This window comes from Carcharodon carcharias, chromosome 6 (genome assembly GCF_017639515.1).
Source record: "Carcharodon carcharias isolate sCarCar2 chromosome 6, sCarCar2.pri, whole genome shotgun sequence".
Classification (NCBI taxonomy): domain Eukaryota; kingdom Metazoa; phylum Chordata; class Chondrichthyes; order Lamniformes; family Lamnidae; genus Carcharodon; species Carcharodon carcharias.
Window position 1 is genome coordinate 92,101,039 of NC_054472.1, and position 144,179 is coordinate 92,245,217.

The following is a 144,179-nucleotide window of genomic DNA, read 5'->3' on the forward strand; positions in this document are numbered from 1 at the left end:
TCCCCACTCTTCCTCAATCCTGATCTCCACACTTCCCCAGTTGTGCTTTCCACTTTTCCCCAGTTGTGATCTCTACTCTTCCCTAGTCATGATCTCCACTCTTCACCAGTTGTGCTCTCCACTCTTTCTTAATTGTGCTCGCCACTCTTCCCGAGCTGTGATCTACACTCTTCCACAGTCATGATCTCCACTCTTCCCCAGTAGTGCCCTCCACACTTCCTCAATTGTGAACTCCACTCTTTCTCAGTCATGATCTGCCTGTTCCACAATCGTGATCTCTACTCTTCCCTAGTCGTACTCTCTATTCTTCCTCAGTCATGACCTCCACTTTTCCATAGTCATTATCTACACTCTTCCTCAGTTGTGTTCTCCACTCTTCCCCAGTTGTGGTCTCCACTCTTCCTCATTGTGCTCTCCCATCTTCCTCAAATGTGATCTCCGCTCTTCCTCAAAGTTGATCTCCACTCTTCCCCAGTCATGATCTCTATTCTTCCCTAGTTGTTCTCTCCACTCTTCCTCATCTTGCTCTACCATCTTCCTCTGTTGTGATCGCCAGTCCTCCCCAGTCATGAACTTCACTCCCCACCCAGTCATGATCTCCACTCATCCCCAGTTGTGCTTTCCACTTTTACTGAACTGTGATATCCACTCTTCTCCAGTCATGATCGCCATTCTTCCCCAGTAGTGCTCTCCACTCATCCTGAGTTGTGATCTACTCTCTTCCCCAGTCATGCTCTCCACTCTTCCCCAGTAGTGCCCTCCATTATTCTTCAGTCGTGACCTCCACTATTCCCCAGTCATGGTCTCTACTCTTCCTGAATCGTGATCTCCACTTTTCCCCTGCCATTATCTCCACTCATTCTCAATTCTGTTCTCCACGCTTGTCCCAGTTGTGATCTCCACTTTTTCTCATTGTGCTCTCCAATCTTTGTCAATTGTGATCTGCACGCTTCCCCAATTTTGTTCTCCACTCTTCCTCAATGTTGATTTCAACTCTTCCACAGTTGTGATCTCCACTCTCCCCCAATTTTCATCTCTACTCTACCCCAGTTTTACTCTCCACTCTTCATCAATCGTGATCTCTACTCTTCCTCAATTGTGATGTCCACTCTTACCCAGTGTTGCTCTCCACTCTTCCTCAATTGTGAAATCCATTCTTCCCTAATGATGATCTCCACCCTTCCTCTGTTTTGATCACCACTCTTCCACTATTGTGATCTACCATCTTCCCCAGCGATTATGTCGACGCTTCCTCAATTGTGACCACTCTTCCCCAGTAATGCTGTCCACTCTTCATCAATTTTGATCTCCACTTTTCCCCAGTCATTATCTTCACGCTTCCGCAGTCGTGCTCTCCACTCTTCCTCAATTGTGATATGCATTCTTCCCTAATCGTGATCTCCACTCTTCCCCAGTTATTCCCTCCACACTTCCTCAATTCTGATCTACACTCTTCCCCAGTCGCGATCTCCACTCTTCTTCTATTGTATATCTCCGCCCTTGCCAGCCGTGCTCTCCACTCTTTCCCAGTCATTCTCCCCACACTTGCTCAATTATGATCCCCACTCTTACCCAGTCGTTCTCTCCACTCTTCTTCTATCATGATCTCTGCTTTTCCCAATCCGTATTCTCCACTTTTCCCCAGTCTTGTTCTCCCATCTTCCTCAATTGTGATATCCATTCTTCCCTAATCGTGATCTCCACTCTTCCTCAGTTGTGTTTGCCACTCTTCCACTATTGTTATCTGCAGTTTTCCCCAGTGATTATGTCTATGTTTCCTCAATTGTGACCTCCACTCTTCCTCAGTTGTGCTCTCCCCTCTTCTCCAGTCATGATCTTCACACTTGCCCAGTCATGATCTCCACTCTTCCCCAGTCGTGCTCTCCACTGTTCCTCAATTGTGGTCTGCGTTCTTCCACAGTCATCCCTCCACTCTTCACCAGTTGTGCCCTCCACTCTTCCTCAATTGTGATCTCCACTCTTCCCCAGTCGTGATCTCCACTCTTCCCCAGTAATTCCCTCATCTTTTCCTCAATTGTGATCGACACTCTTCCCCAGTCATGATCACCACTCTTCCTCTATTGTGATCTCTACTCTTGCCAGCCGTGCTCTCCACTCTACCCCAGTCTTTCTCCCCACCCTTGCTCAATTATGATCTCCACTCTTCCCCATTCATGCTTTCCACACTTCCCTTATCGTGATCTCCATTTCTTACCCCGTTGTGCTCTCCTCTCTTCCTCAATTGAGATCTCCACTCTTTCCCAGTCATGATCTGCCTGTTCCATAATCGTGATCTCTACTCTTCCCCAGTCATACTCTCTACTCTTCCTCAATCGTAACCTCCACTTTTCCCCAGTATTATCTACGCTTTTCCTCAGTTGTGTTCTCCACTCTTCCCCAGTTGTGATCTCCACTCTTCCTCATCTTCTTCAAATGTTATCTCCAATTTTCCTCAACAGGGATCTCCAGTCTTCCCCAGTCATGTCCTCCATTCTTCCCCAGTCGTTCTCTCCACTCTTCTACATCATGCTCTCCCATCTTCATCTGTTGTGTTCGCCAGTCCTCCACAGTCATGAACTCCACTCCCCACCAGTCATGATCTCCACTCTTCCCCAGTTGTGCCCTCCACTCTTCCTCAACTGTGATCTCCACTCTTCCCCAGTCATGATCACCATTTTTCCCCAGCCGTGCTCTCCAATGTTTCTCATCATGCTCTCCCACCTTCCTCAATTGTGATCTCCACTCTTCCACAGTCATGATCTCCACTCAACCACAATCGTGATCTCCACTCTTCCACAGTCATTCTATCCAACCTTCCTCAATTATGATCTGCACTCTTCCCCAGTTGTGCTCTCCACTCTTCCCCAGTTGTGATCTCCACTCTTCCCCAGTCATGCTCTACACTTTTCCTAAATTGTGATCTCCACTCTTCCCTAGACATGATCTGCCTGTTCCACAATCATGATCTCTACTCTTCCCCAGTCGTACTCTCTACTCTTCCTCAATCGTGACCTCCACTTTTCCCCAGTCATTACGTACACTCTTCCTCAAACGTGCTCTCCACTGTTCCTCAATTGTGGTCTCCACTCTTCCACAGTTGTGCTCTCCACTATTCCCCAGTTGCGTTCTACACTCTTCCACAGTCGTGATCTGCACTCTTCCCCAGTAGAGCCTTCCACTATTCCTCCATCATGACCTCCATTATTCCCCACTCGTGCTCTCTACTCTTCCTGAATCATGATTTCCACTTTTCCCCAGTCATTATCTCCACTCATCCTCAATTCTGTTCTCCAATTTTGTCCCAGTTGTGATCTCCACTTTTCCTCATTGTGCTCTCCCATCTTCCTCAATTGTGAGCTGCACGCTTCCCCAATATTGTTCTCCACGTTTCCTCAATGTTGATTTCAACTCTTCCACAGTTGCGATCTCCGTTCTCCCGCAATTGTCTTCTCTACTCTTCCCCAATTTTACTTTCCACTCTTCAACAATCATGATCTCTACACTTCCTCAATCGTGATGTCCATTCTTACCCAGTGGTGCTCTCCACTCTTCCTCAATTGTGATATCCATTCTTCCCTAATTGTGATCACCACTTTTCTTTAGTTGTGATCACCATGCTTCCACTATTGTGATCTCCAGTCTTCCCAAGCGATTATGTCTTCGCTTCCTCACTTGTAACCTCCACTCTTTCCCATTCATGCTCTCCACTCTACATCAATTGTGATCCCCACATTTCCCCAATCATTATCTTCATGCTTCCCCAGACGCGCTCTCCACACTTCCTCAGTCACGATTACCATTCTTCCCCAGTCATACCCCCACTCTTCCCCAGTCATGCTCTCCCCTCTTCCCCAGTCATGATTTCCAATCTTCCCCAGTCATGATCTCCACTCTTCTCCAGTCATTCTCTCCACTCTTCCTCGATTGTGATCTCCACTTTTCCCAATCCGTATTCGCCACTCTTCCCCAGTCATGCTCTCCACTCTTCCTCAGTTGTGATATCCATTCTTCCCTAATCGTAATCTCTACTCTTCCTCAGTTGTGTTTGCCACTCTTCCACTATTGTTATCTTCAGTTTTCCCCAGTGATTATGGCTATGTTTCTTCAATTGTGACCTCTACTCGTCCCCAGTCGTGTTCTCCACTCTTCACCAGTTGTGCTCTCCACTCCTCCCCCATTGTGATCTCCACTCTTCCCCAGTCATGATCTCCACTCTTCCCCAGTTGTACTCTCCACGTTTCCTCAATTTTGATCTCCACTTGTCCCTCGACGACCTCTCCACTCTTCATCGTTCGTGACCTTCACTCATCCCCAGTCATGATCTCCACTCTTCCTCAATTGTGTTTTTTGCACTCTTCCTCAGCCGTGCTCTCCACTGTTTCTCATCATGCTCTCCCATCTTCTTCAATTGTAATCTCCACTCTTCCATAGTCATGATCTCCACTCAACCACAATCGTGATCTGCACTCTTCCACAGTCGTTCTCTCCACCCTTCCTCAATTATGACCTGCACTCTTCCCCAGATGTGCTCTCCACTCTTCCTCTATTGTGATCTCCACTTTTCCCAAGCTGTGCTCTCCACTCTTCCCCAGTCGTGCTCTCCACTCCTCCCCAGTCATGATCTCCACTCTTCCTCAGTCATGATCTGCAGTCTTCCCCAATCATGCTCTCCACTATACCTCAATTGTGATCTCCACTCTTCCCCAGTTGTGATCTCCACTCTTCCCCAGTAATTCCCTCCACTCTTCCTCAATTGTGATCTACACTCTTTCCCAGTCGTTATCACCACTCTTCCTCTATTGTGATCTCCACCCTTGTCAGCCATTCTCTCCACTTTTCCCCAGTCATTCTCCCCACTTTTCCTCAATTATGATCTCCATTCTTCCCCATTCGTGCTCTCCACACTTCCCCTATCGTGATCTCCACTCATCCCCAGTTGTGCTCTCTACTCTTTCCGAGCTGTGACCTACACTCTTCCCCAGTCATGATTTCCACTCTTCCCCAGTAGTGCCCTCCACTATTCCCCTCAATCATGACCTGCACTCTTCCCCAGACGTGCTCTCCACTCTTCTTCTATTGTGATCTCCACTTTTCCCAAGCTGTGCTCTCCACACTTCCCCAGTCGTGCTCTCCACACTTCTGCTCTCGTGATCTCCACTCATCCCCATTTGTGCTCAGTACTCTTCCCGAGCTGTGATCTACACTCTTCCCCAGTCATGATCTCCACTCTGCCCCAGTAGTGTCCTCCACTATTCCTCAATTGTGACCTCCACTATTCCCCAGTCGTGTTCTATACTCTTCCTGAATTGTGATCTCCACTTTCCCCCAGCCATTATCTCCACTAATCCTCAATTCTGTTCTCCACTCTTGTCCCAGTTGTGATCTCCACTTTTGCTCATTGTGCTCTCCCATCTTCCTCAGTTGTGATCTGCATGCTTCCCCAATAGTGTTCTCAACTCTTCCTCAATGTTGATTTCAACTCTTCCACAGTTGTGATCTCCAGTCTCCCGCAATTGTCATCTCTACTCTTCCCCAGTTTTACTCTTCACTCTTCATCAATCATGATCTCTACCCTTCCTCAATCGTGATGTCCACTCTTACCCAGTGTTGCTCTCCACTCTTCCTCAATTGTGATATCCATTCTTCCCTAATCATGATCTCCACTCTTCCTCAGTGGTGATCACCACTCTTCCACTATTGTGATCTACCATCTTCCCCAGTGATTATGTCTACGCTTCCACAATTGTGACTCCACTCTTCCCCAGTCATGCTGTCCACTCTTCATCAATTGTGATCTCCACATTACCCAGTCATTATCTTTATGCTTCCCCAGTCGTGCTCTCCACTCTTCCCCCGTTGTGCTCTCCACTCTTCCCCAGTTGTGATCTATATTCTTCACTGGTCGTGATCCCCACTCTTCCCCAGAGGTGCTCTACACTCTTCCTAAATTGTGGTCTCCACTCTTCCCTAGTCGTGATCTCCACCTTTCCCCAAAAGTGCCCTCCACTCTTTCTCAATTGTGATCTCCACTCTTTCCCAGTCATGATCTGCCTGTTCCACAATTGTGATCTCTACTCTTCCCTAGGCGTACTCTCCACTCTTCCTCAATCATGACCTCCACTTTCCCCAGTTATTATCTGCACTCTTCCTCTAGCGTGCTCTCCACTGTTCCTCAATCGTGATCTCCACTCTTCCCCAGTTGTGCTCTACACTCTTCCTGAGTTGTGATCTCCACTCTTCCCCAGTCATGATCTCCACTCTTCCCCAGTAGTGCCCTCCACTATTCCTCAATCCTGACTCCCACTATTCCCCAGTCATGCTCTCTACTCTTCTTGAATTGTGATCTCCACTTTTCCCCAGCCATTATTTCCACTCATCCTCAATTCTGTTCTCCACTCTTGTCCCTGTTGTGATCTACGCTTTTCCTCATTATGCTCTCCCATCTTCCTCAATTGTGATCTGCACACTTCCCCAATAGTGTTCTCCACTCTTCCTCAATGTTGATTTCAACTCTTCCACAGTTGTGATCTCCACTCTCCCGCAATTGCCATCTCTACTCTTCCCCAGTTTTACTCTCCACTCTTCATCAATCGTGATCTCTATTCTTCCACAATCATGATGTCCACTCTTAACCAGTGTTGCTCTCCACTTTTCCTGAATTGTGATATCCATTCTTCCCTAATCATGATCTCCACTCTTCCTCAGTTGTGATCACCACTCTTCCACAATTGTGATCTCCCGCCTTCCCCAGCAATTATGTCTATGCTTCCTCAATTGTGACCTCCACTCTTCCCCAGTCGTGCTGTCCACTCTTCATCAATTGTGATCTCCACTTTTCCCCAGTCATTATCTTCACTCTTCCCCAGTCGTGCTCTCCACTCTTCCCCAATCATGATCTCCACTCCTCCCAAGTCATGATCTCCACTCTTCCCCAGTCGTGCTCTCCACTCTTCCTCAATTGTGATCTCCACTCTTCCCCAATCATACCTCCACTCTTCCCCAGTTGTGCTCTCCACTCTTCCTCATTTTTAACCTCCACACTTCCCCAGTCATGATCTCCACTCTTCCTCAATTGTGTTTTCCACTCTTCCCCAATTGTGATCTCCCCTCTTCCTCATCATGCTCACCCATCTTCCTCAATTGTGATCTCCACTCTTCCTCAATGGTGATCTCCACTATTCCCCAGACATGATCTCCAATCTTCCCGAATCATGATCTCTACTCTTCCCCAGTTGTGCTGTCCATGTTTCCCCAGTTGTGTTTTATACTCTGCCCCGGTCATGATATCCAATCTTCCCCCGTCGTGCTCCCCACTCTTCCTCATTTGTGATCTCCGCTCTTCACCAATCCTGCTCTCCGCTCTTCCCCAGTCGTTCTACCCACTCTTCCTCAATCCTGATCTCCACACTTCCCCAGTTGTGCTCTCCACTCTTCCCCAGTCGTAATCAACACTCTTCCCTTGTCATGATCTCTGCTCTTCCCCAGTCGTGCTCTCCCCTCTTCCTAAACTTTGATCTCCACTCTTCCCAGTCATGATCTTCACTCTTCCCCAGTTGTGCTCTCCACTCTTCCTCAGTTGTGATCTCCACTCATTCCCAGTCATGATCTGCTTGTTCCTTAATCATGATCTCTACGCTTCCCCAGTCATACTCTCTACTTTTCCTCAGTCGTGACCTCAACTTTTCCCCAGTCATTATCTACACTCTTCCTCAATTGTGTTCTCCACTCTTCCCCAGTTGTGATATCCACTCTTCCTCATTGTGCTCTCCCATCTTCCTCAAATGTGATCTCCAGTCTTCCACAACTGTGATCTCCACTCTTCACCAGTCATGGCCTCCATTCTTCCCCAGTTGTTCTCTCCACTTTTCCTCATCATGCTCTCCCATCTTCCTCTGTGTTGATCGCCAGTCCTCCCCAGTCATGAACTCCACTCCCCCCCAGTCGTGATCTCCACTCTTCCCCAGTCATGATCACCATTCTTCCCCAGCCGTGCTCTCCACTGTTTCTCATTGAGCTCTCCCATCTTCCTCAATTGTGATCTCCACTCTTCCATAGTCATGATCTCCACTCAACCAGAATCATGATCTCCACTCTTCCACAGTCGTTCTCTCCACCCTTCCTCAATTATGATCAGCACTCTTCCCCAGTCGTGCTCTCCACTCTTCCCCAATTGTGATCTCCACTTTTCCCAAGCCGTGCTCTCCACTCTTCCCGAATTGTGCTCTCCACTGTTCCTCAATCGTGACCTCCACTATTCCCCCGTCATGCTCTCTACTCTTCATGAATCGTGATCTCCACTTTTCCCCAGCCATTATCTCCACTCATTCTCAATTCTGTTTTCCACCCTTGTCCCAGTTGTGATCTCCACTTTTCCTCATTGTCCTCTCCCATCTTCCTCAATTTTGATCTACACGCTTCCCAAATAGTGTTTTCCACTCTTCCTCAAGTTGATTTCAACTCTTCCACAGTTGTGATCTCCACTATCCCCCAGTTGTCATCTCTACTCTTCCCCCATTTTACTCTCCACCATTCATCAATCGTGATCTCTACTCTTCCTCAATCGTGATGTCCACTCTTACCCAGTGGTGCTCTCCAATCTTCCTCAATTGTGATATCCATTCTTCCCGAATCATGATCTCCACTCTTCCTCAGTTATGATCACCACTCTTCCACTATTGTTACCTCCCGTCTTCCCCAGCGATTATGTCCACGCTTCGTCAATTGTGACCTCCACTGTTCCCCAGTCGTGCTCTCCATTCTTCCTCAGTTGTGATCTCCACCCTTGCCAGCCATGCTCGCCATTCTTCCCCAGTCATTCTCCCCACTCTTGCTCAATTGTGTTCTCCACTCTTCCCCAGTCATACCTCCACTCTTCCCCAGTCGTGCTCTCCACTATTCCTCAATTGTTATCTCCACTCTTCCTCAGTCGTGATTTCCACTCTTCCCCAGTAATTCCCTACACTCTTCCTCAATTGTGATCTCCACTATTCCTCTATTGTGATCTCCACATTTGCCAGCCGTGCTCCCCACTCTTCCCCAGTCATGCTCCCCACTCTTGCTCAATTATGATCTCCACTCTTCCCGATTCATGCTCTCCACACTTCCCCTATCATGATCTCCACTCTTCCCCAGTTGTGTCCTCCACTCTTCCTCAATTGAGATCTCCACTCTTTCTCAGTCATGATCTGCTTGTTCCACAATTGTGAGCTCTACTCTTCCCCAGTCGTACTCTCTACTTTTCCTCCACTTTTCCCCAGTCATTATCTACACTCTTCCTCAATTGTGTTCTCCACTCTTCCACAGTCATGATCACCATCTTCCCCAGCCCTGCTCTCCACTGTTTCTCATCATGCTCTCCCATCTTCCTCAATTGCGATCTCCACTCTTTGACAGTCATGATCTCCACTCAACCACAATCGCGATCTGCTTTCTTCCACACTTGTTCTCTCCAACCTTCCTCAATTATGATCTGCACTCTTTCCCAGTAGTGCCCTCCAGTATTCCTCAATTGTGACCTCCACTATTCCCCAGTCATGCTCTCCACTCTTCTTCAATTGTGATCTCCACTCTTCGCCAGCCCTGCTCTCCGCTCTTCCCCAGTCGTTCTCCCCACTCTTCCTCAATCCTGATCTCCACACTTCTCCAGTTGTGCTCTCCACTTTTCCCCAGTTGTGATCTACACAATTCCTTAGTCATGATCTCTGCTCTTCCCCAGTCGTGCTCTCCACTCTTCCTAAATTGTGAGCTCCACTCTTCCCCAGTCGTGATCTCCATTCATCCCCAGTTGTGCTCTCCACTCTTCCCCAGTTGTGATCTACACTCTTCCCTAGTTGTGGTCCCCCCTCTTCCCCAGTCATGCTCCCCACTCTTCCTAAGTTGTGATCTCCACTCTTCCCCAAATGTGCCCTCCACTCTTCCTCAATCGTGATCTCTACTCTTCCCCAGTCGTACTCTCTATTCTTCCTCAATCATGACCTCCACTTTTCCCCAGTCATTATCTGCACTCTTCCTCAATTGTGTTCTCCACTCTTCCCCAGTTGTGATCTCCACTTTTCCTCATTGTGCTCTCCCCTCTTCCTCAAATGTGATCTCCGCTCTTCCTCAATGATGATCTCCACTCATCCCCAGTCATGACCTCCATTCTTCCCCAGTTGTTCTCTCCACTCTTCCTCATCAAGCTCACCCATCTTCCTCTTTTGTGATCGCCAGTCCTCCCCAGTCATGAACTCCACTCCCCCCAGTCGTGATCTCCACTCTTCCCCAGTTGTGCCCTCCACTCTTCCTCAACTGTGATCTCCACTCTTCCCCAGTCATGATCACCATTCTTACCTCAGTTGTGCTCTCCACTGTTTCTCATCGTGTTCTCCCATCTTCCTCAATTGTGATCTCCACTCTTCCACAGTCATGATTTCCACTCAGCCACAAGTTGTGATCTCCATTCTTCCACAGTCGTTCTCTCCACCCTTCCTCAATTATAATCTGCACTCTTCCCCGGTTGTGCTCTCCACTCTTCCTCTATTGTGAACTCCACTTTTCCCAAGCCGTGCTGTCCACTCTTCCCCAATCGTGCTCTCCACTCTTCCTCAATCATGATCTCCTCTCTTTCCCAGTTGTCCTCTCCACTCTCCTCCAATTGTCATCTCTACTCTACCCCAGTTTTACTCTCCACAATTCATCAATCATGATCTCTACTCTTCCTCAATCATGATGTCCACTCTTACCCAATGTTGCTCTCCACTCTTCGTCAATTGTGATATCCATTCTTCCCTAATCGTGATCTCCAATTTTCCTCAGTTGTGATCACCACGCTTCCACTATTGTGATCTCCAGTCTTCACCAGCGATTATATATTTGCTTCCTCAATTGTGACTTCCACTCTTCCCCAGTCATGCTCTCCACTCTTCATCAATTGTGATCTCCACTTTTCCCCTGTCATTATCTTCATGCTTCCCCAGTCGTGCTCTCCACTCTTCCCCAGTCGTGACCTCCACTCTTCCCCAGTAATTCCCTCCACTCTTCCTCAATTGTGATGTCCACCATTGCCAGCCGTGCTTGCCACTCTTACCCAGTCATTCTCCCCACTCTTGCTCAATTATGATCTCCACTCTTCCCCAGACGTTCTCTCCACTCTTCATCAATTGGGATCTCCACTTTTCCCCATCCCTATTCTCCACTCTTCCCCAGTCATGATCTCCAGTCTTCCCCAGTCATCCTCTCCAATCTTTGTCAATTGCGATCTCCACTCTTCCCCAATCATACCTCCACTCTTCCCGAGTCATGCTCTAAACTATTCCTCAGTTGTGATCTCCACTCTTCCCCAGTCGTGACCTCCACTCTTCCCCAGTAATTCCCTCCACTCTTCCTCAATTGTGAAGTCCACCCTTGCCAGCCATGCTCGCCAGTCCTACCCAGTCATTCTCCACACTCTTGCTCAATTATGATCTCCACTCTTCCCCAGATGTTCTCTCCAATCTTCCTATATTGTGACCTCCACTTTTCACCATCCGTATTCTCCACTCTTCCCCAGTCGTGCGCTCCACTCTTCCTCAGTTGTGATATCCATTCTTCCCTAATCATGATCTCCAATTTTCCTCAGTTGTGATCACCACACTTCCACTATTCTGATCTCCAGTCTTCACCAGCGATTTTGTATTTGCTTCCTCAATTGTGACCTCCACACTTCCCCAGTCATGCTCTCCACTCTTCATCAATTGTGATCTCGACTTTTCCCCAGTCATTATCTTCACGCTTCCCCAGTCATGCTCTCCACTCTTCCCCAGTCATGATTTCCACTCTTCCCCAGTCAAGATATCCATTCTTTCCCAGTCGTGCTCTCCACTCATCATCAATTGTGATCTCCACTCTTCCCCAGTAATTCCCTCCACTCTTCCTCAATTGTGATGTCCACCGTTGCCAGCCGTGCTTGCCACTCTTACCCAGTCATTCTCCCCACTCTTGCTCAATTATGATCTCCACTCTTCCCCAGACATTTTCTCCACTCTTCATCAGTTGGGATCTCCACTTTTCCCCATCCCTATTCTCCACTCTTCCCCAGTCATGATCTCCAATCTTCGTCAATTGCGATTTCCACTCTTCCCCAGTCATACCTCCACTCTTCCCGATTCATGCTCTAAACTATTCCTCAGTTGTAATCTCCACTCTTCCCCAGTCGTTACCTCCACTCTTCCCCAGTAATTCCCTCCACTCTTCCTCAATTGTGAAGTCCACCCTTGCCAGCCATGCTCGCCACTCCTACCCAGTCATTCTCCACACTCTTGCTCAATTATGATCTCCACTCTTCCCAGATGTTCTCTCCAATCTTCCTATATTGTGATCTCCACTTTTCACCATCCGTATTCTCCACTCTTCCCCAGTCGTGTGCTCCACTCTTCCTCAATTGTGATGGCGATTCTTCCCTAATTGTGATCTCCACTCTTCCTCCATTGTGTTCGCCACTCTTCCACTATTGTTATCTTCAGTTTTCCCCAGTGATTATGTCTACGTTTCCTCAATTGTGACCTCCACTCGTCCCCAGTCGTGCTCTCCACTCTTCGCCAGCTGGGCTCTCCACTCTTCCCCAGCCATGATCTCCACTCTTCACCAGTCATGATCTCCACGCTTCCCCAGTCGTGCTCTCCACTCATCCTCAATTGTGATTTCCATTCTTCCCTAGTCATGCCTCCACTCTTCCCCAGTCGTGCTCTCCACTATTCCTCAATTGTGATCTCCACTCTTCCCCAGTCATGGTCTCCACTCTTCCCCAGTAGTTCCCTCCACTCTTCCTCAATTGTGATCTCCCCTCTTCCCCAGTCGTACTCTCCACACTTCCTCAGTAGTGTTCTCCACTCTACCTCAGTTGTGATCTCCACTCTTTGTCATTGTGCTCTCCCATCTTCCTCAATTATGATCTCCACACTTCCCCAATAGTGATCTCCACTCTTCCCCAATGGTGATCTCGACACTTCCCCCATTGTGATCTTCACTTTCACCCAATCGTGATCTCCACTCTTCCCCCGCTGAGCTCTCCACTCTTCCCCAGTTGTGATCTACACTCTTCTCCAGTCGTGATCTACACTCTTCCCCAGTTGTGATCTCCACTCTTCCCCAGTCATGATCTCCACTCTTCCCAATCCATATTCTCCACTCTTCCCCAGTCATGCTCTCCACTCTTCCTCAATTGTGATAACCATTCTTCCCTAATCATGTTCTCCACTCTTCGTCAGTTGTGGTCGCCACTCTTCCACTATTGTTATCTCCAGTTTTCCCCTGTGATTATGTCTACGTTTCCTCAATTGTGACCTCCACTCATCCCCTGCCGTGCTCTCCACTCTTCCCCAGTCGTGCTCTCCACTCTTCCCCAGTCATGAACTCCACACTTCCCCAGTTGTAATCTCCACTCTTCCTCAAATGTGATCTCCACTCTTCCTCATTCGTGATATTCCTTCTTCCTGAATCATGATTTCTACTCTTCCTCAGTTGTGATCACCACTCTTCCACTATTGTGCTCTCCAGCCTTTCCCAGCGATTACGTCTACGGTTCCTCAATTGTGACCTCCACTCTTCCCAAGTCGTGCTCTCCACTTTTCATCAGCTGTGATCTCCACTTTTGCCCAGTCATTATCTTCACGCTTCTCCAGTCGTGCTCTCCACTCTTCCCCAGTCATGATCTCCACACTTCCCCAGTCGTGCTCTCCACTCTTCCTCAATTGTGATCTCCACTCATCACCCAATCATACCTCCACTCTTCCCCATTTGTGCTCTCCACTATTCCTCAATTGTGATCTCCACTCTGCCCCAGTTGTGATCTCCACTCTTCCCCAGTACTTCCCTCCACTCTTCCTCAATTGTGATCTCCACTCTTCCCCAGTCGTGATCACCACTCTTCCTCTATTGTGATCTGCACCCTTGCCAGCCATGCTCTCCACACTTCCCCAGTCATTCTCCTCACTGTTCCTCAATTATGATGTCCACTCTTCCCCATTTGTTCTCTCCACACTTCCACTATTGTGATCTCCACTCTTCCGCAGCTGTGCTCTCTACTCTTCCCCAGTTGTGATCTCTACTCTTCCCCAGTCATGCTCTCCACTCTTCCTCAATCATGACGTCTACTTTTCTCCAGTCATTATCTCCACGCTTCCTCACTTGTGTTCTCCTCTCTACCCCAGTTGTGATCTCCACTCTTTGTCACTGTGCTCTCCCATCTTCCTTAATTATGATCTGCACTCTTCCCCAGTAGTGATCTCCACTTTTCCCCAATGGTGATCTCAACACTTCCCCCGTTGTGATCTCCACTTTCACCCATTCACGATCTCCACTCTTCCCCAGTCTTGCCCTCCACTCTTCATCAATCGTGATCTCCACTCTTCCCCAGTCGTTCTCTCCACCCTTCCTCAATTATGATCTGCATTCTTCCCCAGTCATGCTCTCCACTCTTCCTCTATTGTGATCTCCACTTTTCCCAAGCCGTGCTCTCCACTCTTCCCCAATTGTGCTCTCCACTCTTCCTCAATCGTGATCTCTGCTCTTCCCCAGTTGTGATCTCCACTCTTCCCCAGCCGTGCTCTCCACTCTTCCTATATTGTGATCTCCACTCTTCCCCAGCCGTGCTCTCCACTCTTCCTATATTGTGATTTCCACTCTTCCCCAGTCACGATCTCCACTCTTCCCCAGCTGTGCCCTCCACTCTTCCTCAACTGTGATCTCCACTCTTCCCCAGTCATGATCTGCCTGTTCCACAATCATGATCTCAACTCTTCCCCAGTAGTGCTCTCAACTTTTCCTCAATCATGACCTCTACTTTTCACCAGTCATTATCTACACTCTTCCTCAATTGAGTTCTCCACTCTTCCCAAGTTGTGGTCTCCACTCTTCCTCATTGTGCTCTCCCATCTTCCTCAAATGTGATCTCTGCTCTTCCTCAATGGTGGTCTCCACTCTTCCCCAGTCATGGCCTCCATTCTTCCCCAATTGTTCCCTCCACTCTTCCTCATCATACTCTCCCATTTTCCTCAGTTGTGAACACCAGTCCTCCCCAGTCATGAACTCCACGCTGCCCCAGTCATAATCTCCACTCTTCCCCATTAGTGCCCTCCAATATTCCTCAATCATGACCTCCACTATTCCCCAGTCGTGCTCTCTACTCTTCCTGAATCATGATCTCCACTTTTACCCAGCCATTATCTCCACTCATCCTCAATTCTGTTCTCCACTCTTGTCCCACTTGTGATCTACACTCTTCCCCAGTCATGATCTCCACTCTTCCCCAGTAATTCCCTCCACTCTTCCTCAGTTGTGATCTCCAATCTTCCCCAGTCATGATCTCCATGCTTCCCCAGTAATTCCCTCAATTCTTCCTCAGTTGTGATCTCTACTCTTCCCCAGTCATGATCACCATTCTTCCTCTATTGTGATCTGCACCCTTGCCAGCCGTGCTCTCCAATCTTCCCCAGTCATTCTCCCCAGTAGTGCCCTCTACTATTCCTCAATCATGACTCCAATATTCTTCAGTCATGCTCTCTACTCTTCCTGAATCATAATCTCCACTTTTCCCCAGCCATTATCTCTACTCATTCTCAATTGTGTTCTCCACTCTTGTCCCTGTTGTGATCTCCACTTTTCCTCATTGTGCTCTTCCATCTTCCTCAAATGTGATCTCTGCTCTTCCTCAATGGTGGTCTCCACTCTTCCCCAGTCATGGCCTCCATTCTTCCCCAGTTGTTCTCTCCACTCTTCCTCATCATACTCTCCCATTTTCCTCAGTTGTGATCGCCAGTCCTCCCCAGTCATGAACTCCACACCCCCCCAGTCATTATCTCCACTCTTCCCCATTAGTGCCCTCCAATATTCCTCAATCGTGACCTCCACTAATCCCCAGTCGTGCTCTCTACTCTTCCTGAATCGTGATCTCCACTTTTACCCTGCCATTATCTCCACTCATCCTCAATTCTGTTCTCCACTCTTGTCCCAGTTGTGATCTACACTCTTCCCCAGTCATGATCTCCACTCTTCCCCAGTTGTGCTCTTCACTCTTCCTCAATTGTGATCTCCACTCTTCTCCAGTTGTGCTCTACACTGTTCCTTAGTCGTGACCTCCACTCTTCCCCACTTCTGATCGCTACTCTTGCTCACTCTGCTCTCCACTCTTCCCCAGTCATGACCTCCATTCTTCTTCGGTTGTGCTCTCCACTCTTCCTCATCATGTCTTCTATCTTCCTCAGTTGTGATCACCACTCTTCCCCAGTCATGATCTCCACCCTCCTCTAATCGTGATCTCCACTCTTCTTCCTCTTTATCTCCACTCTTCCACAATCGGGATCTCCACTCTCCCCCAGTCGTGATCTCCATTCTTCCCCAGTTGTGCCCTCCACTTTTCCTCAACTGTGATCTCCACTCTTCCCCAGTCATGATCTCCATTCTTCCCCAGTTGTGCTCTCCACTCTTTCTCATCGTGCTCTCTCCTCCTGCTCTGTTGTGATCTCCACTCTTCCCCAGTCATGATCTCCACTGTTCCACAGTTGTGCTCTCCACTCTTCCCCAGTTGTGATCTACACTCTTCCCCTGTTGTGGTCTCCACTCTTTCTCAATTGTGATCTCCGCTATTCCCCAGTTGTGATCTCCACTATTCCTTAACGGTGAACCCCACTCTTCCCCATTGTGATCTCCACCCTTTCCCAATCGTGATCTCCACTCCCCCCCCAATCATGATCTCCATTCTTCCACAATCTGGATCTTCACTCTTCCCCAGTCATGATCTCTTCTCTTCCCCAGTTGTGCCCTCCACTCTTCCTCAACTGTGATCTCCACTCTTCCCCAGTTGTGATCTCCATTCTTCCCCAGTTGTGCTCTCCCATCTTTCTCAATTGAGGTCTCCACTCTTCCCCAGACATGATCTCCACTCTTCCTCCACAGTGATCTGCATTCTTCCCCGGTTATTATCTCCACCCTTCCTCAGTTATGATTTCCACTCTTCCCCAATCGTGATCTCCACTCTTCTTCATCGTGATCTCCACTCTTCCCCAGTCATGATCTCCATTCTTCCCCAGTTGTGCTCTCCACTCTTCCTCATCATGCTCTCCCATCCTCCTCAATTGTGATCTCCACTCTTCCCCAGTCATCATCTCCACTCTTCCACAATCATGACCTCCACTCTTCCCCAGTTGTAATCTACACTCTTCCCCAGTCATGATCTCCACTCTTCCCCAGTCATGCTCTCCACTCTTCCTCAATTGCGATCTGCAATCTTCCCCAGTCGTGATCTCCACTCTTCCTCAACGGTGATCTCCAATCTTCCCCATTGTGATCTCTACCCTTCCCCAATTGTGATCTCCACTCTCCCCCAATTGTGTTCTCCACTCTTCTTCATTGTGATCTCCACTCTTCCACGATTGTGATCTCCACCATTCCCCAGTCATGATCTCCACTCTTCCCCAGTTGTGCCCTCCACTCATCCTCAACTGTGACCTCCACTCTTCCCCAGTCATGATCTCCATTCTTCCCCAGTCATGCTCTCCCATCTTCCTCAATTGAGGTCTCCACTCTTCCCCAGCCGTGATCTCCACTCTTCCTCAACAGTGATCTCCACTGTTCCCCAGTTGTTATCTCCACCCTACCTCAATTATGATCTCCACTCTCCCCCAATCGTGATTTCCACTCTTCCCCAGTCGTGATCTCCATTCTTCCCCAGTTGTGCTCTCCCATCTTCCTCAATTGAGGTCTCCACTCTTCCCCAGACATGATCTCCACTCTTTGTCCACAGTGATCTGCATTCTTCCCCAGTTATTATCTCCACCCTTCCTCAATTATGATCTCCACTCTTCCCCAATCGTGATCTCCACTCTTCTTCATCGTGATCTCCACTCTTCCCCAGTCATGATCTCCATTCTTCTCCAGTTGTGCTCTCCACTCTTTCTCATCATGCTCTCCCATCCTCCTCAATTGTGATCTCCACTCTTCCCCAGTCATCATCTCCACTCTTCCACAATCATGATCTTCACTCTTCCCCAGTTGTGATCTACACTCTTCCCCAGTCATGATCTCCACTCATCCCCAGTCATGCTCTCCACTCTTCCTCAATTGTGATCTGCAATCTTCCCCAGTCGTGATCTCCACTCTTCCTCAACGGTGATCTCCAATCTTCCCCATTGTGATCTCTACCCTTCCCCAATTGTGATCTCCACTCTCCCCCAATTGTGTTCTCCACTCTTCTTCATCATGATCTCCACTCTTCCACGATTGTGATCTCCACCCTTCCCCAGTCATGATCTCCACTCTTCCCCAGTTCTGCCCTCCACTCTTCCTCAACTGTGATCTCCACTCTTCCCCAGTCATGATCTCCATTCTTCCCCAGTCGTGCTCTCCCATTTTCCTCAATTGAGGTCTCCACTCTTCCCAGCCATGATCTCCACTCTTCCTCATCAGTGATCTCCACTGTTCCCCAGTTGTTATCTCCACCCTTCCTCAATTATGATCTCCACTCTTCCCCAAACATGATCTCCACTCTTCTTCATCATGATCTCCACTGTTCCACAATTGGGATCTCCACTCTTCCCCAGTCGTGATCTCCACTCTTCCTCATCGTGATCTCCACTCTTCTTCATCGTGATCTTCACTCTCCACAAATCTTGATCTCCACTCTTCCTCATTGTGAGCTACACTCATCCCCAATCATGGTCTTCAATCTTCCCCAATCAGGACCTCCACTCTTCGTTAATTGTGACTTCCACTGTTCCCCAATTGTGATATTCTTTCTTCCCCAATCATAATCTCTTCTTTTCCCAAGCATTACCTTGATGCACCCAATCATTCCCCTCTCTGATTACCACCGCTTCACTCTTTGATGGCCACTGCTACACTCGCCGGTCCCAACCTTTGCTCTCTTCCTCCCAATTGCTTCCCCAGTCCCCTTGAAGGACTTACCTGAGGCTGTTGCCAACCACACAGTTCTGCCTACCTGATTCACATATTGAGTTAAGTTCAGGTCTTGCTTGTATTTGAGATCTCTCTTTTCCAGATAGATATAAATTGTCTTTGGCTCCGTAGTGTTGTATAAGTAATCAGCCAGAGCGGCCCATATCCAATAAAACCATTAATATTATTAAAGGATGGGGTTAGTTAATTATTGTCCATTAATTAATACATTGCTCCATTGTCCTTCAAAATCATTACTGTAACATCTGTTTTCTTAAGATGTTGTTCTGTTCATTTTGAAATGCATGTGTGAGAAGGGAGTGCCAAGCAGTGTTCTGGAGGTCACTGGTCACACATCAAAGTTTAGGCCTTCAATGTAGGATGAGTGACATTAATTGACAGCTTTTTCTGATTTCTTTGAAGAATGTGGCAGGTCCTTGATTAGTTGATGCCCTGTGATTGACAGCTTAGTGTACAGGGATTTCATCTCACAGACTTAAAGTGACAGCTCTCAGAGAGAAAGGGAGAGAGGGAGAGTGGGGGAGAGAGAGAGAGAGAGAGACAAAGACCATTAGATTATGTGTGAATTTCACAGCCCATTGCCAAAAGGCTATCTATGTTTAAAAATTCCTATCAACTTGGCCAGGGAAAATTAAGGTTGTATGAAGTCATCTATTTACAGGCTCATAGATAAGGAGGGAGTCAATGGCACCCTTATTATTGCCACATGGGACAGAGTGCTGGGTAACATATATTCCCACCAAGTTAAACTGTACTTTTTATTCAAATATCTCAGGCGAATAAAACCATTTGTTGATTCAGTGTCTATATCCCTGATTTTAACTCCCAGGCACCATCTGCATTTCTCCAAATCAGTTTCCCATCCAAAGCCAGTGGGAAGTGGTAGTAGACTGTCGTATGAAAGCGGAATGTTGGGTGGTATGAGACCACCAGCAGGGATCCAAAGAAACAGTTGCCAGCATTCAAGAAAGTGTGGGGAAGAGTTTTTGAGTAGAGCTCCTAACCAGGGGCTAGGGAGGCAGCCCAATGCAGAGAAGGCCAAAAGTATCCTTGTGGGTGCCAGGAGAATTCTTCTGCCCTCACAAAGAAAGTAAACTTAGCTCTGCTGGTCCTATTTTTTCTTCCCGATGCAAAGGCCACAGTTTATTTGCTCAGGCCTCAGGTTTAAAATAATAGTTGGGCCCTGATGGCTTCTTCATAGCTGTGCCTGCATATTTAAAGTAGGACCCCAATTCCTCTTATGAGGGAAAATGTTAACTTGCATAGCGCCACTTCGAGGAGTGTTACACAAGTTTATGTTGATTCACCAGGGATACCTATGCAGCACATGTGGGTTTCTTCAATTATATCAGTGAGGAATACTGCATGGGTGATTCAGATAGTGGCCTGTAGTACTGTCTGCCCCATGAGGAATAAACCTAAATCTGTGCATCGCTGCTTCACAAATGAATTCTTCCACTCTGCCATCCATAGATAGAGAAGTGACATAGCAGCATGTGATAATTCCTCTAGCTGGTGTATGAAGTAAAGATTTTATGTTACAATCCCTGGGCCATACTATCATGAATCTATATATTGGGTAGGAAAAGATGCACTCTTACATAGGTCCCAAGAAAATACTGGGTGCTTTTAATTTATGTACACATGATAAAACAAACTTTAAATCAGATATAAAAACATAGTTCATAAAGTTTTAACAAAATGCAGTTCAAATATCTAGCCTTCAATAGAACTATCATCTTTTTCTGAAATATTATTCAACCTTATTTTTCAACAGATCATCTTTTCTCCAACTGTCATCACCTTTTTCAATCAGTTTCAGCATCATTACCACAGTATTAACAACAATATTAACAACATTAACATTGAAAAACATAATGACGCTGTTTACGGTATGTTTCTGGGACAGCTTGTATGAAGCATAAACATACAAAAATGTCTCTTTTCTACCTGACTAATTATCACTTTTTCTTCTCCCTTCATGTCCTTTCATATCTTTACCCAATTCTCATGTTTCATTTTCTTCCATTTCTGGCTGTATCCATACTTTCATGTGGAGAGAATGTGCGGGGGGAGAGGAAGCGAGGGGCTGGATGACTCAAGGAACTTAGAAAGCAGCAGGCAGTGCGACAGAGAGCTGAGGAAGCTCATGTAGCACAGAAAGTAGAAAGGATAAATAGTGTTGTTGGATGAGCACTAGCCAGCCAGATTACTTAATGGTGGTTAAAATGCAACATTATAGCCTTGAAATAACTGATGCTGATATTAGCAAATGAACACTTAAAGCACTCATACATCATTTGCCTGTCCATTATTTTAAGAACCATTACCCATTTAAATAAAGTAGCATTCAAACAGCAGACACAGTAATATCATAACATGAGTTGATCTGCTAATATCACCTTCAATAATCTCTAGGTTCATAAGGGAACATATGCTAAAGTTATATACACCATCGGATATGTCATTGAGCAAGCCATCAGAGTGGTGAAAATGTGCTTCAAGTGCCTTGATATATCTGGAGGTTCTCCTCAGCACTCCCTGGTGACGGTGTCAAGAATAATAGTGGGGTGCTGCATCCTATACAATATTGCACAGCAGGGATGATTGCAGGTGGAGGAAGACCAAGACATTAATCACCCTCTGATGACAAGTACATTGAAGAGGAAGAGGTGGATGACAACAAGCAATATGCAGATCAGGGAACCAGAACCAGATCAGCCAGGTATATTACTGACAAGGATGCCAAGCATGTTCTAAATTCTTGAAGCTTCAGTTAGTAGTGATTCAGACAGGAAAGAATTAAAAATGAAATTATTCAGCCTCTTCCTACTACTATCTGTCTGTTATAATCTCACATGGTTGCTCTAATACCTCTATCATACACCTTCTCAATGGTGGCCCCCTCCCTGAGTTTCAACACCTGTGTCCAACTGAACCAAGTTTGGAGAGGATTGTGCCACTGACATGGACTTTCCACAGCTGTCCCTGACATTAATGTCTGCTCTTGTGAATTTAGAATCACCAAGTAAAAACCCAACTAACTCCCTAAGTGGACCCACTAGAGTGTGGATAGTTCCACTGGTGAGTGGCTGTATTTCCTGTGATGGTCCACCCACAGAAATAATGAGGCCCTCTGAGTAATCATCATTGTGTGTGTCCACAGACTCTTGCTCTACGTGTGAAAACCCCGGAAGACAAAAGAAACCTTTATTATTTAGTTGTGGCAAAGTCAATCTTGACAATCATCAGACTTAGTTTTCTTATAGCTCAGTCACTGATGAAGTAACTTCAGCATATGTGTATCAGAAATATTGGTAATTATGTCGCCAGCCGCCTTTGAGCTCACTGTCTCTCCATCTCTGTTTGTGAGGGAGCCAAATATGATACTTATCTCCAAGGTCTCCATCTCTGCCTCCATGAGCTGCTCTACTTTTGGTGGCTCACCTCCAAGCCTCTTCCTCTACCTTGCATTTTGTGTTCTATTTTTCTACAAAGAGCAAAAAGAATAGACCTGTGAATAACTGAAGGTCACCCGATGGATATAGTGTATTTGAAAAGGATGACTATTAGATAGGTGTATCACATTTCATAACAATTGGGGCGAGAGGCAGTGGTTGATGGATACATGGGGCAGAAGTTTTAGATTGGCATTTGGGGCATGGGCCTGACCTGACAGGATGTGAAATCGTGAATGATGATGTCGGGTGAGCTTCACAATGTCATCCCATGCTTGAGCAATATTTCGGTCAGTGGGCACAAACGAGTGTCAGTAGTGCACCCGCCGGCAATTAATAAGACAATTAAAGTTGTTAAGGTTCCAATCGTCCCCAATTTTTCCGGTCTGTCCAACTTTATGGTTGGTGGAAGATGTATCTGCCAGGCAGACTTCGAATTTTTTGATGAAACCTCATCCAAGAGCAGGATGAGGTTTCCGTTATTAAATTTTTAAAAACGTACAGGCAGAATTTTCATCATGTATATGTTCAGATGACTGATTCTGATGCGTGGATATTTTTTTCTGGATTTTAAAATCTTTACTTAATTGTTTTGAAGTCTTCAGCTCCCTGAGGCAGCTCTCTGCCTTCAGGGAGCTTCCATTCAGTGCTCGCCTGTGCACACGTTTACATCAGGGCCCGCCCTCTTCCCGCCCCCACCCCAGCAGTGTTGAGCATTTCAGCACATGCTTCACGCTGGCTGGTCGTTAATTGGCCAACCAGCGTGAAATTGCGGTTGGGGGCCGGGTTCGTTCTCCAACCACTCCCAGGCCCACCAATCGCGCCTGCATGCCGACCTAAAAATCCTGCACATGGAAAATTAAGGCAGTGCTTAGGAAGTGAAAGATGAGTACTGATGAAACCTAAGTGGGTGAGAGAAGTAATCTGATGGAAAATGCTTGGCAAGACAGAGTGAGGAGTTGGGTGTTGGTAAGGGGTGGCTAGGCACCACACCTTGCAGGTGATGCAGGCAGCCATGCTTTCTTGGTGACAGCAGCAGGCTTGTTTCTTCCACTGCTGGGAAGAAGTTGTTCCAACTGCTTCTGACTGCACCATCCAGCAACTGAAGGGAGGGATCATTGAACATGTCTGCTGGCCTTGGTCTTTGTCCATCCATCTCAAACACCTCATTGCTGCACCAATTTCCACTTTAGCATTGGTGCTTTCAACAGTCAATATAGCAATTGTGTCTTGTGGGTGCACGTCACACGCGTCTACTGCGCATCTTGAAGATGCAAAACCAGGAGGAAAGATTTAATCAATCAATCAAGTTGAAATCTGAGAATTGGACCCATTAAGTTTTCTTCCAGATTTTGCTGTTTCCTTCGCCAATCCTCCTGCTCAGATACTGCCTTTGCTTTGGTATCTGGGTCATTGTTCTTCAGTTCCTGATACCTCTGTCTATTACATTTTACTCCTTCAAATTGTAAACTGTTAAATTGCTTGCAGGCAGGATTGTTGAAAGAAAAAAAAACGATTTGATAAAGTAATTAGAAAAAAGTTCTAAAATATATGGAGATCAGTTATCTGCATAAAAGTGTAATCTCTTACACTGATACTCATGACAAGCTTGGGCGGACTGGAACTTTGTATCCAGCTTATTGGCTGGAACATTGAGGAATAAACATCTGGCCAATGTGTGTGAATTTTGAAGCCGCTGCCGGGTTTTCAAAGCTGTTAGTAGCTGTGATTGGCCCAATCGATCACTGCAGTCATTTTGATGTTACACAAAAGGTCAATGTTGAGTCACATGGATGGCAAGATAATCAGACAAGGCCTGTTTAATAATTCAGAAGACAGATTAGAAAATTATTCCAAAATAAAGCACAACATTTGGTTGATCTTTAATTTTCATTAGCCTGATCAAGTTATATGCGTAGTGTTTGGGCCGGGACTGCAGTGCTCAATGAGAGGCTTTTCAGGAATGTAGCTGCAGTACATTGCAGCATGAGTCGCAAGAAATTACAGATAAAGATTTGTTCGGTGAACGTTCTTTGATGAGGGTGGAAGGGTGTGCAATGTAAGATCTTTGCATCCAGTATCTTGAGCTGAAAGTTGTGAAACAGCAAAATACAGTTATATATTTCTACTGAATGTGATATGAGGGGTGAGGTTAAATGCTTCCATTTCCTGCAGCCCTGAAAGCAATCACATGTTTTAGGAAAGTTTTTACTCCAAAGCTACGCTGAAAGAGAGAGGAGTGAATATTATTTTCTATACAATTCATTTACAATATGTGGGTATCACTGACAAGGTCAGCATTCATTGTACATCTCTGATTGCCCTCTGGTAATGGACTGCCTTCTTGAACCACTGTAATTTGTGTTGTAAAATACCTTGGTCATAAATATTGATGGGCATATAATTTTATATACATATATATATGTGCACATGTATGTAAGTAAGTTGATTTCATAGTTTGAGTGTTTTTACCACCAGGTGTGGGCCACTATTTCATCTGCCCCTTCAAGGCATTGTGGTGTAAAATTTGACGAATGCTGGATCCTCGCCAGTCCTTTGCTTAAGTGGTTATTACTTAAGTGTGGACCTTGCCTGTTGATATCAACAGGTTATTCAGCTGCACAAAGCCCAGCAAGGCTTACTCCTGCTCTCACCTGATGTCCACATAAGGGCCCTTTCTGGCAGAGGTTTCATGACAGTAACTACCCTGGTGGATTTTCCTCTACCTGACCAAGACGTGAGGCCAATTGTAGTTCCTAACATTGCCCTGTTTGACATAAGCTAAATCACATGGCTGAGATTCAAATTCAATTCAAGCTCCTTATGATCAATCTCTGGATATATCATAGTTTAACTCAACCAGGCAAAATATGGCAGATGCTGTAAATCTAAGATAGAAATATAAAATTCTGGAAGCACTTAGCAAGTCAGGCAGCATTTGTAAAAAGAGAAAAGTAGTGTTACACTCCAGGCCAATGATCTTTCAGAGGAAAGGTCCATGACCTGAGAAAATATGGGCGAAATCGTCTTTTCTTGTTGGTTGTTGCCGTGCTTGGTGGCATGAGGGGACAATATGGTGGGAAGGCCAAAAGTTGGGTTTACGTCATCATGAAACAAGTTTGCGATCGTCCACTGCGCCCATCAATGGTGGGCCGTGTTTCCCGCTGTCCAACATCAGGTACATTATTTTAATGAATTTGCATCTCATCATCATGCCTGCCTATCAGAATCATTGGATCATCTGGGCATGTCGGCATGATTGCATGCTGATGTGTTTTATAACTGAACAAAAGCGACATGCATTGGTGAGCTGCACTTCACTTGGGACTTTGAGGTTTGTTTGCCCATCTTGTTTTGGGCAGCACTCACAGTCATCAGCATCAGGCTTCACAGGCAGCACCACATTACTTTTAGGGGGGCTAATGGGCAGATCTCTACCTACCAGACCAGCCATAAGGTGGGGGTGCCTTTTCAATGGCTACAGGGCTAGTGCTTGGGGAAGGAGGAGAAGTGAACTCAGGCAAGGGTAGAGGCCACAGGGCTAGGTCAGTACTGGGTAAGCGGGGTATCCCAAGGTGTGTGTGTGTTGTGGGGGGGTGGCGGGGGGGGGGGGGGGGGGGTGTTGGGCACATGTTGATCTGTGCAAGTGGCCTCAAGATGGTGAGGGCTGAGGAGGCAATCTCCAGAGGAGATGAAGTCAGATGGAAATGTGAGGGTGTGTGTGAGAGAGTGAGTGGTGATGCCCCTTGAGCTGGCAGTGAGTGAGATACCAATGAATGTGTGATGGGCTTGTGAGTGTGTGAGTTTAGGGTGATGAGATGGTTACCATACCCTGGCTGTACAGATGAGATCATTTATCCTCTTTCTGCACTGGATGACAAAACTCTTTTGTGCAACGTTGGCTTTGATCCCCACTGCCACCACCTCCCAAGCAGGAGTGGTGACAATGATGGGCCTCCTGCAGCTAGAACGGGGGTACAGGACATTGCGGTAGCCCTCCACAGTGTTCAAAAGGCATCCAGGGATGCATCAGAAAAATGGTGGGCTGCAGTATTCTTGCTTTTTATGCCATGCCTTCTGTGCAGCAGTCCTGGGCTGCAAGTGTTGAGAGCTGTGGGTGCAGCTACAGTTCAAATATGCGTGAGGGAGCGGCAAAGTGACAATCTGGCAGGCAAATTAAAGGAAGTCCACCATCGAAATGGCATGTTTCCTGTGGCTGCATAAATAATTAGGCTGGAAGGGGATAATACGGCGCGAAAACCCGCCATTGTAGCCAGTGGGTAAAACATTGTTTTACATGTCCACCACTGGACTTAGTGCAATTCTGGGAATATTCCGTCCTACATCTCAATCTCCACAGATACTGCCTGATCTGCTCAGCTTTTCCAGCTTTTTCTGCTTTTAATTTTAACTTACGCAACAACTTATATTTATATCGCACCTTTAACCTAATAAAATGCCCAAGCCGCTTCAGGGGAGCATTAAAAAACAAAATATAACACAAAAGGAGATGATAGGTCAGATGACCAAAAGCTTGGCCAAAGACATAAATTTTAGGGAGCACCTTAAAGGAGGAATTCGAGGTACAGAGGCCAAAAGGTGTAGGGAGGAAATTCCAGAGCTTGGGGCTGAAGCACCTAAAGGTGTGGTCAGGAATGACGGAACAATTAAATTTGGTGACGCAAAAGAGGCCAGAATTAGAGGAGTGTAGATATCTCAGATAGCAATGGGGCTGGAGGAGATTACAGAGATAGGAAAGGACAAAGTCATGGTGGGATTTGAAAATAAGGATGTCATACCAAACAGTTAACTTTTACCTAGTTATTGGGGTGGCCTAGCAAGCCACTCAACTCCTACACCACGTTCTCAAGAGAAACTAGGGATGAGTGATGTTGGCCTTGCTAATAACACCCACATCCTGAGAATTCATTTTTAAAATGTTGAAATTGGTTAGTCATTACCAAACACTTAGGCAATTTATTTTCATTCTCCTCTCCCTAATAAATATGGAGAACATAGCCCTTTCAAAATTATTTAATCTTATGTTAATCTGTCAAAGTTGCTTGCATACCTATATATGAATAGTACTGAAGATTATGAAATAAACCTGGATATTAATGAACAAATATTTTATCTTGTCTTTCAGCCAGTGATAGATTCCTGGGAATTCACCTCTTTCTCATATGAATCAGAGAACTGAACAATGTAGATTACTATTTAAATTGATAGCCTTACCTGGGAGATTGTGTTGAAGGGTCAAAGAGAAATGTTTTATCTTCTTTGGTTATGACACCTCAGGAATTGAGAACATAGGAAAGTGGATTAACAAAAGGCAATTTCACCTATCAAAGCCATTCCAATCAAAGCCTGTTTACGATGGCTGGAACTTTGAAATTTGACAGGGGCCTAAAATGGTTGATAGCCTATCAGCTGCCCATTATACATGGTTGATGCATAAGAACAACAATCCATAACCACCCATATTAAACCCCAAACCAAAGTTGGAAGTTCCACACAATTTGTCCTACAATGGACATTGTGCAACCAATTCAGTGTCCTCAGGTTGGCAACAAATTAAGGACAAATTCTAAGAGATTAAAAACTTTGTTAAACTTCTCACTGATCTCCAAAAATAATCAATAAACATTTTAGAATATCAGCTCAATGCTCCCAATAATGCATGAACTGTCATGCTCCGTCGAATATTTGAAAACCTGTCTCTCTCCTCATAACTACATCAATCCCATTTACCCAGTGCTAGGTGTTAATCAACACAATTAAACAGCATATTATGGAAATTCACTACTCTATGGAGAATACATGGACTGTACAAATTGTACAAGGAACAAACCTGATGGACCAAATAGGCTTTTCACATTTCTTGTTTTATTATGTTTTCAGATTTAACAGTTAAAATTTAATTATCCTTTGAAAGATAATCTGGAAAAATTCAAGTTGGTCAGTATTGCTAGTTCAATTTATCAAGAATGAGGATTACATGCGGTGGATTTGGACAATCTCACTAAGTCCTGAGGGACCAAGGGCCCACAGGATAAACCAACCCCTAATTTAGCATTAATCTGGAAATCTTTCTCAGAGGATCAAAGAACGTCTGATGAAAGAAATCAGAAATAGTCACGCATGCAGCAGAGACTGAAGCTGAAATACATTGTTGAGGCAAAGTAGAAGCAGTTTTACTAGGTAATACCATCCACTCCATTTCAAAAAATAATTCATTGCGTTTGAAACACTCAAGTACTCGGTGATGTTTCTGAGAGATGTGATAAGATGCAAGTTCTCTCTGTCTATTTAACTCTGCCCTACCTGACCTCGAGGTGATTGATGTTGACTTTGAATGCCCAAAATGGAGAGCATTTATTCCCTCAGTCAAGCATCCCTCACCTTGATGAACACAAAGTTCACATAAAAAAGCGTAAAAGAGCACAATGAATTAAGCTATTCAAGTTGTAACCTATTGTTGTATAATTTCTTACTGTCAGAAGCAAATAGGAGTTGCCCCCTTCATTTAAAATGGCCATCAATAACAGCTAATGTTCAAATAATGTGGGGATAGCAAAGGTGTAGTATTTTGGATGTTGCAATATAACAAGCCTAATTTCTATAACTCAAAAGTACAAATAATGATTTGAAATATATTTACTTAAGTCAATCCTGAAATAAATGTATCTCTCTTCACAATGTGAAGATTAGAAAGTAATCTAGTTGGGGCACATTAATTCTTAGGCTGTCAGGGTATACTTCATCCAACTAAACCATTAGGGAAATCCAAGGGCTTGAGGACAGGCAAGTAATTGTATAGCTCTCCACACATCAGTATGGCTGATCATATATTCCAGCTGAGACCTATTAGAGCAGGAGGCCCCTCTATTATAGAGAGAGCGAATGAGCATTGGGGTCAGCAGCATGACAATGTAAAATGGGACAAAGGTACAGAACCTGCCATAGCAGATAAGCAAACTGATCGCTTACAGTTGCAATCAACATGGTAAAACATACTTCAGTTAAACATAGCAGGAAACAAGCCCAAGAGGGCACATAGAAAGCCTTTGCCAACAGAAAATGTATTAGAAAAAGCATGCAGTAAAAATGAATGCTGCACTTAAGCTTTTGTGTGCAAGATTTTTAGGCATGTTGTTTCTAAATGGGAGCTAATGATCCCAAAATAAAGCAATTAAAGCGCAATCAGTTAAGATTTAAAAGCTACAGTAGCATTTGTTCCAGGAATCTGTCTGTTAATCCCATACATTTAAAGCTAACCTAACAGCAATTGGTCTTTGCTGAGTCAATGATGTATTATAGTTGATTAAGATGCCTTTTCAATTTTCAAAACACATTCAATTACCACCACATATTTTCTAATTTGAGTTAAGTTTCACAACCACTTTTCAGGGCATTTCAATTTTGTCCTTTTTGATAGAAGGAATTCCCACGAAAAGAAATGAATCACCAGAGTATTTCTAGTCTGTTTTAAGGGTGATTGTGGCTAGTGGGTGGGGAACAGGTGAGGGTGAAATTTGTCTACATCAGCCATGCGAAAGAAGCTCATAGGGAATCGGGAACAGGTTTTTAAATGCATCAGTTTTACTTTCCATTGACTTGGAAAATGGTGCCGTGTTTTTACTTTCAAACCAAGTAAAAGCAATAGTGAGGCTAAGAAACAAGTCTCCACAGAGAGATTGTGTGACTTCCAGTGGAAGGAGATGCAATGAAACATTCGCTACAAACCTGTTTCATGCTGCTGACCAAGACCAATTTCATTCCAAGGACATAAGAACATAAGAACGAGGAGCAGGAGTATGCAATTCAGCCTCTCGAGCCTGCCCCGCCATTCATTATGATCATGGTTGATCTCATTTTGGCCTCAACTCCAATTTCCTGCCCTCTCCCCATAGCCTTTCAACCCATTATTAATTAAAAATCTGTCTATCTCCTCGTTAAATTTATTCAGTGTCCCGGCATCCACTGCACTCTGAGGTAGTGAATTCCACAGAGTCATGACCCTTTGAGAAAAGTAATTCCTCCTCATCTCTGATTTAAATCTACCACCCCTTAGTCTAAAACTATGGCCTGTTGTTCTAGAATGCCCCAGAAGGGGAAACATCCGCTCCACATCTACTTTGTCTATCCCCTTTAGCATCTTATATACCTCAATTAGATCTCTTCTCATCCTTCTAAACTCTAGCGAGTACAGGCCTAAACTGCTCAATGTCTCCTCATAGGACAAGCCCCGTATCTCTGGAATCAATCTAGTGAACCTCCTCTGAACTGCCTCCAGTGCAACTACATCCTTCCTCAAGTAAGAGGACCAAAACTGTGCACAGTACTCCAGGTGCAGTCTCACCAATGCCTTGTACAGTTCCAACAACACTTCCCTATTTTTATACTCTATTCCTTTAGCATAAATGCCAAAATTCCATTTGCCTTCCTTATTAACTGCTGTACCTGCATATTAGCTTTCAGCGATTCATGCACGAGGACACCCAGATCCCTCTGCACTGAAGCATTCTGAAGTTTCTTTCCATTTAAATAATAAGTCGCCTTTTTATTATTCCGACCAAAATGGATAACCTCACACTTATCCACGTTAAACTCCATCTGCCAAATTTTGATCCATTCATTGGCATCCACCTGCCATACAGGTGCTGCCTCAGTTTAACATTTCACCCCAAACTCAGCAGTTCCAGATAGCACTTCCTTTTGTACTGGAGCATCATCCTACATTAGAGGCTCAAGTTCTGGCAAGAAACTGAGGCTTTCGATAAGGGGTCAGTATTCAACTCCTCCTGACATTACCTCCCAGGCAGCTGTTAGTGGAACTTGCCTGATAAGTGTCTGCAGCTCCAGGGATTTAGGCTTAGGGTTGTTGTGCTATAGTAATAGAGTGGGAGACAAGTTCATGGAAAGTACACAAGGTAGTTTTCTAGACCAGTACGTCAAGGAATCGATCAGAGATAGATTATTTTGGATGTAGTATTGTCAAATGAAAAATCGTTAAATAATAACCTTGTGGTAGAGAGGCCTCTGGGAAAGAGTGATCATAATATGATAGATTTTTATGTTGAGTTTGCAAGTGATTTAGTTAAATCTGAAACTAGCGTCTTAAACCAAATCAAAGCAAACTATGTGGATATAAAGGGAATGTTCACTACTATAGATTGAGAAACCACATTAAATATATGATGACAGACAAGCAATGGCTAGCATTTAAAGAATTAGCACATAATGTTCAACAGCTATATATTCATTAAAAGATCAAAAACCCAAGAAGTGGTCCAACTATGGCTAACAAGAAGAGTTAAAGATATTTTCAGATTAAAGGAAGAGGTTTATTACGTAGCTTAAAAGGGTAGTATGCCTGAGGATTGGGAGAATATTAGAATTCAGCAAAGAAGGACCAGCAAGTTGATAAGGATAGACAAAATAAAATGAGAGTAGACTAGTAAGACAGGTAAAAGAGGTTGTAAACATTTCTGAGGAAATGTAAATAGGAAGAGATTATTGAAAGTAAACATTAACACATAGTGGCAGAGACAGGTGGAAAATAAGGAAATACAGAGACATTAAGTAAGTACTTTGGGCGGAACTTTCCCCCCAGCCTGCAGGGGGTTTCGTGGCGGGCGGGTCCGGAAAATTCGGAGAGAGGCCAAAAATCAGAAACCCACCGGCAGTAAAACAATTTTCCCCTTACCACTTTCATGGCGGGCCGAGTTTCCCGCTAATTCATGGCGGAAACCTCATTTGCATGCATTACCATGTCATGAATGCTCATTAAAAATGCCACTTGCCGGAATCATGTAGCAACCCCCAATCTCTCACCACATCAAAGGGAAGTTAGATAGGTCTGAAATGTGTTTGGAAATAAGTGACGTGTAGCTGTCAGCCTTCACTTCTCTCCTGACTTCGATGAGTGCAACACGCAAAGCCTATCTGCAGTAACGCTGCTCCAAGTTCTCACCAATGACAGTGATGCCGACAACACTGGTGGGGGTGTAGGGTTGTTCTGCTCATTGGCTTCCTCCATTTTATGGGAAGATGTCTTCTGTGGGGCTCAGGCAGGGCTGCATACAAGACAGAGACCAGCTTTGTGACCAAGGGCAGCATTCCTCGGTCGGGGATCGGGGGCTGGGCCCACTCGCAGACACTTAAATTGATGCAGGGTGACATCGGGCGTGCATCACGATGTCACCCCGCATCATTTAGATTTTCAGTTCGGCGGACACGCAGCCGGCCATTAAAAAAATAATTGAAATGATTAATGGGCCTGCCCATCCAACCTTAAGGTTGGCGGGCAGGCAAAGAGCCCAGGCAGCCTTCCGATAAAGCATGAAACCTCATCCACGGGCGGGATGAGGTTTCATGAGGGATTTAAAATGTTCAGAAAAGTTTAAATTAAAAGTAATGGACATGTCCCAGATCATGTGACAGTGTCACAAGAGGAGACATGTCAGGAATATTTTTCTTACCTTTAATAAACTTTTAAAAGTTCAACTGATCTCCCTGAGCCAGTGCTTTGCCTAAGGGAGATCTGTGCACTCTTCTGCATGCATGCGCGAAAGAGCGCACAGACCTGCTCAGGGAAATCCAACCCCCCCCCCCCACCGCCCTCCCACAGCACAGGGAGCGTACAGAGCTTCCGGGCAGACGTCACCCACCTGATCATGCCTGCTCCCGCACAACCCCTCCAACGGGGGGGAAATGCTGCCCCAAGAGTTGGGGGGCCTGGTAGGGGGTCATGGAAAGGAAGATGGAGATGTGGGGGACAATGGGCAATTGTGCAATTGGAAGGAGGGGAGGGAAGACAAAGGACAGGATTTTCAGCTTGGCGTGCCCGACATGCAGGAGTGTGAAATTGCGCGCGATGACGTCTGGAGAGCGTCCCAATGTCACCATGCAATCGTGCAATGTTTCGTTCAGCGTGCGCTTGCGAGAGTTGGCAGCGCATCCGCCAACAATTAAGAGGCCTATTAAGCTCATAAGTAATTAACTAAATTGAATTTTTCGCTGCCCTTCCAACATAACAGTTGGCGGATGGGCGAATAGGCCAGGCAGCCTCTGCATTTTTTTCGAAACTTCATTCATGGGCGGGATGATGTTTCCAACAATGACTAAAAAATACAATAAAAATTTTAAAACTCATTTTTCATAAGTTTCTATTCATGTGACAGAGTCACATGTGGGGACATGTTTTCCTTATTTTTTGAATCTTTATTTTCATTTTAAAAATCTTCAGCTCCCTGAAGCAGCTCTCTGCCTTCACGGAGCTTTCACTGAGTGCACCCACCTCAGCGCTTGCACTTCTCCCACTCCCACCCAGGCAGGGGTTAGGCTCCCAGCACATGTTTCACTCTGGCTGGCCATTGATTGGCCAGCATGCTAGTGTGAAATTGTAGTTGGGGCCCGATTGCAAGCGGCGGACTATTTTGTGGCCGTTCCCGGGCCTGCCCACCCAACAAGGGTAAAATCCTCCCCAGAGACATGGGGTGAAATGGGGTTGGAGAGTGGAAGGAAACAATGGCATTCAGAGGGGAGATTGAGGATGGGGAAGCTGGAGCCTAACATTAAATACTGGAACGCAGACATGGTAGTGGTGGAATGGGAACAGAAATGCATAAATTAGAGGGGATGCATGCAGACTCTGGAATATGAGGGGGTGTTGTGTCAGTATGACACAACAGGGACGAACTGCACAGAGACTCATGGAGGGGCGGGGACTGTGTTGTCATCTGTAAAGAAGGAAGGGGAGTGCCCATTGAAAGATAGTCATAGTTCCTGGCCAGTGGCCAAGTAGTCAGGGTGAGAGATTAAAGGCAGTCCAGAGGCTTTGCAGACCATGCTACAGGGTTCTGCATGGTATGCACATTGTGGTCCCCCTCCAGGGAGGGGCAAGGACTGTGAGCTCAATTACGATAAGATACAGTTTGGTGTGCAGGGCGTGGTCATGGGCTTAATATCACTGACCATTATCTTGTCTGGCCTGGTACTGGGCTGCAGATGAGATGGTCAGTGTTGGGGGAGGCATCTGCAGCCTGCTGGTGTCTTAAAGGGGGAAAACGTAACACAGAGGAGGGCATTTGAAACTTTCCTAGGGGGAGCGTTGAGGTGGTCTCTTCTTTTTGTGACCCTGCACAAAGCCTCGAGATGGAGCAGTCCACAGTGGGCATAGGGACATCAACAGTGATGGCTTCAGATGGGAGGGTTGAACTGTCAACCAGGATTCTAATGTGATCTAGGGTTAATGGAGGAGAATAACGGTAGGGAGTTCTACCTTCATACCGCGGGGTTCCAGGAATGTAGGAAGGACACGAACACTGACAGAAGGAGGGTCAAAGCTGTTCATAATAAAATCTCAACACCACTACCTTGCTAACACAAAGTTATGCTGCAGTAACAAATCAAAAGTAGAAAAGAATCTGGATGGGAGGGGTAGTGTAGAAGGTGCCCAAGGCTGCACTCAGGGGCCCATTTCAGAGGACACCCTCAAATTGCTTGGACTCAAAACATTGAAACAGAATCAGAGCTGATGGAAAAGAGGAGGATTTCTTTGAGAAGGGTCCATTGGAGCCATTGACTTTTCTTGCACTTTAACGAGGGACTGCAGGAGTCATTAGCTTCACAATACTGTCGCTCCATTTGAGCTTCAGCAGAGAGGTATGTGGGAATGTAAATGAGGGCAAGCATATAGGAAGCACAGCTGCTGCATACGTGCTGTATCATCAATGAAAGCCTGAAATGTGCTTCATCCAATTGGCAAGGATCACAGGCCATAGGGGATCCAGTCATTACTGAAGTGCAAGTTAAGGTTGATCAGCTTAAAAGATAATAGATTGCAGGAGTGCAAACGTTAGTAAGGCTGCACATTTCATAAAGTGTCCAAAGCTCTCACAAGTTCTGTGGCAGTAAGATTTAAAGTGTCAGGGTTGGCATCGATAGCCCATAGATATGTGAGTTTGTACCTCAGCTACAAGGCTGCATCAGCGAAAAACTATTAATGCAGACGCAGCTCTAGGACACAACATTGGCCTGACACGCTCCCCAGCAGGAAACAAGGCACAGAACACGCCCGCCATGGTACTTAGACCCAAAAATGGAAAATTCCACACTTTGTATCTACCCTCACACAAAACATTCCAGAAATATAGTGGAATCAAGGGTCCAATGAGAATGAGGAACTTAAAGAAATCAGTCTAAGTTAAGAAGTAATGCTGGAGAAATTAATAGGACTACGTGGTGACAAATCCTCTAAACCTGATTGTATCATTGTGTTGGTGCGTTGGAGTGGTTCCACGTTTCCTGAAGACTGCTGACAATAAACAATTTTAACATATTTACAGATTATGCAGAACACTCTCGTATAATCTTCTGACCATGCTTACTTTCCTTTTACTTTCACTTTAAACCATTTCAGAGTCTCAGATCACATAAGCGTATATCACTTCCTTCTGAGAGATCAGAGACTATTAGAATTAACCCTTTATGAGACTTAGTCTAACAGGCTCCTTAATACTACATCGCCCACCCCACCCCCCCAAACCAAGCTGTAATCGGACTTCAGGCTTCTCTGATATTCCTGGAAGCCCAATGCTTCAGTTTCCTAGTCATTCTGAACATTTCAGTGTTTTGAAGTCTTGGAGGAAATGTAACCTTTTTTGTTCTCTTAGGTAAATGTTTTTTTTCTCTCTCCATGATCTCTCTTTGTTTTCTCTGCCCTCTCTCCTTCCTCAGGTTTCTTGAGATCCTCACTTCCTCTTAAACTGATAAGGGTTGTGATGCCTTCAAAATCTACCGTATCTCATCCTCCTCTTGTTTGTTGAGAATAAGGCCGGCTTATTCTACTGTTTGTTGTTTCCCTTGAACATATACCATATGAGTATCAACCTCATCAATCTTTATTTAGACCTTTGAACTCTTAAAGGAAACTCTGGTAGCTCTTTCAAATTCAAAAATGTGACTAACGGTTTATGGTCTGTTTCTATCTTAATGTGATGACCTAAGACGTAATCAGCAAATTTCTTCCATGGCCATGTGGCTACCAATGCTTCCTTTTCATTACGTGTATCTCTTCTCTGTATCTGTTAATGAACGTGATGCATAATATACTGGTCTACATTTTCCATCATTTTGTACTTGAAAAAGTACTACATCCAATCCTGTACAGGATGCATCTGCTGCTATTATTGTAAGTAACTCCAGATCGTTATTGCTAATATCTCTGAAGACATCAACTCTCCTTGATGTTTATGAATGATTTTGGATGTCCTTCTTCCCAACACCATTCATTATCTTGCCATAACAACTGATGTAGTGGCTCAGTGAGCTCTGTTAAGTTTTTTAGAAATTTTGCCACCTGCTTCGCCATTCCCATGAACCTATATAACTCTGTGAACTTCTTTGGAGCTGGAAATTCTTTTATGACTGATCTATAGTGGATCAACCTCTAGGAACTTAGGAGCAGGAGTAGGCCATCCAACCTGTCAAGTTTGCCCTGCCATTCAATATGATCATGGCTGATCATTTACTTCAAAGCCTTTTCCCCACACTATCCCTATATTCATTGGCATCATTGGTATTTAGAAATCTGTCAATTTCTGCTTTAAGCATCCTCAATGACTGATCTTCCACAGCCCTCTGAGGTAGAGAATTCCAAAAGATTCACAACCCTCTGTTAAAAATAATCTCCTCATCTCAGTCCTAAGTGGCATCCCCCTGATTTTGAAATTGTGCTCCCTGGTTCTAGGCTCCCCAGCCAAGGGAAACATCTTGTCTTAATCTCCTTTAAGTATTTTGTGGGTTTCAATGAGATCACCTCTCATTCTATGAAACTCTAGCGAATACAGACCCATTTTCCCCAATCTCTCTTCATAGGACAGTCCTGCCATCCTGGGAACAACATTTGTTGGCCTCCCTCTATGGCAATAATATCCTTCCTAAGGAAAAGAGACCAAAACTGCACACAGCACTCCAGGTGCGGTCTAACCAAGGTTCTATACAATTGAGGCAAAACTTTGCTACTCCTGTACAAGATCCTCTTGCGATAAAGGCTAACATGCCATTAGCCTTCCTAATTGCCTGCTGCACCTGCATGTTAGCTTTCAGTGACTTACTGACGAGGATGCACAGGTCCCTTTGTACATCTAAAATTTCTAATCTCTTACCATTTAAGAAATATCTTGCACATCTGTTCCTCCTATCAAAGTGGATAAACTCACATTTTTCCACATTATGTTCTATCTGCCATGTTCTTGCCCACTCACTGGGTGGAGTTTTCCATAAATGAGACTAAGTGCAGTGACAGGCAGTTTCAGCAGTGCCCACTCCGCTGTCCGGAATAGCGGGAACTCGCACCCGATTCTGCGCTTAGCACCTCATTAATTCTGAAAAGCGTGTATTGATCAGAATCACCTGGCGGGTTGGGAGTTGATTCGCGTGGCCGCAGTCAGCTGGTGGGTTTGCAGGTCCGGCGCCATATTTAAAGGCCAGTCCAAAACACAATCTCACTCTCTCCAGCCCTCCAGAGATATCTGACAACCAGAAGAGGAAGGCCGAGAGCCTGAACAGGAAGGCAGAACTCTGCTTCACGCACCAGGCCCTCCAGATTGAGGCCCCCAGGCCAGTCCAGCACCAGGGGACACATCTATAATGTTTCTCACACTCCATCCTCTGGCCCTTCTGGGGAAGGCTCACCACACACAGGGGACAAGCATCTCACCCAACCTCTGCTCCATCCCTTCTCATCGTATGCCTTTCTTTCTTCTTCATACAGGCCAAGCTGGCATACAACAGGCGTGAGAGAGCGCAAACCAGGACAGAGATGGCTGACATCATCACCTTCACTGAGTTTGAGGAGGCTGGAGAGGACAGGGATCACTCATGTGGGGAAGGGGAGATCAGCCTCTCACAGCAACACAGTACCGATCACAGCTCCATCGCTTCATCAAATCCTGACATTCACAGTGAGTCACATACAGTCTTATCTCGCTCATGCTCATTAGCTGAAACTCTATTTTCTAGGTACCAGCAGATCGAGGCCCCCAAGCCAGTCCAGCACCACCAGTGTGAGCCCCCAGACTTCATCCGAGGAGGAAGCTCCAAAGAACCGTCCCAGCACTCACAAGCACCCTCCGCCAGCTCAGAGACATACACATCAATGGGACACAGGTGTAGATTAGGCTCGGGCTCACTTTCTGGGGAATACCTCACTGACACGTCCCCGCAGCAGTCGGAGGCAGGGACAGCCCAGGTCTCCAGCACTCGGGGGGCTACTGGAGACCAGCCACCTGCTTGGTCCAAGTCAGATGATGAGCCTCTGGAAGCAGTCGCCAAATCTATGCTGAAGATACAACGACAGGCAGTGGAACATCAGGCAGAGATTCAACAGTCACTCAGCAGACCAGAGCGAATGATGGAGGAGTCCGTCCACATTCTGTTTGATGTCGTGGCTCCAACATGCGAGTATCTCGAGGTCACCATGGGAAGGCAGGCGACCACCATGGATACCTTGGTCCAGCAGGTCTTTCCAGATTTGCACTTGGCCCTGTACTCCATGGCCACACACCCTGGTGGGCACCATCAAGATGTAGGCAACATGGGGACGAGGCAGCTTGACCTCACCCAGGTGCACCATCCCCAGCAGGAATTGGGTCAAGGCCCTCGGGCACCCACAGGGAGGATGAGTGTCAGCCTGACACACTGGGGGCCTTCTCTCAGGACACTCCAAGAGTGTGCAGCCACTTGCAGCACCCTCTGTTTGTGACTCCATCTGCTCCAGCTTCTTAGGCCATTGAGGGCGCTTCTGCCCCTCAGCAGATGACCCTTACCAGGCCAGGGCCCTCCAGGCCATGGGCCACCAGAGGAGACCGGCCAAGGTCATCACAGAAATGAGGATGTAGTAGTCAGCAGGCTGCCTCCACCTCTGCTGTAGATGTCGGGGCTGCACACATCTCAGTCACAGCAGTGTTTGCATCATTAGGTGGCGGCAAAAACTGCAAGTCTTCCCTTGCTTACTCTTGTTTCTAAGTGGGCTCTCAGTTCCCAGAGCGAACACAGGGCTCCACAGACCAAGCAAAGATCGTGGCCTGGCAATTCATGAGGTAAGTGTGAATGTGGGACTCGTTCTCGCCTCAAGTGGGTAAACATCCCCTGAGGTGAAAGAAAATGGCATCGAGGGCTAGGAGAGATGTGGCCATATTCCTTCAATTAACTTTAGTTTTCCTGGAACCTGTCAGCAATTAAGGAATTATGGGCTCATCTCTCACATCTTCCTTCCTCTATGGTGTGATCGTACTCATACTGACCCTCAGCAGCCTCCTGAGGTTCCTCCGGATCTCCACCCTCCAATGAGCTCTCATCCTCCTCGAGGTCATTCTCTGGCAGCGGGTCGCCTGTTTGCATTGTCAGACTGTGAAGGGCGCAACACATGGCGATGATGTGGGAAACCCTGTCAGGAGTGTATTGGAGTGAGCTACCTGAGCGGTCCAAGCATCTGAAACATATCTTCAGAAACCCTATGGTCTATTCTATAAGGGAGTGAGCAGCGTTATATCTTTCCTTGGACAGACTCTGAGAGAGGCGCACCAGTGTCACCGGCCAGTACTTCAGTGAGTACCCCTTGTCCGCAAGCAGCCATTCCTGCAGATGTGATGGCCCCTTGAAAATCTCAGGGAATAACCCAGGGCATAGGAATCATGGCAACTGCCAGGATACCTTGCACAAACGTGTTGTATGTGCTTCCGACACAGCAGTTGCACATTGATGGAATGATAGCCCTTGTGGTTTATAAACATTAGGGCCTGCTACCATGGAACCCGTACAGCCACAGGGGTGCAATCTATTGCCCTGCACTTTTGGGAAGCCTGAGATGGCAGCAAAGCTGGTGAATCTCGCTGCCTGGCTATCGTCTGGAGGAAACCTGACATAATGATGGGCCTTCCTGTAGAGGGCATCTGTGACCTCCTTCATGCATCAATGTGTTGCAGACTGAGAGATGCCACACAGGTCCCCCGTTGACCCTTGGAAAGAACCAGAGGCCAAGAAATTGAGTGCTGTGGTCACCTACAACTCCACTGACAGGGGATACACTCCAACTCCAAGTGGCTCAAGCTTTCATGAAGAATGTGGCATATGTGATGTACCAGATCTCGGGAAAAGGGCAGACGTGCACGGCATTGCCTCTCACTCATTTGTAAATAGGAAACTCTTGGATGATAAACCCTGGGCCTGGCGAGTTGCCTCATTGTCTGGGTCTCTCCTCCTGACCCTCCTGTTCATGCTGTGGCTCCGCTTGACCATGTCCCTCCTACTGGAGCTGTACGTGGAGTCACCTCTCCCTCCATTACATTAAGACCCTGACAAAGGCAGCATTGAACCCTGGATCCATATCTGCTTTTGCCTTCTCTCTGAAAGGAAACATTGAAGACATTAATTATTCAAGGCGCAAGAAAGTGAAGCTCAGAGGATGACACATTTGGAAACTGTAATGGCCCATAATTTTTCATGCCCTTCTTGCATGGTGGCTAATGCCACCTTGTCCCTGAGACACTAGGACACACATTGAAGTGACCTAGATGGCATCACAGATATGTAACATCTTGAGTCCTGTGTGGGATGCTAAAGTTTAGGTGAGATGAGTGACCCAACCTAGCTCTGTGCTCCAATCAGTTGCTCATTGTCAATAAGTGGATGCCCTTTGGCCCATTAGGAGTGTCACACTTGGTGAACATGTAACAGGCCTTCATTGATGGAATGCCATATACGATGCAGCTGTGCTTCCTTCACTATTGCCTGCATTCAAAAATTCTCATTCCTTTGTGTTACTCTTGAGATGCAGTGACTGTGATTTGAAACCACTGAGTTCTGAGTAGCTCTTTATCAGTGTTAATGAAGCCATTGGCTTTCATCGCAAGGAGGCCTCCCTACTTTCTTTCTAATCAGACTCCTGCTCACTCCTGCGGCAACAAGAAGTTAGAAGGTGACCTCAGAAAGGCCCCTGTACTGTTTGCTCTTCCCCCTGACTGCCATTCCACTGCCTTCCCTCCCTGTTAACCCCATCGTGTTTTTCAATCCTACCCTCACCTCACAGCCCACACCTGGTTGAAGTGCTAGTCTCTGGAAGTGGAGGCGTGCATGAGTACCACAGCACAGTGGTGTTCCTCGGGACAATAAAAGGAAAGGGAAGGAGCAGTCCAACCCTACAGCCCCAACAGAGTGGTGTTCATCGCAACAAGACTGGCGTAGCACTTTGGCAGGTATGTTCCACTCATCTCGCAGTTACCAGTGAACCAAGGCCCAGCTTGTGCACACCACCCTCTTTCAAATGGATTTGAGGCCAACGTACTTTCCCGCTGGTGTGGCAAAGGATTTGAAGATGTGGCAAGGTTCTGGTGAGCAGCTGTTTTGATGGGCATTCATGACATGCAACTGGCATTCGCACCACTAGTCAGTGGGATAACTGACCTGCCATGAACACGCCATCGGGAGAATTGCGACTTGTTTTTAAGATGGTGGATTTGTGACATTTTGCCTCCCGCTGGATTCTCCGCTCCCGCCCGCCACACGTGGGATGGGTGATTTTCGGCCACTAAATCTGTCCAAACTCTCTTGAAGCAGCTTTGCATCTTCCTCACAACACACATTCCCACCTAGCTTTGTGTATCTGCAAACTTGGAAATATTACATTTGGTTCCCAGATCCAAATCATTGATATATATTCTGAACAGCTGGGGCCCAAGTACTGAACCTTGCGGTACCCCACTAGTCACAGCCTGTAACGCGAGAGAGACCTGTTTATTCCTACTATCTGTTTTCTGCCTGTTAACCAACCCTTAATCCATGCCAGTATATCCAGAGAAGTATACCTTCTGTCTCATGTGCTTTAACTTTGCTAATCAACCTCCTGTGGGAGACTTTATCGAAAGCCTTCTGAAAATCCAAGTATATCACGTCCACCAACTCCCCTTTATCAATTCTGTTAGTAACATCCTCAAAAAATTCCAACAGGTTCATCAAACATGATTTCCTATTCATAAATCCATGTTGACTATGCCCAATCACATCATTATTACCTAAGTGTCCATTAACACATCCTTTATAAAAGATTCCAGCATTTCCCCTACTACTGATGTAAGGCTAACAGGTCTGTAGTTCCCTGTTTTCTCTTCTCCTCCCTTCTTAAATAATGCAGTGACATTTGCTACCTTCCAATCTGCAGAACCTTTCCAGAATCTATGGAATTTTGGAAGATGATCACCTTTACATTCACTATCTCCATAGCTACCTCTTTTAACACTTTGGGATGTAGTATATCAAGTCCCGGTGATTTATTAAGTTTAGGTCCCATTAATTTTTCAAGTGCAACCTTCTTACTTATAATTTTCTTCAATTCCCCGTTCTCTTGCATCTCTTGGATCTCTAATTCTGGGAGATTTCTTGTATCTTCCTCAGTGAAGACAGACACAAAGCAATCATTTAACATCGTTGTCTTTTCTCTTTTCCCCATTATAAATTCTCCTGACTCTGCCCATAGTAGACCTACATTTGTCTTAGCCAAACGTTTCCTTTTTACGTATCCATGGAAGCTTTTACAGACCATTTTTGTAGTCTAAATTTTACGTTCCAAGGCTGGGCAGATAAAGCTGCGCAAAATGATGTTGGACATGTGTCCTGATGTTCTCCCACATGCATACAAGGAACGACCTGTGGGAGGGAGAGGCGCAGACACAGGAGATGCAGAGGCAGCAGGAAGTCCAAGGCAGAAGGGGCCACAGAAGGTGCCACTATCCTGCTGCCAGAGTGTACAGGCAGCGATGCAGCTACCTCAATATGTCAAAGGTACAGTGCTGAAGGGGGCTCCGCCTCTCCAGGGAGACTGTGACCTTCATATGTCAAATGATTTGACCAAAGATCACCTCCAACTGTATGTTGACCAAAGATCACCTCCAACTGTATGGGTGGACATCTAATGCCAGTGGTTATGAAGGTCACAGTGGCCCTCAACTTCTATGCCTCCGGCTCTTTCCAGGGCTCAGTGGGGGATCTGTGTGGAGTCTCCAAAACAGCTGTCCAAAGTTGCATCAAGCTGGTGACAGAAGCTCTGATCAGGTGGGTTTTGACTTTCATTCATTTCCGTACAGACAAGGCCAGCCAGCCTGAGTGAGCCAGAGGCTTTGCCGTGATTGCTGGGTTCACCCGCATCCAGGGTGCAGTTGACTGCACACATGAGACCATCAAGGTGCCAGTGGGTGAGTCGGGTGCCTTCGCCAACAGGAAGGGATTCCATTCCATGAACGTGCAGATAGTTTGTGACCACAAGACACAGATTCTGGAAGTACCCTGTCAGCTCCCATGATGCATACATCCTCCGACACTCACAGGTGCCGAGGCTGCTCATGGCCCCGGCTCGACTGGTTGGATGGCTGCTGGGTGACAAGGGCTATCCTCTGAAAAGGCGGTTTATGACGCCTCTCCAGCACTCAGGAACAGAAGCAGAGCAGAAGTTTAAAAGGAGTCATGCCTCCACAAGGGTAATGATAGAGAGGACCATAGGTCTGCTAAAGATGATATTCACATGCCTGGACTGTTCAGGGGGAGTACTGCAATACCCTCCAAAGCATATGTCTCTTATAGTCATTTTGTGCTGGGCTCTCCACAATCTGGCTCTGCCAAGGAGGGGGAGCCACTGGAGGATGAGTATCTTGAGGCAGCTCCACAGGCCACAGATGTTGACTCCAGTGGTGGATCAGAAGAGGAGCCCGGGGAAGAACAAGGTGAGAATATGGAGGCAGACCTCTGGAACCTTCAGGGAGGAGGGACGTCAGTGAGTCCTTGATTCAATGCTCCTTCAGCTAGGCTACCAAGGCAATGCTTTCACCTCAAGCTAGGATTGCCACCTCCTGACTCCTTACCAGATGTTTGCAATGACCCATTCCATTGAACTCAAAGTCCGCTCAGTGCCTGTGCAATAACGTTTAGAACCACTCACCTCCAGCCTGAGATACTGGCATGCCCTGTACCTGCAAAACAAGTGAACCATACTTAGGCCATTAACACAAAAGCAAAACTTAAGGACATGCCATTATAAGGTGTTAACAGTCAGACCAGTAAACAACTTAACAAATAATGGCAGAACAGAAGATCACCCATGAAAAGTCCCTCTTGTGCTCACGGTGATTTAAACGAAAGTTTGCGAATGCTGCGCCTTGATGTCCCCCCACCCACATTGCTGGCAGTGGCATTGGAGGCAGCCTGTAGACTTGGGTGTTGTGTTGGCCCTGATGACCTTGGTGGTTGTCCTCTGGCCGGCGGACCCTGTACTACCATCGCCTGCGAGGGTGCATCCGGTGCCATGGCTGGGCATTTCTCAGTCGTCTCAGCCTCATCACATGCCACAGTCACTGCAGAGGAGAGGAGAAGCTGCTGCCATCACCCAGAGAGGAACCAGCAGAGATGGCACGAAGCTCGTCTGTCAATGTGAGGTCGCTCTGGACTTCCCTGCTCACCATTGATGAACGGGCACCTAGCTGGGATACTGGGTACCTCATCCATCCCTCGCACTGACACTGACCACCTGAGATCAGTGCCTGTGTGAGGGCTTGCAGGTTCAAGCGCAACCCAGGTACCCCTGCTTCTGTTCCTGGAGCTGCCTCTCCATGAGAGTCGCCACTCTCCCAAAGGAGGACGCAGTGCGCTCGGTGCTGAGGGTCAATGCAGTACTCATGCTACCCACGGATTGCTCCATGACAGACCCATGGCACACAAACACTCAGGAATCTCTGCCAGATCCTCCTGCGCATCCTGCTGGACATCCAGCATCTGCCGCCTAAGAGACGACTCTGGAGTCTCATCTTCTGCCTCGGACTCAGCATGGCCCTGGTCCCCGGCAGTCCTCTGACTACTAACGCCCTGGGCGCACTCTGCATCTGTCAGCTCCTCATGTGACTGTGCTGTGCAATCCCCAGCGTGCACTGACATTGTAGCCAGCAATCTAATGCCCACCAAGGTGCTGGCATCTGTGCTGATGCCAGGTGCCGAGAGGGGGTGTGACGCAGGTGCATCTGACGGGCACTGGTCCTCCGGCGTTAAGGGTGTCTCCTGCAATCTTTTGCTGGCTGGCGATTATAGGGGAGGAAAACAACATGTCATTAGTATTAGTTATCACCCTGTCACTGTGCATACTAGGTGGGCTGGTGAGACAATGGAGATCTGCATCATGGTGCCATCATCTTCCAATGAACAATGGGGGCTCCAGGTTTGAGGTTTCCATTTCGGGTGAGACAACACAACAATGTTTACTCACTCCGACACTCTCACATCTGTGCACTGCACTCTTACCTTCATCAGAGACCCCTGTCTCTCCATGACCGGTGGACTGAGCCAGCAATCCATCTCCAGGGCATCCATCTTGTACCTGGTCAGAATTACTGGGTTTGGGGGCCTCTGCCTGTCTTTGACATCTCAATGTTGTTATGGCTTCTCTTCTCCTGAAAGGATAGAGGAGCATTGATTAGTCCACTCTCTACCTGCAGCGCCATTGCAGCCTGGCCAACCCCACCTGAGGAACATCTTGCAGGGCACATCTGAGTCGTGGCCCTCAACCCGCAAAGTAATCAGCCCAAGCAGCCAGAACTCACTGCTTTGGCCAGTGCCGGTATCAGTGACAGTTAGCACTTAGATTCTTACACCCCTGAGCACCATGGGGGGATGGCCAGCCATTAATACTTCTCCACACTGATCTAGTTAGAATGCCCTTAACTTTGTCTTTTTAACATTGTTCCGCATTCTGAGACTCGTTGATCACAGTATCACAGAACCTTTACAGTGCAGAAGGAGGCCATTCGGCCTATTGAGTCTGTACTGGCTCTCTGAAAGAGCATTCCACCTAGACTCATTCCCCTGCCTTATCCCCATAACCTTACACATTCTCTCTTTTCATGTGACAATCCAATTCCCTTTTGAATACCTCGGATAGGACCTGTCTCCACCACCCTTTTAGGAAGTTTGTTCCAGACTTCAACCACCCTCTGGGTGAAAAAAACTTTTCTTCATGTCACATTTACTCCTTTTGCCAATTATTTTAAATCGGTGTCCTTAGTTCTTGATGTTCTCTTGAGTGAGAACAGTTTCTCACTATTTACCCTGTCCATGTCATTCAGAATCTTGAATACCTCTATCAAGTCTCCTCTCAGCCTTCTTTTCTCCAAGGAAAACAGTCCTATCCTCATCCTCATAGCTACAGTTCTTTATTCCGGGAATCATTCTTGTGAATCTCCTCTGTACTGTCTCTCCAATGCTTTCACATCCTTCCTCAAGTAAGGCACACAGAAGTGGACGGAGTACTCCAGATGAGGCCTAACGAGTGTCTTATAAAAATTCAACATGGCCTCCTTACTCATGTACTCAATGCCCTTATAATAAAGCCTAAGATACTATATGCTTTATTAACTGTTCTCTCATCATGGCCTTCCAACTTCAATAACCTATGCATGGATACTCCAAAATCCCTCTGTTCCTGCACCTCCTTTCAAGGCTCACCAAATCTTCTCTGCCAAAATGAATCACCTCACACTTCTCTGCATTGAACTTCATCTGTCACTTGTCTGCCCAATCCACCCACCTGTCTATGTCCTTTTGAAGTTCAAGACTATCCTCATCATTGACAACATTTCCAATCTTTGTATCATCTGCAAATTTTGAAATCATGCCCTGCACACCACAGTCTAGGTCATTAATATATGTCAGGAAGAGCAAGGGTCCCAACACTGAGCCTTGAGGAACTCTACAACAAACCTTCCTCCAATCTGAAAAGCAACCATTTATCACTACTCTCTGTTTCCTGTCACTCAGCTAATTTCTCATCCAAGTGTCTATTTTCCCTTCTATTCCATGAGCTAGAATTTTGCTCACAAGTCTGTTGAGTGGCACTGTATCAAATGCCTTTTGAAAATCCACCACATATACACCACATCAACAGTGTTTCCTTTATCAACATTCTCTGTTACATCCTCAAAAACCTCCAGCAAGTTAGTTAAACATATTTTCTCTTGATGAATCCATGCTGGCTTTCCTTAATTATCCTGCAGTTGTCTAAGTGATTAATGATTTTATACCACCTTCGTTTCTCCTGCCTTTTAACTTTGCTTGTTAGTTTTCTACTTCCTGTTACCAACTTTACTTCTCTCCAATCTGAGCTCCCTCTCAGGTTCCCACCCCCCCTGCCAATCTAGTTTAAACCCTCCCCAAAAACAGTAACGAATCTCCATGTGAGGATGTTAGCCCTGGTCCTATTAAGATGCAGCTTGTCCATCTTGTACAGGTCCCATCTGCCCAGAACCAGTCCCAAAGCCTCAGAAATCTGATGCCTTCCCTCCTTCACCAGTTCTCCAGCCATGTATTCAATCACTGCGTCCTTCTATTCCTAAAATCACTAGCACAAGCACTGGCAGTAATCCTGAGATTACTGCTTTTGAGGTCCTGTTTTTTAATTTTCTTCCTAACTGCCTAAAATCTGCCTTCAGACCATCATCCCTCTTCCTATCTATGTCATTGGTACCAATGTGGACCACAACCTCTGGCTGTTTACTGTCCCCTTGAAGAATGTCCTGCAGCCGCTCAGTGACATCCTTTACCCTAGCACCAGGGAGGGAACATACATCCCAGAGTCACATTTACGGCCACAGAAATGCCTGTCAGTTTCTCGAACTAACGAATACCACATCAATACTGCTCCTCTCCTCTTCTTCCTCCCCTTCTGTGCAGCTGAGCTGCCCATGGTGCCACGGACTTGGCTCTGGCTGCACTCTCCTGAAGAACTGTCACCATCACCAGTATCCAAAATGGAAAGCCAATTAGCAATGGGGGAGGTGATGGTGTAGTGTTATTGTTGCTGGACTAATAATTCAGGGCAATCCTCTGGGGACCTGGATTCAAATCCTGCCATGCTGGAATTAGAAATTCAATTTTTAAAAAATCTGGAATTATAAGTCTGATGATGACCATGAAACCATTGTTGGTTGTTGCTTAAAAAAAAAGCCCATCCTTTAGGGAAGGAAATCTGCCATCCTTACCTGGTCTGGCCTACATGTGATTCCAGACGCACAGCAATGTGGTTTACTCTGAAATGGCCTAGCAAGCTATTCAGATATAACAAAAAAGGAATGAAACCAGACGGACCACCTGGCATCAACCTAGTCACTGGAATCAACAATTGCAGCTCTGTCAATCCTGCAAAGTCCTCCTTACTAAAATCTGGGGGCTGGTGCCAAAATTGGGAGAGCTGTCTCACAGACTAGTCAAGCAACAGCCTGACATAGTCATCCTCACAGAATCATACCTTACAGATAATGTCCCCGCCTCCACCATCATTATCACCATCCCAGCAGAGGTAGTGGCACAATAGTATACAGTCAGAAGGGTGTTGGGAAAAGTTGAGCACCGCAGCCTTTCATGCCTCCCTGCAGCATGTTTTCATCTCTGTGTTTAAGGCTGAATATTATTCCTTTCTTAGTTCCCACTCTCCTCATACATCACACTGAACAATTGAACTAGGTTCCACTCAGTGACATTTGAAATGTCTGCTAGAGGGGACTGAGTATGTGAAGTCAGAGATGTGTGTTCATCCTGATGAAGCCGTCTACTTACCTGTGAGGATTATACATGACTCCTGAATGATGGCCTTGCGGTGTTTTATGGAATCCTTTTGTAAAGGCACAGCATGCAAATCAATATGGAATTCATTGCATGACTGTGCACTCATTGACTTAGGGTATATAGAAGGATTGGCCTTTGTGAGATGGGCAATGTCGAGGATTGTAATGCTGTGAAAGCAAAGCTTGGGCACAGAGTGCTCAGCAGGATCTATGACGGGAAGAAGTTGTCATTGACTGTTGTGTCAATACTGACTGTGTCAAGGCAATACAGAACATAGACTTGGCAGGCTTCTGATGAATGCAGGATCAATAATCAAATGATGGTACTACTGAGCCATTCTCTGTGAGGACAATACGAATAACTTGCTGCTTTGGGCACATGCTGTCAAGTAACAAGTCACTGTGTCCTGATGTCCGATGGCACCTTGGGGCTCACTAACAAGCTGAGGCCTCTACATTATTCATGCATGAGCTGGCATTTGGAGATATGGTGCTGTTGGGGTGTAGCACCCTCATAAGATGGTCAAGCACTAACCATTGACGCATGTTTATCCTATTAGCGCTACCTTGCTAAGCTGCTGTCATACTGGTATGATTGCGTCCATGTGTGCATCCATGCTGCTTAAAGGTTGCCAAGCCCACTCTCTTGTTGGTGCCATGGTTCAAAGGACTGCACTGTGTGTAGTTACTTAAGGAGGCGCGCCAGTGGAGTGATGATCACATTCCACAATGGCCACATGGCCTCTAGGCTACTGTGCCTTCCAAGGATGACCCCGTTGTTAGGGATGAAGGTGGCTTATCCTGCCTCCATGATCATTGTGATATTGATGACATTTTGTGATATGGTGATGCTGACAATAAAGGTTTTATTGTGTCCCCTACATTGAAGCATGAAGAGAACGTCGATCGTGAAATCTTGTCTTCACCTTATTTCTCTTGAAATTTTGAAGCTTTGAGGTTGTCACAGGCATGTCTGCCACGTCATACCCACTCAATGGCATGCACATGTAGTTCATCTGAATCATTGCCCACTTCAGATTCATCCCCTTCCAAGTCCTCCTCATCCAAGGATATCTCTAACTCTTCCACATCTCTCTCTGGCAACCCCCCCCCGCCATTTTGCAGTGCTAGATTGTGCAGGGCACAGCAAACAACGATCATGCTGGACACTCTCTGTGGTGAGTATCATAGAGCCCCACCTGACCTGTCTAAACATTGGAAACACATCTTTTAGAGGCCAATAGTCTACTCTATTAAGGACCTTGTGGCAGAATGTACACATTGTATCTCTGCTCAATGCACTCTGTGGCCAATAAAGAGGTGTTATTAGCCATGTCTTCAAGGGGCACCCCTTACTACTGAGGAGCCAACACTCTAAGCACCAAGTTCCCTCAAATATCTCTGGCACTTGGGAGCGACTCACAATATATGAGTTGTGTGAGCTCCCTGGATACCTAACACAAACATGATGGATCTGTTTTCCGTAACCACAAATTAGTTGAATGTTCAGAAAATGAAATCCTTTTCTGTTAAGAATCTCCCAGGCTGCTGCCAGGGAGCTCTCAAGGCCACATGTATGCAGTTGATGGTGCCCTGCACTTGTGAGAAGCCTGAGGTCGCAGCAAACACCACAGCTCTAGCAGTTTGGCTTGCTTCATCCATGCAGAACTACAGGTAATGGTGAGCTTTACTGAAAAAGGGCATTTGTCACCTCCCATGTGGATTCCTGTGTCTCCGATTGTGAGATTCTGCAAAGTGGAGCCATGGAAGGATCCGCTTGCAAAAAAGTCCAGTATGGTCGTAATCTTCGGAGCAACCAGCATTGGAAGCTGTCCAAGTCTGTGCAGCGTAAACTCCTCTTGGAGAATGTGGGGAATGTGTGCTACCACATCCCCGGACAAATGAAGGCACCTGTGGCACTGTCTTTCGCTCATCTCCATGTGTGAGCTCCGTCTTCTGTAGACCCTTGGTCGCACCAAATGTCTTTGTAGATTTGGTTCCTCCTTGTCAGCATCTGGAGCTTCCTGGGGCCCAGCTGGCACTTGTTCCTCAGGGCAATGGTCTTCCCTGAGCTGTGCCAATCAGCAACAGGCATTTCTTCTCTTCATTCTAATCAAAGCTATCAAGAAGGCAACGTTGCCTGCAGCCTGTATTCTCCACTCCTGCTTGTATCTGTGAACAGGTACAGTTGAGCAATCAGTGTTCATTCCCATTGAATTGTCTCCCTCCATATACAAGGCAGGAACGTAGCCTCTAGACCTTGACTTGCCCTCAGTCTGTACGTAGCATACCAAGGCCATCCCTTGCAGGATGATATCACCCTGGAGGACGACAGGTAACTGTGCATTCACAACAAGAGCCCTAATTAGGTTCAAAAGACCTAAGTCTTAGGATCCACTGTCAGTCTTCTTGTGGTTATCCTCCAGTGGCCTTGACAATAACTATCAATACCCAATCTTTGCAATTATGTCATGACTGCAAGCAATATTCCATGGTCAGTGCATTGGGAACGTGGAGGTTTGTAGGGTCCTAGGTGCAGCAGATGCGGCCCTTGATTGTTTGACCTTACATCTATTCTGACATGCCTCTGTAAGGATCAAATTTCAACTAAGACCATATGCACTGCAGCACCTAACCTTAATGGATTCTCACCCAAATGCATGAGTTGAGGTGAGAGTGACTGCCCTTGATTGAAAGGCAATATTGACCAAGTGTGTCATCAAGAAGCCCTAGGAAACCTAGAGTCAAGGGGAATCAGGAGTAAAACTCTCCACTGTTTGGAGTCATACCTAGCACAAAGGAAGCTGGTTGTTGTTGTTAAAGGGCAATCATCTCAGTTCCAGGACATCACTGCAGGAGCTCCTCATGTTAGTATCCTCGGCCCAACCATCTTCAGCTGCTTCATCGATGACCTTCCTTCCAATCATAAGGTCAGAAGTGGGGATGTTCGCTGATGATTGCACAATGTACAGCACCCTTTGCATCATCTCAGATACTGAAGCAGTCCATGTCCAAATACAGCAAGACTTGGACAATATCCAGGCTTGGACTGACAAGTGGCAAGTAACATTCGCTCCACACAAGTGCCAAGCTATGACTATCTCCAACAAGGGAAAATCTAACCATCGCCCCTTGACATTCAATGCTACTGCCAACGCTGAATCCCCCCACTATCAACATCCTGGAGTTACCATTGACCAGAAATGGAACTGGACTAGCCATAAATACTGTGATTACAAAGGCAGGTCAGCAAGTAACTCACCTCCTGCCTCCCCAAAGCCTGTCCAACATTTATAAGGCACAAGTCAGGAGTGTGATGGAATACTCTCCACTTGCCTGGTTGAGCGCAGCTCCCACAACACTCAAGCAGCTGGACACCATCCAGGACAAAGCAGTTCACTTGATTGGATCCTCATCCACAAACATTCACTCCCTCCACCAATGATCCACAGTAGCAGCAGTGTGTACTATCTACAAGATGCACTGCAAGAACTCACCGTGGCTCGTTAGATAGCATCTTCCAAAGCCATGACTGCTACCATCTAGAAGGACCAAGGCAGCAGACACACGGGAACATCACCACCTGGAAGTTCCCCTCCAAGCCACTCACCACCTTGACTTGGAAATATATCGTGGAGACTGGAAAGTGACAGGAGGAAGGAGAATTAGGAGGCAGTGAGTTTGGAGGACGATGGGAAGAACTTGGTGAGTGATAGGGGAGGTTGGAAGCTGGTCTCACAGATGAAAGTCAGCAGCACCGTTTTCATTATCACTTATGAATGACGCAGTTTGAAAAACAATCTGGAAAAAATCAATCAGGGAGGAGTCTCAGGGCATGTGAGAGGAGTTGAAAACAGTGCTGCTGACTTTCATCTGTGAGACCAGCTTCCAACCTCCCCTATCACTCACCAAGTTCTTCCCATCTTCCTCAAAACTCACTGCCTCCTAATTCTCCTTCCACCTGTCACCTTCCAGCCTTTGCTGTTAACTTGACCCCATCATTGTCCATGCGGATATTCCTGTTGTCCCCCCGAACTCTTTAATTCTGATGGCTCCATGCTCTTTTTTGACCTGACCCCTCCACTTCTCAAGGCCACATGCACCCTTACTTTTTGTGACACTTCCCCCACCCCCCCACCACCGCATGAGACCATCCAATGCCCACCTTGACTTTTCAGCTACTGAATTACAAGATGCAAATGCCATCCCTGAATGTTACAATGCCCTCTGCCTCATGATAACATGACTCAAAACCCCAGGTCCAAATTCCTTAGGTAACTGACCACGCGCTGCACACAATACTGTGCACAACTGTCACTGCCCAGAGATGCCTTCAACTGCCCAAGACCAGGACAAAGACAATTGTGCCAAGCAGAGCCCTCTAATGTGGTCCGTACAGCCCAAGGACTGTCTCTTCAATATGCCCCCAAAACATGGCCTCACCTCAGGATAGTCTCTTCAAAATGCCCCCAACAGTGTGGCCTCAGCCCCAGGCATCCCTGACTCTTCCTTAGATAGTCTTATAACTCTTGTCCCAGGACAATCTTTCACTACTCCACTCCGTTCCATGACAACCTATTAGTCCTGTCTCTGTCTCCCCACTCTGCTCTCATGTTCCACACACATCCCCCTTGTCCTGCCCCTATCTCACACTTCCAAACTGCTCTTGCCCCCTATGCCCAGCCTTGCCACAGCTTGTGCTCAAGACATCCATTAGCTCACAGCAATGCTCTTAGAGGAAGGCAAAAGCAGCATCCACTGATCTACAAGTCATGGATGAAGTGAAGCTTGCCATTCATGATGCAGTTAGATAACCTTGATGCCATAAGCTTACAGGTGATCTTGAACACCTTAGAAATTTGGCATCACATTTTAGGGGTATGACAAAATAGTTGGTGATCTGTCATCGCAGATATGAATTTTCTAATCTAGAGGTCTGTGAATGCTCGGTTATTGAGTATATTAAAAATAGGCTTCCATTTATATAGTGCCTTTCATGTTCACAGGGTACACCAAAACTCTTTAAAGCCAACAAAGTACATTTTGAAGTGTAATCACTGTTGTGATATAAGACATTCAGAACTGATGTTGATAGGCTTTTAGACACAACGGGAATCTAAAGATAAGGGGTTGGGATCGGAAAGTGAAGTTGAGGTATAAGATCAACCATGATCTTGTTGAATGGCTGAGCTGACTTGAAGGGCTGTATGGCCTATTCCTACTTTTGCTCCTATTTCTTACTTTCTTATGTTCTTTTATGGGTCTTGGTCATTCAAATTGTCTGGCAAGCCAGTTGGAAACTGGTATAACCTATATTCCCTAAACAAGAGATAACATTGCTGTAAATTTATAGCATGCTGGAGTCTCTGACTCAATAGAGCAGATCGGGAGCCTTCAGCATCTTTGTTTTTATTCAGTTCAATATTGCTTTAAACCACAGCTGTTTAAAAAATATTGAGTGATGTGAATGAACATATGAACATACGAATTAGGAGCAGGAAGAGGCCACTCGGACCCCTGAGCCTGCTTGGCCATTCAATAAGATCATGGCTGATCTGATTGTAAACTCAACTCCACATTTCCAAACTCAATTCCACATTCCTGTTACATCCGATAACCTTTCACCCTTTGCTTATCAAGAATCTATCTAGCTCTGTCTTAAAAATATTCAAAGGGCAGAATTTTGCCTTTGGTGGGCGAGTGGGCCCCACTGGGCGGGCAGCCAACCCCCGCCGCCGAAACAGGGCCCGCTGCCATTTTGAGTGGGTGGGCCAATTAAGGCTCGCCCAACTTCCTGTTCCTGGGGAGAGGGAATCCCCATCTGTCAAAGTGCGTTCTTTAGCGCATGCACGCAAAAGAGTGCACTGCTCCCTGAGGCAAATTGCTGTCTCAGGAAGTTTACTGACAGGTAAGAAAAGTCAAAAAATAGAGAAATATTTAAATTATTAACATGTGCCCCTCATGTGACAATGTCACATGAGATGGGACATGTTAATAAGAAACACATAAAGCTTATTAAATTTTTAAAAAACGGACACGAAACTTCATCCTGCCAGCGGATGAAGTTTCATGAATAATCTGGAGCCTGCTGGGGCTCCTGGCCTGCCCGCCAGCCTTAAGCTAGGACAGGCAGGGTCTTTAACAAGGTAAATTAGCCTGTCAATGGCCTTAATTGGCTATTGACAGGTTGGCGGGCGGACAGCTGATTTCGCTGTCTGCCCGCCTTCATGAAGATTTAAATGGACTGGGATGACATCAGGGGTTTCTCCCAACGTCATCCCACATCATTTTCCCCTCGGGGAACCAGCCCCGCCCCAACTCGCCAAGGGGAAAATCCTTCAGAAAGACTCTGCTTCCACCACCTTTTGAAAAGGAGAGTTCCAAAGACTCATGTCCCTCTTGAGAGAAAAAAATTCTTCTCATTTCTGCCTTAAATGGTTGACACTTTATTTTAAAACAGTGGCCCCTAGTTCTAGATTTTTCCACAAGAGAAACATTCTTTCCACACCCATCCTGTTAAGACCCCTCGGGATCTTATATGTTTCAATCAAGTCGCCTCTTACTCTTCTAAACCCCAGCGGATACAAGCCTAGCCTGCCCAACCTTTCCTCATAAGACAACCAGCCCATTCCAGGAATTAGTTTGGTAAACCTTCTCTGAACTGCTTCTGAAGCATTTATATCTTTCCCTAAATAAGGAGACAAATACTGTACACAATACTCCAAATGTGGTCTCACCAATGCCCTATTTTTTTATTCAATTCTCCCTACAATAAATGATAAAATTCTATTAGCTTTCCTAATTACTTCCTCCAATTACATATAACCTTTTGGGATAAATGCACGAGGACACCCAGATCCCTCCGCATCTCAGGGCTCTGCAATCTCTCACCACTTAGATAATATGCTTCTTTTTTATTCTTCCTGCCAAAATGGACGATTTCACATTTTTCCACATTATGCTCCATTTGCCAGATCTTTGATCACTCACTTAGCCTATCTATATCCCTTTGTAGCCTCCTTATGTCCTCTTCACAACTTACTTTCTTCCTTATCTTTGTATCATCAGCAAATTTGACAACCATTCCTTCAGTCCCTTCACCCAAGTCATTTATATAAATTGTAAAAAACTGAAGCCCCAGCATTGATCCCTGTGGCACATCACTCATTACATCTTTCCAACCAGAAAATTACCACTTTATGCCTACTCTCTGCTTCCTGTTAGCTAACCAATCTTCTATCCATGCCAATATGTTATCCCTTACACCACGAGCTTTTATGTCCCACAATAACCTTCCGGAAATTTAAGTACAGTACATCCACCAGTTCCCCTTTATCCGCAGCACGTTACTTCTTTAAAAAACTCCAATAAATCGGTTAAACAGGAGTTCCCTCTCACAAAACCAAGTTGATTCTGCTGATTATCTTGAATTTATCTAAGTGCCTGCTATAATGTCTTTATCAATAGCTTCTGACATGACATCATTGGGCAGAATCTTCAGGTTGGCGAGTGGGGGCGGGCGTGCATCCCGACGTCAGCCCGCGTCATTCAGATCTTCAGTTCAGCGAGCATGCACTGGAGTCGGCTGTGTGCCCGCCGAACTGCCAAAGGCCTATTAAGGCCATTTAAATATCAATTAATGTACTTAACTGAGTCGGCCGTCCAACCTTAAGGTTGGTGGGCAGGTGAAGAGCCCAGGCGGCCTTCGCATTTATCATCAAATCTCATCCACGGGTGGGAGGATGTTTCATGAAGGTTTTTAAAGTGTAATAAAATTTTTTCATAAAATTCATTGGCATGTCCCATTGACATGAGGGGACATGTGTTAAAAAAATTTTTGTCTTTATTAAAATTTTTAAATTCAAAATGATCTCCCTGAGGCAGCTCTTTGCCTCAGGGGGACTTCTGCGCTCTTTCACACGCATGAGCAGGCCCCGGCTCAGCCTATCCCCTCCCCCCGCCTGCATAGGGCGCACTCAGCGCTTCCGGGTGTGCGTCACACAGGGCGGCCCTTAATTAGCCCGCCCACGCAAAATGGCAGTGCACAGCCAATCGCGGGCAGTAATTAGCTGTGTGCCCACCCATGCCTGCTCCCTCCCAACCACCACCCCCCCACCACCCCACCCCGATGGGGAGAAAATTCTTCCCATTGTCTTTACAGAAAGAGAAAGATGTGCTTGGGACAATTAGACCTGAATTTTCGCAATGACAACGAGCCTCTCCATCATTGAAAAAATGCTGGATGCATCCAGAAATCAGAAGTCTTGCCCAAACATGGCACCTACCATTTTCATGGGGGCAGGTCGCATTCCACACACATGCACATTTCACAGAGGCAGCTGCCCATACAAATCAGCAGCTGCCTCCACTCAAGTTGGATTTTGGTCTCACAGATGTCTGAAATGTGACATAGGCAGAGTTGACCTGGTAGGAGCAGATCGGAACTCGGTGCATTTCTTTGGCTAGCCAGTGAGTACCTCTTTGGCAAGTTGCATGTACGCCTTTGGAACTTGCTTTAAACTTTTCTTAGCATTGGCAAAAATTCAATTCAAACTGTTCTGTTTTAACCCAAGGATGTAGGAGGGTGAGTTCGCTGGACTTGCAGAGCAGCTTTCTTTTTGCTTCTATTGATTTGTGTACATAGGTGCCAGGAAGAACTTGGTGCTTGAGAAGGACACATTGCACTTCATGCAAAGGAATTTAGAAGATGAGCAAGGCACCCTCACACATCAAGGCCATGGAAGTCAGTCAGTATGAGCAGCCAGAGACCAGATGGAGGGCAGAAGGTCAGAAGCATAGGCAGCATCACGCGCACCAGGAAGGAGGAGAAGGAGAGGTAGGACAACCAGGTATTACCTTGTGGGAAGTGTGTACAGACCTAGGAAACCCTACCTTAACATGATGTAGAACCAGTGCCGAAGGTGACTGAAGCTAAACTGTGAGGTAGTGACAGATATATGTCACATGGTTCAACAACAACTTCAGCTGTCTCTGACTGTAAAGGTAACCATTGCCCTCAATTTTTATGCCTCAGGCTCTTTCCAGAGATCATCAGGAACCCTGTCTGGTATATCCTTGTCAGCAGCACACAGCTGCATTAAGGCTGTAAATAATTCCCTGTAGACCTGGCAGCTCAGAAGCAGAAAGCCACAGCCTTTGCCCAATTAGTAGGCTTCCCTCAGGTGCAGGGTGTTATTGATTGCACCGGTGTTGCCATTAAAGCCCCAAATCAAATTGTGGATATCCTTGTCAACCAAAGGCCCTTCCACTCATTCAATGAACACATGCTTGGTGACCACAAAAAGCTCTTCCTTTAAATGTGTGCAAGGTTCCCTGGCAGCTGCTGTGGCTCATTCATACTAAGGAATTTGCAACTTCCTCAGCTATTTCAGCTCCCTACATAGATCCATGGTTGGCTTCCTGGGGACAAGGGGTACCCCTTTAGAACCTGGTTAATGACCCCCTTTAGGACCCCTCAAATTGATGCAGAGTGCAAATACAACATCAACTATGTCGTCTCAAGGTGTACAATCGAGCAGTCCATTGGCATTTTAAAAACATTCTTCAGGTGCCTTGATCACTCAGGTGGAGCCCTGCAATGTGCCCCAACTAGGATATCAAGACGAGTAGCAGTGTGCTGCACGCTGCTCAACATTACACAGTCAAGGGGCCTGCCAACTGATGATGGCATGAGCAGAGCTCCAACCTCTAAGGAGGAGAAAGGTGAGGAGGAGGAAGGAGCCCCTGTTCATTCTGACATCTCTCAATAGGAGGAGGATGAGGAGACTGCTAATGGCAAAGCAGCTGAGTGGCATGGCTATGTAGCCAGGGCTGACTCTGTGCAGGAGGGGATCATCGCCAGACATGACTTTGTGCAAAATAGATTCACATAATATCCTCCTACCTCATACTTGCTATCAGCCAGTCCCCAGTGAGCAACAACCAAGTAAAGAAAATTTTGCATTGACGCCACAGTTAGGAGAGAGTTTTCCATCACACTTCTGACTTTTGCCTTATAGATGGTGGACAGGCTTTGTGGAGTCAGGTGGTGAGTTAGTCACTGCAGGATTCCTAGCAGCCTGGAAGTTGTGTGGTGCGAATGTTATTTGCCTCTTGTCAACCCAAGCCTGGATATTATCCAGGTCCTGCTGCATTTGGACATGAATTGCTTCAGTATCTGAGGAGTTGCAAATGGTGCTAAATATTGTGCAGTCACCACTGAACATTCCCACTTCTGACTCTTATGAAGGAAGGGAGATCATTGATGAAGCAATTTAAGATGGATGGGCCTAGGACACTACCCTGAGGCTGATCTTTTACCTCAGCTCCACCTTCCCATAATATCCCCACATCACTTAATTACCTTAGTGGCCAAAAATCTATTGGCCTCTGTCTTGAATATTCTCAATGACTGAACATCTGCTACTCTCTGGAATAGAGAATTCTAAGGATTCGCAATTTTTGAGTGAAGAAATATGTACGCATCTCAGTCCTAAATGGTTGACCCCTTAGTCTAAAATTATGACACCGTGTTCTCAATTCCCCCACCAGGGGAACCATATTCTCAGCATTTACCTTGTTAAGCCCTTTAGGAATGTTAAATTTCAGTAAGATTCCCTCTGATTCTTCTAAACTACATGAAATATAGGCCCAGAAGTCTCAATTTCTCTTCACAGGACAATCCCCTCAGGAAACAGTCTAGTGAACCTTGATTGCGCTCCCTCTAGGGCACGTATGTTCTTCCTGAGGTAAGAAGAGCAAAGTTGTATACAGCACTCCACGTGTGGTCTCACCAATGACCTTTATCATTGGAGTAAGACTTTTTTACTCTTACACTACAACAAGCTGGGCTACCCAGCTAATGTCCAGGAAATAAAGGGATGAAAGTTAAAATAAAATGTAAAAAAATCAAGAAAATATTTTTACGAAGTAATAAGTTGGGATATTCCCCCTAAGGGCACATCGATGGAATAAGATAGATATTAAAGCTGAAAATCAGCCCATGAAAATGTTTCTAAGAAGTAATTTATTTGAAGCATTTCTTATATCGAACAGATTTCATTCAACAATTCACTTCATTACTTTCTTTCCCACAATTGTTTTAATTAACAATTTAAATCCCACAAATATGAAACATAAATACCTAAATTCACACAAAATTATTATAATCAAAACATTATTTGACAAAAAATATTTATTTTCACAAGTTTACTTTCATTTGTTTTACTTGGCTTTACTCTAGTTTAATTAGATTTACAATTTTTCTATATGATTTCTACAAATCATTCTCTACATCATCAGTGTCAAAATCGCCAGGATCAAAATCTATATCCACACCTATTTCCTCAATGTTTGTTAATACCCTGAATATTTCACCATCAGTGTCGAAGGCAACATCTGTAGTATTACTTTATATTTTCAGTGTCACTTTTGTGAAACACTAAGTATTTCATAATAGACCACAATAGAAGTTCTTCTTCCTTATGCCAAAATGAAGAGATTTGGGGAAAAATTTTCACCCCGCCAGGGGGAAAGTGTGGGAGTGGGCGTGGGCGGGCGCGCCTCCAATCGGCGCCCCCAATCTGGGGCATGCCGCCATTTTATGTGGGTGAGCCAATTAAGGCCCGCCCAGCGTGACGTCCACTAGGGTGCGCATAGCATTCCCTGTGCGGGCAAGGGGGGGATTTCCTCAGCCAATAGTGCGTCCTTTCATGTGCAAAAGAATGCTCTGATCTCCCTGAGGATAAATGCTGCCAGGGAGACCGGCTCCAAATTAAAAATTGTTAAACAAATGATAGAAAGATTTCCCTGACGTCCCCTCATGTGACACTGTTACATGAGTTCGGACATGTCCATAACTTTTACTGAAACCTTTATTAAAAATTTAAATACTGTCATGAAACCACATCCAGTGCATGGATGAGGCTTCATGCTTTTTCTGAAGCCTGCCAGGGCACCCGGCCTGCCCGCCAACGTTAAGGTTGGACGGGCAGGTCCATTGATGATGTTAATTAGTTTTTCAATGGCTCTGATTCAGCTGCGCCCCTGCCGACCTGAAAATGGAAATGGCGCGGGGTGACGTCAGGAGTTCCACCCAACATCATCCCTCGTCATTTTATGTGTCGGTAACTGGGCCTGGTCCCGCTCGCCAGCGGGAAAATTCTTCCCTTGGTGACCCTATTTATCTGTTATGTTTTATGATGTTTTTCAAGAAGTGCTTTGATTATGTTGTTGCTCCATAAGAATATTCAGTGGGTCAGGTGGCAAACGTACTTTACCATTTGCACAACACATTGAAGGTGGCTCTTTTTTCCACTTTTTTCATGACAATATTCACATGCCTCTGATCTCCTGTCAATATCATATTCTAGGTCTGACTCAAAATTATGATGAGGAACATAGATGAAAACTCCCTTAAAGAGTCTTGATCGCTAACTTGTAGCACTGATTCTTATTGAATTCTGTCATTTGCTGTCAACTCCTCGCCTTCTTGCTCTAGCCTCTTCATCTTCCCTTACTCTAATTACTGCTTATCGCTTTCTGTCAACTTTTTGCTTTTATCCTCTAGCCTCTTCTTCTTGCAAGGCATATCAGCTGTCACTTTCCCTTACTGAGTAATAACATGCAACATGTAGGGATTTGGACTCTATGCTAAATCCCAGAGTAAGAAAATTCTTGTTGAGGAATAATCATATTGGTGAAAAAAACAATCACTAGTTTAGAAGGTTTCCTGGGCAATATAGAGACATGGCATGATATATAAGTTCAACACATGTCAGCCTGTCTTTCTGTGGATCCTGGGACTTCTGGGATCTTTTCTTCTTGGTTCCTTTAAGCTGGTCTCTTGACTCACACCTTTCGATATTTTAGCTTAGCCAACTTAACTCTAACATGCATAAAAATCCCTTTACAGCTTTGAGAATTCAACTTCAAATAATCCTTTTCCAACCCCCAACTTCCCAGAATACCCTAACTGCGGAAGCTTCCAGTCCACCTTAACTGCTGAAGGTACGCATTTCACAGCTACCTGCTGAGTGTTTTCTCTTTCTCTCTCTCTCTCTCTCCTGGAGGAAACAGCTTTCTGTGCACTCTCTCTTAAGGCAATTACTTTAGCCCTGGCGATCCTGTCTATACTGGATCCACTCAATCCACTGATCTGAAGAAGGGTCATACAGACTCTAAATGTTAACTCTGTTTCCCTCTCTACAGATGCTTCCAGACCTGCTGAGCTTTTCCAACATTTTCTGTTTTTATTTCAGATTTCCAGCATCTGCAATATTTTGCTTTGATCTTTAATACTGGATTCTTATGGCAATCCTCAGTCCTGTAACAGTTACTTTAATTACTAACTAAGCCTTGTACTGAGTTCTTATAGCAACCCCGCAACCTGTGACAATTATCTGCCGACTAGCAATGTTCTATGCAAATGATAGCTTCCTGGGAAGCGCCCTACTCCTAATTCTCTCTCCCAACAAATGCTCCCCAGCAAGTGTCCTGCAATAAATGCTATCCTTTGGCAAGTGCAAAGACCTCAGTGATGGACCCCTATTTTTAAAACCTTTCTGCAGGTAGCTTTGCAACATTTAGCCCAAATATATGCATCTGACTCAACACGACTAATGACTTCTAACCAAATATTCTTGACCAATCGGAAGAGCGTTCTTAGATTCCCCACCACAATCTAACCTTAATTTGAATCTCTTAACTGAGATCCTCAGAACATCTAGTCATCAGACCATTCTTCTAGCCAATCAGCATTGTATAACCGAATCACAGAATCACAGTGCAGAAGAGGCCCTTCGGGCAATCAAGTCTGCACCAACACGTGAGAAACAACTGACCTACCTACCTAATCCTATTTGCCAGCACTTGGCCCATAGCCTTGAATATTATGATGTGCCAAGTGCTCATCCAGGTACTTCTTAAAGAATGTGAGGCAACCCACCTTCTCCACCCTCCCAGGCAGCACATTGTAGCCTTGGCTTCCCTTCTAACTACTAAACTATAACTTGTATCTTTTGACTAGAGGCCCTGGAACATCTAGTAAACATACCATGTACTGGCCAATCAGCATTGTAGCTTTGGCTTCTGTTTACTGCTAAACTAGACTCACTAGAGCCCAAATGTGCTAATGTGTCCTGGCGATAACTCCTGTTTATTCCACATGTTCTTTCTTAACGCAATGTCACAGTATTTGGTGCTTAAAGAGATGCCATCTTTAAGACTTTCTTAACAACATACCCTAAATTCATGATTCAATAAGACTTTTCATCACTGAGCTTACATTCAGTACAGTATGATAATTTAAGCCTTACTAATTACACAAATGTTCCAATAAGGTAGAGTCTAATAAGTGTCTCAGAATGTAACTTTCCTGAAACAAATAAAATTTTAAAAAGTGAAATATGAAAGAAAGTTGGGGATTTATGATGTAAACTTGTCACATTCTTTCTTGGAAGAAGCATACAAATTGGCCAGAAAAAAACAACAGACGTGATGATTGGGAGCAGTTTAGAATTCAGCAAAGGAGGACCAAGGGATTGATTAAGAAGGGGAAAATAGAGTACGAGAGTAAGCTTGTGGGGAACATAAAAACTGACTGTAAAAATTTCTACAGGTATGCGAAGAGAAAAAGATTGGTGAAGACAAATGTAGGTCCCTTACAGTCAGAAACAGGGGAATTTCTAATGGGGAACAAAGAAATGGCTGATCAACTAAATACATACTTTGGTTCTGTCTTCACAAAGGAGGTCACTAATAACATCCAAGAAATGTTAGGAAACACAGGGCTTAGTGAGAGGGAGGAACTGAAAAGAAATCAGTATTAGTAGGGAAATGGTGTTGGGGAAATTGATGGGATTGAAGGCGGATAAGTCCCCAGGGCCCGATAATCTACAACCCAGAGTACTTAAGGGAGTCCCTAGAAATAGTGGATGCATTGGTGGTCATCTTCTGAGATTCCATAGACTCTGGAACAGTTCCTACAGATTGGAGGCTAGCTAATGTAACCCCACTATTTAAAAAGAGAGGTAGAGAGAAAACAGGGAATTATAGACCAGTCAGCCTGACATCAGTAGTGGGGAAAATTCTAGAGTCCCTTATAAAAGATTTAATAGCTGAGAACTTGGAAAACAGCGGCAGAATCAGACAGAATCAGCATGGGTTTACGAAAGGGAAATTATGCTTGTCAAATCTACTGGAGTTTTTCGAGGATACAAGTAGTAGAGTTGATCAGGGGGAGCCAGTGGATATGGTTTATTTGGACTTTCAGAAGGCTCTCGACAAAGCCCCACATAAGAGATTAGCATGTAAACTTAAAGTGCATGGGATTGGGGGTAACGTATTGAGATGGATAGAAAACTGGTTGGCAGACAGGAAACAAAGACCAGGAATAAATGGGTGTTTTTCCGAATGGCAGGCAGTAACTAGTGGGGTACCGCAGGGATCGGTGTTGGGACTCTAGCCGTTCACAATATATATTAATGATTTAGATGAAGGAACTAAATGTAATACCTCCAAATTTGCAGACAACAGAAAACTAGGTGGGAGGGTGAGCTGTGAGAAGGATGCAGAGATGCTTCATTGTGATTTGGACAAGCTGAGTGAGTGGGCAAATGCATGGCAGATGCAGTATGATGTAGATAAAAGTAAGGTTATCCATTTTGGTAGCAAAAACAGGAAGGCAGATTATTAGCTGAATGGCTATAAATTGAGAGAGGGGAATATACAATGAGACCTGGGTGTCCTCGTACACTAGTCGCTGAAGGTAAGCATGCAGGTGCAGCAGGCGATAAAGAAGGCAAATGATATGTTGGCCTTCATAGTCAGAGGATTCGAGTACAGGAGCAGGGATTTCTTGCTGCAATTATACAAGGTCTTGGTGAGACCACATCTGGAATATTGTGTGCAGTTTTGGTCTCCTTATCTGAGGAGGGATGATCTTGCTATAGAGGGAGTGCAGCGAAGGTTTACCAGGGTGATTCCTGGGATGGCGGGACTGACATATGAGGAGGGATTGAGTCGGTTAGGATTATATTTGCTGGAGTTCATAATAATGAGGGGGATCTCATAGAAACCTATAAAATTCTAACAGGACTAGACAGGGTAGATGCAGGAAGGATGTTCCCGATGGTGGTGGAGTCCAGAACTAGGGGTCACAGTCTGAGGATACGGGGTAGACCATTTAGGACTGAGATGAGGAGAACTTTCTTCACCCAGAGAGTGGTGAGTCTGTGGAATTCACTACCACAGAAAGTAGTAGAGGCCAAAACTTTGTATGTTTTCAAGAAGGAGTTAGATATAGCTCTTGGGGCGAAAGGGATCAAAGGATATAGGGAGAAAGTAGGAGCAGGCTATCGAGTTGGATGATCAGCTATGATCATAATGAATGGTGGAGCAGGCTCGAAGGGCCAAATGGCCTACTCCTGCTCGTATTTTCTATGTTTCTATGTTGAGGTTAGTTAAAGCATGCCTGAGATGTCAGTGTAGACAGGATCATGGGATTTCCTGCTAGGAGGCCTGGTGGGGGGTGGAGGGGATGGAGGAGATGGTGGCATGGTGGGAATGTCACTCGACAGTAAACCAGAGGCCCAGGGTAATGGTGTGGGGGCACGGCTTTAAATCCCACCATGATATTTGGTGGAAGTTAAATTCAATTAATCAAATCTGGGATTACATAGCATAGAAAATAGAAGCAGGAGGAGGTCATTTGGCCCTTCAATCCTGCTCTGCCATTTAATATAATCATGGCTGATCCTCTATCTCAATGCCGTACTCCTGCACTCTCCCTAAATCCCTTGATGCCATGAAATGTTGTAAAATCCCACCTGCTTCATTAATAGAAGGAAATTTGCCATGTGGCTCCAGATTGATATTAATATGGTTAACTCTGAAATGGCCTAGGAAGCCACTAAGTTCAAGGGCAATTAGAAATGGGAAACAAATGCTGGTCTTACCAGTCATGCTTAACTCTCATGAAAGAATAAAAAAAAGTCAAGTCCTCTACAACATATCCCTTGGCCAAGTTATCATCCCACCAAGATTGGCTGAGACTGGCTCAGGATGTTAGAGGAATTGATTAACAGAGATACAGATACTTTGCTTTTTCTGTGATTCATATACAAGGGCACTGAGGTCCCACTTGAATGCAAACATTTCCCAGTTTCTCATTATTCAAAAAAATTCCACTTTTTTATTCTTCCTACCAAAGTGGATAAGTTCACACTTTATAACAATATATTCCATCTGCCATGTTCTTGCCCACTCTCTCACTTTGTCTAAATACCTCTGCAGCTTCATTGAACCTTCTTACAGCTTACTTTCCCACCTAACTTTGTATGATCAGCAAACTTTGATATGTTGGACTGAGTCCCTTCATCTAAATCATGAATGTAACCAAGAATGGTTTGGTAGCACCACTAAAGACCGAGCTGGCTGAATCCTAAATGACATAGATGCTAGACTAGGTCTGCAGCAGGTACTGAGGGAACAAACAAGAGGGAAAAATACACATGACCTCATCCTCACCAACCTGCCTGTCGCAGACGCATCTGTCCACGGCAATATTGGTAGGATTGACCACCGCACAGTCCTTGTGGAGACCAAGGTCCATTTCCACATTGAGGATACCCTACATCGTGTTGTCTGACACTACCACTGTGCTAAATGGGATAGATTTCGAATAGATTTAGCAACTCAAAACCAGGCATCCATGAGGTACTGTGGGCCATCAGCAGCAGCAGCATTGCACTCGAACACAATTTGTAAACTCATGGCCCAGCATATCCCCTGCTCTACCATTACCCCTAAGCCAGGGGATTAACCCTGGTTCAATGAAGAGTGCAGGAGGGCATGCCAGGAGCAGTACCCGGCATAACTAAAAATGAGGTGTCAACCTCGTGAAGCTATAACACAGGACTACTTGTATGCCAAACAGCATAAATAGCAAGTGATAGATAGGGCTAAGCGAGTCCACAACCAACGGATCAGATCTAAGCTCTGCAGTCCTGCCACATCTGGTCATGAATGGTGGTGGACAATTGAACAACTCGCTGGATGATGAGGTGCCACAAATATCCCCATCTTCAATTGTGGGGGGCCCAGCACATCGGTGCAGAAGATAAGGTGGAAGCATTTGCAACAATCTTCAGCTAGAAGTGCCAAGTGAATGATCCATTTAGCCTTCCCCGGAGGTCCACAGCATCACACTTGTCAGTCTTCAGCCAATTTGATTCACTCCATGTGATATCAAGAAACGGCTGAAGGCACAGATTATTACAAAGTCTATGGGTCCTGATAATATTCTGGCAATAGTACTGAAGGCTTGTGCTCCAGAGTTTGCTGTGCCCCTAGCCAAGCTGTTCCAGTACAGTTACCACACTGGCATCTACCCGACTTTGTGGAAAATTGTCTAGCTATATCCTGCACATAAAAAGCAGGGAAAATCCAACCCAACTAATTACTGCCCCATCAGTCTACTCTTGATCATCAGTAACGTGATGGAAGGGGTCATCAACAGTGCTATCAAGTGGCACTTGCTTAGGCATAACCCACTCACTGATGCTCAGTTTGGGTTCTCCCAGGACCACTCGGCTCCTGACGTCATTATATCCTTGGTTCAAACATGGACAAAGGATCTGAACTCCAGAGGTGAGGTGAGAGTGGCTGCCCTTGACACCAAGGCAGCATTTGACTGAGTGTGACATCGAGGAGCCCGGGTGAAGCTGGAGTCAATGGGAATCGGGGGAAAACTCTCCGCTGGTTAGAGTCATACCTTGCCCAAAGGAAGATTGTTGCGTTTGTTGGAGGCCAACCATCTCAGTTCCAGGACATCATTGCAGGAGTTTCTCAGGGTAGTGTCCTAAACCCAACCACCTTCAGCTGCTTCATTAATGACCTTCCTTCCATCATAAGGTCAGAAGTGGGGATGTTCGCTGATGATTGCACAATGTTCAGCACCACTCACAACTCTTCAGATACTGAAGTAGTCCATGTCCAAATGCAGCAAGACTTGGACAATATCCAGACTTGGGCTGACAACTGGCCAGTAACACTCAAGCCACGCAAAAGCCAGGCAATGACCTTCTCCAACAGGAGAGAAACTAACCATCATCCCTTAACACTCAATGACATTACCATCGCTCAATCCCCCATTATCAACATCCTGGGGGTTACCATTGACCAAAAACTGAACTGGACTAGCCATATAAATACTGTGGATATAAGTGCAGGTCAGAGGCTAGGAACCCTACAGTGAGTAACTCGCCTCCTGACTCCCCAAAGCCTGTCCACCATCCAGAAGGCACAAGTCAGGAATGTGATGGAATACTCTCCACTAGCCTGCATGAGTGCAGCTCCAAGAACACTCAATTATGACACCAAACAGGGCAAAGCAGCCCGCCTGATTGGCACCCCATTCATAAACATTCACTCCCTCCATCACCAATGCACAGTAGCAGCAATGTGTACCATCTATAAGATGCATTGCAGAAATTCACCAAGCTTCCTTACAAAGCACCTTCCAAACCCACGACCACCACCATCTAGAAGGGCAAGGGTAACAGAAACATGGGAACACTACCACCTGGAAGTTCTCCTTGAAGTCACTCACCATCCTGGCTTGGGAATATATTGCCGCTCCTTCACGGTTGCTGGGTCAAAATCCTGGAACTCCCTTCCTAACAGCACTGTGGGTGTACCTACACCACAAGGACTACAGCGGTTCAAGAAGGTGGCTCATCACCACATTTCCAAGGGCAATTAGGGGTGGGCAATAAATGCTGACCTAGCCAGTGACCCCCAAATCCCATGAAAGAATTTTAAAAAAACTGAGGCCCAAGTACTGTCAGTGCCCTGCTAGTTACTGTCTGCCAAACTGAAAATGACCTGTTTATTCCTATTCTTTGTTTTCTGTTCATTAACCAATCCTCAATCCATGCTAATATTTTATCCCCAATTCCTTGATTTCTAATTTTGTGTGATAACCTTTGTGGCTTATCAAATGCTTTTTGAAAATCCAAATACACTACATCCACTGGTTTCCCCTTATCCATTCCACTAGCTACATCCTTAAAAACCTCCAACAGATTTGGCAAATATAATCTCAGTTTCATAGTCCATGCTTACTTTGTCTAATCATATTATGATTTTATAACTGCCCTGTTATTACACCCCTAATTATTGATTCCAGCATTTTGCTTACTACTGATGCTAGGCTAAATGGCTTTTGGTTTCCTGTTTTCTCTCTTCCTCCTTTCATTAATAACTGGAATATGTTTGTTACCTTCCAATCCTTGGGCACTGTCCTGGAATCTAAGATATTCTGGAAGTCAGATCAAAACCAATACAGCCATTATCTCTGCAGCTAAGTTTTTAAAAAAAAATCCTTGTGACATGCCCAGTAAAGGTGTCTCATATTATGAACTTTCAGTCAATAGCTTAAAAAAATTGGACACAAAAAAGCTGTTAAGGTGGCTGCTGCAAATCATGTGACTTTTGGCATTTAGACTACAGAAGGTATCAAGTTTCTGGCAGGTACCTAATTAAATCTGGACATAGGTGAGGGTACCTCACAGAACTTTGTGGAATTCACACATCTCATTTTTTAAGGATGGGCCAACACCTAAAGACTATGGAGTTTCAAGACTGCCTGTTTCCATGTTTCACACTGAACAGAAGGGAAGGCTGAAACTCAATGGCCACTATCAACTTCTCATTGTATCACAATGGCCTCCCCCATCTAAACTAGACAGGGAGGACCCAGGTCATGTGATCAAAGCTGGTTTCAGGGACTGCACCCTTATTACCCAAGGGCCCAGCAGATCTATAAGAACCATCAGTCATTAGCCAGACTGAGAACCAGACTGAAATTAGCTGCAAGTCATCAAGCAACCAAAGTACTTAACCTGTTCCAGTTTCAAAGTTCACTTGAGAACCAACCTCCTAGATGTTTGACTATAAGAAACCCCTCAACCTGCTATGAACTCTTTGCTTCAAAAGACCCTCATTTCATCATTAAATCATCAAGTCCAATCAAGAAACCACAGACCTGCCACTTGGGAAACAAGGAATTGTAAATCAGAGACAGAACTAACTGTAATCTGTAAAAGTGCACTATCTTTATCTATATCCAACCTTTGCGTGTGCATGTGCGTATGCATTCGTGTGACCGAATGTGTGACAGGGTATTTCAGGGTAAATGTTTGAGAATAAATATCCTTCTTTATTTTAAACTCATGATGGCTTGCTCCTGAATTATTTACTTGGAATACACACTCCAAGGATAAAAAAAGACACATCTCTTTCCATGCAAAACATACTGATTATGGGCAGAGTAGATACATTCTGTCTATGACCCTAGAATACAGGTCAGCAATGTAGTATAATGGAGTATGTTAGACTAAAGGTAGAATTTCCTGCTCCCGCCAGAGGTGGGAATCATGTCATGATAGAAAAAGTTAGTTTCCTGCTGGCAGGAAATTAGTTTGGAATTTTTTCTCCCTACTTTGATGGTGGGTTAAAGGTGGGTCGAGTTTCCCACTGATCTGCTGGGAACCACACTTGCATTTATTTGCATCTCATGAATGCTCATTAAAAGGCCAACTCCCTGGAATTACACTCCACTTCCATATTAAGTGCCCCACCTGTGGATAATTAGAATGGTCTGTTTCCTGACTGTATACAAAAAAGTATAATGATTTACAGTACGTTTAGTTACTTTTACATAGGTGGATAGAACTGATGAATCAATGGGTGGAATTTTATTGCCCTCCTGCTGGTGCGATTTTCAAGTTCCACCGAAGTTAATGGACTTATGAATGGCTCACCACATTTTCTGGCCCTGGCCCCGCTGGGACGGGTCCATAAAATTCCACCCTATGTGTCTCTAAAGCATGAAGGTTATCTGCTGATACGCCCTGATCTTGTAATGGTAACCTTTTCTGGAGATTTCTTTAATTGCTCACAGTAATCTGTGGGATTGTCATTCTTGGATTTTGTTCCTGGTTACATTTGGGACCTTGTCCTAGATGCAATAGCATTGTAAAATGGTTGAGGAGCTGGAATGGATCTGATTTGTCCTGGGTTGCATCTCACCATTGTGCCTTTGTGTGTAATGACTTTATAGGACCTTGGTTCCAAACAAATTCTTGTCACTTCAGCTGGTTGTCACGTACCTTCTGTTGGATCCTGGATGCAATTTGTTACCCTAACTATAAACTTGGCAATTCTATACCTGCATTTTTATTGTGTGTTGGTCATCTTTTTTAGTTTTAAAAGTTGGCTGTAGTTTCTGAGACAGTAAAATGTATGTGTAGATAAATTGGTATGCACTGACCTGCCAAACATGATCTCTGCTGGTAATGGAATAGTTGCACTTAAAGGTGTCGCTCTCAGATGTAACATTGCAATGTGTAGATCTTGCTTGGCCTGTCTACATTTAAGAATTAGGGATTTCACCAATCAAATCATTTGTTCAACTAAGCTGTTAGATCTAGGGTAATGAGCAGAACAAGTAGCATGGTAGGTATTCTGCTTCTCACACATATCCTGAAATGGCAACCGTTATCTATAATGATCTCTCTAGGCTGAAAATAGCATTTAGAGTATGTACAACAGTTTTGCTTGGTGTATTGTGCAATGTCGAATAATGGGATGCTTGGTAAAGTAGTCGACGATGACGATGTAGTCAGTGCCATGAACATGAAAGAGGTTGGATGCAATTTTGGACCAAGGATGGGTAGGAACTTCAAGTGGAATCAATAGTGCTTTGTGCTGACTTAGCCAATGCTCTTGACATGTTTCACGCTTCTTGATGACAACTTCAATGTCATTGTTCATACCTGGCCAATTGACTGTCTCTCTTGCAAGCCTCATCTGGTCTTTGCACATGTGTGAGGAATGAAGTTGTTGAAGAATATCAGGCCACAAGGATTCCGATGTGATGACCTGCCTGCCTTTGGAAATGGCTCCCCAGCAGATGCCTAGATTATCCCGATAAGGACAGAACAGTCTCATGTGTTTGTGGACATGCTGAACTGAATCAGGCCATTTTTTGATGATGGTTTTCCATGGTTTCTGTAGTGTAGAATTTTTCATTGTTTCTTCTTGTAGTTGCTGGCATTTATGTTGCGCAAAATGTACCAGATCAATTTGGAAAACATCCTCAAGTTCGATGTCAATTAAGTCAACTTTTAGATCTAAGGATAGATCCTGTTTTCACTGGGTTAGACAATCTGCTAAGTCTATCTAAGGTGACCATCAAGGTATCTAATCTTACAGTCGTAATCTTGAATCTTTATCAAGAGATAAAATGTGAAATGGTGCACTGGTCAATGATTTTCACCAAATCATCTCTAGTGGCTTGTGGTTGGTCTCTACCACAAATCTTTTGCCAAATAGATAGGTATGAAATGTGTGATTCCAAACACTAAATCTAATGTTTCCTGCTCGATGTTGGAGTAGTTGGATTGCATTATGGACAGAGATTTTGAAGCAAATGCAATCAGTCTGCCTTTTCGTAGTATACATGCTCCCAAACCTTTCCGTGAGGCATCTATCTCCATTGCAATTGTCTCCCTAAGATTGCAAAATTGCAATGTTGATGCTTTTGATAAAGACTGCTTCAGTGCCACAGGAACCAAAGAAATTGATTTGCTGCACATTGATGTTGCATTTCAGATTGTTGAACACCAATCCTTAATGCATTGATAAATGCAGATTATGGTCATGTTCTTGCTTTGTTCTTCCCACAACAGCAATGCCAGCTGCGTTACAGATGCATCCTGGCATATTGCATGTAATGCAGTCCATGAGATCCTGGCTAACAGATAGCCCAAAAGACAGTCATGAAGAACAGTATCATCTGAATGGGATATGAAATATAGTTTTGGGATTTCTCCATGAGATGTGCTGACCAGTAACCATGCTTGGCATCAACCTTCGAGAATTTTTCCCCCCAATCTCTGATTTAACTCTGCTAATGTGAATATTTTGCTAGCTCTGCATTTGAAAAATCACAGTGCGTACCCTTTTCTCTGCTAACAAAGTTATCTATGGATTCTATAGGCTGTTGTCAAAATGACATGAACTCTAGTCAATGAATATGGAAGTTTAACCTGATTCTAAACCAGTCTTCAAATGTAGCCCATATCTTTTGGGGATCCTTCATCTCTTCTTCTGTTAATCCTGACATGTTCAACCTGTGTAGACCTTCATTCCCAATTATTAGATGAATGCTTATGGCTTGCTTCTCTGGTTCAGACATACTTGAATGAAAAACTATAGGTCTGTACATTGTTTAAACATTTTGCATTTGGATAGTAGGTCAGCTGCATCCCAGTTCAAACTGGGGAATTTTGTGGATATTTTGACATTATCCCTTTGACATTCCTTCTTTAGTAGTAATTGGGATGAGTGACACTAGCCACTTTCAATTGCTTTTCTGAAGCTCCAGCCACGAAGACAAGTTGTTGCATGAACGTACTGTGGAGTAATGACGTCTTTGTGTTTTATTCGATTTATTGTTTAGCAACTCTCGAAGCTACCTATTATAATTGCAGACTTCATTGGCTCACTTTTTATGACAGTTTTTTTTGTTTCACTTTTTGGCTATCAATCTGGCCCACACCCTGGTCACACACCTTTTCCAACTGAGCAAACCCATTGCTGGTCCTCTCAATACACTGTCCCAGTCACAGAACTGACAAGCTATGCACTGCAATCTCACCATGAGGGATCTGTCTGCTTACCAGCTCTTTATCTGAGCATTAGCTTAGCGCTGTTTCTTCAAAGCTTTCCTTCACAGTTATGACGCTGTGTTTTCAACACTCTCCAATGGTGAGACTTCATTGCTGTCTGTCCACCTTGCAACTAGTAAAGTCTGTTAAGTATTAGTCAGATTTATCATTACTATTAAGGTTATTAAGGTGTGTTTTATTAAGTTACGGTCAAGTAAAATAAAATAATTATAAGTACACCAAAGGAAAATAAAGTTAATGTAAGTGAAATTAAGATATGATAGAGCAGCTCAGTCACGTGGAATGTGTGTAGTTGCGTGGAATGCAGTATGTGGGAAGTCGTGGACACTACCGGTGACCTAGATAACCACATTTGCAGAGCGGTAGAAATTTGAGTTTCGGGTTTCAGAACTTGAGTGGTGGCTGAAGACACTGTGATGCATCCACGATGCTGAGAGCTACATAGACAACACATTCAGAGAGGTAGTCATATCACAGTCTAGCAGCATGGTGACAGAAAGGGAATGGGCGACTCCCAGATAGTCCAGGAGAACCAGACAGGTCAGCAGGAGTCCCCTGAGGTCTCACTCACTAATTGGATTTCCATTTTGGATACTGGTGAGGGCATTGGCTCCTCAGAGGACTGCTGTCAGAGCCAAGTGCATGGCACCGTGGGTGGCTCAGCTGTACAGGAGCAGAGGAAGAAGAGGGGAAGAGCAGTAATGATAGTGGATTCATTAGTTAAAGGAACAGACAGGCATTTCTGTGGCTGTAGACATAACTCCAGGATGATATGTTGCCTCCCTGGTGCCAGGGTCAAGGATATCATGGAGCAGCTGCAGAACATTCTTCTTGGAGAGGATGAACAGCCAGAGGTTGTGGTCCAAGTCAGTACCAATGACTTAGATAGGAAGGGGGGTGAGGTCCTGAAAGCAAATTTCAGGGAACTAGGAAGGAGATTGAAAAGCAAAACCTCTAAAGCAGTAATCTCGAGATTACTTCCAGTCCCATTTGCGGGTGAGCATAGAAATAGGAGACTTAAGCGATCGAGCATGAGGCTGGAGAACTGGTGTATAAGGGAGAGCATCAGATTTCTGAGGCTTTGAAATCAGTTCTGTGGCAGGTGGGACCTGTTCAAGATGGACGGGCACATCTTAGCAGGGCCAGGTCCAACATCCCCTCAGGGGAATTCACTATTGCTATTAGGGAGGGTTTAAATTAAATTGGCAGGGGGACGGGAACCTGAGGGAGATTTCAGGTTGGAGCGAAGCAAAACTGGTAAAAGGAAGTAGGAAAGTAGAAAACAAAAATGGAAGACAGACAAAACATTGGCAAGCATCAAATAGGATCAGAATAGAGAATAATGTTAAATAAGCAGAATTAAAGGCACACTATCTGAATGCACAAAGCATTCACAAAATGGTTGATGTTTTGAATGCACAAATTGAGGCAAATGGGTATGATTTAATTGACATTACAGAGACGTAGCTACAGGGTGACCAAGATTAAGAACTGAATGTCCAAGGATATTCAATAGGCAAAAAAGTAAAGGTGGGGCTGTACTCTTAATAAGGGAGAGGATCAGTACATTGGTAAGAGTGAATCTTAGATTGAAAGATCAAGATGTAGCATCAGTTTGGGTGGTACTAAGAAACAGAAATGGACAGCAAACATTGGTGGGAGTTGTTTCTGGGCCATCAAATTATAGTGGTAATTTTGGGCTTGGTATACATCAGGAAATTAAAAATGCATGTAACGTGGGTAATACACTAATAATGGGAGACTTCAATTCACACATAGGCAGGGTTAACCAAATAAACACTAATGCTGTGGGGAAGGAATTCTTTGAGTGTGTACAAGCTTGATTTCTGCAGCAGTACATTGAGGAGCCAACTTGGGATCGGGCTATTTTGAATTTAGTGTTGTAATGAGAAAGGGCTAATTAATAAGCTTGCTGTAAAGGAGCCTTTAGGAAATAGTGACCATAATAGTTTGAAAATGATATAGTTCATTCTGAAACTAGGGTCTTAAATCTTAAGGTGGAAATTATGAAGGTATGAGGGGCAAGTTGGCTAGGGCGGATTGGGAAAATACATTAAAAAATTTGGTGATAGACAGGTAATGGCTAGTATTTAAAGAAATAGTACATGGCTTACAACAGATATACATTCCTCTAAGGCTTAAACACTCAAAGGGAAAGGTAAATCAACCTTGGTTAATGAAAGAAGTAAATGATTATCTTAGATCAAAGGCTGTGGCTTATAAGGATGCCAGAAAAAATGGTAAGCCTGAGGACTGGGAGCAATTTAGAACCCAGCAAAGGAGGACCAAGAAAACGAAAAGGGAATATGAATACAAACTAATGAGGAACATAAAGGTGGACTGTAAAAGCTTCTTTAGGTATGTGAAAAAGCAAAGGTTAGCTAAGACAAATGTGGGCCCATTGCATGGGGACTGGTGAATTTATAGTGAAGAAGAGGGAAATGGCAGAGAAACTAAAGTTACTTTGCGTATGTCTTCATGGAAGAAGATACAGAAAATCTCCCAGGAATACTGAGTGACCAAGGGGCTTGTGATATTGAGGAACTAAAATAAATTAATATTAGTAAAAAGGTAGTATTTGGAAAGTTAATAGATTGAAGGTTGATAAATCCCCTGGACCAGATGAGCTTCATCCCAGAGTGTTGAAGGAGGTGACTAGAGAGCTAGTGGATGCATAGGTGGTTATCTTTCAAAATTCTATAGATTCTGGCAATGTTCCTGTGGAGTGGAAAGTGGCAAATGTAAACTTACTACTTAAGAAGGGAGGTGCCCTTGTTCGTGAATCATTAAAAGTTAGCATACAGGTGCAGCAAGCAGTTAGGAAAACAAATGGTATGTTGGCCTTCATCGCAAGGGGATTTGAGTACAGGAGTAAAGATATCTTGCTGCAGTTGTGTAGTGCCTTGGTGAGATCTCACCTGCAGTATTGAGTACAGTTTTGTTCCCATACCCAAGGAAGGCTATATTTGCCATCAATGAAGTGCAATGGAAGTTCACCAGATTAATCCCTGGGATGGCGGAATTGTCTTATGTGGACAGGATGAGATGACTGGGTCTGTATACCCTAGAGTTTCAAAGAATGATGCGTGACCTCATTGAAACTTACAAAATATTTACAGGGCTGGATGTTGATGTTTCCCCTAGCTGATGAGTCTAAAACCAGGGGACATAATCTAAGGGTAAGGGGTAGGCCATTTAAGACTGAGATGCGGAGGAAATTCTTCGCTCAGAGGGTGGTGAATCTTTGGAATTCTCTACTCCAGAGGTCTTTGTAGACTAATGACCTCAAACGATAAGGAGATAGTGTGGGGAAGTGACATCAAAGTAGATGAACTGCCATATCTAATTGAATGGCAGAGCAGTCTCAATGGGCTGAATGGCCTAGTCCTCTTCCTATGTAAAAGGCCGAGGGTCTTCTCATGCCATGTAGCACAATCTAAGGCTGTTCGCCATGCCATATCTGTACTTAATCTTGTTGCCATCTTCTTACTGCCGCTGATTTGCTGTCGTGCCATTATAATGATATAATACTGTGAGATTTTTTACTATACAAGACACAAGGTACCAATCATTCATAAGGGATTGGGTAAACACATTGTGGGTTCATTTATTAAGACTTGGCACATGAGAACAGTTATATGTAGGTATAAAGCTTGAAGGCATCAGAGCTGGTGCCTGTGTGCTCTGCTCAGAGCAAAAGTGAAACTGGGACTGGATCACATGACACATTTCCCTTCGAGTGATGCCAAGCTGATATCCCTTAAAGGCATGTTAAAACAGTAAGGATGCCCTTCTTCATGTTACCCCATCTTTTTGGAGTTCTGTAGTTTACAAACACACACTGAGTCACCTAAGAGCGTATGTAAATATACTTAAAAAGTGCTCAAATGTGGTATATACAATGTGAAAAGTGTAACCATGGTGAACCAATTAGTGCACTAGGTGAGATAGTGCCCCACGCTCATGCACACTCCTTCGAAGTTTGTCTCCACTACCACCACCACCCGCCACCCCCCCCATCCCCCCATTCATTTGTTCCTCAGAGGAGGTGGAGGAAGGCTGCTCACTTCTTGGTCCACATGGCAATGAGGAGTGCGGTGGCTGGCCTTTCCATACGGGCATCTGTTGGAGACCTCCTTAAGACTATGGTCTCTGAATCACAGCATGGGCAGCTGTGGTCACTGGCACATGTGGAGCAGGTGATGGCTCTGGCGAAGGGGCCAGAGAGGTGAAGGAAGATGAGTGCTGAGAGGCTCCCGGTAGCTTCACCCTCCTCAGGGACCTGCACAACCCTGTGTTGCCCTTCAGATGGGGTTGATGGGGCTGGCTGCTGGTGCACAACAGTCATAGATTCAAGCAACTGTTGTGCCAACAGTGTGATTGTCCCACGAAGGGAATGCAGCTCCTCAGGCATTTCATGGATGTCAATGCTCATACAATGAGCAGACTGATCCAGGCTACTGAATGAGCCTTGTACCCTTTCCTGGCCGAGACGCTGCTCTTGCATCCAATCCGAGTGCTGCTACATGTGTCTCTCCATGAGAGTGGCTAATCTCCCATGGTCAGAACTCATGCAGTTGAGCCCCCAGGACAATGTGGAGCTCATGATGGTGATGGGCTTCTCCATTCGCAGTCCTAAAACTCCTGCTGCCTCGGGGAGCTCTGCTGGATGTCCATGTATCTACTGCTGATTATTTAAATACTGTTCCCCAAAAGGTGGCTTCTGAAGCTCCACATTCCTGCCCACTGGACCATTGTTGTGACTTTCCTCCTTCCTCCAAGGGGTACTGTGCACAGATGTCTCTGACTCTAACACCGCCTCCTGCAATCTGTTGTGGTGCCTTCACTACATGGCACCGATGCTACATGCACACCATATCCATCTGAAGTGCTGGTATCTGAGTTGGCTGAGTGTGGACTAGTCAGATGTGACGCTGCCTCCTTGGACATCTCTTTCTCCTCTTGATGCCTGAGGGATGATCTGGCCTGGCGGGAGGAGGTGGGGGGGGGGTGCGTGGGGTGAGGGGGTCAGGGAACAGAGCTGGGACCTGTGTGAGACACAAAAGGAGCTATTTTATTCTTATTGTGAGATCACGCTCTGATGCACAACATTGCCTTAGCTATGCTCATGCTGCCCTTATGATGCAGACCCATCCCATTCCAACGTCCCATTCTGCTCAGTAAAATGACTTCATGATCTCCACCATTACCATCATGTTCCAAGGTGATTTTAAAAGTGCCTTTATCACCTGCTATTGGTGATTCACCATCACCAGCAGGCAGCTATTCAGTGACCCTGACAACCTGTGGCTATCTGTTCAACCGAGCAAATTGATCTCAGCCAAGATGAGCCACCCCACTCTATGCCCCCACCCCTGCATCTGGGCCCACTCCATGGCATTTTTTGCTCTTTTCGACTGCAACAACAACATGAATTTATGTTAGCCTGATATATAGTGCATGGAGGGATATTGTTCTTCACTGTGCCTGTGCATCACAGTGCTCATTCACACTTGTTCTGTGAACACCTACATGAGCTGTGTACACATACAAGCCTCAGTGCTGAAGCAGAGGTAGGTGACATGTTTCACACCTTAGCTGCAGCATGCAGATACGACCCTTCCCTTGGAGCTTTGTGTGGATGAGCGAAGCTGCTCACCTTGCCGAATGCAGCAGGTCACTGAACCTTTTCCTGTACTTAATCCCTGAGCGCTGATGGTCTCCTGCAGCACTCACCAAAGCCACTATTTGAATCCAGGTCTTGGTTGCTGCAGGGCATAACCTTCGCCAACAGTGTAGAGGACTGTTCTCCTCTTCTGGACCTCTTCCACCAAAACGTGAAGGCCCTGGTCAGAAAAGTGTGGGGCAGGGTGCCCATCCCTTCCCCCTGTCTCCTCTGTGTGACGTTCTATTAATAAAAATGGAAGGCGTAAAGGGTCCTGAGCCAATCAGATTACAATGCTGTCATTCACTTTTGTGTGTTACATGCACTAACCATTTTCACCATATCACCAATGATTATTGGGATGGTTTAGTGGAGAAAATGGCTCTGTCCAAATGCTTGGTGCCATATATGTTGTGGCTGTGAGCCCAAGATAGTATGCTGCCCTTCACAACCACTGAGCCCTACTGGTTTCCTCGCACTTAGTAACACTGTTCTGTTGTGACAGTGCACAAGAACATGGTCAGGTGTCAATAGTGTGGGTGCATCCTGATGGATGGGTGGCAAGAGGACAAGTGGTTGGGATAATGAGCATAGCACTGTTCATCATTCATCCACTGAGTCTTGGCAGCTAACTAGATGACTGCAGAATATCTGTACCATGTATTGGTGGCAAGACAATACCATCTTCATGGCTGTGTCTTGAGAATCTACTCCATGCTTTCAATGCTTCAGTGCAGTACACTGCGAATAGGCAGCAGCAAAGATTTTGTTCTATAGGGAAAACCCAACAATGGACAACATTTACAGAATTCCCAAGTCAATGACGCCTGCTCCGAGGCACGGGGGCTTCACCTTGTATGGCTAACCTCTCAAATGGGCCTTTGTGAAGGCCTACTTTTTATCTGCGTCCAAATCGTCCAACCCGCGCCAGGCCTATGTCTGAACACTCACTTCTTCCAGGGTCACCCGCCCTCACTCCTAATATAGCCCACACCTCTGGACGGAAAATCTGATGTTCGGTCAGGCATTAATAGAAGTTGGGTTTGCAGAGCCAGGAATTCTTCCAACTCTGTGCACCTGACACACAGAGGAAAATCTAGGCCTTAGTTAAGAAGTAAGAAGTAGGAGTCAACAAGTAGAAGTGGAAACACAAGGATAAAGAAATAGCTTTGAGTGATAAGGCACTTTCACATGTCCCTGCTTCTCAACCTTTGATATTCATTCATTGTCCTTATGTAGGCACATGTGGCAACCAATTAGCAAGATCCCACAAATAGCAAATTAGGTGAGTAACCAGTTGTCATTGGTTGAGGAAGGATCATTGCCAGGACACTGAGAAGATTCCCTGTTCTAGTGATATTTTATATCCACCTGTACAGAGTTCTTGTTTAACATCACATCCAAAAGACAGCCCCTCTGACAATGCAGCAGATCAGTGCTACATTGAATCTTAAATACTATTATGTACAACTCCTATAGAGGGTTTGAACTCAGAGGCACCTTTAATTGAACCCAACTATTCTAACCGAGGCAGGATGCTTAGAAAGAAGAGTCAGAGTACTAGCATGTTGAGCTTTAATGGGTCATCCTTTGGCCACCCTGATCATCTTTTGCCTTCTTAAATATTGGCTCCTCACACTAGGAAATTCTGCTCATGGAGTGTGAGGTGATGAACTTGGGCAGGGCAAACAAGGCACGGGAATACACAATGAACGGTAGGAACCTGGGAAGTACCAAGGATCAGAGGGACCTTGGTGTGCATGTCCACTGGTCCCTTAAGGTAGTGGGACAGGTAGATAAGGTGGTTAAGAAGGCATATGGGATACTTGCCTTTATTTGTTGAGGCATAGAATATAAGAGCAGGGAGGTTATGCTGGGACTGTATAAAACGCTGGTTAGGCCACAGCTGGAGTATTGCATACAGTTCTGGAATCTGCATTATAGGAAGGATGTGATTGCACTAGAGTGAGTGCAGAGGAGATTTACCAGGATGTTGCTTGAGCTAGAGAGTTTTAGTCATGAGGAGAGATTGAGAGATAGACTGGGGTTATTTTCCCTGGAGCAGAGGAGATTGAGGGGGGACTTGATTGAGGTGTATAAAATTATGAGGGGCATAGATAGGGTAGAAAGGAAGGAACTTTTAGAGGGGATGTGAGGAAGATTTTTTTCACCCAGAGGGTGGTAAAAATCTGGATCTCACTGCGTGAAAGGGTGGTAGAGGCAGAAACCCTCATAACATTTAAGAAGTATTTGAATGTGCACTTGCAACGCCATGACATATAAGGTTATGGGCCTAGTGCTGGAAAATGGGATTAGAATCGTTAGGTACTTGTTTGACCGGCGCAGACTCAATGCGCTGAAGGGCCTTTTTCTGTGCTGTAAACCTCTATGACTATCTGACTGTGATTCTATTCTTGGGATGCCAAGGGGTTGGCCTGTGTCAAGTCTGCAACAGGCCCAGGCCTGGAACATTATGACCCAGAACTTACAATGAGTGGCAATCACCATCGGGTTGCCACTCCACTCCTCTTTACTCACCCAGGTCGGGAGCTGCACATTTCTCGCCCAATCTTCTGAGCTGGGCCTGGTGAGAAATGGACAGTGCAGCACCTCCGGAGTCATTCCAGTGTAGGGCAGCAGTGTCAGTGGAATTGAATTCATGCCTCTTTTTATAGCACTAGCTGCCATAAAGCAGTATGTATAAAGGTCCCAACCACTTTGAAAAGCCAAGGAGACGGTACATGCGTAAGGTAAGTGGGTGAGGGGGTAGGGGTCTTGGAGGGGAAGGGGGGAAGTCGACTGGTCGGGGGCTGGTTCAGGAGATCAGGGCGTTAGGTGGTTAGCAGGGGGTCAGGTGGCCCAGGTTTGGGGTTGTAGTCAGACAAGTGGGTGTGTAGTCAGGGGGAGGGTAGTTGGTGGGGTGGTGACATTTGGGTAGTAGGATGGCTGGGACGGTAGTGGGGGTGTGGGGGTTTAGTCGGGGGGGGCGGTCGGGAGTGTAGTTGGAGGGATGGGTGTAGTCACGGAGTTGTAGGGGGTTCAGGTGGTCGATGGGGGGATTATCAGGAGGGTAGTCGGGGGTCCAGTGGGGGGTCGGGGGTGTCAGAACCATAGTTACCCAGGAGTTAGAAGTGGTTTTAATCTTTCTAACTCTTCCTGGGTAACTATTCTGCTAAGAGAATCATAACCATCCAAAACCTCTGATTTAAATTAGAGTTTTGGATGGTTCCCAGTGCAGGGTAATTGCTCATCGGAAGTTTAAGCTTCCTGTGCAATTCCCATGCAGTCGTTGTATGGAAACATCTGGGGAGCGGGGGGTGGAGGGGGGTGATGGATCTTCTGTGCATTTTCTATGGTGCCCCCAGGGTACAACCCCAGGGAACGGAAATTTGGGGCCGATATATTCAGGGCAGTTCCATGACATGCACTGCTCTCTTCAGCTTCCCAGCAGAAGCTGGGAGAGGAAAATCAAACCCAAAGGCAATACTCTTTGAATTTGCATTACTATCTTAGAAAGGATATTCCTAAATTATGTCCTATGTTTCCTTTGCCATCAACTTTTATCAGAAATAAGCCAAACAGCTGCTAATTGATTTGAAGAACTTCCTTTGTAATGCTTAGTGACCTTGACCTAGGTGCTTTGTGAGCTTTGCTCAGCAGGTCTCAGGTTGCTATTGTCCATAATCACCCTCCAGTTTATTTGAGTATGCATAGCACTTAATACATTTCCTTTGCAAGTCCAGCGAATCTGTTGTGCCTGCTTTGATGCTTATAGCTTTGTACCAGCCTCTTGGTCAGTTATGCAGCATCATTCATTTCTTTCTTGCTCTGAAAATAGAAATGTGTCAGACATTTAGCAAAGGAAAGACAAAGACACTGAGTTAATTATCCATCATTTGCTGCTACTGAGAAGAACAGATGGACACAAGATATATGTACATAATGGTGGTGGAGCTATTATTCAATATTTCAATAAATAAGCCAGTATACAGATTCATTTTAAAATGCAGCATGTGGTAATCACTGTGGAAAGAAAACCCTGCAGAATACTACAAAATGAATATCAAATATGTGACGGAAATGCCAGCAGATTCAATTATCTACAGCTACAAGACTACGAACATTTGAAGTCCTTGAGAACTGAGTGACGATATAAAAACATTTTCTCAAACAATGTTATCAATTATTTACTATAGATAACAATTAGAAATTCTCACAGTTGTTTGATGCCTGAGATAGATCTAACAAACGTTGGCACTGCTTGGAAGACAGTGAATACTAAGCCCAAAGAAAACCTCATACTGTGTACACAACAGAGGATTTCCAAATGCTTATCACCCTCATTTTGAAAAACAGCTTGTGATCACCCCAGCCCCCTCCCATAGCGATATGATTCACTTTTCAGTTTTCAGTATTAAAATCAATGAGGCCCTCTACTGACAGGATTGCATCAACTCAGTAACACTACTGCTGAGAATTTGCAGAGCAAACAGTGGGAATTGTAGTAAAAAAACATGTTAGCTGGTCGTTATGGTGACGTGACATAATTTTCTTGCTATACATTTATTTCCTTTGGGCTGGTATTGGTTCCATCAGTCCCTTCTACCAGTCTATTCAAGGGTCAATCTTTTTCAGGGAGCTGCATTTCCACCACAATTGAAGAATACTGAAAGCACCAGAGCAGCTGGACCATTTCCCAGCTTCTCACTCATTCTGATTGACCTTTAATTCCAGATCTTTTAGTAGTTTCCTCCATTAAATGACTTTTGAAGAAAAAGGAACATGAATGAAATAACTTAAGGACAGAGTAATTTATTCACATTTGAAGGGAATGTCAATACGATTATTAAAGCTCTCATTTTTCATTACATGTTTCTTTAGCAATTTTTACCATTACTTTAAGTAACTTAATGCCACCTATCATAGCTCAACTGACAGGGAGAACAGCCAATCTATCTCTAGGGCTCTGTAAATATTGCTCTGTAACCAGCCACCAAACAGTACTAAGTACAATTCATGGTGACTCAGCCAACAATTTTCACTCACTTCTCTTGGGAACGTACTTGCTACCCCAGCCAACTCACCTGTAATTATAAGAACACCACCACATGGAACCACAGACATAAATTCATGTCCTATTTCTCTATGGTGTAACATATTTCCGCTTTGTTCCACTGCTAGCAAATTGCCTTCCAAAAGAAAAAGAATTTTCACACCAATTTGCCCTGTCAATTCTTGTCTCCCCCTCCCTCCATTCCTGAAGATGTTGATTCCTCACTGGGACACAATTTAATGAATGCCAGTATCCATCCACTGCCTTTTCTGGTGGTCAGAGTTTTCATGTGTAAGGCTTGAGAGGTAGTGCCAAAAGGTTATTGGTTTGCAGGGACATTGCAGCCAAGTCCAACCCTATCCTCACCCAATTGTTACAGATACACACATCTAACAATGTTCTTTGATTACATGGCCAATTTTCCTATCCCTAGCCAGAGGCATTGAAGCTGGTATTAGCATGCCTTCTGCTCCCAAATGTGAAATGTGGTTAATCAGGTCTGGGATCTCCTTGGTGTGATAACATTAAAGTTAAGGAAAAATTGTAATTTCTTTTAAATGCCTGCAAAACCTATAATTGAGTTTTAAGAATGTCTAAAAAGGACTTTTAAGAGCTTGCATAGATTGTAAAGAGATCAATTGTAATTTTCTTGAATAATAAATACTACATCTATGTAGCTGGCTACCCTTGACCTGGAAGCAGTACCAACAGGAAGATAGTTACAATATGGGCACCATGTGGCCAGAGGCTAAAAGAAGCTGCAGCAGAAGGCACATTTATAGGAACTGCATGTATGTAATACAGTTAAACAGGACAGAAAGCCAAACAAAGGGTTAGTGTAAGGAATTGTGAATTGAATAATTTTACTGCTGCTGCTTAAGTTTTGTCAGCATTGGCTAGACCATTTAGTGGAGTTTATTAAAGGGTGGAGATAAAGGAGTCTCTGGAGAATGTGTGCCATCAAGACTGTGAAACTAGCTAAGGAGGTTCTGCAGGACTGTGCCATTCTGGTGAGAACCATTTCTGGGGCCCTCGGATGAAAGATGGCTGTCAGTGATATGCCCTGAGGACCAAATTGATTGATTGGGAAAGTGAGAGATCCCATGCACTAGAAGCCAAGTTAGAGAACTTTGGAACTGCATGTGGTGCCATACATCTGCAGGGAATGATGTGGGTGTTTGTGGTAGTGAAAGATGTATGTTGTATTGACTATTTAAAATGAAATTTACCTTTTTAATTTGAAGTATAATATGCCTTTTAACTCATGTTTAATTTATGCTGGTTCTGATTCATGTTAAACTAAGTTACAAAATGTGAAATCTTGTCGGTAACTTCTTCATTTGGGGGTCATTTGGTAAATTTGGTTATTTTGGTTTTCAACACCCTCACAGGGATCATAACACTGGTCTATATGGCTACCTTTTGTTCCATCTTAATTCATCACTTGGGAAATAACCTACAATCAAAATCTCGAATAAAAACTCAACACCTACACTGAGGCAAAAATATTCAGGGCCATGTTGATTTGGACCCTGCCTATCCATCGTGCAGCAGGCTGCACAAATCTGTACAGGAGACTAAGGCCCTTCCATGAGCAGTTCCCTCAGCAGCTGTTGCTCATTCTGGTTGCCGAGCCTGCTGCTGTTACTGATCCTCTTCCTTTGACTGTTCCTCCACCCAGAATAAAGAAGCAAAAATGACATCCATGAAAATCTGGAAATGTTTGGTTAGTGTGAGTTAATCAAATCAAAAAGAAGCGATTTCCAAACCTTACTAGCTGAGTTGGCTAGACGGCTAGCCTATGGTTCAGAATAATGGCAACAGTACAGGTTTGATTCCTGCTCTGGCTGAGGAAGACTTGGGGCTTTCCTCCTCACCCTACCCATGAGAGTGGAAGGTAATGACAAACCATCACTGCCAAAAACCGTCAAGCAAAATGGTTCAGACTCAAATATCAGCAGACAATGAGCCAAGGAGTTGTCCTTGGACAGAGCACATGAATGAATGACTATACATACATACAGCACCTGGTAATTTCTGCTAAAGATGAAAACCAAGGAAGAATTGGCCTATGAAATCCCTTTTGTTGACAAAAGTGTCTCTTTCACTCAGATAGACCCCCGCCTTCATAAGGAAAACTACAAGGATTCGCCATCAATCAGCAGAAAACCAAAGTTATGTACCAGATATTAACTGTTATCAGCAATGTAATCTGATAACAAAGTTAATAACACAGGGAGGGAGTGACGACAGGGCCTGATAGCTCACAGGAAGCATGGAAGTTTAACTCCACAGTGTGCCTCTTTTGTCCATGAAAGGGTCCCCATCCAGAAGTCGGCCTGATTGACAGGCTTGGCTTCCAGTCAAAAACTCCGGAGCAGGCTGCAGGCTCAGATAGGTGCAACACCAGAACTGGGGCATCCCAGGGATGGTCTGATTCCCAACCCTGGGGTGTGGGTCTGATCTCAAGGGTAGATTCAATCCCCGACCCTGGGGGAATGAGGAGGAAATCCTTTCCTGGGGAGATCTGATCCCAAACCCTGAGGGGTTAGGTGGGGGGGGGGGCGGGTGGTGGTGGAGGTTGGTCATAACATAAGGGAGGGGGAGATCCCTGATCCTGGAGTTGGGTGGTGGGGAGAAGAATTCCCATCCTAGGGGTTTCCATTCTCTGACCCTGCTGTGGAAGTGTGGGGTGGTCTATGGGTTTGATCCCAGATCCCAGTGGTCCGAATTCTGATTGGATACAATCACCGAATCCAGCAGTGGGGAAGAGGCCTGATCCTGAAGGAGGTCAATCTCAGGGAAGGGGCACTCTTTTGTATGGGGAGGGGTCCATCTGATGTTGGGAGGGTTGAGGGGCCAGGAGGAAGCACTACTGCTCCTCCTTGTCCACAAGGGATGCGTGTCTATTCCGAGGCAGTCCTCACCTTGCTGAGGTTGCTGGGTTAAACTGGAAAAGCAGGTGAACTCCAAGGTTTCCAATGTCATTAACATATTTAAAATGCCAACATACCTTCTGGGAATGTAATGGCTGCCCTTGTCTAACCTGAATTAAACCCCAAGTCGGTGGTTTGGAGGAGGCCTCCTGACATCCTTCCATTGTTTTCCCATTTAAACCCCTTACCTGTACTCATTTCATCCACTCACCCATGTTAAAATTCCCCACTTCCTTGGACTTACTGCAGAATTTCACTTATTTCAGTAGAACACTTGCCAGTGGCAGCACAATGATATCACAAGCTATCACTTCATGTTAAAAAGTAACTAGCTTTGTTTCTTAGAAAACTGAAGAAGTGAGTATCCCTCTCAAGACAAAAATCAAAGCTTATCATACAACTATGATGTCTTACAGCACAGGGACTGCAGTGGTTCAAGGAGGCGGCTCACCACCACTCTCTCAAGGGCAATTCGGGAAGGCCAGTAAATACTGGCCTAGCTAGCGATGAAGGAATAAACAAATCTCATTGATATATAGTTGCAAGATGTGGCCAATTTAACACAGTCATAGCAAAGCTCATTACAGACAGTACAACTGATATCTCTGCATGATTCTGTAAATCCATGGCAATTATAGGGAACCAACAATGAAATTGCAACAAACAAAGGACAACACTGCCAGAGTAGAACCTCTTGATAAAAAAATTGGCTAAAATTGAAAACAACTACTTGTTTCAGGTGGATGGAAAGGGATACTTGGGATTCCTGAGGGATTAACGCTTAGACTACCAGCATTTCTAATTTACATCAGTGACTTGGATGCAGAAACTGGAAACAAATTTACCAGATTTTCAGATGATACCAAATTAGTCATGGCAATGGAATCAGATGAGGAAGCTCAAAAATTATGGAATAATTTGGACAAATTATGTAAAATGGCAGAGCAATATGTGTAAATGTCAATTACTGAAAATAGGATAGAAAAATGAATGACAGATGTAGCCTGTGAACTCTGTTGAAAGAACTAAGGAGAAAAAGACTTGCATTTATATAGCGCTTTTCATGATCATTTGATGCCTCAACATAACTTACAGTCAATAAAGTATTTTGTGAAGTGTAGTTACTGTTATAATGTAGGAAATGCAGCATCTAATATGCATGTGGCAAACTTTCACAAATGGCAGTGTGATAATGAACAGATAATCTGCATTTTTGTGATGCTGACTGAGGACTTAGGGCGGAATTTTACTGCTCCATCGTAGCGGGGCCAGGGGCGGGGCTGGAAAATGCAGCGGGCCATTCGTAAGTCCATTGACTTCAGCAGGACTGGAAAATCCCACCGGCAAAAGAGGCCATAAAAACTGCCCTAAGTAGATTCAACATTCAACATGCCCAACTAGTGCAGGGTAAAAGTCAACAAAGCCAACAGAATGTTGAAATACTTAACCAAGCAGTACAACAAAAATCTAAGGAGGTTATTCTCAAACAATATAAACTGTGCAATGTCATGGCAAGACCTACTCCTAACTGTGTTAAATGCTGGTCACCGAGACTCAGGGGAGGCATTCAAACAATGAATATAGTGCTAAGAAAAGCAACAAGGCAGTTTTAGATGTCAAAGTTATGAAGGAATACGGAGAATCTAGGGGCAGAACTTTCCATGCCCGTTGGCATCGTGCGTGTTTGTTGGCATGAGCGGACAAAATGGCGAGAAGACCAAAAATCGGGTTCCTGATGTCATGAAACCAATTTGCAATCGTCCTCTCTACCTATCAATAGCGGGCCCCATTTCCCACTGCTGGATGTCGGGAACTTCACTCTAATACATCTCCATATCATTATAATCCTATCCTGCCGGAAGCAGTCCCCAAGCTGGATCACCTGAGCAGGTTGGTGTGATTGCGCGCTGACGTGTTTCACAACAGCATAAATAAGGTGAGCACTTGGCGGGCTGCACTTTGAGGGGAACTTGCAAGTGCACAGTAACGTTGTGCAGCACTAGCGAGGGTCACTTGTTGGACTTCAATGTTGAGGCGCGTTGTGTGGAGACAAGGGCTGCCCTGCAGCTGAGGAGAGTTGGGGTGGGGCAAGTTCTGCCCTGCAGTTGAGATGAATTGGGGGAAGACGAGGGTTGCCTGCAGTTAGGCAAGATGGCGGAGGGGTGGGGGCTGTGGTGGGGCAAGGGCTGCCCAGCAGTTGAGGCGAGTTGTTAGGTGGGTGGGAGCAAGGGCTGCCCTGTAGTTGATGGTGGTGCACAAGCACATGCAGGGTGGGGGGAGGGAAGCGGCCATGTATTAGGGAAACCTTGCAGAAAGTGACCATTCCTCTGCAGCTGAGAAAGTTCAGATGCAGCAACATTGACATGCTTGGAGTCGAGCCTCTAGCTTATCTGCCCACTCAAGCAATGCAGAGGCATGAAAGTATCACCAAGTGCTCCAGAGCTTTACACCCATCAGGCATGGATTGAAAACTAATGAGTGTTTTAGTGGACTGCAGAACAGTTGGATGACTGGGCATGTTGTACAATCTCCTTGCGAAAGCTGGCCATGGAGCAGTCACAGGTGGAAGTTCTCACAGCCCCTTGCAATGTCATCTTCCCAGTTTGGGCCAGTCTCCCCCCTGTTCAAGCTAACAGTGCAGACTTGTAGTGCTGGTTAGGAGAATGTCTGTGCCTGAGCTGAGAGCACAGCATGCAGTCCAATGGCTGAAGCTGCCACTAATTGGCCGGGTGGACTGGGGTGGAGGAGGGTGGAGTTTTGGGCAGCCATGCAGTGCACTAAACTCTGGCCATCCAAGTGGTAGCCAGGACTCTCAGGGATGTGTTAAGGAGCCTTCAGACTTAACCAAGAGAGGTTCATAGAACACTCAAGCTAATCCACACGTCTCTCTCTTTCATCCTGCAGGAGGAGTACATCAGGAGCAAGGAGCCTGGTGAACTAACTGTATGCCTCATGGCTTACAGAGAATGGAGGCGAGGAAGAAGAGAGCGATGGAGGCTGTGCAGAGGCAGGAGCAGCACCCTCAGGAAGAAGGGGTGGCTGGAGTTCTGCTGAAGAGCCACAGTGAGCTAGCGAGACCCATGGTCTATAGATGCTGCCTTTCATTTCTGCAGATGACCGAAAGCCAGTGTTGCCAAATACTGCACATGTCTAGGGAACTGGTCGGTCACATCGGCCAGCTGCTGCAGGATTTGGCTCCAGAGGGACATGGAGGGCATTCACTGCCAGTGGCCATGAAAATGACTGCGGTGCTCAATTTTTATGCCAGTGGCTCCTTTCAGGGTTCCACAGGTGACCTCTGTGGGGTATCATAAGCCTCCACCCACAAATACATCCATGAGGTCACGGACATCATCTTCATGAGGGCACACAACTTTGTGTATTTCGCCTGGGACCAGGAAAGCCAGGATGCAAGAATCCAGATCTCAGGTTTCTCACAGGTGCAAGGTGCCATTGACTGCACTCATGTGGTGCTCAGATCTCCATCGCAACACACGGTCAACTAGATCAACAGCAAGGGCTTCCATTCACTGAATGTGTAGCTGATGTGCAACCACCACAAATGCATCCTGCAGGTGTGCGCTTAGTTTCTTGGGAGCGTCCATGACTCCTGACGTCTTCCAGGGTCCACAGAGGCTTCAAGGTTGGGTCCTTGGGGACAAGGGCTACCTACAAAGGCCATGACTGATGACACCCGTGCAGGGTGTCAGGCTAAGCAGAGTGAAGGTATAATGAGGCTCATACTGCAACTTGGTGGAGAAAACCATCGGGATGCTGAAAATGAGATTCCAGTGCCTGGACCGGTCTGATGGAGCCCTGCAATACAGTCCACAGAGAGTGTCACGCATTATCATTGCCATTATCACTGCTGCACCCTTTACAACCTGGTGCTGCAACAGGGAGATGAGTTGGCTGAGGAGGAGGTGAGCTGGCTGAGGAGGAGTTGGAGGAGCTGCATGTCTCCTCTGATGAGGAGGGCATCGACAGGGATAAGGAGGAGGAGGTCCTTGAAGGCGAAGATGACAGGGATGAGGCCATCGCACTGGGCAGATGAGGCAAGCAATCTTGGAAGGCCCTCATAGCTGCTAAATTTGTGGAGGATGATGACAACGTGCAGTGAGAAGACACCATAGATCGTCAGATTGCAACTGTGAACATTTGACTCCGGTCTCGCTTATGATAGCACACACATTCTCTATGATAAGGGTCCTGTCATGAAGACGCAGCAAGAGGACCTAAAAGTCACTAGATTCCTGGAGAATGGTAATGACATGCAATGAGGACACCCCACAGCTTTTCACATAGCCTCTGTGAATGTCTGACTCCTGTCTGGTTGAGGGCAGCTCACTTGCGCTCTGTGATCAGGTTCATATCATGGTGAAACTTTAAATGTCATTTGCCAGCCTTCAGCACCTGACCCCTTCAGGACCATAGTGTTACTGGTGACAGATGCTGACGAGATGGGGGGTAGCCCACCTTAAAGGTGCTGAGAGCACACACAGAGAGTGATGGAACTCTGTGATGCCTGCCTGTGACATTCTGGCAGCAATGACAAGCACCATAGAGGTGCAGGCATCACTAATGTGTCCAGTGAATGTGAGGCTGGACCATCACCTTAGCCTGAAGGCTGCACAAAGCATAGGGTAGAAGCCCTGGACTGAGACACCTGCCTTTTACCTTGTGCAGAAACCAATGTTTCACATCTGGTTGACAAGAACACTGCTCAACAGAACAAGGAGCCATAGGCAGGGAGACATCCTTGGGAGTTAATTTGCAATGGCGAACAGTATGTACAATTGATTAACACCCATGCCCAGGATGTGCAACAACATTTTCTTAACATTCCTAACCCTGCTTCACAGGAGGTGGAGGCAGCCTGCTCACTGCTACGCCCTGTCTGTGATTACCTTGGCAGGCATCCTCTGGAGGGCTGAGACCTGGAGGACCCCGGCCTGCTCTCGTGGTCCTGCTTTATGGCAAGTGCACCCTCCTCGGTCTGTGGAGCTGGATCTGTTGGGGTCATAAGAAGAGGGGATTCGGATGGGTTGAACTCTCGAAGTCACCTGGGTGAATGACCCTGACGTGTGCACCTGCTTTCTCCTCTTCGCTATGGGTGCCTGAGGGCCCCTGGTTGACTCCTTTTGGAGAAGGGGTAGCTGGAGTGAGATGGAGCTGCCCGCAGTCCCCTCACGTACACAGTGTTGGAGGCCAACTATGGCTTCAGCGATGGAGCTCAGCCCTGCGCAGCAGTGCAGGAGCAATATCCTGGACCAAAGTATCCATGGTGGCTGCCATCCTACCAGTGTTGACCTCAGTGCATTGGCATGCTGGCGCTACCACCTCGGCCTGAAGGCGGACAGACTCCTTCATCATCCCTTGCAATCTGAGGAGTGCAGCGGACATCCATTCCTGACGTCCCCAAGCTTGCCTTTGCAGGTCCAATAACTGAGGTATGACTGAGTCCAAAGGCTCGTCATCTGACTTGGACTCCGCAGATTTCTGGTCTCCAGTGTTCCTCTGAGTGCAGGAGACCTGGGAAGTCTCTGCCGCCACCCGCTGTGGATCAGACAGTGCTTTGAGGCTTGATTTGAGTCCCTGGGTTGTGACTCCATTAGCTGTTTCCCAGATGTGCCTGCGAAAGCAAGGAGAGATAATTAGTGCATGGCAGGGGACTGTGAAACAGGGCACGTCACTCACAGGATGGTTGTCTGATGGATGTTGCATTGCTGGATCCTCACATTGTAGAGCATCACCATCCTCACTGTCAGCACAGGACTGGTCCAGATCCTCGCCAGCCAGCTGGATGATTTTATTTTCAAAGTCCGTGAGTACCTTGATTTTAGGCATTCCTTCGCTAGTCTGCAACCTCCCCCTCTTGTTGTATGCCAGCTTGTCCTCACAAATAGAGATGGATAGAGTGTAAGCAGGACACCTGCCAGGCCAGATGATAAGTATTCCTGGCATGTGCGGGTGGTGAGTGGCTCCACGGACTGGATGAGGACAATGAAGATGTGTATAAGTGAGTGAATGGTGATGTCCTTTGAACAGGCAGTTAGTGAGATCCCTGTGGATGTGTGCGGGTTTGTGAATGTGTGAGTTGAGAGTGAAGAGAAGAGTGAATTACTCTGCAGAACGGAAGAGATCATTCATCCTCTTGCGGCACTGGCTGGCTGTCCTTTTTTGCAGAGCACTGGCGCTGCCACCGCTTCCCATGCTGGATTAGTGATGTTCCTGCCCATCCTGTGGCCAGAACGGGGGTAGAGGACATCACGATGGTCACTTCGTCCAAAAGGTTCCCGAAGGTTGCATCATTAAACCGGGGTGGGGGGAGGGCAGGGGTGTGATGCTGCAGTCTTCTTGCCTTTCAGGGCCATGTCTTCTTTGCAACAGTCATCGGCAGGAAGCACTGAGAGGTGTGCGCATGGCTGCATTTGAAATATGGTGCCCAGTGTGATGAAGTGGCAAGGTGATGGCATGACAGGCGAATGAGAGCCCACCAGTCATCGAAACTGTGTGTTTCCCAGGGATGCATAATTAATGAGGTGGGGTTGGGATGATGCGGCATGAAAAGCTGCCATTGTGGCTGGTGGGTAAAAAGTCCTTTTTCCTGCTCACTACTGCACTTAGTGCAAATCTGGTACAATTCTGCCCTAGGGCTTTCCAGCCTAGAAAGGAGTTTTTGAAAGATATTTTAGTAAGTACTGTAGCAGCACAAGACAAAGTAACATTGTAAAATTACTTCAAAATAAATTTTGAGAGTAGGACAAAAAGAAAATCACAGGCTCAAATAAGTTAACTGCAAATTCTAAGCTGATGTCAAGAAATTCGTCTTCACATATGGAGTAATCAATACATGAAATGGACTGCTGGACTGTGTAGTGGAGGCAAAACCCCTGGAATTATTTAAGAAACAATTCCTGCAATGGGCAGCAATAGGGACATTCTGGATGGATAAACTAAGATTGGTCAAATAGCTTTCCTCCTCTGTTATTATCTCTTGAAAGCTCAGCTGTGACAGAGTGGACTGGACAGAAAAGTTGATAACATGTTGCTGCAAGCTGCCTTTTACAGTCAACTGTAAGAAGGCAAGTGCTCATAGAATAGCTACTTTGAAAGCACCTGAAAGTCAATTTAAGGTGCTCTAGCTTCCTCACTGAAATCTGGAAGAACTTTGTTTTAAAAAACATAGAAACATAGAAACTAGGAGCAGGAGCAGGCCATTCAGCCCTTCGAGTCTGCTCCGCCATTCAATATGATCATGGCCAACCCTCTATCTCAACGCCATATTCCCGCTTTCTCTCCATACCCCTTGATGCTGCTAATATCCAAAAATTTTATCAATTTCTTTCTTGAATATACTCAGTGACCCGGTCTCCACAGCCTTCTGTGGTGGAGAATTCCACAGGTTGACCACCCTCTGAGTGAAGAAATATTTCCTCATCTCAGTCCTAAATGGCCTGCCCTGTATCCTGAGACTATGGCCCCCGGTTCTAGACTCCTCAACCAGGGGGAACATCCTTCCTGCATCTAGTCTGCCTAGCCCTGTTAGAATTTTATACGTTTCAATCAGATCCCCTCTCATTCTTCTAAACTCTAGTGAATACAGGCCGAGTCAAATCAATCTCTCCTCATACAACAGTCCTGCCATCCCCGGTATCAGCCTATTGAACTTTCGCTGCGCTCCCTCTATGGCAAATATATCCTTTCCCAGGTAGGGAGACCAAAACTGCAGGCAATACTCCAGGTATGGACTCATCAAGGCCCTATTTAACTATATAACCCTATATAGTATCCCTACTTCTGAACTCAAATCCTCTTGCAATGAAGGCCAATATACCATTTGCCTTCCTAATTGTTTGCTGTACCTTTTCTATTTACTTCCATTGACTGGTGTACAAGGACACCCAGACCCCTTTGTACATCCATATTTCCCAACATATCCCCATTTAAATAATACTCTGCCTCTCTGTTTTTCACACTGAAGCATATAACTTCACATTTATCCACAAAATACTGCATCTGCCATGTGTTTGCCCACACACACAACTAATCTAAATTGCCTGAAGCCTCCTTGCATCGTCCTCACAACTTACAACCCCACCCAGTTTTGTGTCATCAGTAAACTTTTGTTGTCTCATGCAAGTCATTTATATATATCGTGAATAGCTGAGGCCTAAGCACTGATACCTACGGTACTCCACTAGTCACCACCTGCCACTCGAAAAAAGACTCATTTATTCCCACTCTCTATTTCCAGTCTGTCAACCAATTCTCAGTCCATGCCAGTATATAACCCCCAGTCCCATATGTTTTTATATTGCCCACTATCTTTTATGTGGGACCTTATCAAAAGCCTTCTTGAAATCCAAATGCACCACATCCACTGGTTCTCCCTTATCTATTCTACTAGTTGCATCCTCAGAAAACTCCAGTAGATTAGTTAAGCATGATTTCCCTTTCATAAGCCCATGCTGACTTTGTATAATTCCATTAACGCTTTCCAAGTGTAGCTCCCTTTATTTAGAATCAGGACCCCAGTTTCAGATTCAACTCCTTCACTCTCCATCCTAATGAACAATTCTATCATTTTAAGGCCACTCTTCTCTAGGGACCCCACCATAACAAGATTGTTAATTAGTCCTATCTCATTGCACAGTACCCAGTCCAGGTTAGTCTGCTCTCTAGTTGGTTACTCAATGTATTGTTCTAAAAAACCATCATGTACACACTCCAGGAAACCCTCCTTCACAGTATTTTTGCTAGCTTGGTTTGTCCAATCTATATGTATATTAAAGTCACCCACAATTACAGTTGTACCCTTATTGCATGCATCTCTAATTTCCTGTTTAATGTCTTCCTTTACATCTCAGTTACTGTTTGGGGGCCTATAGACAACCCCCAGCAATGTTTTCTGCCCCTTGGTGTTTCTTATCTCCACCCAAACAGATTCCACATCATGATTTTCCAAGCCAATATCCTTCCTCACTATTGTATTGATTTCCTCCTTGACTAACAATGCTACCCCACCTCCTTTCCTTATTTGTCCATCCTTCCTAAACATTGAATACCCCTGGATGTTCAGTTCCCATTCTTCACCACCCTGCAGCCATGTCTCCGTAATTGCAACTATATCATAACCATTTATATCTATTTGCACTGTCAATTCATCTATCTTATTGCGAATGCTCTGTGCATTAGGATACAATGCCTTTAGACTTGTCTTTTTAACTTTGTTAGTCATCTTGACTTTATTTTGCACTATGACCCCATTTGATTGTCGCCTTTGTTTTTTCTGCCTTCCAGTTTTGCTTCTTACTTTTCTGTCCTTTGTTTCTATCCTTGTTTCCCCATCCTCTGTCTCCCTGCTCAGGTTCCCATCCCCCTGCCATTCTAGTTTAAACCCTTCCCAACAGCACTAGCAAACACCCCCCCCAAAGACATTGGTCCCGGTCTTGCCCAGATGCAATCCGTCCTGGTCCCATTTTCCCCAGAACTAGTCCCAATGTCCCAGGAATCTGAATCCCTCCCCGCTACACCAGTTCTTCAGCCACATATTCATTTGATATATCCTATTATTTCTACTCTTGATAGCACGTGGCATAGCACTAGTAGTAATCCTGAGGTTACTACCTTTGAGGTCCTACTTTATAATTTACGTCTTAACTCCCTATCATCAGCTTGTAGAATCTTTCCCCTTTTTTTTAACCTGTTGTTGGTAACAAGATGTACCATGACCACTGGCTGTTCATCCTGTTTCTTCAGAATGCCCTGCAACCTTTCCGAGACATCCTTGACCCTGGGAGGCAACTTACCAACCTGGGGTCTCTTTTGCAGCTGCAGAAATGCCGGTCTGTTCCCCTTACTGTTGAATCCCCTATCACTATAGCCCTGCCACTCTTTTTCCTCTCCTCTTGGTGCTATGAACTTGGGTCCTGCTGCTTTCCCCTGAGAAGTGGGCTCCCTCAACAGCATCAAAAACGGTATATGTTAGAGAGGGGGATGGCTGCAGGGGACTCCTGTACTACCTGCCTTCTTCTACACTGCCTGATGGACACCCATCCCCTTTCTGCCCGTTAGGTCCTTACCTGCGGTGTGACAACCTCACTGAATGTGCTGTCCACAATAGCCTCAGCATCGCGGATGCTCCACGATGAATCCACCTGTAGTTCCTGCACCGAAATGCGGTAGGCCAATAGCTGCAGCTGGACACACTTCCTGCACACATGGTCACCAGGGACACTGGAAATGTCCATGACTTCCCACATAGCGCAGGAGGAGCTTATCCACGGGTGTGAGCTCTGCTGCCATGACTTCCCTTTAGATTAAGCTCATTAGTTACTTAAAGTATAACAATTATGCTTGGGGCCTTATTCCACGCAGAACACTCCCACTACAGCCGAACGTCCTCAGCTTATTTTGCTCAAGCTAATGGACTACAGCAATTTGATACATAGAAAGAGTAAAGTAGAAGTACTAATCTGACTGTACTTACCAATCAGCTGCGTCCCCTACATTGTGTCACTTTTTGAATTGTGATGTCACTTCGAACACCACCTCCTGAAGGCCCTGAGGGAAGAGCTCTGCTCGCCGGTCTCGGCCGTTGTTTATCACACCCTTTAATACTGCTCTGGCTGGACTCTACTCTCTGGTCGTGGCCTCTGCCTTTCGCATCATTTTATACCACACTCGCTGGCCTCTTCCGTACGGTAAGCCACGAGTCGCCCTGGAACTCTCGGTCTCTCTTCGCGCCGCTTTCAGCTTCAACTCCCCCCTGTGCCGCTTTCGGCCCCCAGTCTCCCTGGAACTCTCACTCTGTCCTCGTGCCACTTTCAGCCCCGAGACTCCATGGAACTCTCAGTCTGTCCTCGCCCTGCTTTCAGCCCCGACTATCCCTGGAACTCTCGCTCTATCCTCGTGGCATTTTCAGCCCCGAGTCTCCAAGCAACTCTCACTCTGTCCTCGTCCTGCTTTCAGCCCCGAGTCTCCCTGGACATCTTGCTCTGTCCTCGTGCTGCTTTCAGCCCCTGGTCTCCCTGGGACTCTCACTCTGACCTCATGCTAATTTCAGCCCCAAGTACCTCGAGAACACTCACTCTGTCTTTGTGACGCTTTCAGCCCCGAGTCTCCCTGGAACTCTCACTCTGTTCTCGTACCACTTTCAGCCCAAGTCTCCATGGAACTCGCAGTCTGTCCTCGCCCTGTTTTCAGCCCCGACTCTCCCTGGAACTCTCGCTCTGTCCTCGTGCCGCTTTCAGCCCCGAGTCTCCCTGGAATTCTCGCTCTGTTCTCTTGCCGCATTCAGCTCGAGTCTCCCTGGAACTCTCGCTCTCTCCTCGCGCTGCTTTCAACGCCGAGTCTCTCTGAAACTCTTGGTCAGTCCTCGCGCCACCTTCAACCCTGCGTCTCCCTGGAACTCTTGCTCTGTCCTTGCGCCAATTTCAGCCCCGAGTCTCCCTGGAACTCTCCCACTGTCCTCGAGCCACTTTCAGCCCCGAGTCTCCCTGGAACTCCCACTCTGTCCTCCCTGCTTTCAGCCCTGAGTCCACCTGGAGCTCTCGCTCTGTCCTCGTGCCGCTTTCAGCCCCAAGTCTCCATGGAACTCTCGCTCTGTCCTCTTGCCGCTTTCAGCCCCAAGTCTCCCTGGAATTCTCGCTTTGTCCTCTTGCCACATTCAGCTCGAGTCTTCCTGGAATTCTCGCTCTCTCCTCGCGCTGCTTTCAACCCCGAGGCTCCCTGAAACTCTCGCTCTGTCCTTGAGCCACTTTCAGCCCCGAGGCTCCCTGGAACTCTCGCTCTGTCCTCACGCTGCTTTCAGCCCTGAGTCTCCCTGGAACTCTCGCTCTGTCCTTGTGCCGCCTTCAACCCCGAGTCTCTCCAGAACTCTCACTCTGTCCTTGTGCCGCCTTCAACCCTGAGTCTCCCTGGACATTTTGCTCTGTCCTCGTGCCGCTTTCAGCCCCGAGTCTCTCCAGAACTCTCACTCTGTCGTCGTGCCGCTTTCAGCCCCGAGTCTCCCAGGAATTCTCACTCTCTCCCCACGCCGCATTCAGCCCCGAGTCTCCCGAGAACTCTCGCTCTGTCCTCGAGCAGCTTTCAGCCCCGAGTCTCCCTGGAACTCTTGCTCTGTCCTCGCGCCGCTTTCAGCCCCGAGTCTCCCCGGAAATCTCACTCTGTCCTTGTGCTGCTTTCAGCCCCGAGTCTCCCTGGAAATCTCACTCTGTCATCGTGCCGCCTTCAACCCCGAGTCTCCCTGGAACTCTTGCTCTGTCCTTGCGCCAATTTCAGCCCCGAGTCTCTCCAGAACTCTCATTCTGTTGTCGCACTGCTTTCAGCCCCGAATCTCCCTGGAACTCTCACTCTGTCCTCGTGCCGCTTTCAGCCCCCAGTCTCCCTGGAACTCTCACTCTGTCCTCGAGCTACTTTCAGCCCTGAGTCTCCCTGGAACTCTCGCTCTGTCCTCGAGCTACTTTCAGCCCCGAGTCTCCCTGGAAATCTTGCTCTCTCCTCTCACCGCTTTCAGCTTCAACTCCCCCCAGAACTCTCGCTCTGTCCTCGCACCAATTTCAACCCCGGGTCTCCCTGGAACTCTCGCTCAGTCCTTGCGCCAATTTCAGCCCCGAGTCTCCCTGGAATTATCGCTCTGTTCTCTTGCCGCATTCAGCTCGTGTCTCCCTGGAACTGTTGCTCTCTCCTCGCGCTGCATTCAACCCCGAGTCTCCTTGGAACTCTCGCTCTTACCTCGTGCCACTTTCAGCCCCGAGTCTCCCTGGAACTCTTGCTCTGTCCTTGTGCCACTTTCTGCCCCGAGTCTATGCAGAACACTCGCTCTGTCCTCGTGCTATTTTCAGCCCCGAGTCTCCCTGGAAATCTCACTCTGTCCTTGTGCTGCTTTCAGCCCCGAGTCTCCCTGGAAATCTCACTCTGTCCTTGTGCCGCTTTCAATCCCGAGTCTCCCTGGAACTCTCACTCTGTCCTTGCGCCAATTTCAGCCCCGAGTCTCTCCAGAACTCTCATTCTGTCGTTGCACTGCTTTCAGCCCCAAATCTCACTGGAAGTCTCACTCTGTCCTCGCGCCGCTCTCAGCCCCCAGTCTCCCTGGAACTCTCACTCTGTCCTCGAGCTAATTTCAGCCCCGAGTCTCCCTGGAACTCTCTCTCTGTCCTCGAGCTACTTTCAGCCCCGAGTCTCCCTGGAACTCTCGCTCTGTCCTCGTGCCAATTTCAACCCCGAGTCTCCCTGGAATTCTCGCTCAGTCCTTGCGCCAATTTCAGCCCTGAATCTCCCTGGAATTCTCGCTCTGTTCTCTTGCCGCATTCAGCTTGAGTCTCCCTGGAACTGTCGCTCTCTCCTCGCGCTGCTTTCAACCCCGAGTCTCCCTGGAACTCTCGCTCTGTCCTCGTGCCGCCTTCACCCTTGAGTCTCCCTGGAACTCTTGCTCTGTCCTTGCGCCAATTTCAGCCCCGAATCTCCCTGGAACTCTCGCACTGTCCTCCCTGCTTTCAGCCCTGAGTCTCCCTGGAGCTCTCACTCTGTCGTCGTGCCGCTTTCAGCCCTGAGTCTCCCTGGAACTCTCGCTCTGTCCTCGAGCTACTTTCAGCCCCGAGTCTCCCTGGAACTCTCGCTCTCTCCTCTCGCCGCTTTCAGCTTCAACTCCCCCCAGAACTCTTGCTCTGACCTCGCGCCAATTTCGACCCCGGGTCTCCCTGGAACTCTCGCTCAGTCCTTGCGCCAATTTCAGCCCCGAGTCTCCCTGGAATTCTCGCTCTGTTCTCTTGCCGCATTCAGCTCGTGTCTCCCTGGAACTGCTGCTCTCTCCTCGCGCTGCTTTCAACCTCGAGTCTCCTTGGAACTCTCGCTCTGACCTCGTGCCACTTTCAGCCCAGAGTCTCCCTGGAACTCTCGCTCTGTCCTTGTGCCACTTTCTGCCCCGGGTCTATGCAGAACAATCGCTCTGACCTCGTGCTATTTTCAGCCCCGAGTCTCCCTGGAACTCTTGTTCTGTCCTCGCGCCTCTTTCAGCCCCGAGACTCCTTGGAAATCTCGCTCTGTCCTTGTGCCGCTTTCATCCCCGAGTCTCCCTGGAAATCTCACTCTGTCCTCGTGCCGCCTTCAACCCCAAGTCTCCCTGGAACTCTCGCTCTGTCCTTGCGCCAATTTCAGCCCCGAGTCTCTCCAGAACTCTCATTCTGTCATCGCACTGCTTTCAGCCCCGAGTCTCCCTGGAACTCTCTCTCTGTCCTCGAGCTACTTTCAGCCCCGAGTCCCCCTGGAACTCTCGCTCTCTCCTATCGCCGCTTTCAGCTTCAACTCCCCCCAGAACTCTCGCTCTGTCCTCGTGCCAATTTCAACCCCGAATCTCCCTGGAACTCTCACTCTCTCCTCGTGCTGTTTTCAGCCCCAAGTCTCCCTGGAATTCTCGCTCTGTTCTCTTGCCGCATTCAGCTCAAGTCTCCCTGGAACTGTCGCTCTCTCCTCGCGCTGCTTTCAACCCCGAGTCTCCCTGGAACTCTTGCTCTGTCCTCCCTGCTTTCAGCCCTGAGTCTCCCTGGAGCTCTCGCTCTGTCCTTGTTCCGCTTTCAGCCCCAAGTCTCCATGGAACTCTCGCTCTGTCCTCGTGCTGCTTTCAGCCCCGAGTCTCTCCAGAACTCTCACTCTGTCCTCGTGCCACTTTCAGCCCCAAGTCTCCCTGGAATTCTCACTCTGTCCTCTTGCCGCATTCATCTCGAGTCTCCATGGAACTCTCGCTCTCTCCTCCCGCTGCTTTCAACCCCGTGTCTCCCTGGAACTCTCGCTCTGTCCTCGCGCTGCTTTCAACCCCAAGTCTCCATGGAACTCTCACTCTGTCCTTGTGCCACTTTCAGCTCCGAGTCTCCCCAGAACTCTCAGTCTGTCCTCATGCCACTTTCAGCCCCATTTCTCTTGAGAACACTCAAACTGTCTTTGTGCCGCTTTCAGCCCCGAGTCTCCCAGGACCTCCCGCTCTGTCCTCGAGCCGCTTTCAGCCCCGAGTCTCTATGGAACTCTCGGTCTTTTCTCGCGCCGCTTTCAGCTTCAACTCCCCAAAGAGCTCCCGCTCTGTCCTCGAGCCGCTTTCTGCCCCGAGTCTCCCTGGAACTCCTGCTCTGTCCTCGTGCCGCATTCAGCCCCTAGTCTCCCTGGGACTCTCACTCTGTCCTCATGCCACTTTCAGCCCCAAGTCTCTCGAGAACACTCACTCTGTCTTTGTGCTGCTTTCAGCCCCGACTCTCCCTGGAACTCTCCCTCTGTCCTCGTGCCGCCTTCAACCCCGAGTGTCTCCAGAAATCTCACATTGTCCTTGTGCCGTCTTCAGCCCTGAGTCTCCCTGGACATATTGCTCTGTCCTCATGCCGCTTTCAGCCCCGAGTCTCTCCAGAACTCTCACTCTGTTGTCCTGCCGCTTTCAGCCCCGAGTCTCCCTGGAATTCTCGCTCTCTCCCCACGCCGCATTCAGCCTCGAGTCTCCCGAGAACTCTCACGCTGTCCTCGAGCAGCTTTCAGCCCCGAGTCTCCCTGGAATTCTCGCTCTCTCCCGACGCCGCATTCAGCCCCGAGTCTCCCGAGAACTCTCACGCTGTCCTCGAGCAGCTTTCAGCCCCGAGACTCCCTGGAACTCTCAAACTGCCCTCGTGCCGCTTTCAGCCCCGAGTCTCCCTGGAAATCTCAGTCTGTCCTCATGCCGCCTTCAACCTCGAGTCTCTCCAGAACTCTCACTCTGTCCTCGTGCTGCTTTCAGCCCCGAGTCTCCCTGGAATTCTCGCTCTCTCCCTGCGCCGCTTTCAGCCCCGAGTCTCTTCAGAACTCTCACTCTGTCCTCGTCCCACTTTCAGTCCCGAGTCTCGCTGGAACTCTCATTCTGTCCTCGTGCCACGTTCAGCCCCAAGTCTCGCTGGAACTGTCGCTCTTACCTCGTGCCACTTTCAGCTTCAAATCCCCCCAGAACTCTCGCTCTGTCCTCGCGCCAATTTCAGCCCCGAGTCTCCCTGGAATTCTCGCTCTGTTCTCTTGCCGCATTCATCTTGAGTCTCCCTGGAACTCTCGCTCTCTCCTCGTGCTGCTTTCAACGCCGAGTCTCCCTGGAACTCTTGGTCAGTCCCCGCGCCACCTTCAACCCTGAGTCTCCCTGGAACTCTTGCTCTGTCCTTGCGCCAATTTCAGCCCCGAGTCTCCCTGGAACTCTCCCTCTGTCCTCGAGCCACTTTCAGCCCCGAGTCTCCCTGGAACTCCCACTCTGTCCTCCCTGCTTTCAGCCCTGAGTCCCCCTGGAGCTCTCGCTCTGTCCTCGTGCCGCTTTAAGCCCCAAGTCTCCATGGAACTCTCGCTCTGTCCTCTTGCCGCTTTCAGCCCCAAGTCTCCCTGAAACTCTCGCTCTGTCCTCGAGCCACTTTCAGCCCCGAGGCTCCCTGGAACTCTCGCTCTCTCCTCGTGCCGCATTCAGCCCCTAGTCTCGCTGGGACTCTCACTCTGTCCTCATGCCACTTTCAGCCCCAAGTCTCTCGAGAACACTCACTCTGTCTTTGTGCTGCTTTCAGCCCCGACTCTCCCTGGAACTCTCCCTCTGTCCTCGTGCCGCCTTCAACCCCGAGTGTCTCCAGAAATCTCACATTGTCCTTGTGCCGTCTTCAACCCTGAGTCTCCGTGGACATATTGCTCTGTCCTCATGCCGCTTTCAGCCCCGAGTCTCTCCAGAACTCTCACTCTGTTGTCCTGCCGCTTTCAGCCCCGAGTCTCCCTGGAATTCTCGCTCTCTCCCCACGCCGCATTCAGCCCCGAGTCTCCCGAGAACTCTCACGCTGTCCTCGAGCAGCTTTCAGCCCCGAGTCCCCCTGGAATTCTCGCTCTCTCCCGACGCCGCATTCAGCCCCGAGTCTCCCGAGAACTCTCACGCTGTCCTCGAGCAGCTTTCAGCCCCGAGTCTCCCTGGAAATCTCAGTCTGTCCTCATGCCGCCTTCAAACTCGAGTCTCTCCAGAACTCTCACTCTGTCCTCATGCTGCTTTCAGCCCCGAGTCTCCCTGGAATTCTCGCTCTCTCCCTGCGCTGCTTTCAGCCCCGAGTCTCTTCAGAACTCTCACTCTGTCCTCGTCCCACTTTCAGTCCCGAGTCTTGCTGGAACTCTCATTCTGTCCTCGTGCCACATACAGCCCCAAGTCTCGCTGGAACTGTCGCTCTTACCTCGTGCCACTTTCAGCTTCAAATCCCCCCAGAACTCTCGCTCTGTCCTCGCGCCAATTTCAGCCCCGAGTCTCCCTGGAATTCTCGCTCTGTTCTCTTATCGCATTCAGCTTGAGTCTCCCTGGAACTCTCGCTCTCTCCTCGCGCTGCTTTCAACGCCGAGTCTCCCTGGAACTCTTGGTCAGTCCTCGCGCCACCTTCAACCCTGAGTCTCCCTGGAACTCCCACTCTGTCCTCCCTGCTTTCAGCCCTGAGTCCCCCTGGAGCTCTCGCTCTGTCCTCGTGCCGCTTTCAGCCCCAAGCCCCCCTGGAATTCTCGCTCTGTCCTCTTGCCGCATTCAGCTCGAGTCTCCCTGGAACTCTCGCTCTCTCCTCGCGCTGCTTTCAACCCCGAGTCTCCCTGAAACTCTCGCTCTGTCCTCGAGCCACTTTCAGCCCCGAGGCTCCCTGGAACGCTCGCTCTGTCCTCGCGCTGCTTTCAGCCCTGAGTCTCCCTGGAACTCTCGCTCTGTCCTTGTGCCGCCTTCAACCCCGAGTCTCTCCAGAACTCTCACTCTGTCCTTGTGCCGCCTTCAACCCTGAGTCTCCCTGGACATTTTGCTCTGTCCCCGTGCCGCTTTCAGCCCCGAGTCTCTCCAGAACTCTCACTCTGTCGTCGTGCCGCTTTCAGCCCCGAGTCTCCCTGGAATTCTCACTCTCTCCCCACGCCGCATTCAGCCCTGAGTCTCCCGAGAACTCTCGCTCTGTCCTCGAGCAGCTTTCAGCCCCGAGTCTCCCTGGAACTCTCGCTCTTACCTCATGCCACTTTCAGCCCCGAGTCTCCCTGGAACTCTCGCTCTGTCCTTGTGCCACTTTCTGCCCCGAGTCTATGCAGAACACTCGCTCTGTCCTCGTGCTATTTTCAGCCCCGAGTCTCCCTGGAACTCTTGCTCTGTCCTCGCGCCGCTTTCAGCCCCGAGACTCCTTGGAACTCTCACTCTGTCCTTGTGCCGCTTTCAGCCCCGAGTCTCCCTGGAAATCTCACTCTGTCCTTGTGCTGCTTTCAGCCCTGAGTCTCCCTGGAAATCTCACTCTGTCATCGTGCTGCCTTCAACCCCGAGTCTCCCTGGAAATCTCGCTCTGTCCTTGCGCCAATTTCAGCCCCGAGTCTCTCCAGAACTCTCATTCTGTTGTCGCACTGCTTTCAGCCCCGAATCTCCCTGGAACTCTCACTCTGTCCTCGTGCCTCTTTCAGCCCCCAGTCTCCCTGGAACTCTCACTCTGTCCTCGAGCTCCTTTCAGCCCTGAGTCTCCCTGGAACTCTCGCTCTGTCCTCGAGCTACTTTCAGCCCTGAGTCTCCCTGGAACTCTCGCTCTGTCCTCGAGCTACTTTCAGCCCCGAGTCTCCCTGGAACTCTCACTCTCTCCTCTCGCCGCTTTCAGCTTCAACTCCCCCCAGAACTCTCGCTCTGTCCTCGCACCAATTTCAACCCCGGGTCTCCCTGGAACTCTCGCTCAGTCCTTGCACCAATTTCAGCCCCGAGTCTCGCTGGAATTCTCGCTCTGTTCTCTTGCCGCATTCAGCTCGTGTCTCCCTGGAACTGTTGCTCTCTCCTCGCGCTGCTTTCATCCCCGAGTCTCCTTGGAACTCTCCCTCTTACCTCGTGCCACTTTCAGCCCCGAGTCTCCCTGGAACTCTCGCTCTGTCCTTGTGCCACTTTCTGCCCCGAGTCTATGCAGAACACTCGCTCTGTCCTCGTGCTATTTTCAGCCCCGAGTCTCCCTGGAAATCTCACTCTGTCCTTGTGCCGCTTTCAGCCCCGAGTCTCCCTGGAAATCTCACTCTGTCCTTGTGCCGCTTTCAACCCCGAGTCTCCCTGGAACTCTCATTCTGTCGTTGCACTGCTTTCAGCCCCAAATCTCACTGGAAGTCTCACTCTGTCCTTGCGCCGCTTTCAACCCCCAGTCTCCCTGGAACTCTCACTCTGTCCTCGAGCTCCTTTCAGCCCTGAGTCTCCCTGGAACTCACTCTTTCCTCGAGCTACTTTCAGCCCCGAGTCTCCCTGGAACTCTCACTCTGTCCTACTTTCAGCCCCGAGTCTCCCTGGAACTCTCTCTCTGTCCTTTAGCTACTTTCAACCCCGAGTCTCCCTGGAACTCTCGCTCAGTCCTTGCGCCAATTTCAGCCCCGAATCTCCCTGGAATTCTCGCTCTGTTCTCTTGCCGCATTCAGCTCGAGTCTCCCTGGAACTGTCGCTCTCTCCTCGCGCTGCTTTCAACCCCGAGTCTCCCTGGAACTCTTGCTCTGTCCTCGTGCCGCCTTCAACCTTGAGTCTCCCTGGAACTCTTGCTCTGTCCTTGCGCCAGTTTCAGCCCCGAATCTCCCTGGAACTCTCGCTCTGTCCTCCCTGCTTTCAGCCCTGAGTCTCCCTGGAGCTCTCGCTCTGTCCTTGTGCCGCTTTCAGCCCCAAGTCTCCCTGGAACTCTCGCTATGTCCTCCCTTCTTTCAGCCCCGAGTCTCTCCAGAACTCTCAGTCTGTCGTTGTGTCGCTTTCAGCCCTGAGTCTCCCTGGAACTCTCGCTCTGTCCTCGAGCTACTTTCAGCCCCAAGTCTCCCTGGAACTCTCTCTCTGTCCTCGAGATACTTTCAGCCCCGAGTCTCCCTGGAACTCTCGCTCTCTCCTCTCGCCGCTTTCAGCTTCAACTCCCCCCAGAACTCTCGCTCTGACCTCGCGCCAATTTCAACCCCGGGTCTCCCTGGAACTCTCGCTCAGTCCTTGCGCCAATTTCAGCCCCGAGTCTCCCTGGAATTCTCGCTCTGTTCTCTTGCCGCATTCAGCTCGTGTCTCCCTGGAACTGTTGCTCTCTCCCCGCGCTGCTTTCAACCCCGAGTCTCCTTGGAACTCTCGCTCTTACCTTGTGCCACTTTCAGCCCAGAGTCTCCCTGGAACTCTCGCTCTGTCCTTGTGCCACTTTCTGCCCCGAGTCTATGCAGAACAATCGCTCTGTCCTTGTGCTATTTTCAGCCCGAGTCTCCCTGGAACTCTTGCTCTGTCCTCTCGCCGCTTTCAGCCCCGAGACTCCCTGGAAGTCTCAAACTGCCTTCTTGCCGGTTTCAGCCCCTAATCTCCCTGGAAATCTCACTCTGTCCTTGTGCCGCTTTCAGCCTCGAGTCTCCCTGGAAATCTCACTCTGTCCTCATGCCGCCTTCAACCCCGAGTCTCCCTGGAACTCTCGCTCTGTCCTTGCGCCAATTTCAGCCCCGAGTCTCTCCAGAACTCTCATTCTGTCATCGCACTGCTTTCAGCCCCGAGCCTCCCTGGAACTCTCTCTCTGTCCTCGAGCTCCTTTCAGCCCTGAGTCTCCCTGGAACTCTCTCTCTGTCCTCGAGCTCCTTTCAGCCCCGAGTCTCCCTGGAACTCTCGCTCTCTCCTCTCGCTGCTTTCAGCTTCAACTCCCCCCAGAACTCTCGCTCTGTCCTCGTACCAATTTCAACCCCGAGTCTCCCTGGATCTCTCGCTCAGTCCTTGCGCCAATTTCAGCCCCGAATCTCCCTGGAATTCTCGCTCTGTTCTCTTGCCGCATTCAGCTCGAGTCTCCCTGGAACTGTCGCTCTCTCCTCGCGCTGCTTTCAACCCCGAGTCTCCCTGGAACTCTTGATCTGTCCTCGCGTCGCCTTCAACCTTGAGTCTCCCTGGATCTCTTGCTCTGTCCTTGCGCCAGTTTCAGCCCCGAATCTCCCTGGAACTCTCGCTCTGTCCTCCCTGCTTTCAGCCCTGAGTCTCCCTGGAGCTAACGCTCTGTTCTCGTGCCGCTTTCAGCCCCAAGTCTCCCTGGAACTCTCACTCTGTCCTCCCTTCTTTCAGCCCTGAGTCTCCCTAGAATTCTCACTCTGTCCTTTTGCCTCATTCATCTCGAGTCTCCATGGAACTCTCGCTCTCTCCTCCCGCTGCTTTCAACCCCGTGTCTCCCTGGAACTCTCGCTCTGTCCTCGAGCCACTTTCAGCCCCGAGGCTCCCTGGAACTCTCGCTCGGTTCTCGCGATGCTTTCAACCCCAAGTCTCCATGGAACTCTCACTCTGTCCTTGTGCCACTTTCAGCTCCGAGTCTCCCCGGAACTCTCAGTCTGTCCTCATGCCACTTTCAGCCCCATTTCTCTCGAGAACACTCACTCAGTCTTTGTGCCGCTTTCAGCCCCAAGTCTCCCTGGAACTCCTGCTCTGTCCTCGAGCCGCTTTGAGCCCCGAGTCTCTATGGAACTCTTGCTCTTTTCTCGCGCCGCTTTCAGCTTCAACTCCCCCAAGAGCTCCCGCTCTGTCCTCGAGCCGCTTTCAGCCCCGAGTCTTCATGTAACTCTCACTCTGTCCTCGTGCCACTTTCAGCCCCACGTCTCTCGAGAACACTCACTCTGTCTTTGTGCTGCTTTCAGCCCCAAGTCTCCCTGGAACTCACACTCTGTCCTCACCCCACTTTCAGCCCCAAGTCTCCCTGGACCTCTTGCTCTGTCCTCGTGCCGCATTCAGCCCCGAGTCTCCCTGGGACTCTCACTCTGTCCTCATGCCACTTTCAGCCCCAAGTCTCTCGAGAACACTCACTCTGTCTTTGTGCTGCTTTCAGCCCCAAGTCTCCCTGGAACTCTCCCTCTGTCCTCGTGCCGCCTTCAACCCCGAGTCTCTCCAGAACTCTCACTCTGTCCTTGTGCCGCCTTCAACCCTGAGTCTCCCTGGACATATTGCTCTGTCCTCATGCCGCTTTCAGCCCCGAGTTTCTCCAGGTTTCTCACTCTGTCGTCGTGCCGCGTTCAGCCCCGAGTCTCTTTGGAATTCTCGTTCTCTCCCCACGCTGCATTCAGCCCCGAGTCTCCCGAGAACTCTCACGCTGTCCTCGAGCAGCTTTCAGCCCCGAGTCTCCCTGGAACTCTGGCTCTTACCTCGTGCCGATTTCAGCCCCGAGACTCCCTGGAACTCTCAAACTGCCCTCGTGCCGCTTTCAGCAACTAGTCTCCCTGGAAATCTCATTCTGTCCTTGTGCCGCTTTCAGCCCCGAGTCTCCCTGGAAATCTCATTCTGTCCTCATGTCGCCTTCAACCTCGAGTCTCTCCAGAACTCTCACTCTGTCCTCGTGCCACCTTCAACCCCGAGTCTCCCTGGACCTCTCACTCTGTCCTCGTGCTGCTTTCAGCCCCGAGTCTCCCTGGAATTCTCGCTCTGTCCTCGTGCCGCTTTCAGCCACGAGTCACCCTGGAATTCTCGCTCTCTCCCTGCGCCGCTTTCAGCCCCGAGTCTCCCTGGAACTCTCATTCTGTCCTCGTACCACATTCAGCCCCAAGTCTCCCTGGAACTCTCGCTCTTACCTCGTGCCACTTTCAGCTTCAAATCCCCCCAGAACACTCGCACTGTCCTCGCACCAATTTCAACCCCGAGTCTCCCTGGAACTCTAGCTCAGTCCTTGCGCCAATTTCAGCCCCGAGTCTCCCTGGAATTCTTGCTCTGTTCTCTTGCCGCATTCAGCTCGGGTCTCCCTGGAACTCTCGCTCTCTCCTCGGGCTGCTTTCAACGCAGTCTCCCTGGAACTCTTGGTCAGTCCTCGTGGCACCTTCAACCCTGAGTCTCCCTGGAACTCTTGCTCTGTCCTTGCGCCAATTTCAGCCCCGAGTCTCCCTGGAACTCTCCCTCTGTCCTCGAGCCACTTTCAGCCCCGAGTCTCCCTGGAACTCCCACTCTGTCCTCCCTGCTTTCAGCCCTGAGTCCCCCTGGAGCTCTCGCTCTGTCCTCGTGCCGCTTTCAGCCCCAAGTCTCCATGGAACTCTCGCTCTGCCCTCGTGCTGCTTTCAGCCCTGAGTCTCTCCAGAACTCTCACTCTGTCCTCGTGCCGCTTTTAGCCCCTAGTCTCCCTGGAATTTTTGCTCTGTCCTCTTGCCGCATTCAGCTCGAGTCTCCTTGGAACTCTCGCTCTCTCCTCGTGCTGCTTTCAACCCCGAGTCTCCCTGAAACTCTCGCTCTGTCCACGAGACACTTTCAGCCCCGAGGCTCCCTGGATCTCTCGCTCTGTCCTCGCGCTGCTTTCAACCCCAAGTCTCCCTGGAACTCTCACTCTGTCCCCGCGCCGCTTTCAGCCCTGAGTCTCCCTGGAACTCTCGCTCTGTCCTCGTGCCGCCTTCAACCCCGAGTCTCTCCAGAACTCTCACTCTGTCCTTGTGCCGCCTTCAACCCTGAGTCTCCCTGGACATCTTGCTCTGTCCTCGTTCCGCTTTCAGCCCCGAGTCTCTCCAGAACTCTCACTCTGTCGTCGTGCCGCTTTCAGCCCCCAGTCTCCCTGGAATTCTCACTCTCTCCCCACGCCGCATTCAGCCCCAAGTCTACCGAGAACTCTCGCTCTGTTCTCGTGCCGCTTTCAGCCCCGAGTCTCCTTGGAAATCTCACTCTGTCCTCGTGCCGCCTTCAACCCCGAGTCTGCCTGGAACTCTCGCTCTGTCCTTGCGCCAATTTCAACCCCGGGTCTCTCCAGAACTCTCATTCTGTCGTCGCACTGCTTTCAGCCCCGAATCTCCCTGGAACTCTCACTCTGTCCTGGTGCCGCTTTCAGCCCCAAGTCTCCCTGGAACTCTCACTTTGTCCTCGAGCTCCTTTCAGCCCCAAGTCTCCCTGGAATTCTCGCTCTGTCCTCGTGCCGCTTTCAGCCCCGTGTCTCCCTGGAATTCTCAATCTGCACTCGTGCCGCTTTCAGCCCCGAGTCTCCCTGGAAATCTCACTCTGTCCTTGTGCCGCTTTCAGCCCCAAGTCTCCCTGGAACTCTCGCTCTGTCCTCTTGCCGCATTCAGCTCGAGTCTCCATGGAACTCTCGCTCTCTCCTCGCGCTGCTTTCAACCCCGAGTCTCCCTGGAACTCTCGCTCTGTCCTCGAGCCACTTTCAGCCCCGAATCTCCCAGGAACTCTCGCTCTGTCCTCGCACTGCTTTCAACCCCAAGTCTCCCTGGAACTCTCACTCTGTCCCGCGCTACTTTCAGCCCCGAGTCTCCCTGGAACTCTCAATCTGTCCTCGCGCTCCTTTCAGCCCTGAGTCTCCTGGAACTCTCGCTCTGTCCTCGTGCCGCCTTCAACCCCGAGTCTCTCCAGAACTCTCACTCTGTCCTTGTGCCGCCTTCAACCCTGAGTCTCCCTGGACATCTTGCTCTGTCGTCGTGCCGCTTTAAGCCCCGAGTCTCTCCAGAACTCTCACTCTGTCGTCGTGCCGCTTTCAGCCCCCAGTCTCCGTGGAATTCTCACTCTCTCCCCACGCCGCATTCAGCCCCAAGTCTCCCGAGAACTCTCGCTCTGTCCCCGAGCAGCTTTCAGCCCCGAGTCTCCTTGGAACTCTCGCTCTTACCTCAAGCCACTTTCAGCCCCGAGTCTCCCTGGAACTCTCGCTCTGTCCTTGTGCCACTTTCTGCCCCGAGTCTATGCAGAACACTCGCTCTGTCCTCGTGCTATTTTCAGCCCCGAATCCCCCTGGTCATCTCACTCTGTCCTCGCGCCGCTTTCAGCCCCGAGACTCCTTGGAAATCTCACTCTGTCCTCGTGCCGCTTTCATCCCCGAGTCTCCCTGGAAATCTCACTCTGTCCTCGTGCCGCCTTCAACCCCGAGTCTCCCTGGAAATCTCGCTCTGTCCTTGCGCCAATTTCAGCCCCGAGTCTCTCCAGAACTCTAATTCTGTCGTCGCACTGCTTTCAGCCCCGAATCTCCCTGGAACTCTCACTCTGTCCTCGTGCCGCTTTCAGCCGCCAGTCTCCCTGGAACTCTCACTCTGTCCTCGAGCTCCTTTCAGCCCTGAGTCTCCCTGGAACTCTCGCTCTGTCCTCGAGCTACTTTCAGCCGCCAGTCTCCCTGGAACTCTCACTATGTCCTCGAGCTCCTTTCAGCCCTGAGTCTCCCTGGAACTCTCGCTCTGTCCTCGAGCTACTTTCAGCCCCGAGTCTCCCTGGAACTCTCTCTCTGTCCTCGAGCTACTTTCAGCCCCGAGTCTCCCTGGAACTCTCACTCTCTCCTCTCGCCGCTTTCAGCTTCAACTGCCCCCAGAACTCTCGCTCTGTCCTCGCGCCAATTTCAACCCTGAGTCTCCCTGGAACTCTCATTCGGTCCTCGTGCCACATTCAGCATCAAGTCTCCCTGGAACTCTCGCTCTTACCTCGTGCCACTTTCAGCCCCGAGTCTCCCTGGAAATCTCACTCTGTCCTTGTGCCGCTTTCAGCCCCAAGTCTCCTTGGAACTCTCGCTCTGTCCTCGCACTGCTTTCAACCCCAAGTCTCCCTGGAACTCTCGCTCTGTCCTCGTGCCAATTTCAACCCCGAGGCTCCCTGGAACTCTCGCTCAGTCCTTGCGCCAATTTCAGCCCCGAGTCTCCCTGGAATTCTCGCTCTGTTCTCTTGCCGCATTCGGCTCGAGTCTCCCTGGAACTGTCGCTCTCTCCTCGCGCTGCTTTCAACCTCGAGTCTCCCTGGAAGTCTTGTTCTGTCCTCGCGCTGCCTTCAACCTTGAGTCTCCCTGGATTTCTTGCTCTGTCCTTGCACCAGTTTCAGCCCCGAATCTCCCTGGAACTCTCATTCTGTCCTCCCTTCTTTCTGCCCTGAGTCTCCCTGGAGCTCGCGCTCTGTCCTCGTGCCGCTTTCAGCCCCACGTCTCCCTGGAACTCTCACTCTGTCCTCGTGCCGCATTCATCTGGAGTCTCCATGGAACTCTCGCTCTCTCCTCCCGCTGCTTTCAACCCCGTGTCTCCATGGAACTCTCGCTCTGTCCTCGAGCCACTTTAAGCTCCGAGGCTCCCTGGAACTCTCGCTCTGTTCTCGCGCTGCTTTCAACCCCAAATCTCCATGGAACTCTCACTCTGTCCTTGTGCCACTTTCAGCTCCGAGTCTCCCCGGAACTCTCAGTCTGTCCTCATGCCACTTTCAGCCCCATTTCTCTTGAGAACACTCACTCAGTCTTTGTGCCGCTTTCAGCCCCGAGTCTCCCTGGAACTCCCGCTCTGTCCTCGAGGCGCTTTGAGCCCTGAGTCTCTATGGAACTCTTGCTCTTTTCTTGCGCCGCTTTCAGCTTCAACTCCCCCAAGAGCTCCCGCTCTGTCCTCGAGCCGCTTTCAGCCCCGAGTCTCCATGTAACTCTCACTCTGTCCTCGTGCCACTTTCAGCTCCAAGTCTCCCTGGAACTCACACTCTGTCCTCACCCCACTTTCAGCCCCAAGTCTCCCTGGACCTCTTGCTCTGTCCTCGTGCTGCATTCAGCCTCTAGTCTCCCTGGGACTCTCACTCTGTCCTCATGCCACTTTCAGCCCCAAGTCTCTCGAGAACACTCACTCTGTCTTTGTGCTGCTTTCAGCCCCGACTCTCCCTGGAACTCTCCCTCTGTCCTCGTGCCACTTTCTGCCCCGAATCTATGCAGAACACTCGCTCTGTCCTCGTGCTATTTTCAGCCCCGAGTCTCCCTGGAACTCTTGCTCTGTCCTCGCGCCGCTTTCAGCCCCGAGTCTCCCTGGAACTCTAAATCTGCACTCGTGCCGCTTTCAGCCCCTAGTCTCCCTGGAAATCTCACTCTGTCCTTGTGCCGCTTTCAGCCCCGAGTCTCCCTGGAAATCTCACTCTGTCCTTGTGCCACTTTCAGCCCCGAGTCTCCCCCGAAATCTCACTCTGTACTCGTGCCGCCTTCAACCCCGAGTCTCCCTGGAACTCTTGCTCTGTCCTTGCGCCAATTTCAGCCCCGAGTCTCTCCAGAACTCTCATTCTGTCGTCGCACTGCTTTCAGCCCCGAATCTCCCTGGAACTCTCACTCTGTCCTGGTGCCGCTTTCAGCCCCAAGTCTCCCTGGAACTCTCACTTTGTCCTCGAGCTCCTTTCAGCCCCAAGTCTCCCTGGAATTCTCGCTCTGTCCTCGTGCCGCTTTCAGCCACGAGTCACCCTGGAATTCTCGCTCTCTCCCTGCGCCGCTTTCAGCCCCGAGTCTCCCTGGAACTCTCGCTCTGTCCTCGTGCCACTTTCAGCCCCGAGTCTACCTGGAATTCTCACTCTCTCCCCACGCCGCATTCAGCCCCGAGACTCCCTGGAACTCTCGCTCTTACCTCATGCCAATTTCAGCCCCGTGTCTCCCTGGAGCTCTCGCTCTGTCCTTGTGCCACTTTCTGCCCCGAATCTATGCGGAACACTCGCTCTGTCCTCGTGCTATTTTCAGCCCCGAGTCTCCCTGGAACTCTTGCTCTGTCCTCGCGCCGCTTTCAGCCCCGAGTCTCCCTGGAACTCTAAATCTGCCCTCGTGCCGCTTTCAGCCCCTAGTCTCCCTGGAAATCTCACTCTGTCCTTGTGCCGCCCTCAGCCCCGAGTCTCCCTGGAAATCTCACTCTGTCCTTGTGCCACTTTCAGCCCCGAGTCTCCCTCGAAATCTCACTCTGTACTCGTGCCGCCTTCAACCCCGAGTCTCCCTGAAACTCTTGCTCTCTCCTTGCGCCAATTTCAGCCACGAGTCTCTCCAGAACTCTCATTCTGTCGTCGCACTGCTTTCAGCCCCGAGTCTCCCTGGAACTCTCACTCTGTCCTCGCGCTCCTTTCAGCCCCGAGTCTCTCTGGAACTCTCTCTCTGTCCTTGAGCTATATTCAGCCTCGAGTCTCCCTGGAACTCTCACTCTCTCCTCGCGCTGCTTTCAGCTTCAACTCCCCCCAGAACTCTCGCTCTGTCCTCATGCCAATTTCAACCGCGGGTCTCCCTGGAACTCTCGCTCTGTCCTCGTCCGCCTTCAACCTCGAGTCTCTCCAGAACTCTCACTCTGTCCTCGTGCCGCTTGCAGCCCCGAGTCTTCCTGGAACTCTCATTCTGTCTTCGTGCCGCTTTCAGCCCCGACTCTCTCTGGAACTCTCGCTCTGTCCTTGCGCTGCTTTTAACCCCGAGTATCTCCAGAACTCTCACTCTGTCCTCGCGCTGCTTTCAGCCCCGAAACTCCCTGTAACTCTCCCTCTGTCATTGTGCCGCTTTCAGCCCCGAGTCACCCTGGAATTCTCGCTCTCTCCCTGTGCCGCTTTCAGCCCCGAGTCTCCCTGGAACTCTCAGTCTGTCCTCGCCCTGCTTTCAGCACTGACTCTCCCTGGAACTCTCACTCTGTACTCGTGCCGCTTTCAGCCCCGAGTCACCCTGGAATTCTCTCTCTGTCCTTGCGCTGCTTTCAACCCCGAGTCTCTCCAGAACTCTCACTCTGTCCTCACGCCGATTTCAGCCCCGAGTCTCCCTTTAACTCTCGCTCTGTCCTTGTGCCGCTTTCAGCGCCGGGTCACACTGGAATTCTCGCTCTCTCCCTGTGCCGCTTTCAGCCCCGACTCTCCCTGGAACTCTCGCTCTCTCCTCGCGCCGCTTTCAGCTTCAACTGCCCCCAGAACTCTCGCTCTGTCCTCGTGCCAGTTTCAATCCCGGGTCTCCCTGGAACTCTCGTTCTGTCCTCTCGCCACTTTCAGCCTCGACTCTCTCTGGAACACTCACTCTGTCCTCGTCCGCCTTCAACCTCGAGTCTCTCCAGAACTCTCACTCTGTCCTCGTGCCGCTTTCAGCCACGAGTCACCCTGGAATTCTCACTCTCTCCCTGCGCCGCTTTCAGCCCCGAGTCTCCCTGGAACTCTCACTCTGTCCTCGTGCCGCTTTCAGCCCTGAGTCTCCCTGGAACTCTCATTCTGTCCTCGTGCCACATTCAGCATCAAGTCTCCCTGGAACTCTCGTTCTTACCTCGTGCCACTTTCAGCCCCGAGTCTCCCTGGAACTCTCGCTCTGTCCTTGTGCCACTTTCTGCCCCGAGTCTATGCAGAACTCTCGCTCTGTCCTCGTGCTGTTTTCAGCCCCGTGTCTCCCTACAATTCTCGCTCTGTTCTCTTGCAGCATTAAGCTCGAGTCTCCCTGGAACTCTCAATCTGCACTCGTGCCGCTTTCAGCCCCGAGTCTCCCTGGAAATCTCACTCTGACCTTGTGCCGCTTTCAGCCCCAAGTCTCCCTGGAATTCTCGCTCTGTCCTCTTGCCGCATTCAGCTCGAGTCTCCCTGGAACTCTTGCTCTGTCCTCGTCCGCCTTCAACCTCGAGTCTATCCAGAACTCTGACTCTGTCCTCGTGCGGCTTTCAGCCACGAGTCACCCTGGAATTCTCGCTCTCTCCCTGCGCCGCTTTCAGCCCCGAGTCTTCCTGGAACTCTCGCTCTGTCCTCGTGCCGCTTTCAGCCCCGAATCTCCCTGGAACTCTCACTCTGCCCTCGCGGCGCTTTCAGCTTCAACACCCCGCAGAACTCCCGCTCTGTCCTCGATCCGCTTTGAGCCCGGAGTTTCCCTGGAACTCTCACTCTGTCCTCGTGCCACATTCAGCATCAAGTCTCCCTGGAACTCTCGCTCTTACCTCGTGCCACTTTCAGCCCCGAGTCTCCCTGGAACTCTCGCTCTGTCCTTGTGCCACTTTCTGCCCCGAGTCTATGCAGAACTCTCGCTCTGTCCTCGTGCTGTTTTCAGCCCCGTGTCTCCCTGGAATTCTCAATCTGCACTCGTGCCGCTTTCAGCCCCGAGTCTCCCTGGAAATCTCACTCTGTCCTTGTGCCGCTTTCAGCCCCAAGTCTCCCTGGAACTCTCGCTCTGTCCTCTTGCCGCATTCAGCTCGGGTCTCCACGGAACTCTCGCTCTCTCCTCGCGCTGCTTTCAACCCCGAGTCTCCCTGGAACTCTCGCTCTGTCCTCGAGCCACTTTCAGCCCTGAATCTCCCAGGAACTCTCGCTCTGTCCTCGCACTGCTTTCAACCCCAAGTCTCCCTGGAACTCTCACTCTGTCCCGCGCTACTTTCAGCCCCGAGTCTCCCTGGAACTCTCAATCTGTCCTCGCGCTCCTTTCAGCCCTGAGTCTCCTGGAACTCTCGCTCTGTCCTCGTGCCGCCTTCAACCCCGAGTCTCTCCAGAACTCTCACTCTGTCCTTGTGCCGCCTTCAACCCTGAGTCTCCCTGGAACTCTCACTCTGTCCTCGTGCCGCTTTCAGCCCTGAGTCTCCCTGGAACTCTCATTCTGTCCTCGTGCCACATTCAGCATCAAGTCTCCCTGGAACTCTCGTTCTTACCTCGTGCCACTTTCAGCCCCGAGTCTCCCTGGAACTCTCGCTCTGTCCTTGTGCCACTTTCTGCCCCGAGTCTATGCAGAACTCTCGCTCTGTCCTCGTGCTGTTTTCAGCCCCGTGTCTCCCTACAATTCTCGCTCTGTTCTCTTGCAGCATTGAGCTCGAGTCTCCCTGGAACTCTCAATCTGCACTCGTGCCGCTTTCAGCCCCGAGTCTCCCTGGAAATCTCACTCTGACCTTGTGCCGCTTTCAGCCCCAAGTCTCCCTGGAATTCTCGCTCTGTCCTCTTGCCGCATTCAGCTCGAGTCTCCCTGGAACTCTTGCTCTGTCCTCGTCCGCCTTCAACCTCGAGTCTATCCAGAACTCTGACTCTGTCCTCGTGCGGCTTTCAGCCACGAGTCACCCTGGAATTCTCGCTCTCTCCCTGCGCCGCTTTCAGCCCCGAGTCTTCCTGGAACTCTCGCTCTGTCCTCGTGCCGCTTTCAGCCCCGAATCTCCCTGGAACTCTCACTCTGCCCTCGCGGCGCTTTCAGCTTCAACACCCCGCAGAACTCCCGCTCTGTCCTCGATCCGCTTTGAGCCCGGAGTTTCCCTGGAACTCTCACTCTGTCCTCGTGCCACATTCAGCATCAAGTCTCCCTGGAACTCTCGCTCTTACCTCGTGCCACTTTCAGCCCCGAGTCTCCCTGGAACTCTCGCTCTGTCCTTGTGCCACTTTCTGCCCCGAGTCTATGCAGAACTCTCGCTCTGTCCTCGTGCTGTTTTCAGCCCCGTGTCTCCCTGGAATTCTCAATCTGCACTCGTGCCGCTTTCAGCCCCGAGTCTCCCTGGAAATCTCACTCTGTCCTTGTGCCGCTTTCAGCCCCAAGTCTCCCTGGAACTCTCGCTCTGTCCTCTTGCCGCATTCAGCTCGAGTCTCCATGGAACTCTCGCTCTCTCCTCGCGCTGCTTTCAACCCCGAGTCTCCCTGGAACTCTCGCTCTGTCCTCGAGCCACTTTCAGCCCCGAATCTCCCAGGAACTCTCGCTCTGTCCTCGCACTGCTTTCAACCCCAAGTCTCCCTGGAACTCTCACTCTGTCCCGCGCTACTTTCAGCCCCGAGTCTCCCTGGAACTCTCAATCTGTCCTCGCGCTCCTTTCAGCCCTGAGTCTCCTGGAACTCTCGCTCTGTCCTCGTGCCGCCTTCAACCCCGAGTCTCTCCAGAACTCTCACTCTGTCCTTGTGCCGCCTTCAACCCTGAGTCTCCCTGGACATCTTGCTCTGTCGTCGTGCCGCTTTAAGCCCCGAGTCTCTCCAGAACTCTCACTCTGTCGTCGTGCCGCTTTCAGCCCCCAGTCTCCGTGGAATTCTCACTCTCTCCCCACGCCGCATTCAGCCCCAAGTCTCCCGAGAACTCTCGCTCTGTCCCCGAGCAGCTTTCAGCCCCGAGTCTCCCTGGAACTCTCGCTCTTACCTCAAGCCACTTTCAGCCCCGAGTCTCCCTGGAACTCTCGCTCTGTCCTTGTGCCACTTTCTGCCCCGAGTCTATGCAGAACACTCGCTCTGTCCTCGTGCTATTTTCAGCCCCGAATCCCCCTGGTCATCTCACTCTGTCCTCGCGCCGCTTTCAGCCCCGAGACTCCTTGGAAATCTCACTCTGTCCTCGTGCCGCTTTCATCCCCGAGTCTCCCTGGAAATCTCACTCTGTCCTCGTGCCGCCTTCAACCCCGAGTCTCCCTGGAAATCTCGCTCTGTCCTTGCGCCAATTTCAGCCCCGAGTCTCTCCAGAACTCTAATTCTGTCGTCGCACTGCTTTCAGCCCCGAATCTCCCTGGAACTCTCACTCTGTCCTCGTGCCGCTTTCAGCCGCCAGTCTCCCTGGAACTCTCACTCTGTCCTCGAGCTCCTTTCAGCCCTGAGTCTCCCTGGAACTCTCGCTCTGTCCTCGAGCTACTTTCAGCCGCCAGTCTCCCTGGAACTCTCACTATGTCCTCGAGCTCCTTTCAGCCCTGAGTCTCCCTGGAACTCTCGCTCTGTCCTCGAGCTACTTTCAGCCCCGAGTCTCCCTGGAACTCTCTCTCTGTCCTCGAGCTACTTTCAGCCCCGAGTCTCCCTGGAACTCTCACTCTCTCCTCTCGCCGCTTTCAGCTTCAACTGCCCCCAGAACTCTCGCTCTGTCCTCGCGCCAATTTCAACCCTGAGTCTCCCTGGAACTCTCATTCGGTCCTCGTGCCACATTCAGCATCAAGTCTCCCTGGAACTCTCGCTCTTACCTCGTGCCACTTTCAGCCCCGAGTCTCCCTGGAACTCTCGCTCTGTCCTCGCACTGCTTTCAACCCCAAGTCTCCCTGGAACTCTCGCTCTGTCCTCGTGCCAATTTCAACCCCGAGTCTCCCTGGAACTCTCGCTCAGTCCTTGCGCCAATTTCAGCCCCGAGTCTCCCTGGAATTCTCGCTCTGTTCTCTTGCCGCATTCGGCTCGAGTCTCCCTGGAACTGTCGCTCTCTCCTCGCGCTGCTTTCAACCTCGAGTCTCCCTGGAAGTCTTGTTCTGTCCTCGCGCTGCCTTCAACCTTGAGTCTCCCTGGATTTCTTGCTCTGTCCTTGCACCAGTTTCAGCCCCGAATCTCCCTGGAACTCTCAATCTGTCCTCCCTTCTTTCTGCCCTGAGTCTCCCTGGAGCTCGCGCTCTGTCCTCGTGCCGCTTTCAGCCCCAAGTCTCCCTGGAACTCTCACTCTGTCCTCGTGCCGCATTCATCTGGAGTCTCCATGGAACTCTCGCTCTCTCCTCCCGCTGCTTTCAACCCCGTGTCTCCATGGAACTCTCGCTCTGTCCTCGAGCCACTTTAAGCTCCGAGGCTCCCTGGAACTCTCGCTCTGTTCTCGCGCTGCTTTCAACCCCAAATCTCCATGGAACTCTCACTCTGTCCTTGTGCCACTTTCAGCTCCGAGTCTCCCCGGAACTCTCAGTCTGTCCTCATGCCACTTTCAGCCCCATTTCTCTTGAGAACACTCACTCAGTCTTTGTGCCGCTTTCAGCCCCGAGTCTCCCTGGAACTCCCGCTCTGTCCTCGAGGCGCTTTGAGCCCTGAGTCTCTATGGAACTCTTGCTCTTTTCTTGCGCCGCTTTCAGCTTCAACTCCCCCAAGAGCTCCCGCTCTGTCCTCGTGCCACTTTCAGCTCCAAGTCTCCCTGGAACTCACACTCTGTCCTCACCCCACTTTCAGCCCCAAGTCTCCCTGGACCTCTTGCTCTGTCCTCGTGCTGCATTCAGCCTCTAGTCTCCCTGGGACTCTCACTCTGTCCTCATGCCACTTTCAGCCCCAAGTCTCTCGAGAACACTCACTCTGTCTTTGTGCTGCTTTCAGCCCCGACTCTCCCTGGAACTCTCCCTCTGTCCTCGTGCCACTTTCTGCCCCGAATCTATGCAGAACACTCGCTCTGTCCTCGTGCTATTTTCAGCCCCGAGTCTCCCTGGAACTCTTGCTCTGTCCTCGCGCCGCTTTCAGCCCCGAGTCTCCCTGGAACTCTAAATCTGCACTCGTGCCGCTTTCAGCCCCTAGTCTCCCTGGAAATCTCACTCTGTCCTTGTGCCGCTTTCAGCCCCGAGTCTCCCTGGAAATCTCACTCTGTCCTTGTGCCACTTTCAGCCCCGAGTCTCCCCCGAAATCTCACTCTGTACTCGTGCCGCCTTCAACCCCGAGTCTCCCTGGAACTCTTGCTCTGTCCTTGCGCCAATTTCAGCCCCGAGTCTCTCCAGAACTCTCATTCTGTCGTCGCACTGCTTTCAGCCCCGAGTCTCCCTGGAACTCTCACTCGGTCCTCGCGCTCCTTTCAGCCCTGAGTCTCCCTGGAACTCTCGCTCTGTCCTCGTGCCACTTTCAGCCTCGACTCTCCCTGGAACTCTCGCTCTGTCCTCGTCCGCCTTCAACCTCGAGTCTCTCCAGAACTCTCACTCTGTCCTCGTGCCGCTTGCAGCCCCGAGCCACCCTCGAATTCTCGCTCTCTCCCTGCGCCGCTTTCAGCCCCGAGTCTTCCTGGAACTCTCATTCTGTCCTCGTGCCGCTTTCAGCCCCGAGTCTCCCTGGAACTCTCACTCTGCCCTCGCGCTGCTTTCAGCTTCAACACCCCCCAGAACTCCGGCTCTTTCCTCGATCCACTTTAAGCCCGGAGTCTCCCTGGAACTCACACTCCGTCCTCGTGCCACTTTCAGCCCCGAGTCTTTCCAGAACTCTCATTCTGTCCTCGCGCCGCTTTCAGCCCCGAGTCACTCTGGAATTCTCGTTCTCTCCATGTGCCGCTTTCAGCCCCGAGTCTCCCTTGAATTCTCGCTCTGTCCTTGCGCTGCTTTCAACCCCGAGTCTCTCCAGAACTCTCACTCTGTCCTCGTGCCGCTTTCACCCCGAGTCTCCCTGGAACTCTCAGTCATTCCCCGCCATGCTTTCAGCCCCAACTCTCGCTCTGTCCTCATCCGACTTCAAGCTCGAGTCTCTACAGAACGCTCACTCTGTCCTCGCCCCACTTTCAGACCCGAGTCTCCCTGGAACTCTCGCTCTGTCCTCACGCCGCTTTCAGCCCCGACTCTCCCTGGAACTCTCACTCCGTCCACGTGCTGCTTTCAGCCCCGAGTCTCCCTGGAACTCTCACTCTGTTCTCGTGCCGCTTTCAGCCCCGACTCTCTCTGGAATTCTCGCTCTGTCCTTGCGCTGCTTTCAACCCTGAGTATCTCCAGAACTCTCACTCTGTCCTCGCGCTGCTTTCAGCCCCGAAACTCCCTGTAACTCTCCCTCCGACATTGTGCCGCTTTCAGCCCCGAGTCACCCTGGAATTCTCGCTCTCTCCCTGTGCCGCTTTCAGCCCCGAGTCTCCCTGGAACTCTCAGTCTGTCCTCGCCCTGCTTTCAGCACTGACTCTCCCTGGAACTCTCACTCTGTACTCGTGCCGCTTTCAGCCCCGAGTCACCCTGGAATTCCCGCTCTGTCCTTGCGCTGCTTTCAACCCCGAGTCTCTCCAGAACTCTCACTCTGTCCTCACGCCGATTTCAGCCCCGAGTCTCCCTTTAACTCTCGCTCTGTCCTTGTGCCGCTTTCAGCGCCGGGTCACACTGGAATTCTCGCTCTCTCCCTGTGCCGCTTTCAGCCTCGACTCTCCCTGGAACTCTCGCTCTCTCCTCGCGCCGCTTTCAGATTCAACTCCCCCCAGAACTCTCGCTCTGTCCTCGCGCCAGGTTCAATCCCGGGTCTGCCTGGAACTCTCGTTCTGTCCTCTCGCCACTTTCAGCCTCGACTCTCCCTGGAACTCTCGCTCTGTCCTCGTCCGCCTTCAACCTCGAGTCTCTCCAGAACTCTCACTCTGTCCTCGTGCCGCTTTCAGCCACGAGTCACCCTGGAATTCTCACTCTCTCCCTGCGCCGCTTTCAGCCCCGAGTCTCCCTGGAACTCTCACTCTGTCCTCGTGCCACTTTCAGCCCTGAGTCTCCCTGGAACTCTCATTCGGTCCTCGTGCCACATTCAGCATCAAGTCTCCCTGGAACTCTCGCTCTTACCTCGTGCCACTTTCAGCCCCGAGTCTCCCTGGAAATCTCCCTCTGTCCTTGTGCCGCTTTCAGCCCCAAGTCTCCCTGGAACTCTCGCTCTGTCCTCTTGCCGCATTCAGCTCGAGTCTCCATGGAACTCTCGCTCTCTCCTCGCGCTACTTTCAGCCCCGAGTCTCCCTGGAACTCTCAATCTGTCCTCGCGCTCCTTTCAGCCCTGAGTCTCCTGGAACTCTCGCTCTGTCCTCGTGCCGCCTTCAACCCCGAGTCTCTCCAGAACTCTCACTCTGTCCTTGTGCCGCCTTCAACCGTGAGTCTCCCTGGACATCTTGCTCTGTCGTCGTGCCGCTTTCAGCCCCGAGTCTCTCCAGAACTCTCACTCTGTCGTCGTGCCGCTTTCAGCCCCCAGTCTCCGTGGAATTCTCACTCTCTCCCCACGCCGCATTCAGCCCCAAGTCTCCCGAGAACTCTCGCTCTGTCCCCGAGCAGCTTTCAGCCCCGAGTCTCCCTGGAACTCTCGCTCTTACCTCAAGCCACTTTCAGCCCCGAGTCTCCCTGGAACTCTCGCTCTGTCCTTGTGCCACTTTCTGCCCCGAGTCTATGCAGAACACTCGCTCTGTCCTCGTGCTATTTTCAGCCCCGAATCCCCCTGGTCATCTCACTCTGTCCTCGCGCCGCTTTCAGCCCCGAGACTCCTTGGAAATCTCACTCTGTCCTCGTGCCGCTTTCATCCCCGAGTCTCCCTGGAAATCTCACTCTGTCCTCGTGCCGCCTTCAACCCCGAGTCTCCCTGGAAATCTCGCTCTGTCCTTGCGCCAATTTCAGCCCCGAGTCTCTCCAGAACTCTAATTCTGTCGTCGCACTGCTTTCAGCCCCGAATCTCCCTGGAACTCTCACTCTGTCCTCGTGCCGCTTTCAGCCGCCAGTCTCCCTGGAACTCTCACTCTGTCCTCGAGCTCCTTTCAGCCCTGAGTCTCCCTGGAACTCTCGCTCTGTCCTCGAGCTACTTTCAGCCCCGAGTCTCCCTGGAACTCTCTCTCTGTCCTCGAGCTACTTTCAGCCCCGAGTCTCCCTGGAACTCTCACTCTCTCCTCTCGCCACTTTCAGCTTCAACTGCCCCCAGAACTCTCGCTCTGTCCTCGCGCCAATTTCAACCCCGGGTCTCCCTGGAACTCTCGCTCCGTCCTTGCTCCAATTTCAGCCCCGAGTCTCCCTGGAATTCTCGCTCTGTTCTCTTGCCGCAATCAGCTCGTGTCTCCCTGGAACTGTCGCTCTCTCTTCACGCTGCTTTCAACCCCGAGTCTCCTTGGAACTCTCCCTCTTACCTCGTGCCATTTTCAGCACCGAGTCTCCCTGGAATTCTCACTCTCTCCCCATGCCGCATTCAGCCCCGAGTCTCCCGAGAACTCTCACTCTGTCCTCGAGCAGCTTTCAGCCCCAAGTCTCCCTGGAACTCTCGCTCTTACCTCATGCCAATTTCAACCCCGAGTCTCCCTGGAACTCTCGCTCAGTCCTTGCGCAAATTTCAATCCCGAGTCTCTCCAGAACTCTCATTCTGTCACCGCACTGCTTTCAGCCCCGAATCTCCCTGGAACTCTCACTCTGTCCTCGTGCCGCTTTCAGCCCCGAGTCTCCCTGGAACTCTCACTCTGTCCTCGAGCTCCTTTCAGCCCTGAGTCTCCCTGGAACTCTCGTTCTGTCCTTGAGCTACTTTCAGCCCCAAGTCTCCCTGGAACTCTCTCTCTGTCCTCGAGCTACTTTCAGCCCCGAGTCTCCCTGGAACTCTCGCTCTCTCCTCTCGCTGCTTTCAGCTTCAACTCGCCCCAGAACTCTCGCTCTGTCCTCGTGCCAATTTCAACCCCGAGTCTCCCTGGAATTCTCGCTCTGTTCTCTTGCCGCATTCGGCTCGAGTCTCCCTGGAACTGTCGCTCTCTCCTCGCGCTGCTTTCAACCTCGAGTCTCCCTGGAAGTCTTGTTCTGTCCTCGCGCTGCCTTCAACCTTGAGTCTCCCTGGATTTCTTGCTCTGTCCTTGCACCAGTTTCAGCCCCGAATCTCCCTGGAACTCTCAATCTGTCCTCCCTTCTTTCTGCCCTGAGTCTCCCTGGAGCTCGCGCTCTGTCCTCGTGCCGCTTTCAGCCCCAAGTCTCCCTGGAACTCTCACTCTGTCCTCGTGCCGCATTCATCTGGAGTCTCCATGGAACTCTCGCTCTCTCCTCCCGCTGCTTTCAACCCCGTGTCTCCATGGAACTCTCGCTCTGTCCTCGAGCCACTTTAAGCTCCGAGGCTCCCTGGAACTCTCGCTCTGTTCTCGCGCTGCTTTCAACCCCAAATCTCCATGGAACTCTCACTCTGTCCTTGTGCCACTTTCAGCTCCGAGTCTCCCCGGAACTCTCAGTCTGTCCTCATGCCACTTTCAGCCCCATTTCTCTTGAGAACACTCACTCAGTCTTTGTGCCGCTTTCAGCCCCGAGTCTCCCTGGAACTCCCGCTCTGTCCTCGAGGCGCTTTGAGCCCTGAGTCTCTATGGAACTCTTGCTCTTTTCTTGCGCCGCTTTCAGCTTCAACTCCCCCAAGAGCTCCCGCTCTGTCCTCGAGCCGCTTTCAGCCCCGAGTCTCCCTGTAACTCTCCCTCTGTCATTGTGCCGCTTTCAGCCCCGAGTCACCCTGGAATTCTCGCTCTCTCCCTGTGCCGCTTTCAGCCCCGAGTCTCCCTGGAACTCTCAGTCTGTCCTCGCCCTGCTTTCAGCACTGACTCTCCCTGGAACTCTCACTCTGTACTCGTGCCGCTTTCAGCCCCGAGTCACCCTGGAATTCCCGCTCTGTCCTTGCGCTGCTTTCAACCCCGAGTCTCTCCAGAACTCTCACTCTGTCCTCACGCCGATTTCAGCCCCGAGTCTCCCTTTAACTCTCGCTCTGTCCTTGTGCCGCTTTCAGCGCCGGGTCACACTGGAATTCTCGCTCTCTCCCTGTGCCGCTTTCAGCCTCGACTCTCCCTGGAACTCTCGCTCTCTCCTCGCGCCGCTTTCAGCTTCAACTCCCCCCAGAACTCTCGCTCTGTCCTCGCGCCAGGTTCAATCCCGGGTCTGCCTGGAACTCTCGTTCTGTCCTCTCGCCACTTTCAGCCTCGACTCTCCCTGGAACTCTCGCTCTGTCCTCGTCCGCCTTCAACCTCGAGTCTCTCCAGAACTCTCACTCTGTCCTCGTGCTGCTTTCAGCCACGAGTCACCCTGGAATTCTCACTCTCTCCCTGCGCCGCTTTCAGCCCCGAGTCTCCCTGGAACTCTCACTCTGTCCTCGTGCCACTTTCAGCCCTGAGTCTCCCTGGAACTCTCATTCGGTCCTCGTGCCACATTCAGCATCAAGTCTCCCTGGAACTCTCGCTCTTACCTCGTGCCACTTTCAGCCCCGAGTCTCCCTGGAAATCTCACTCTGTCCTTGTGCCGCTTTCAGCCCCAAGTCTCCCTGGAACTCTCGCTCTGTCCTCGCACTGCTTTCAACCCCAAGTCTCCCTGGAACTCTCGCTCTGTCCTCGTGCCAATTTCAACCCCGAGTCTCCCTGGAACTCTCGCTCAGTCCTTGCGCCAATTTCAGCCCCGAGTCTCCCTGGAATTCTCGCTCTGTTCTCTTGCCGCATTCGGCTCGAGTCTCCCTGGAACTGTCGCTCTCTCCTCGCGCTGCTTTCAACCTCGAGTCTCCCTGGAAGTCTTGTTCTGTCCTCGCGCTGCCTTCAACCTTGAGTCTCCCTGGATTTCTTGCTCTGTCCTTGCACCAGTTTCAGCCCCGAATCTCCCTGGAACTCTCAATCTGTCCTCCCTTCTTTCTGCCCTGAGTCTCCCTGGAGCTCGCGCTCTGTCCTCGTGCCGCTTTCAGCCCCAAGTCTCCCTGGAACTCTCACTCTGTCCTCGTGCCGCATTCATCTGGAGTCTCCATGGAACTCTCGCTCTCTCCTCCCGCTGCTTTCAACCCCGTGTCTCCATGGAACTCTCGCTCTGTCCTCGAGCCACTTTAAGCTCCGAGGCTCCCTGGAACTCTCGCTCTGTTCTCGCGCTGCTTTCAACCCCAAATCTCCATGGAACTCTCACTCTGTCCTTGTGCCACTTTCAGCTCCGAGTCTCCCCGGAACTCTCAGTCTGTCCTCATGCCACTTTCAGCCCCATTTCTCTTGAGAACACTCACTCAGTCTTTGTGCCGCTTTCAGCCCCGAGTCTCCCTGGAACTCCCGCTCTGTCCTCGAGGCGCTTTGAGCCCTGAGTCTCTATGGAACTCTTGCTCTTTTCTTGCGCCGCTTTCAGCTTCCACTCCCCCACGAGCTCCCGCTCTGTCCTCGAGCCGCTTTCAGCCCCGAGTCTCCATGTAACTCTCACTCTGTCCTCGTGCCACTTTCAGCTCCAAGTCTCCCTGGAACTCACACTCTGTCCTCACCCCACTTTCAGCCCCAAGTCTCCCTGGACCTCTTGCTCTGTCCTCGTGCTGCATTCAGCCTCTAGTCTCCCTGGGACTCTCACTCTGTCCTCATGCCACTTTCAGCCCCAAGTCTCTCGAGAACACTCACTCTGTCTTTGTGCTGCTTTCAGCCCCGACTCTCCCTGGAACTCTCCCTCTGTCCTCGTGCCACTTTCTGCCCCGAATCTATGCAGAACACTCGCTCTGTCCTCGTGCTATTTTCAGCCCCGAGTCTCCCTGGAACTCTTGCTCTGTCCTCGCGCCGCTTTCAGCCCCGAGTCTCCCTGGAACTCTAAATCTGCACTCGTGCCGCTTTCAGCCCCTAGTCTCCCTGGAAATCTCACTCTGTCCTTGTGCCGCTTTCAGCCCCGAGTCTCCCTGGAAATCTCACTCTGTCCTTGTGCCACTTTCAGCCCCGAGTCTCCCCCGAAATCTCACTCTGTACTCGTGCCGCCTTCAACCCCGAGTCTCCCTGGAACTCTTGCTCTGTCCTTGCGCCAATTTCAGCCCCGAGTCTCTCCAGAACTCTCATTCTGTCGTCGCACTGCTTTCAGCCCCGAGTCTCCCTGGAACTCTCACTCGGTCCTCGCGCTCCTTTCAGCCCTGAGTCTCCCTGGAACTCTCGCTCTGTCCTCGTGCCACTTTCAGCCTCGACTCTCCCTGGAACTCTCGCTCTGTCCTCGTCCGCCTTCAACCTCGAGTCTCTCCAGAACTCTCACTCTGTCCTCGTGCCGCTTGCAGCCCCGAGTCACCCTCGAATTCTCGCTCTCTCCCTGCGCCGCTTTCAGCCCCGAGTCTTCCTGGAACTCTCATTCTGTCCTCGTGCCGCTTTCAGCCCCGAGTCTCCCTGGAAATCTCACTCTGTCCTCATGCCGCTTTCAGCCCCGAGTCTCCCTGGAAATCTCGCTCTGTCCTTGCGCCAATTTCAGCCCCGAGTCTCTCCAGAACTCTAATTCTGTCGTCGCACTGCTTTCAGCCCCGAATCTCCCTGGAACTCTCACTCTGTCCTCGTGCCGCTTTCAGCCGCCAGTCTCCCTGGAACTCTCACTCTGTCCTCGAGCTCCTTTCAGCCCTGAGTCTCCCTGGAACTCTCGCTCTGTCCTCGAGCTACTTTCAGCCCCGAGTCTCCCTGGAACTCTCTCTCTGTCCTCGAGCTACTTTCAGCCCCGAGTCTCCCTGGAACTCTCACTCTCTCCTCTCGCCGCTTTCAGCTTCAACTGCCCCCAGAACTCTCACTCTGTCCTCGCGCCAATTTCAACCCCGGGTCTCCCTGGAACTCTCGCTCAGTCCTTGCTCCAATTTCAGCCCGAGTCTCCCTGGAATTCTCGCTCTGTTCTCTTGCCGCAATCAGCTCGTGTCTCCCTGGAACTGTCGCTCTCTCTTCACGCTGCTTTCAACCCCGAGTCTCCTTGGAACTCTCACTCTTACCTCGTGCCATTTTCAGCACCGAGTCTCCCTGGAATTCTCACTCTCTCCCCATGCCGCATTCAGCCCCGAGTCTCCCGAGAACTCTCACTCTGTCCTCGAGCAGCTTTCAGCCCCAAGTCTCCCTGGAACTCTCGCTCTTACCTCATGCCAATTTCAACCCCGAGTCTCCCTGGAAATCTCGCTCTGTCCTTGCGCCAATTTCAGCCCCGAGTCTCTCCAGAACTCTAATTCTGTCGTCGCACTGCTTTCAGCCCCGAATCTCCCTGGAACTCTCACTCTGTCCTCGTGCCGCTTTCAGCCGCCAGTCTCCCTGGAACTCTCACTCTGTCCTCGAGCTCCTTTCAGCCCTGAGTCTCCCTGGAACTCTCGCTCTGTCCTCGAGCTACTTTCAGCCCCGAGTCTCCCTGGAACTCTCTCTCTGTCCTCGAGCTACTTTCAGCCCCGAGTCTCCCTGGAACTCTCACTCTCTCCTCTCGCCGCTTTCAGCTTCAACTGCCCCCAGAACTCTCACTCTGTCCTCGCGCCAATTTCAACCCCGGGTCTCCCTGGAACTCTCGCTCAGTCCTTGCTCCAATTTCAGCCCGAGTCTCCCTGGAATTCTCGCTCTGTTCTCTTGCCGCAATCAGCTCGTGTCTCCCTGGAACTGTCGCTCTCTCTTCACGCTGCTTTCAACCCCGAGTCTCCTTGGAACTCTCACTCTTACCTCGTGCCATTTTCAGCACCGAGTCTCCCTGGAATTCTCACTCTCTCCCCATGCCGCATTCAGCCCCGAGTCTCCCGAGAACTCTCACTCTGTCCTCGAGCAGCTTTCAGCCCCAAGTCTCCCTGGAACTCTCGCTCTTACCTCATGCCAATTTCAACCCCGAGTCTCCCTGGAACTCTCGCTCAGTCCTTGCGCAAATTTCAATCCCGAGTCTCTCCAGAACTCTCCTTCTGTCACCGCACTGCTTTCAGCCCCGAATCTCCCTGGAACTCTCACTCTGTCCTCGTGCCGCTTTCAGCCCCGAGTCTCCCTGGAACTCTCACTCTGTCCTCGAGCTCCTTTCAGCCCTGAGTCTCCCTGGAACTCTCGTTCTGTCCTTGAGCTACTTTCAGCCCCAAGTCTCCCTGGAACTCTCTCTCTGTCCTCGAGCTACTTTCAGCCCCGAGTCTCCCTGGAACTCTCGCTCTCTCCTCTCGCTGCTTTCAGCTTCAACTCGCCCCAGAACTCTCGCTCTGTCCTCGTGCCAATTTCAACCCCGAGTCTCCCTGGAACTCTCGTTCAGTCCTTGCGCCAATTTCAGCCCCGAGTCTCCCTGGAATTCTCGCTCTGTTCTCTTGCCGCATTCGGCTCGAGTCTCCCTGGAACTGTCGCTCTCTCCTCGCGCTGCTTTCCACCTCGAGTCTCCCTGGAAGTCTTGTTCTGTCCTCGCGCTGCCTTCAACCTTGAGTCTCCCTGGATTTCTTGCTCTGTCCTTGCACCAGTTTCAGCCCCGAATCTCCCTGGAACTCTCAATCTGTCCTCCCTTCTTTCTGCCCTGAGTCTCCCTGGAACTCTCATTCTGTCCTCGTGCCGCATTCATCTGGAGTCTCCATGGAACTCTCGCTCTCTCCTCCCGCTGCTTTCAACCCCGTGTCTCCATGGAACTCTCGCTCTGTCCTCGAGACACTTTAAGCTCCGAGGCTCCCTGGAACTCCCGCTCTGTCCTCGAGGCGCTTTCAGCCCCGAGTCTCCATGTAACTCTCACTCTGTCCTCGTGCCACTTTCAGCTCCAAGTCTCCCTGGAACTCACACTCTGTCCTCACCCCACTTTCAGCCCCAAGTCTCCCTGGACCTCTTGCTCTGTCCTCGTGCTGCATTCAGCCTCTAGTCTCCCTGGGACTCTCACTCTGTCCTCATGCCACTTTCAGCCCCAAGTCTCTCGAGAACACTCACTCTGTCTTTGTGCTGCTTTCAGCCCCGACTCTCCCTGGAACTCTCCTTCTGTCCTAGTGCCACTTTCTGCCCCGAATCTATGCAGAACACTCGCTCTGTCCTCGTGCTATTTTCAGCCTCGAGTCTCCCTGGAACTCTTGCTCTGTCCTCGCGCCGCTTTCAGCCCCGAGTCTCCCTGGAACTCTAAATCTGCACTCGTGCCGCTTTCAGCCCCTAGTCTCCCTGGAAATCTCACTCTGTCCTTGTGCCGCTTTCAGCCCCGAGTCTCCCTGGAAATCTCACTCTGTCCTTGTGCCACTTTCAGCCCCGAGTCTCCCCCGAAATCTCACTCTGTACTCGTGCCGCCTTCAACCCCGAGTCTCCCTGGAACTCTTGCTCTGTCCTTGCGCCAATTTCAGCCCCGAGTCTCTCCAGAACTCTCATTCTGTCGTCGCACTGCTTTCAGCCCCGAGTCTCCCTGGAACTCTCACTCGGTCCTCGCGCTCCTTTCAGCCCTGAGTCTCCCTGGAACTCTCGCTCTGTCCTCGTGCCACTTTCAGCCTCGACTCTCCCTGGAACTCTCGCTCTGTCCTCGTCCGCCTTCAACCTCGAGTCTCTCCAGAACTCTCACTCTGTCCTCGTGCCGCTTGCAGCCCCGAGTCACCCTCGAATTCTCGCTCTCTCCCTGCGCCGCTTTCAGCCCCGAGTCTTCCTGGAACTCTCATTCTGTCCTCGTGCCGCTTTCAGCCCCGAGTCTCCCTGGAACTCTCACTCTGCCCTCGCGCTGCTTTCAGCTTCAACACCCCCCAGAACTCCGGCTCTTTCCTCGATCCACTTTAAGCCCGGAGTCTCCCTGGAACTCACACTCCGTCCTCGTGCCACTTTCAGCCCCGAGTCTTTCCAGAACTCTCATTCTGTCCTCGCGCCGCTTTCAGCCCCGAGTCACTCTGGAATTCTCGTTCTCTCCATGTGCCGCTTTCAGCCCCGAGTCTCCCTTGAATTCTCGCTCTGTCCTTGCGCTGCTTTCAACCCCGAGTCTCTCCAGAACTCTCTCTGTCCTCGTGCCGCTTTCACCGCGAGTCTCCCTGGAACTCTCAGTCATTCCCCGCCATGCTTTCAGCCCCAACTCTCGCTCTGTCCTCATCCGACTTCAAGCTCGAGTCTCTACAGAACGCTCACTCTGTCCTCGCCCCACTTTCAGACCCGAGTCTCCCTGGAACTCTCGCTCTGGACTCGCGCCGCTTTCAGCCCCGATTCACCCGGGAACTCTCGCTCTGTCCTCACGCCGCTTTCAGCCCCGACTCTCCCTGGAACTCTCACTCCGTCCACGTGCTGCTTTCAGCCCCGAGTCTCCCTGGAACTCTCACTCTGTTCTCGTGCCGCTTTCAGCCCCGACTCTCTCTGGAATTCTCGCTCTGTCCTTGCGCTGCTTTCAACCCTGGGTATCTCCAGAACTCTCACTCTGTCCTCGCGCTGCTTTCAGCCCCGAAACTCCCTGTAACTCTCCCTCCGACATTGTGCCGCTTTCAGCCCCGAGTCACCCTGGAATTCTCGCTCTCTCCCTGTGCCGCTTTCAGCCCCGAGTCTCCCTGGAACTCTCAGTCTGTCCTCGCCCTGCTTTCAGCACTGACTCTCCCTGGAACTCTCACTCTGTACTCGTGCCGCTTTCAGCCCCGAGTCACCCTGGAATTCTCTCTCTGTCCTTGCGCTGCTTTCAACCCCGAGTCTCTCCAGAACTCTCACTCTGTCCTCACGCCGATTTCAGCCCCGAGTCTCCCTTTAACTCTCGCTCTGTCCTTGTGCCGCTTTCAGCGCCGGGTCACACTGGAATTCTCGCTCTCTCCCTGTGCCGCTTTCAGCCTCGACTCTCCCTGGAACTCTCGCTCTCTCCTCGCGCCGCTTTCAGCTTCAACTCCCCCCAGAACTCTCGCTCTGTCCTCGCGCCAGGTTCAATCCCGGGTCTGCCTGGAACTCTCGTTCTGTCCTCTCGCCACTTTCAGCCTCGACTCTCCCTGGAACTCTCGCTCTGTCCTCGTCCGCCTTCAACCTCGAGTCTCTCCAGAACTCTCACTCTGTCCTCGTGCCGCTTTCAGCCACGAGTCACCCTGGAATTCTCACTCTCTCCCTGCGCCGCTTTCAGCCCCGAGTCTCCCTGGAACTCTCACTCTGTCCTCGTGCCGCTTTCAGCCCTGAGTCTCCCTGGAACTCTCATTCTGTCCTCGTGCCACATTCAGCATCAAGTCTCCCTGGAACTCTCGCTCTTACCTCGTGCCACTTTCAGCCCCGAGTCTCCCTGGAACTCTCGCTCTGTCCTTGTGCCACTTTCTGCCCCGAGTCTATGCAGAACTCTCGCTCTGTCCTCGTGCTGTTTTCAGCCCCGTGTCTCCCTGGAATTCTCTCTCTGTTCTCTTGCCGCATTCAGCTCGAGTCTCCCTCGAACTCTCAATCTGCACTCGTGCTGCTTTCAGCCCCGAGTCTCCCTGGAAATCTCACTCTGTCCTTGTGCCGCTTTCAGCCCCAAGTCTCCCTGGAATTCTCGCTCTGTCCTCTTGCCGCATTCAGCTCGAGTCTCCCTGGAACTCTCGCTCTGTCCTCTCGCCACTTTCAGCCTCGACTCTCCCTGGAACTCTTGCTCTGTCCTCGTCCGCCTTCAACCTCGAGTCTATCCAGAACTCTGACTCTGTCCTCGTGCGGCTTTCAGCCACGAGTCACCCAGGAATTCTCGCTCTCTCCCTGCGCCACTTTCAGCCCCGAGTCACCCTGGAACTCTCGCTCTGTCCTCGTGCCGCTTTCAGCCCCGAGTCTCCCTGGAACTCTCACTCTGCCCTCGCGGCGCTTTCAGCTTCAACACCCCGCAGAACTCCCGCTCTGTCCTCGATCCGCTTTGAGCCCGGAGTTTCCCTGGAACTCTCATTCTGTCCTCGTGCCACATTCAGCATCAAGTCTCCCTGGAACTCTCGCTCTTACCTCGTGCCACTTTCAGCCCCGAGTCTCCCTGGAAATCTCACTCTGTCCTTGTGCCGCTTTCAGCCCCAAGTCTCCCTGGAATTCTCGCTCTGTCCCCTTGCTGCATTCAGCTCGAGTCTCCCTGGAACTCTCACTCTCTCCTCGCGCTGCATTCAACCCCGAGTCTCCCTGGAACTCTCGCTCTGTCCTCGAGCTACTTTCAGCCCCGAATCTCCCAGGAACTCTCGCTCTGTCCTCGCACTGCTTTCAGCCCCAAGTCTCCCTGGAACTCTCAATCTGTCCACGCGCTCCTTTCAGCCCTGAGTCTCCCTGGACATCTTGCTCTGTCGTCGTGCCGCTTTCAGCCCCGAGTCTCTCCAGAACTCTCACTCTGTCGTCGTGCCGCTTTCAGCCCCCAGTCTCCCTTGAATTCTCGCTCTGTCCTCGTGCCGCATTCAGCTCGAGTCTCCCTGGAACTCTCGCTCTCTCCCTGCGCTGCTTTCAGCCCCGAGTCTCCCTGGAACTCTCGCTCTGTCCTCGTGCCGCTTTCAGCCCCGAGTCTCCCTGGAACTCTCGCTCTGCCCTCGCGGCGCTTTCAGCTTCAACACCCCGCAGAACTCCCGCTCTGTCCTCGATCCGCTTTGAGCCCGGAGTCTCCCTGCAACTCTTACTCTGTCATTGTGCCACTTTCTGCCCCGAGTCTATGCAGAACTCTCGCTGTGTCCTCGTGCTGTTTGCAGCCCCGTGTCTCCATGGAATTCTCGCTCTGCACTCGTGCCGCTTTCAGCCCCGAGTCTCCCTGGAAATATCAATCTGTCCTTGTGCCACTTTCAGCCCCAAGTCTCCCTGGAATTCTCGCTCTGTCCTCGAGCCTCTTTAAGCCCCGAATCTCCCTGGAACTTTCGCTCTGTCCTCGCGCTGCTTTCAGCCCCGAGTCTCCGTGGAATTCTCGCTCTGTCCTCGCGCTCTTTTCAGCCCCGAGTCTCCCTGGAACTCTCGCTCTGTCCTCGTGCCGCTTTCAGCCCCGAGTCTCCCTGGAACTCTCACTCTGCCCTCGCGGCGCTTTCAGCTTCAACACCCCGCAGAACTCCCGCTCTGTCCTCGATCCGCTTTGAGCCCGGAGTTTCCCTGGAACTCTCATTCTGTCCTCGTGCCACATTCAGCATCAAGTCTCCCTGGAACTCTCGCTCTTACCTCGTGCCACTTTCAGCCCCGAGTCTCCCTGGAAATCTCACTCTGTCCTTGTGCCGCTTTCAGCCCCAAGTCTCCCTGGAATTCTCGCTCTGTCCTCTTGCTGCATTCAGCTCGAGTCTCCCTGGAACTCTCACTCTCTCCTCGCGCTGCATTCAACCCCGAGTCTCCCTGGAACTCTCGCTCTGTCCTCGAGCTACTTTCAGCCCCGAATCTCCCAGGAACTCTCGCTCTGTCCTCGCACTGCTTTCAGCCCCGAGTCTCCCTGGAACTCTCAATCTGTCCTCGCGCTCCTTTCAGCCCTGAGTCTCCCTGGACATCTTGCTCTGTCATCGTGCCGCTTTCAGCCCCGAGTCTCTCCAGAACTCTCACTCTGTCGTCGTGCCGCTTTCAGCCCCCAGTCTCCCTTGAATTCTCACTCTGTCCTCGTGCCGCATTCAGCTCGAGTCTCCATGGAACTCTCGCTCTCTCCCTGCGCTGCTTTCAGCCCCGAGTCTCCCTGGAACTCTCGCTCTGTCCTCGTGCCGCTTTCAGCCCCGAGTCTCCCTGGAACTCTCACTCTGCCCTCGCGGCGCTTTCAGCTTCAACACCCCGCAGAACTCCCGCTCTGTCCTCGATCCGCTTTGAGCCCGGAGTCTCCCTGCAACTCTTACTCTGTCATTGTGCCACTTTCTGCCCCGAGTCTATGCAGAACTCTCGCTGTGTCCTCGTGCTGTTTGCAGCCCCGTGTCTCCATGGAATTCTCGCTCTGCACTCGTGCCGCTTTCAGCCCCGAGTCTCCCTGGAAATCTCAATCTGTCCTTGTGCCACTTTCAGCCCCAAGTCTCCCTGGAATTCTCGCTCTGTCCTCGAGCCTCTTTAAGCCCCGAATCTCCCTGGAACTTTCGCTCTGTCCTCGCGCTGCTTTCAGCCCCGAGTCTCCGTGGAATTCTCGCTCTGTCCTCGCGCTCTTTTCAGCCCTGAGTCTCCCTGGAACTCTCGCTCTGTCCTCGTGCCGCCTTCAACCCTGAGTCTCTCCAGAACTCTCACTCTGTCCTTGTGCCGCCTTCAACCCTGAGTCTCCCTGGACATCTTGCTCTGTCCTCGTGTCGCTTTCAGCCCCGAGTCTCTGCAGAACTCTCACTCTGTCGTCGTGCCGCTTTCAGCCCCGAGTCTATGCAGAACACTCGCTCTGTCCTCGTGCTATTTTCAGCCCCGAGTCTCCCTGGAACTCTTGCTCTGTCCTCGCGCCGCTTTCAACCCCGAGACTCCTTGGAACTCTCACTCTGTCCTTGTGCCGCTTTCAGCCCCGAGTCTCCCTGGAAATCTCACTCTGTCCTCGTGCCGCCTTCAACCCCGAGTCTCCCTGGAACTCTCGCTCTGTCCTTGCGCCAATTTCAGCCCCGAGTCTCTCCAGAACTCTCATTCTGTCGTCGCACTGCTTTCAGCCCCGAATCTCCCTGGAACTCTCACTCTGTCCTCGTGCCGCTTTCAACCCCCAGTCTCCCTGGAACTCTCACTCTGTCCTCGAGCTCCTTTCAGCCCTGAGTCTCCCTGGAACTCTCGCTCTGTCCTCGAGCTACTTTCAGCCCCGAGTCTCCCTGGAACTCTCTCTCTGTCCTCGTGCCGCTTTCCGCCCCGAGTCTCCCTGGAATTCTAGCTCTGTCCTCATGCCGCTTTCAGCCACGAGTCACCCTGGAATTCTCGCTCTCTCCCTGTGCCGCTTTCAGCCCCGAGTCTCCCTGGATCTCTCGCTCTGTCCTCGTGCCGCTTTCAGCCCCGATTCTACCTGGAATTCTCACTCTCTCCCCACGCCGCATTCAGCCCCGAGTCTCCCGAGAACTCTCACTCTGTCCTCGAGCAGCTTTCAGCCCCGTGTCTCCCTGGAACTCTCGCTCTTACCTCATGCCAATGTCAACCCCGAGTCTCCCTGGAACTCTCGCTCAGTCCTTGCGCCAATTTCAGCCCCGAGTCTCCCTGGAATTCTCGCTCTGTTCTCTTGCCGCATTCAGCTCGAGTCTCCCTTGAACTCTGGCTCTCTCCTCGCGCTGCTTTCAACGCCGAGTCTCCCTGGAACTCTTGCTCAGTCAACTCGCCAATTTCCGCCCCGAGTCTCCCTGGAACTCTCACTCTGTCCTCGAGCCACTTTCCGCCCCGAGTCTCCCTGGAACTCCCACTCTGTCCTCGTGCTGCTTTCAGCCCTGAGTCTATCCAGAACTCTCACTCTGTCCTCTTGCCACATTCAGCTCGAGTCTCCCTGGAACTCTCGCTCTCTCCCTGCGCCGCTTTCAGCCCCGAGTCTCCCTGGAAATCTCACTCGGCCCTTGCGGCGCTTTCAGATTCAACACCCCGCAGAACTCCCGCTCTGTCCTCGATCCGCTTTGAGTCCGGAGTCTCTCTGGAACTCTCGCTCTGTCCTTGTGCCACTTTCTGCCCCGAGTCTATGCAGAACGCATGCTCTGTCCTCGTGCTGTTATCAGCCCCTGGTATCCCTGGAATTCTCGCTCTGCACCCGTGCCTCTTTCAGCCCCGAGTCTCCCTGGAAATCTCACTCTGTCCTTGTGCCGCTTTCAGCCCCAAGTCTCCCTAGAATTCTCGCACTGTTCTCTTGCAGCATTCAGCTCGAGTCTCCCTGGAACTCTCAATCTGCACTCGTGCCGCTTTCAGCCCCGAGTCTCCCTGGAAATCTCACTCTGTCCTTGTGCCACTTTCAGCCCCAAGTCTCCCTGGAATTCTCACTCTGTCCTCTTGCCGCATTCAGCTCGAGTCTCCCTGGAACTCTCGTTCTCTCCTCGAGCCACTTTCAGCCCCGAATCTCCCTGGAACTCTCGCTCTGTCCTCGAGCCACTTTCAGCCCCGAATCTCCCTGGAACTCTCGCTCTGTCCTCGCGCTGCTTTCAACCCCAAGTCTCCCTGGAACTCTCACACTATCCCCGCGCTCCTTTCAGCCCCGAGTCTCCCTGGAACTATCAATCTGTCCTCGCGCTCCTTTCAGCCCCGAGTCTCCCTGGAACTCTCGCTCTGTCCGCTTGCTGCCTTCAACCCCGAGTCTCTCCAGAACTCTCACTCTGTCCTTGTGCCGCTTTCAGCCCCGAGTCTCCCTGGAATTCTCACTCTCTCCCCACGCCGCATTCAGCCCGAGTCTCCCTGGAACTCTCGCTCTGTCCTTGTGCCACTTTCTGCCCCGAGTCTATGCAGAACACTCGCTCTGTCCTCGTGCTATTTTCAGCCCCGAGTCTCCCTGGAACTCTTGCTCTGTCCTCGCGACGTTTTCAGCCCCGGGTCTCCCTGGAAATCTCACTCTGTCCACGTGCCGCCTTCAACCCCGAGTCTCCCTGGAACTCTCGCTCTGTCCTTGCGCCAATTTCAGCCCCGAGTCTCTCCAGAACTCTCATTCTGTCACCGCACTGCTTTCAGCCCCGAATCTCCCTGGAACTCTCACTCTGTCCTCGCGCCGCTTTCAGCCCCGAGTCTCCCTGGAACTCTCACTCTGTCCTCGAGCTCCTTTCAGTCCTGAGTCTCCCTGGAACTCTCGCTCTTACCTCATGCCAATTTCAACCCCGAGTCTCCCTGGAACTCTCGCTCAGTCCTTGCGCAAATTTCAATCCCGAGTCTCTCCAGAACTCTCATTCTGTCACCGCACTGCTTTCAGCCCCGAATCTCCCTGGAACTCTCACTCTGTCCTCGTGCCGCTTTCAGCCCCGAGTCTCCCTGGAACTCTCACTCTGTCCTCGAGCTCCTTTCAGCCCTGAGTCTCCCTGGAACTCTCGTTCTGTCCTTGAGCTACTTTCAGCCCCAAGTCTCCCTGGAACTCTCTCTCTGTCCTCGAGCTACTTTCAGCCCCGAGTCTCCCTGGAACTCTCGCTCTCTCCTCTCGCTGCTTTCAGCTTCAACTCGCCCCAGAACTCTCGCTCTGTCCTCGTGCCGCTTTCAGCCCCGAGTCTCCCTGAACTCTCACTCTGCCCTCGCGGCTCTTTCAGCTTCAACACCCCGCAGAACTCCCGCTCTGTCCTCGATCCGCTTTGAGCCCGGAGTCTCCCTGGAACTCTCACTCTGTCCTCGTGCAGCTTTCAGCCCTGAGTCTTCCTGGAACTCTCATTCTGTCCTCGTGCCACTTTCAGAACTGAGTCTCCCTGGAACTCTCGCTCTGTCCTTGTGCCACTTTCTGCCCCGAGTCTATGCAGAACTCTCGCTCTGTCCTCGTGCTGTTTTCAGCCCCGTGTCTCCCTGGAATTCTCGCTCTGTTCTCTTGCAGTATTCAGCTCGAGTCTCCCTGGAACTCTCAATCTGCACTCATGCCGCTTTCGGCCCCGAGTCTCCCTGGAACTCTCACTCTGCCCTCGCGGCGCTTTCAGCTTCAACACCCCGCAGAACGCCCGCTCTGTCCTCGATCCGCTTTGAGCCCGGAGTCTCCCTGGAACTCTCACTCTGTCCTCGTGCAGCTTTCACCCCTGAGTCTTCCTGGAACTCTCATTCTGTCCTCGTGCCACATTCAGCATCAAGTCTCCCTGGAACTCTCGCTCTGTCCTTGTGCCACTTTCTGCCCCGAGTTTATGCAGAACTCTCGCTCTGTCCTCGTGCTGTTTTCAGCTCCGTGTCTCCCTGGAATTCTCTCTCTGTTCTCTTGCCGCATTCAGCTCGAGTCTCCCTGGAACTCTCAATCTGCACTCGTGCCGCTTTCAGCCCCGAGTCTTCCTGGAAATCTCACTCTGTCCTTGTGCCGCTTTCAGCCCCAAGTCTCCCTGGAATTCTCGCTCTGTCCTCTTGCCGCATTCAGCTCGAGTCTCCCTGGAACTCTCGCTCTCTCCTCGCGCTGCTTTCAACCCCGAGTCTCCCTGGAACTCTCGCTCTGTCCTCGAGCCACTTTCAGCCCCGAATCTTCCTGGAACTCTCGCTCTGTCCTCTCGCTCCTTTCAGCCCCGATTCTCCCTGGAACTCTCAATCTGTCCTCGTGCTCCTTTCAGCCCTGAGTCTCCCTGGAACTCTCAGTCTATCCTCGCCCTGCTTTCAGCCCCGACTCTCCCTGGAACTCTCGCTCTGTCCTCATGCCGCCTTCAACCCCGAGTCCCTCCAGAACTCTCACTCTGTCCTTGTGCCGCCTTCAACCCTGAGTCTCCCTGGGCCTCTCGCTCTGTCCTCGTGCCGCTTTCAGCCACGAGTCTCTCCAGAACTCTCACTCTGTCGTCGTGCCGCTTTCAGCCCCGAGTCTCCCTGGAATTCTTACTCTCTCCCCATGCCGCATTCAGCCCTGAGTCTCCCGAGAACTCTCGCTCTGTCCTCGAGCAGCTTTCAGCCCCGAGTCTCCCTGGAACTCTCGCTCTTACCTCATGCCACTTTCAGCCCCGAGTCTCCCTGGAACTCTCGCTCTGTCCTCGTGCCACTTTCTGCCCTGAGTCTATGCAGAACACTCGCTCTGTCCTCGTGCTATTTTCAGCCCCGAGTCTCCCTGGAACTCTTGTTCTGTCCTCACGCCTCTTTCAGCCCCGAGACTCCTTGGAAATCTTGCTCTGTCCTTGTGCCGCTTTCAGCCCCGAGTCTCCCTGGAAATCTCACTCTGTCCTTGTGCCGCTTTCAGCCCCGAGTCTCCCTGGAAATCTCACTCTGTCCTCGTGCCGCCATCAACCCCGAGTCTCCCTGGAACTCTCATTCTGTCCTTGCGCCTCTTTCAGCCCCGAGACTCCTTGGAAATCTCGCTCTGTCCTTGTGCCGCTTTCAGCCCCGAGTCTCACCAGAACTCTCATTCTGTCGTCGCGCTGCTTTCAGCCCCAAGTCTCCCTGGAATTCTCACTCTGTCCTCTTGCCGCATTCAGCTCGAGTCTCCCTGGAACTCTCGCTCTCTCCTCGCCCTGCTTTCAACCCTGAGTCTCCCTGGAACTCTCGATCTGTCCTCGCGCTGCTTTCAACCCCAAGTCTCCCTGGAACTCTCACACTGTCCTCGAGCCACTTTCAGCCCCGAATCTCCCTGGAACTCTCGTACTGTCCTCGTGCCGCCTTCAACCCCGAGTCTCTCCAGAACTCTCACTCTGTCCTTGTGCCGCCTTCAACCCTGAGTCTCCCTGGACATCTTGCTCTGTCCTCGTGCCGCTTTCAGCCCCGAGTCTCTCCAGAACTCTCACTCTGTCGTCGTGCCGCTTTCAGCCCCGAGTCTCCCTGGAATTCTCGCTCTCTCCTCACGCCGCATTCAGCCCTGAGTCTCCCGAGAACTCTCGCTCTGTCCTCGAGCAGCTTTCAGCCCCGAGTCTCCCTTGAACTCTCGCTCTTACCTCATGCCCCTTTCTGCCCCTAGTCTCCCTGGAACTCTCGCTCTGTCCTTGTGCTATTTTCAGCCCCGAATCTCCCTGGAACTCTTGCTCTGTCCTCGCGCCGTTTTCAGCCCCGGGTCTCCCTGGAAATCTGTCCCTGTCCTCGTGCCGCCTTCAACCCCGAGTCTCCCTGGAACTCTCGCTCTGTCCTTGCGCCAATTTCAGCCCCGAGTCTCTCCAGAACTCTCATTCTGTCGTCGCACTGCTTTCAGCCCCGATTCTTCCTGGAACTCTGACTCTGTCCTCGCGCCGCTTTCAGCCCCGGGTCTCCCTGGAACTCTCAATCTGTCCTCGCGCTCCTTTCAGCCCTGAGTCTCCCTGGAACTCTCGCTCTGTCCTCGTGCCGCTTTCAGCCCTGAGTCTTCCTGGAACTCTCATTCTGTCCTCGTGCCACTTTCAGAACCGAGTCTCCCTGGAACTCTCGCTCTGTCCTTGTGCCACTTTCTGCCCCGAGTCTATGCAGAACTCTCGTTCTGTCCTCGTGCTGTTTTCAGCCCCGTGTCTCCCTGGAATTCTCGCTCTGTTCTCTTGCAGTATTCAGCTCGAGTCTCCCTGGAACTCTCAATCTGCACTCATGCCGCTTTCGGCCCCGAGTCTCCCTGGAACTCTCACTCTGCCCTCGCGGCGCTTTCAGCTTCAACACCCCGCAGAACGCCCGCTCTGTCCTCGATCCGCTTTGAGCCCGGAGTCTCCCTGGAACTCTCACTCTGTCCTCGTGCAGCTTTCACCCCTGAGTCTTCCTGGAACTCTCATTCTGTCCTCGTGCCACATTCAGCATCAAGTCTCCCTGGAACTCTCGCTCTGTCCTTGTGCCACTTTCTGCCCCGAGTTTATGCAGAACTCTCGCTCTGTCCTCGTGCTGTTTTCAGCTCCGTGTCTCCCTGGAATTCTCTCTCTGTTCTCTTGCCGCATTCAGCTCGAGTCTCCCTGGAACTCTCAATCTGCACTCGTGCCGCTTTCAGCCCCGAGTCTTCCTGGAAATCTCACTCTGTCCTTGTGCCGCTTTCAGCCCCAAGTCTCCCTGGAATTCTCGCTCTGTCCTCTTGCCGCATTCAGCTCGAGTCTCCCTGGAACTCTCGCTCTCTCCTCGCGCTGCTTTCAACCCCGAGTCTCCCTGGAACTCTCGCTCTGTCCTCGAGCCACTTTCAGCCCCGAATCTTCCTGGAACTCTCGCTCTGTCCTCTCGCTCCTTTCAGCCCCGATTCTCCCTGGAACTCTCAATCTGTCCTCGTGCTCCTTTCAGCCCTGAGTCTCCCTGGAACTCTCAGTCTATTAATCGCCCTGCTTTCAGCCCCGACTCTCCCTGGAACTCTCGCTCTGTCCTCATGCCGCCTTCAACCCCGAGTCCCTCCAGAACTCTCACTCTGTCCTTGTGCCGCCTTCAACCCTGAGTCTCCCTGGGCCTCTCGCTCTGTCCTCGTGCCGCTTTCAGCCACGAGTCTCTCCAGATCTCTCACTCTGTCGTCGTGCCGCTTTCAGCCCCGAGTCTCCCTGGAATTCTTACTCTCTCCCCATGCCGCATTCAGCCCTGAGTCTCCCGAGAACTCTCGCTCTGTCCTCGAGCAGCTTTCAGCCCCGAGTCTCCCTGGAACTCTCGCTCTGTCCTCGTGCCACTTTCTGCCCTGAGTCTATGCAGAACACTCGCTCTGTCCTCGTGCTATTTTCAGCCCCGAGTCTCCCTGGAACTCTTGTTCTGTCCTCACGCCTCTTTCAGCCCCGAGACTCCTTGGAAATCTTGCTCTGTCCTTGTGCCGCTTTCAGCCCCGAGTCTCCCTGGAAATCTCACTCTGTCCTTGTGCCGCTTTCAGCCCCGAGTCTCCCTGGAAATCTCACTCTGTCCTCGTGCCGCCATCAACCCCGAGTCTCCCTGGAACTCTCGTTCTGTCCTTGCGCCTCTTTCAGCCCCGAGACTCCTTGGAAATCTCGCTCTGTCCTTGTGCCGCTTTCAGCCCCGAGTCTCTCCAGAACTCTCATTCTGTCGTCGCGCTGCTTTCAGCCCCAAGTCTCCCTGGAATTCTCACTCTGTCCTCTTGCCGCATTCAGCTCGAGTCTCCCTGGAACTCTCGCTCTCTCCTCGCCCTGCTTTCAACCCTGAGTCTCCCTGGAACTCTCGATCTGTCCTCGCGCTGCTTTCAACCCCAAGTCTCCCTGGAACTCTCACACTGTCCTCGAGCCACTTTCAGCCCCGAATCTCCCTGGAACTCTCGTTCTGTCCTCGTGCCGCCTTCAACCCCGAGTCTCTCCAGAACTCTCACTCTGTCCTTGTGCCGCCTTCAACCCTGAGTCTCCCTGGACATCTTGCTCTGTCCTCGTGCCGCTTTCAGCCCCGAGTCTCTCCAGAACTCTCACTCTGTCGTCGTGCCGCTTTCAGCCCCGAGTCTCCCTGGAATTCTCGCTCTCTCCTCACGCCGCATTCAGCCCCGAGTCTCCCTTGAACTCTCGCTCTTACCTCATGCCCCTTTCTGCCCCTAGTCTCCCTGGAACTCTCGCTCTGTCCTTGTGCTATTTTCAGCCCCGAATCTCCCTGGAACTCTTGCTCTGTCCTCGCGCCGTTTTCAGCCCCGGGTCTCCCTGGAAATCTGTCCCTGTCCTCGTGCCGCCTTCAACCCCGAGTCTCCCTGGAACTCTCGCTCTGTCCTTGCGCCAATTTCAGCCCCGAGTCTCTCCAGAACTCTCATTCTGTCGTCGCACTGCTTTCAGCCCCGAATCTCCCTGGAACTCTCACTCTGTCCTCGCGCCGCTTTCAGCCCCGAGTCT